Source organism: Syngnathus acus, chromosome 24 (genome assembly GCF_901709675.1).
Source record: "Syngnathus acus chromosome 24, fSynAcu1.2, whole genome shotgun sequence".
Lineage (NCBI taxonomy): Eukaryota > Metazoa > Chordata > Actinopteri > Syngnathiformes > Syngnathidae > Syngnathus > Syngnathus acus.
In genome coordinates this window covers 7,592,854-7,718,018 of record NC_051108.1, presented here as the reverse complement: position 1 = coordinate 7,718,018, position 125,165 = coordinate 7,592,854, and the positions used below count along the sequence as shown (strand labels likewise).

At 44.4% G+C, this 125,165-nt stretch overlaps 7 protein-coding genes and 1 non-coding gene across 17 annotated transcripts; 5 read left to right on the top strand and 3 right to left on the bottom strand.

Annotated features, from left to right (window-relative positions):
* Positions 1-3,084: 3,084 nt before the first annotated feature.
* Positions 3,085-5,370, bottom strand: LOC119118010 (ADP-ribosylation factor 6-like). Of its 2 annotated transcripts, none has more exons than XM_037244700.1 (2): positions 5,198-5,370; positions 3,085-5,076 (listed from the first exon to the last, which is right to left on the bottom strand). In XM_037244700.1, the coding sequence occupies exon 2, from the start codon at positions 4,639-4,641 to the stop codon at positions 4,114-4,116; it is 528 nt and encodes a 175-aa protein (XP_037100595.1). In that variant the 5' UTR covers positions 4,642-5,076; positions 5,198-5,370; the 3' UTR covers positions 3,085-4,113. The 2 variants fall into 2 exon arrangements, with proteins under 2 accessions (XP_037100595.1, XP_037100597.1); XM_037244702.1 differs by having other exon boundaries at positions 3,085-4,909.
* A 3,362-nt stretch (positions 5,371-8,732) lies between these two features.
* akap12b (A kinase (PRKA) anchor protein 12b) lies at positions 8,733-32,701 on the bottom strand. 3 transcript variants are annotated; one of them, XM_037244475.1, is made up of 4 exons: positions 32,427-32,701; positions 22,310-22,385; positions 11,040-14,684; positions 8,733-9,739 (listed from the first exon to the last, which is right to left on the bottom strand). In XM_037244475.1, exons 1-3 carry the CDS (start codon positions 32,529-32,531, stop codon positions 11,044-11,046), a joined length of 3,822 nt encoding a protein of 1,273 aa, XP_037100370.1. In that variant the 5' UTR covers positions 32,532-32,701; the 3' UTR covers positions 8,733-9,739; positions 11,040-11,043. The 3 variants fall into 3 exon arrangements, with proteins under 3 accessions (XP_037100370.1, XP_037100369.1, XP_037100371.1); XM_037244474.1 differs by having other exon boundaries at positions 8,733-9,769; positions 32,427-32,700; XM_037244476.1 differs by lacking the exons at positions 22,310-22,385; positions 32,427-32,701 and adding an exon at positions 16,888-17,014 and having other exon boundaries at positions 8,733-9,769.
* An 843-nt stretch (positions 32,702-33,544) lies between these two features.
* mthfd1l (methylenetetrahydrofolate dehydrogenase (NADP+ dependent) 1 like) lies at positions 33,545-47,098 on the bottom strand. Of its 2 annotated transcripts, XM_037244468.1 has the most exons (28): positions 46,698-47,098; positions 46,024-46,108; positions 45,902-45,952; positions 45,753-45,806; positions 45,317-45,441; positions 44,755-44,855; positions 44,557-44,693; positions 44,376-44,487; positions 44,248-44,309; positions 44,070-44,167; positions 43,811-43,984; positions 43,603-43,739; positions 43,418-43,464; positions 43,228-43,335; positions 43,076-43,150; positions 42,714-42,816; positions 42,490-42,566; positions 41,697-41,837; positions 40,975-41,043; positions 39,814-39,925; positions 37,770-37,909; positions 37,323-37,364; positions 36,773-36,876; positions 36,527-36,704; positions 36,163-36,270; positions 35,923-36,075; positions 34,371-34,491; positions 33,545-34,011 (listed from the first exon to the last, which is right to left on the bottom strand). In XM_037244468.1, the coding sequence occupies exons 1-27, from the start codon at positions 46,937-46,939 to the stop codon at positions 34,402-34,404; spliced, it is 2,925 nt and encodes a 974-aa protein (XP_037100363.1). In that variant the 5' UTR covers positions 46,940-47,098; the 3' UTR covers positions 33,545-34,011; positions 34,371-34,401. The 2 variants fall into 2 exon arrangements, with proteins under 2 accessions (XP_037100363.1, XP_037100364.1); XM_037244469.1 differs by lacking the exons at positions 35,923-36,075; positions 36,163-36,270.
* An 828-nt stretch (positions 47,099-47,926) lies between these two features.
* On the top strand, positions 47,927-50,435 carry stx11b.1 (syntaxin 11b, tandem duplicate 1). The gene is made up of 2 exons (XM_037244470.1): positions 47,927-48,099; positions 49,003-50,435. The coding sequence occupies exon 2, from the start codon at positions 49,010-49,012 to the stop codon at positions 49,904-49,906; it is 897 nt and encodes a 298-aa protein (XP_037100365.1). The 5' UTR covers positions 47,927-48,099; positions 49,003-49,009; the 3' UTR covers positions 49,907-50,435.
* Positions 50,436-50,660: 225 nt separating this feature from the next.
* LOC119118240 (syntaxin-11-like) lies at positions 50,661-52,011 on the top strand. Its single transcript, XM_037245103.1, has 2 exons — positions 50,661-50,857; positions 50,959-52,011. Exon 2 carries the CDS (start codon positions 50,966-50,968, stop codon positions 51,845-51,847), a length of 882 nt encoding a protein of 293 aa, XP_037100998.1. The 5' UTR covers positions 50,661-50,857; positions 50,959-50,965; the 3' UTR covers positions 51,848-52,011.
* Positions 52,012-52,644: 633 nt separating this feature from the next.
* On the top strand, positions 52,645-52,727 carry trnal-uaa. Its single transcript has one exon. It is a non-coding gene; the product is annotated as a tRNA-Leu (tRNA).
* A 1,322-nt stretch (positions 52,728-54,049) lies between these two features.
* clec11a (C-type lectin domain containing 11A) lies at positions 54,050-56,818 on the top strand. Its single transcript, XM_037245041.1, has 5 exons — positions 54,050-54,355; positions 54,764-54,878; positions 54,974-55,081; positions 55,162-55,245; positions 55,540-56,818. The coding sequence occupies exons 1-5, from the start codon at positions 54,074-54,076 to the stop codon at positions 55,950-55,952; spliced, it is 1,002 nt and encodes a 333-aa protein (XP_037100936.1). The 5' UTR covers positions 54,050-54,073; the 3' UTR covers positions 55,953-56,818.
* A 427-nt stretch (positions 56,819-57,245) lies between these two features.
* utrn (utrophin) lies at positions 57,246-124,713 on the top strand. 6 transcript variants are annotated; one of them, XM_037245035.1, is made up of 80 exons: positions 57,246-57,299; positions 57,375-57,662; positions 58,680-58,807; positions 63,910-63,971; positions 64,058-64,150; positions 64,562-64,639; positions 64,900-64,992; positions 65,051-65,223; positions 65,975-66,090; positions 66,177-66,343; positions 67,338-67,559; positions 67,690-67,871; positions 68,094-68,244; positions 68,329-68,448; positions 68,570-68,671; positions 68,744-68,851; positions 68,932-69,111; positions 69,186-69,349; positions 69,418-69,535; positions 69,610-69,697; positions 69,781-70,025; positions 70,105-70,264; positions 70,733-70,851; positions 72,875-73,012; positions 73,125-73,238; positions 73,364-73,519; positions 73,595-73,765; positions 74,287-74,487; positions 74,555-74,689; positions 75,111-75,260; positions 75,347-75,508; positions 75,574-75,705; positions 75,843-76,016; positions 76,111-76,266; positions 76,428-76,598; positions 76,944-77,123; positions 77,218-77,346; positions 77,411-77,581; positions 77,722-77,778; positions 77,867-78,010; positions 78,250-78,387; positions 78,465-78,551; positions 78,860-79,033; positions 79,105-79,277; positions 80,808-80,958; positions 81,024-81,199; positions 81,487-81,622; positions 81,856-82,005; positions 82,078-82,230; positions 82,299-82,400; positions 82,581-82,704; positions 83,255-83,478; positions 83,560-83,677; positions 83,753-83,967; positions 84,235-84,389; positions 84,882-85,071; positions 101,252-101,424; positions 101,946-102,102; positions 109,952-110,081; positions 110,468-110,736; positions 110,797-110,943; positions 111,023-111,101; positions 111,639-111,699; positions 113,602-113,663; positions 113,788-113,862; positions 114,929-115,130; positions 115,197-115,282; positions 115,350-115,507; positions 116,639-116,805; positions 117,581-117,692; positions 118,184-118,320; positions 118,900-118,938; positions 119,326-119,391; positions 120,048-120,113; positions 121,212-121,373; positions 121,432-121,672; positions 122,565-122,643; positions 122,763-122,846; positions 123,463-123,493; positions 123,654-124,713. In XM_037245035.1, exons 3-80 carry the CDS (start codon positions 58,735-58,737, stop codon positions 123,661-123,663), a joined length of 10,614 nt encoding a protein of 3,537 aa, XP_037100930.1. In that variant the 5' UTR covers positions 57,246-57,299; positions 57,375-57,662; positions 58,680-58,734; the 3' UTR covers positions 123,664-124,713. The 6 variants fall into 6 exon arrangements, with proteins under 6 accessions (XP_037100930.1, XP_037100935.1, XP_037100929.1 ...); XM_037245040.1 differs by having other exon boundaries at positions 57,264-57,662; positions 123,466-123,493; XM_037245034.1 differs by having other exon boundaries at positions 57,264-57,662.
* The last annotated feature ends 452 nt before the right edge of the window (positions 124,714-125,165 follow it).

The window sequence follows — 125,165 nt, the reverse complement described above, 5'->3', positions numbered from 1 at the left end:
AAATAGTCTAGTTTGTCGCTAGCATGTATCGAAATCTATTCACTAGCAAACCAAGAGCGGAGATAACAACGGCTAGCAGTGGGGAGTGGGGCAAACTATTAGGGGCGGGGGTGGCCAGCAAACACATATCGTTAGATTTTCAATTGACGTGATAGCAAAGGAAAATACACATCTTACACGTATGTAAATTGTGAATTAAAAATTAGTGTACTTTTTAATTACCACATATTTCGGCGTTTCTGGTCATATCAAAATCCAAAGATAAGCGACCACCCCTCTTTGAAAATGAGAAATGGGTGACGTGATGAGAAGCTCATCGGTTCGATTAAAATAAGGCATTACTATACCTACTTTTTTTCTTGGCTGGAATAAACAGAATTTATTTTGGGAAAATCATTAAAAAAAAATTATGTAGAGTGAATGTTGCAAGGCTGTGTGCGTGGGTCGCGAAGTAAGAATGTGGGTCAACATACCCCAGACAAGACTTCCAGTCTGGAAGTCATGAGGGAGTTGGGAGCGCATTCTTTAGCAAAACTTGACACTAGTATTCTTTTTGCTGCTACTTTTATTTTAATGGTTATGCTTCTTTAAATGCATCAAAACGGCTGTTTAACCAGGCATATACTGATGCTCATACATGATTTTACCCGTATCACCACAAGAGGGCAGTATACTTAAGTTAATCAGACGACAGTACTGTATTCATATTATTTAACCCACACTTACAATTTTAATATTTAGAGAACATACGTACAGTGGTAATGTGACTTTATTGGTTGTATACACAGTATACTTGGGTCATTCATCAAGTGTGGAATTTAATAACTAAACCTTGTGTAATTCTAAAACTGTCTGTGAGCAACCAGTTATGCATTTCCGCTCCACTGTGATGCAAAAGTGGTGCAAATTTAGAAGAAGTGTGTAAATTTGTTTTGGTTTAGATATTGACATGACGAGCGTACACACATTTCAAGTTAAACATTGCCACAGGTTCACTTAATGACATATGTGTGATTGTGCAAACACCCACGAGAATGTAGACTAAACCACAGGCCTAATCAAAGAGCGACTCTGGCTCAGTTTTTCTCACACGTTGAGCGCAAACCCACCAACCGACACACCCGTGAATTCAAAGTGAACAAGAACCCACCAGAGCAGTCAGCGCGCAAGCTTTTAAATTGTGAAATCCGGCAGGTGGAAACTGGCAGGACCAGATGCGCCTTTCACATTCTCGCTGCGGGATTAAGGCCACACCCTCCTCCGCTTGTACTCCTCTTGCTGCCAGTTTCGCAAGCCAAGTGAGAGCAAAGAAGGCCGTGTCCAAACTCCACCAGTTCAACTTCATTATTCATGCACACAATAAACGTGCTTTGTGTCCCCGAGCAAGTGACTCAACTTTTCTGACATGCATCATGTCACCAAAGGAGAATATTTCTTCTCGCTGATCACGGTGCATGTCGAGGTAAGAGTGGACTTGCTCAAGCACTCTTATCACTAAACAGAGGACTTTGGTCTTGTCCATGCACCAGAAAAAATGTGAAACTGAAACTAGCAAACACGCACATGACCATCAAATTGTTATTTTTACATTTAGTCAAAGTCAGCTTTATTGTCAATCCCTTCATATGTCAAGACACGTAGATTGTATTTGTCCCAAAATATGTTTCAATTGTGCTTGAAAATAAATAAAAAGGCTTGACGTGACACAGCCATCTGTCGCTGGGTCTTTTGTCGTGGTTGCCATGGAGACAAGTGCAAACAAAGACAAGGTATTTCCCTCGTGGTGCTTCTTAAGCAACTGGCAGAGGCAATTGGGGAAACGAGGGAATTTAATTTTTTGGACATAGTGAATAAAAACAATGCCATCTAGTTTGTGGCTGTAAATTACTCGATGCCTCTTTTTTTTTTTCATCCCGTTTTTGTCACCAAATGGGTGCGACAGGGAATTCTCACATTCCAGACAACAACGAGAGGAGGGGGCACTAATCGTACTATTTAATGAGTGAATTTGCTCGATGGTTTCCTGTCTGGGGACTGAAAGTAGAACTAAACCCAGATTATAATCAAAAGTGAGGAAGTGGCAAATTGGAGTATTGTCTGATAGAAAGTCCAAAGTGTGGCCTGGTGACCTTTTGGAGGGTCGGCGCACGACGGAGTCCCCCCTTTGTGTCGTTCGGAAAGACTCTACAGCTGACGCGGAGTCCAAAAACAACAGCGGCAATACATTTTATTCCCGACGAGTGCTACAAAGTGGTGTGAGGCAGCGCGGGTCAAACTTTAAGAGAACAAACATGGCACGGAGCAAACACTGAAGGCCTTTCCAAGCACGAGGCAGATAGCGAGCAGCGTTCCCAGAGTTGAGGAATTCCTGACCTGACGATCTTTGTACACACACACAAACTTTTTTTTTGTACGTTTTTCCACCTGTTTGTCTGTTTAGGTTTGAACCAGATACTGAGCAAAGGTTTCGCAAGAGTTCACACCTGTCACTTTTTTCACCATGAGAGCGGAAATTCTGTAATTTAAAAGATAACATAACATTTGATAGTACATTCATATTTAAATTCATAAAGCTGACTATCTCTCCGATATTGACCAAAACAAAATATTGTCAGCTGCTATTTTAGACATATAGTAACAAAATAACAGACTTGAACATTAAAGATTCATATTGTAAAGTTAGACAAAACATTTGAGAATGTAATATTTTTAAATAAAGGCAAAAACAAAGTCCATACATACATCAATATAAAATATTTTAGTCACATTTAATTGAGCCTGAGCGTAAGTCAACTTTGCCATCGCTGAAACTTTTTTTGCGTCGGAGAAATGTGTCACTTCCTACTTATGACACATGCGATTACTTTTATGTCAAAGTTCCCTCGATCTACCCTCGCTGGACGCACGTTTGACGTTTAACTTTTTGTCGCCTGTGAGTTCATTTCCGCTTCAGAAGAGGCCCACTCAATATCACTTGTCATAATTTATTCACGGCGCGATGCGTGGAAGTGATTCACGGGTTCAGAGCACGCTGACGTTTTCACTTCCTAAGGGGGAAAAGAAAGTGCCACTTCTGCACTGGTATGGATGTAATCATGTAGGTTTTTTGTTTTATTACTTCAAATCAGCACAGCAAAAAAAGAGCCTAAAACAAAAGTACGTGACGATGACAGAGGAACATGGATCATTTGAGCACCAAAATGGAGGTGGTAAACACTTGGCAGGGTCCGAAAAGGTCAGTCAAACTAAACAAGTGCAGCAGAGAACAGCCCTTCCCTGAAAAAATAAACTTTTTTGTGTGTGTTAAGGCATCTGAAACTACAAACATGGAAGATCTGTGTGAGACAATGAGCAAAAAAAAAAAAAAAATAGAGAGATCCATATCACAGTGTGTGAATGTCCAATGTCCAAAAAGTGTACAATCACTTGTTGTTGATGTCCGGGAAAATGTTGCTGATAAAGGCAAACGTTCTGTCCTCAAAAGACTCTCAAACTTTGGATACGTAGCGGAATACTCGTGGCGAGATTCATGAATGTCGCCGTGGTAGATTTGCAAATAAGAGCAAAGCAAAGTAAATAATAAATTTGGGGTTTTAGGGAAGAAGGTTCTGGGATGGAAACTTTCCTCGGAAATTAATGGGAATACAACACTCATTTTAAGTGCCATGAAAGAAAAAAAAATAAAGTGAAAGAACGGGGGGAGAGATCCAGTTCACGCAAATAAATATAAAAATCTGCGAATGAAAGAGAACTAAGTTTGGCTCTAAATAGGTTAGTTAACATTATTAGAGGAAATATATGGTAGCGTAATCCTGACCAAATTTAAGTGCAGTGTGCCTTGATTTGCGAGCATATTTAGTTTTTCAAGTTCTCCCTTGGTCTTTTTTGTGTGTGTGTGTGTGTGTGTGTGTGTGTGTGTTAATTTCCATGGAAAGTTTCCAATTTGGAATACAGTGAACCCCGGTAATTGCATTTCCCAAATTTCTGAGCTTAACTTGACTTGGAAATTTACCGAAACCCTGCCACCCCTTTACAATCCTAAAAGTGAGTGATCAAAAATGGGAATTAAAAGGAGGATATAATTGCTAGAGGTGGCGTCATCTCCGAGCGGGGTTAAGATTTGTAGTTTGAGGTAAGCCAGGTGAGGCCTTCGTAGAGTCCGTCGCCAGATGTGGCGCACGAGGGCTGCACGTACCAGTTGCGGTCACGGATGCGGGTCAGGCCCAGCTTCTCCTGGATCTCATGGGGCTTCATGGCATCGGCCAGGTCCTGCTTGTTGGCGAAAATAAGAATGATGGCATCGCGCATCTCACGGTCGTTGATGATACGGTGGAGCTCCTGGCGGGCCTCATCAATGCGGTCCCGATCGGCGCAGTCCACCACAAAGATCAAGCCCTGCGTGCCCGTGTAGTAATGTCGCCAAAGCGGACGGATCTTATCCTGGCCGCCCACGTCCCACACGTTGAACTTGACGTTCTTGTAGGTGACCGTCTCCACGTTGAAGCCCACAGTGGGGATGGTGGTGACCGACTGTCCCAGCTTCAGTTTGTACAGGATGGTGGTCTTGCCCGCGGCGTCAAGTCCAAGCATCAATATTCTCATCTCCTTGTTGCCAAAGATCTTTGACAGCATTTTCCCCATCGTGTTCAACACGCATAAATACTTTCACAACGGTAATAAAAAAAAATAAAAAAGCTTCACGGACGCAACAGTGTGTTGAGTGACCTGAGTGGGTGTGTGTATAGCCCTTTGAGGGTAACAGTGACGGTGCCTCAGTCTAACCTGTGCCCTTCAGAACCAACATTTCCACGGACGTCTCGACGCCTTCTTCCACCGAGGCAGGCCCAGTCCAAAGCCCAGGCTTCTCACTTCCTCCTCGGCCGCCAGTTGTCCACACTCGCTCCGGGGCCTGTCGACGAAATTCACCGCGGCGGTTGCGTAGCTGCTACTGTTTTTTCCCGGACAAACGGATTCAAAATCCCCCTCGGTCCGCGACAGCGGGACATGAAGAGGAACAAGGGCCGACAATGTCACTAATTCATCCGACTTTCTTCTCTCTTTTACCCTAACCCCCGCCTGTGTGTGGCACAAGACCAGGGAGCGGTGAAAGGGCGGGGGACGACAACTTTGAAGCGGAAATTTAAAAAAAAAAGAGCCTTGGGTTTCGACGCATCAAAGTGGAGTGAAAACGACTCACCTCTGCGGCTAATGTCCACCCCGCAGTCCCCTGATCGTTTCTCCCCGCTCTCTGGCTTCTCTTCGCCCCTCTCGCTCGCTCTCTCCCTTCGGCCCCGCGGTGCTGTGTTACCGGAAAAGGTGCGGACCCACTTCGGGCGCCACTTCCTCCCCACCGCTCAGACACTAGCTTACTACAGTGCCGCCTTTAGGTGCTCGTTGAAAGCTCGGAAATATGACAAGGTTCAGCACAAAAGGCTTGCAAATGGGTGTGCCATTTGGTTTTAAACAAGTGTAGTGTTTTATTATTATTATTTAACCAGCCCTTGAGCACTTAATAAAAAATATGGTGCATAATATCTGTAACAATATCTTGCATTATTACAGGCTCAACGCTTGTAGTACAATTTATTCAAGATCAAGATTCAAGAATCTTATTGGCCATGTTTGAGCATGCCAAACAAGGAATTTGACTTCGGTACATCTCAGCCTCTGTTCAACATTTAGGTGACTAACAACACTCGGGACATGTGCGAAAATTGACAAATATTCTCAAACATCCCCTGATCTTGAAATCCCAGGCGGGCAAGGAAAAACTCAAAACTCCTACGAGGGGAAATGAGAAACCTTGAGAAGAGAGAGACCACAGATGGGAGGAGCCATCTTCCAGGATGACCAGGCTGCAATGGATGCAGAGTGGACACATAGTACACATAATATAGACAATTCAAACACTGCGTAGCCAAGCCGGGGCGGCGCCCCGGTTAGGACTCCCTGCGCCCCGGTTGAAAAAAATCGAGCTTTTTCGATTCTTCATTTTCATGCCGTTTTTTTCTTTCGGTCTTGCGCGAATGTGCTTGCGCTATTCTATGTGCGCGATGTTATCCATTCACCGTTTGCCTCCCGGACCCGGATGTTGTTTTAGCGATCAGCGAACGGCGTGGGTGATGTTCGATTTTTTTTCCTGTGGGCGCGCGCCCCTACTGGAAAAATTCCTGGCTACGCCACTGAATTCAAAGATAAAGCGTTAAACGACACAATTTACTTTCAACGCTATAGGCGACTCTGGTGGGTCTCATCACCAAGGGAGACGAGACTCAATACAGGCTGGAGGTTGACCTTCTGACCGCGTGGTGCAGGGACAACAACCTCCTGCTGAACGTCGACAAGACCAAGGAGATTGTCGTTGACTTCCGGAAGGGTCACGCCCAACACCCAACAACGCCGCTGACCATCGACGGTGCTGTGGTGGAGAGAGTGAGCAGCGCCAGGTTCCTGGGGGTGCACATCAGTGAGGATCTCTCCTGGTCCACCAACACCGCGTCGCTGGCGAAGAAGGCCCAGCGCCGCCTGTACTTCCTTCGGAAACTCAGGCGAGCGGGGACTCCTCCGGCCGTCATGACTACTTTTTACCGCGGCACCATTGAGAGCGTCCTCTCCAGCTGTATTGCTGTCTGGGGTGGCAGCTGCACTGACCAAGACTTGAAGGCCCTGCAGCGCATTGTGAAAACGGCTAGTATGACTATTGGTGCTTCTCTCCCCTCCTTGAAGGACATTTACACCTCCCATCTCACTCGCAAGGCGACCAAGATTGTGAGTGATGTGAGTCACCCCGCTCACTCTTTGTTTGAACTTCTGCCCTCTGGGAGGCGGTACAGGAGCCTGCGCTCCCGCACCACCAGACTTTCCAACAGCTTCGTACTCCAGGCTGTTAGGATCCTGAACTCGCTCCCCCTTTCAGCGTAGCGTCCTGTTCTTGCTGTATGCTCACTGGCTCGGTTTTGCCCCTCATATTCAATGGGTTATTGGTCTGTTTTTATTCATCGCTCATTTTATTTTATTTATTATTTATTATTTATGGTTTGTGCCTTCTTGTTTTTGTTTTGTGTCGCCTACTTGTATGTCTCGTCACCGTGGGATGGAGGAAACGGAATTTCGGTTTCTTTGTGTGTCTTGACATATGAAGGGATTGACAATAAAGCTGACTTTGACTTTGACTTTGACTTTGACTTATAGTCGTTGCCCCTATAATCAATGTTTCTGCCAACGAATTACCACTTCACGTCGGTATACATTACACCTCTCAATTTTTCAAACCATTTTGTTTAAAACGGAATACAGTGGAGCCTCGGTTTTCGACCACAATCCGTTCCAGAACGCTGTTCGAGAAGTGAATCGTTCGAATGGCGAATCATGTTTTCCCATTACAAATAATGGAAACAAATTTAATCCGTTCCGAACAAAGAAAACCCGCCTTTTTTAAGCATTTTTTCATTTGCGCATTTTCGTCCAATCGCGCAACTGCAGCGCACCGCCGAACGCGCAACTGTAGCGCATTATTGTGACAGAGCCGTCGCTGAAATTTAGAAAATATTTTTAAAGTCCTGATGTACTTCCAAAATTTAAGTGGACCTCAGTCCGCAGGGAGCTTAATTTTGTCCGATCGCGCAACTGCAGCGCTCCGCCGAACGCGCAACAGTAGCACGTCGCCGACCGCGCAACTACACCGCGCTGGTCGCATTATTGTGACAGAGCCGTCGCTGAAATTTAGAAAATATTTTTAATGTCCTTATGTACCTTCCAAAATTTAAGTGGACCTCAGTGCGCAGGGAGCTTAATTTAGTCCGATCGCGCAACCGCAGCGCGCCGGGCGCTCACTGTCGCATTGCTTTAAGAGCGTCTTTGTGTTTTAGGATGGCTTTACTGCTCCCACTTGTTTCCTTTGGAGGCATGATTAGAGTTGATGCAATTCTCAGAGTAACGAGAACGTAATAACGAACGGAGTCAGTTGGCATGCGGGTCCTCTCGGCTCATCTCGCGAGGTTCGACAACCGAAATTTCGTCCGACATCCGAAGCAAAGAAAATCTCGAATTTTTTGTTCGAATACCGATTTGTTCGAGAACCGGGACGTTTGAAAACCGAGGCTCCACTGTACTACTTAACATCACACTGAGGTTTTTAATTTACGAGTGCTTCCAAACGCACCGGGCGCCATTTCGCATGCGCGCCCCAGCCCTCCCGATTGGCTACATAGGCGCCATTTGAGCATTCAATTAGTCTCATAGCGTATGTAAATGTATACCATTTAAATTGTAATTTCATTTTTCAATATTTTTTAAATTATATTCAACAATAAATTTTCTTGATTTTCGTTTTTCTTGGTACTTGCGTCAAGTACTATGTGTCCTCTGTACATCCATTGCAGCCTGGTCATCCTGGAAGAGGGACCCTCCCATCTGTGGTCTCTTCTCAAGGTTTCTCATTTCCCCTAGTTGGAGTTTTGAGTTTTTCCTTGCCCTCCTGGGAGTTTAAGATCAGAGGATGTTTGAGAATATTTGTCATTTTTCACATGTCCTGAGTGTTGTTAGTCACCTAAATGTTGAACAGAGGCTGTGATGTACCGAAGTCAGATTCCTTGTTTGGCACGCTCAAACATGGCGAATAAAAACTTTTGAATCTTGAAGTACTGTACTGTCAGTTTACGCCACAAGGGGGCACGAGTCCAACGCAAATTTGAATATTGTGCCATTATTTTGAATGAAAACAAAATACATGCTTTACCTCCACCCTCTAAACTTTATTGAATGAAATATAGACACGTTTGTGTATCCTTACTATTAACAACTTGGAAAATACAAAAAAAAAAAAGACAGTTAAAACCATGCTTATGTGAATATTAGGGAGAATGAAGTATATTAGTTGTTATAACAAGAGGCCTTGTCAGTTCATACAAGTCGGGTATACACATCCTCTGTACAAACGTTAACAGGCTCACAGTGAAGACAAAGGTGACTGAGAGGGCAAAAAGGAGTTTCGGAGAAAATGTTTATGTACAAAGAAGCGAAAATTGTTTTTTTTTTTTCTCATTTGGTCATAAAGCTTGCTGGTGTCAGTCATTGATACAACTGAACCAAATGTATTGGGAATTTTTTTTTATTAAGCAACCTCCAGACTCTTGTGATTCGTGGTCCAAAGCAGCTTGCATTCATAAATTAATGCACCTTTAACAACCCCCCCAACTCGTTTTTTCAGACAGATAAGTGAAAAGGTTATTTTACAGTAAAATAGGCACCAAATGTTTTATGTAGATATGTGGAATATGAGGAAATTTACTCCAATTTTATTTTACTGACAATAGAAATCACAGTTTGTACCATGGCAGCTACAAAATATTTGAATAACAATAATACGTCTTGCTGTATGAAACAGTTAGCTTTAGTAATGACGTGTTGCTTCTGGCATTCTTAAAAATATTTTTTACGTGTGACGAAGGAAATAAAACAGAAGAAACAGGGCTCAACAAGAAAAAATAAAGGATGATTGGAAGAATACTCGTGATATAAATACAATATACAATCTGTTTACCTTTTGATTTTGTCTTGAGGTCTATACATCAGACACACACATGCGCACGCACACACACACAGGTAAACATTCGTCCATGGCTGGATGCAGGGTTGTGGGGGGTTGTATGGGCATTGGACAGGAAGCTTGGCGACCCAGTCTGTCTCGGGGCAGGAAGGGGCCCAGCGTGTCAGTGGGTAGTCCTAACCAAGCATCATCCTCTGTTTCATCCTCGTCATCAGTCTCATCCTGGTCTCCGGAGGGGGGGGCAAGGAGAGAGGTTAGGGACATGCAAAAATGTACTTGGACAGTATACAGATTATTTTGAAAAAAGATCTGCTTCCACATTCTCCTTTTCCACCTAATACCTGTGTATTCTGTTAAAATTACATCATAATAATTAATAATGACTACCTCAGCAAACAATAACATGAGTACATAAGTAACTGAAGCATCCCAGAAAGACTGCAGTACACCACAATTTGCCTGTGAGGCCACACGATGGCAACAAATCATCCATCCATCCATTTTCTGTACCGCTGTATCCCCACAGGGGTCACGGGCTTGCTGGAGCCTATCCCAGCTGTCATCGGGCAGTAGGCGGGGGACACCCTGAACCGGTTGCCAGCCAATCGCAGGGCACACAGAGACGAACAACCATCCGCACACGCACTCACACCTAGGGGCAATTTGGAGCGCACAATCAGCCTACCAAGTATGTTTTTGGGGATGTGGGAGGAAACCGGAGGGCCCGGAGAAAACCCACGCGGACACGGGGAGAACATGCAAACTCCACACAGGGAGGGCCGGAGGTGGAATCGAACCCGCACCCTCCGTACTGTGAAGCGGACGTGCTAGCCAGTGCCCCACCGAGCCGCCTGAGTGAATTTTATCAACTCATTGCAATATACGTTTTTACCACAAGAAGGCGTCAAAGTAACAGAAAACTGTCTAAATGACTTTCTTGCGCCGATTCAGAATGTGCCCAGATCAGATATTCATTATAGCAATATAACAATAATATGTAATATATTAATATATTTACTAGTATTTATGAATTAAAGGTCAGTTTGAGCAACAAGTGGATTTTTCAGATATGTCAGCTGTAACTTATAATGCGGTTTTGTGCATAGGTCAAACTCAAAAACAAAAAAATGACAATTTCTCAAAAATGTGATCTGGGCTAGATTGGAGGAAGGCTGATGGAGGGGAAGAGGAAAGGGGGGGTGGTTATAATCAGTCTTTCAGCAAAAGTTCATCTCCCCCCTCACACACCACTTCATTTTAAGACCCCGGCCGGCCGACAAAGAAGGAGGCAACAACAGGATTCCTACTTTGATATCAAAGTTTTCCCTGGTAACTCAGCGCCTGAACAAAAGCTTCTTCATCTGGCCGAGGGCACCCCAACCCCTCCCGTCCAACCCATCTAATAAAAGTAGAGCCCATTGATCTTAAAAAAAACAAAAACATGAGAAACTCGTTTGATCGGTTAATGACGAAATTCTGTGGTCCATCTCACCTGTTCACGACACCGGTGTAATCTCTGTGGACGCGGGCTGGATCTCCTTCACCGCCTCTTCAATGACCTCCATCACCTGCGCCATCACCTCGGCACAGTTTGACGACGCCGGGAGACTTTCCGACTGCTCGCTCGCCGGCCGGTCTCTTCTGCCGTCCACAGTGCCGTTGCTGCCGAATTCCTCCACCAACTCCTCTTTGATAGACTCCTCCTCGATCACCTGCGCGGTCTGCAGGACCACCTGGACCGGCATGCGGATCTCCTTCTCCGATTGCGGTTTGTCTTCTTCCATCTCCTCCTTCACAGCTTCCAGTTTCTTCTGACTCTCGCCAATGATCTCCACCATTTCTTCCTCAGATTCTTCACTTGCAATGACCTCCACAGCTTTCTTCAAGCCTTTCTCAAATTCTCCGTTCTCCACTGCAGAACCGTTGAGGATCGCCACCACCTCAACGGGAACTGTTTCGCATTCCGTGGCGACGAAAAGAGGTTTCTCTGCCGGTTCGTCTTTGATGATGGGGGTAGGGGTGTCGGTGATAACCGGGACCTCCGCCAAGATCTCCTCTTCTGTGGTTATCACTGCCTGGACTGGTGTTGTGGAGGACACTGGGGTCTTGGGCTGTTCTGAAACTTTCTCCACAGCATCCTGAATGACGGACTTGGCGATGACCAAGCTCTGGGCTTCAATTTGACTGGAGATCTCTTTATCGCTGTTGGTTTCTGTGACATCTTCTGGCTCAAACACGTCGGAGGTCGACACTTGGTTCGCAAGGGCCGGGCTGACCAGGACGACGGATTCGGAGATGACGCAAACCTGCTCACTCGAGGCGACCGTTTCACAGGGGAGTTCTCCTTCCTTGATCTGCACGCTCGGCTCGGTGACGTCTCCGTTTTGCAGAGACGCGGCGATTTCCAACGTTGGTGTAACGGCAACGATCGGAGCGTCGTCGGCCATTTTCGCGATGGCCTCCGCAACTTGTGGCTCCAGCAAAGAGTTGACGACAGCGACCGTCGTCGACGCGGGTTCGCAGCTCTCCTCTGCGGTTTGAACCTCCAATGCTTCGCTCGGTGAGCTTTGGGCCAGCTCGACCTCGACGGTTCTCACTTGAACTTGGGCGCTCAGCAGTGCTTCTTCCGTGACAACGGCCTCCTCCATTTTTACCACCTCCTCTTCTTCTAAGACCTCGGTGCTGTGGGCGTCGGTAATGACGGGAAGGCCCTCTGTGATCTCAGTCGCAGGTTCCTCCAGAGCGACTTCGTCAATCTCCTTGGTTTCCATGCCAATGCAGATGGCTGTGGTCTCAGTTTGGGTATGTGGGGCCAACAGACGGAGAGATTTGGAATCAGCTTGCTCCAAAGCTGGTTCGGATTCTTCAGAGGCAATCTCAACTGATGCGTCCTCGCAGATCACAGATGTCATGGGTGGAACTTCACTTATTTGGGCCTTAATGGCTGCCACAAACTGCTGAGCGTTTTCATCCTGGGGTCTGTCGGGCTCACCGCTGGTGGTTTCTGAAGGAGGAGTTTGAGCAACTTCGACTACCGACAACCTCCGTCCGACGTGCTCCTCGGCGTCATCCTCCAAATTGCCAGTGTCAACGGACTTGGGCGTGGCGATGTTCTCTGCTTCTTCGGTGATGTCGCTCAGCTCGTCGTGCTTGTCATCGCCGCACTCCACCATGGCCGCGATCCAAGATGGAGATCTTTCATCCAAGGACGTTTGAGCCGGAGCCGCGGTTTCCTCTGCTGCTTGTTCCTGGATGACCTCCTGCTGTGCGTCATACTCAGAGAGAGGAACGACAGCCGGGGTGTCGGAGTCCTCCTCGCTCTCGGTGGACGCTTGTTTTTCAGTTTTCTTCTTTCTGAGACCAGGGAAGAACTTCTTCAGAGAGAATGACGACTCCTCCTTTGGCGCTTCGCTTTCTGGCTGAACTTGTTCTTCTGTCTTCTCTTCAGTTTTGGACTTACTTTTTGGCATGACCATGCGTTTCAGCGTATCCCAGGTCGACTCCCTCTCAGGTGGGCTACTCAGAGGTTCTGGGGAGGAAGCGCCTTCTTCGTCACTTTGAAAGTTTGCAGCAGCTGCTTCGGTCTTGTCCTCCTGCTTGTCCTGTTCTCCGGCGGTCACGTGACTCTCCTCTTCAATCTTGGTTTCCTCATCGTCAGAATCAGAAGTCTTCCTGGTCCTCTTTTTGGGCCCTCCCATACACATCAGAGCTTCCCATGAGACTGATGTGTCCATCTTCTTTTTGGGTTCCTCTGTGCTGCTCACCAGCTTCTCTTCAGTATTTTCAGCTTTGCTCTCATCCTCGGAAGGTTTGTCCTCTTTGGCTTCCTCCTCCGCACTCTCATTTGCCAACGGAGCACTTTCAGAAGACGACAAGGTCGCTGACTTTGCCGCTTTCTCACTTGGGATCTCATCGTCGCTCTCAGAAGATCGTTTCACACGCTTCTTGGGTGTCACGAGTTTCTTGAAGGAAGACCAGGCCACGATTCCCTCCTTCTTCTTCTCTCCATCAGAGACAACTTCACCTTCGGGTTCCTGTGTGGAGTCGGACTGCGCCGCCTCAGCTTCAGCAACATGTTCTCCTGATTTCTCTGGAGATGAGGGCCCACTGTCAGCTTTTGCCGCTTCTGTGGATTCCACAGAAGACTGAAGTTCTCCTGCTTGCTCCCCAGACTCTGTCAGTTTCACCTCAGTATCTTTCTTGTTCTTCTTGCTCTTAGTGGAGAGTTTCTTCAAGCCAGCACCAGTGAAAAGCTTCTTTAGAGGGCTTCCTTGGGGTTTTGCCTTCTCTTGCGAAGCCGTAAGTTCAGAATCAGACGTCACCTCTGCTGCAGCTTTCTTTTCTTCTGCTCTTTCCTCTTCTGGCTTCGTCTCATCAGACGTAGGGCTATCGACGGTGACGTCAGTCTCCGAGCTCGGTTCGGGTTTCATTTTGTCGGGTGATGCTGGGGCTTCCTCTTCGGCTTGTTCTTTCTTTTGAGTGCTCGCTCCGTCCTCCTTGCTTTCTTCTGCTTCTTCTAGCTTAGCAGCTTCATCCTCACCAGCTACCTCCTTGCCTTCCTCCTCTTTGGTCCTCTTGATGCTGGACTTCTTTCGCAGATTTGAGAAGAGGTTGGTACTGAACAGCTTCCTGAAGGGGGACAAGGCAGCCTCCTGGGGCGGCGGACTGGCCTCGTCCTCTTTCTCGGCGCCTTCATCCTTGTCGGCTTCATCTGAGGTCTCGGTGACATCACCAGGATCATCTGGGCTTTCAACATTTTTAGCATCTTCAGTGAGCTCAGCCTCAGTGTTGGTTGCCTTTTCCGTGATCCCGTTCTCTCCTGCCTCATCGATTCCATTGACCGCATCTCCGTCCTTGTCCTTCACAGTCAGCAGCTTCACCGGCTCTTTCTCCTCGCTCTTATCCTTCTTCAGGGTGAACTTAAAGCCCACGAAGCGGAAGATCTTCTTGAAGCCCACTTCGCCTGTCTCGTTGGGCTTCTCCTCCGCTGCCTTCTCCTCAACGGGAGTGATGTTGTCAGGCGACTCCTTCTCTGTTTTCTCACCGTTTACCTGAGAAGCCTGCTCGTCCGCGATGGTGTCCATGGTCTCCGAGGTGTCCTCCTTCTGAGCCACAGACACACCATCTGGCTGGCCAACTGAAAGGATGAGGAAGTAACAAAAATAGCACTTTGTTAGATGAATCAATATTAGCTCTCAGCAAAATTTACTTCGTAAAATGGTACAGTCCATTTTCTACTCCCAACTTTCAAAACAGTCACCCAATACTCCACGAGTCGCAAATGTCTAATTTGTAGCTATCACATTACCCGATTACGCGCACCCCCTTTAAAGAAAAACTGTGGGAACCGCGAGCAGTCAAAAAAAATGTGGGTAATTCTAAGGTACTGTTTGCTTGTGCTATTTAGAAAAAAAAAAAACGTTGGTCTTTCCCCACAGATAAGAAATGGTACCCACAATTATAACCTCACAGCATTCTTGGGATATTTTAGTGTTAGACAAGAAACATTTGAAGTTTCGAGGAAATGATGTAAAAAAAAAAAAAAGCAACATGTTGAGGACGCGCCGAGGTTCTATGTATGGATTTAACTCAGCCAGGAATGTGTGTGTTTTTCCAGGTTCTCCTAAACACTGTCTCACTTAACTCAAGCATAGCTAAATTTTATTTTAAATTTCTTAAAGCAAACACTGAGAGCCTTACGCCCACCCTCTTTGAATTAAGTCCCCTTGACCCACATTCCACCACAGCGGAATTGATGAGGAACCGCCTCCTTTAAGGCACAACACAATGGCCTTGTAATCCTACTGCGGCCTGTGAAAACAAAGAGGGGGGCGGGGGCGGTCGCAAACTTGACAAGATTCAACATATTTACAAAATAAAGTCGTTCATGGGCAAGCCAAACAAACTCAACTTGCCGCCTCCTCCTCTTAAGTCAAGTTGTAAAGTGCGGGTCAGACTTGCCGGATGAGGCCATGTGTATCTACGCCATCATAAAACCCAGAGTCGTGTGGATTTAACACACTGCTGGCATCTCTGCTGTCTTTTTGATCTGTTTTTTTTGTTTTGTTTTACAGACACACACAACACCCCTGGAATGATTTGATTTAGGGAAGGGAGGGGCGTCGGTGTGTGTGCTTTAAATAACGACTGTACCACAAAGAGTGTTTCTGAGGTGAGGCTGCAGGGGGTCGAGAAGGTGGCTGGACGGGTTATTTTTCTTTCCGAGGGTGTGGGGGCGGTTGGTCGCCTGAAAGTAAAAACCCCAAGTTCCAACTTTTTTTCTGTGGGGTTAGTGTCCAATAAAAAATAAAAAAAAACTTAAAAAAACATTTTGGGGTGAAGCAATTGGAATATAGTACGAAAGTAGAACAGTCATATTGGATCACAGCTGCAACTACTGTTGAGAAGAAAGCTGACACTTATTTACCAACTTCTCCCAAATGTATGCAAATCTATATTAAGATGACTCGTCAGGACCAGCGGCAGCTATGCAAACAAAATAAGTCAGTTAAGCAGAAAAAAAAGAGGCCAACTCGGCTTTCACATCCCCCCAAACTGACAAAGACCCCCCCCCCCCGCACCAAACTAAGGTGTGGTCAGAGTGTCTCCGAGGCGCCACTCTGGGAGGAGGGGTACTCATCACATCCACAGTAATAAAAAGCAACCACTACATTTGTGAAACCCAAGAAGACCATCTACCAGAGACAGACCAGCAAGAATCAGATTAATTTCATGCCACCCTCTCTTACTCACCCCCCGCCCGCCCAAGAGACCCCCTGCTGCTCTTTGTGGTTTCAACCCAACAACCCCACTGGGAATTATGATCCCACTCTAATCGAATGAAACGCTTCACATGACGACAAGATGGAAGTTGGCCCGAGCTGTGACACTTTGTGTATGATAAAAAGGCAACTGTTGTTCTTCATTTATATTATAAAGACAGCTGTGGAGAGACCCCCCCCGCCCTCAAAGAAAAAAAAACCTTGGGAGTGCAGCCCACTGGGTCACTAGAAGTTGGGCTACACTTGGATGGATGCTGTATTAGGAAGATCCACCACAGCACATAAAATAATAATAAAAAAAATAAAAAATAAAGATAAATAGTGATGTTATTGGACCCCTCTGTATTAAAAGGCTCCCATAGTAGAACTCCATTCTAGTAGTAGAACCCACCACTATAGAACCACACCCTCAGGAAAACAATGCCCTCGGCAATACCCATTCATGGAAACAAAACCCCATAAAAAATCAGGACAAATTTCAATCACATGAAACAAAACAACAAAAACTAAATAAAAGTATTATAAAAACATTTAAAATATCAAAACAATTAAGCCTACCTGTTAAAGTAATTGTTCCAAGCATTTGTGAAAGTCCCCCCAAAAAAAAGTAATTCAGAGTGTCCCTTCACTTGTCGGAGTTGCTGTTGTGCTGCTCCGTGGCCCGTGTGTGCCGGGCGAGCCGCCTCACACACATTTCAACAGACTGACACGCATGTCACATTGGGACCACCCCTGCCTCCCTCTCCCACCACCGCCCTCTTTTCTTCAGCTCTTCAGAATGACCCCCCCCTTCCACCTTTGCTAGCACGCCCCCCCCCCCCCCCACTCCATTGCACTTCCGCCTCAGCCTGACTACAGCTGATCATTATGCACTCCTTCAAGGAAGTGACCCATTTTTTTCTTAAAGAATAAAAAGTATTGTATGTGATCAGACTGCATGGACCCCCACCCCCCACCCCATCAGCCCTCCGCCACCAAATCCGTCTGACACGCAACGACTCCTTTTCTGACCTTAATACGCATGCTGTCTCCCCAAAGACACACTGGCACAGTCTGGCTGAAAAAGTGGTCGAGCGTAACACTTTTGGTTCAGGACATAACCTTCCTGGCATTTGTTAAGCCGCTCTTGTCTGAATGGCGACGCTTCGAATGGTTTTATTGAATACACACAATAAAGTTTTCAGTTGAAGTCTTTCATATGGACTTAAAAGAAAAATAATAAAATATTGATTTGAACTATAAAAATCCATACAGGCCATAAACAAATCTAAATCTTTGAGTTGCAAGCAAGTTGAGATCAAAACTTCATCTTTAAACAAGCCAAGAATGGTGTTTCAAGGTGCTAGTTGCCCCCCCCCCCCCCCACACTAAAATGGCTACTGAGCTCCTCGCAATGATTTAAACGCATTTAATTCGGAATTCCTATGAAGGTGGGGGCAGACGAGGCGGAATGCAGATAAACAGCGTCGTGTTCTGTAATCTTCTGCTTTGTCTCTACAGGAATGTGTAAATTTGTTAGCACGGGGGATAACGGTAATTTGAATCGAGTGCCGTCTGCGAGCCGAAGTCACACAAATACGCAACTACCTTATCTCTCATTTTTGACACCTTTCTAATATCAATTTGGGTTTCTTTTTCACTGATGCAATTTCCTGTGGGTGCTAATCAGCCAATGAGATGCTAATCTATGGCATTACCCATTTTGTGTTAGCATTAAGCTAGCAGACTTTTGATACAATGTGGTTGTTTGAAATACACATGTATTTTTCTCTGTTTAATGTTTTGTTTGACAGTAAAGTTTAACTGGGTCTGAAATTAAAGAACTTGAAGCAGCCCTTTTTAAGATTTGTTCTTTTATCTGCCAATAATTTTGCTTGTTGTAAAGGGAGTTGCGTTAACTCCCACCAAACAAACCTTGTAGTATCTTGGAAAACAAAATTCCAACCCCAAAGTACAACTATTTTTTTTGCCACAGTAACAAGACAGTGATGTCAATATGGAGGAAATCTCCAACTATTTACTTTTAATTAAAATAGCAATCGACTGAGTCTTTTTAAATTCAATGTAATTGAAGCGACTCATTGGACATGACACACCATTGAGGTTTTCAAGCCATGCAGTGACACATGAAGTAAATATGTCACTCTGCACAAGTACTATTGTGCAGTGTGTTGTGAGTCACGCAGCAGGGAATGTATCAAATAGTTGATGGTGGGAGTACATGGCTTGGACCCCCCCCCCCCCTCAAACCAACCCACCCAATGTTCCTTTTACGCCCTAACTTCCTCCACATGACTCATGCGTGCCTACACTTTTATGAACGCGCTGTCCATCTAATTCTCACACACATACGTCAGCTACATTTTTTGATAACTGATAATAAGCTAAACTATAATAACAGGTCTAGCGCAGGAATGTTTGAGGGTGGGGATGCATGGAGGGGTGGGCTAGTTTGGGTGGAGGGGCTTTTTGTTGCCTTCAGAGACGGCCCATGACATCATCTCGGACTCAGGATACACGCACACACACAAAAAAAAAAACGGGCTCCCACCCCCCATCTTTTCCAACAAGTGTCTCAACGACATAAATGGCGGAAAAGGGAAATTAAGTCGACGAGTGGTTCTACTTGACTCGGGGACACTATGTTTACACACAATGCACGCTTTCGCAACTATTTCAGTGACACAAAGTGATTATCGCGTGGGATACATCCAGACCCGCCTGCAAAAGGTGAAACTTTTCAAGACAGAGAACAAACTTTTTGCTTTTCAAATTAGAGGCCCAGCATACTTGCTTCAAGATTTCTTGAACGATAAAATTATTTATACAATTATTTGTATTTAAACACACTTAGACATTAAAAACACTTTTTAAACCTAGTAGAAATGTATTTAAAGAAAAAGATAAATTACAAGTATTTCATGGTAAAACTATGGTATAAGAGTTGAGTTCCCTAAAGGAGTATATATTTAGTACGGCTTGCCTTCTGTCATCAGTTGCCTCAACTTTTTCGCTACATTCCAGAAATGTTTGCCTCAGCAATTTACACAGTTGCTCCTTGGCATATGTTGTCTTCTGTTGTTAGTTGTAAAAAAAAAAAAAAAAGTGGATATAGAAGAGCCAAGGCTAACAGAGTACTTCATAACTATATACATAATATATTTAGGAAAAACACAGATTGAGTCGATTAGCTATGTTTGTTAGCTAGCTAGGTTTCACTGAAATTTTGTCCTGACTACATAGAGAAGCTCCCCAAATGTGATGAGATGATGGCATTGTAGATGGTGGGAGAGTGGGGGTCTACCATGGAGGAGGAGGAGTGGGCCGCATTCCTTCTCCATTCACTCAAGCCTCCTTGTGCCTGGGGGAGGTTAGGGGTTGAGGCAGAGGAGATTAGGTTCCCTGATGCCGGGAAAGATGTGAGAGAGAGCATCGCCTGCAGATACGAGCGAGCCCCGGGGAGGTTCAGGACTTTCGTACCCCATTTTGAATATTTGTTTCATGAAATTTCATTAATTTTTCCCAATAATTTATTCTCTTTAGCTGTATATGAACGGTAAGCGTTTTTGTCCAATCAGGTTTCAGTCTCTCTTTGTCGCCAAGTAAATTCCAATCTGGCCAGTTTTTATTTTGTGTTGCTAGTCAAAATTTTGGCATGACTCGACTGAGTAAAAATCTGAACAAATCAGATGTTGATGAGCTCATATTGATATTTTCCTTCCTCACAACTGGAAACTGGCGAGAAGACAAAAAGGCCTCTCATCCAATCATGATGAATGACGGCTTCCTAATAGAGGTCTCGTCTTCTCCTGATGGGCATCCCTCGAGCACCCACTTCATAATGGGCATCTAAATAAAACATGCTGCTGAGATGGAAAACGATGATCTCGTGGGACTGTGTTTTCGAGCACTCCACTCTGAAATGAACTCGCCAACTCTTCTTCTTTTCTTAAAAGCATTCACACCGAGGATAGTTTGAGCAAAAGTTGTGAAAAGTTGTGTGGAATGTGAAAGCAATACGGGCAGAGCCGCGACTGGTTTGTGTGACGGTGACATTTCCAGCATTGGCAAACACGACGCGAAGGTTAATTGAAGGGAGAGGCTGCATATTTTAGGACGATGAACACAACACTCAGATGGCCCGAGTCGTATTTAAACAGTTACAGACTGTTTTACTGATAGATGACGTCCAGCAGTCCTGCAAATTGACTTAACTGTCAGCACATCTTCCCAAAAATCACAGAATCAGCATTTGCTCGCCTCCCCCACAAAAATCAACATCTGTCCACTTGTGCAGTCTGCAAGTCATCAGGGAGGGACGCTCGAATCTGTGGCCAATACATTACATCAACCACGTCATTCTTTTGGACTCACTCGGAGCACATGAACTCATCAGGCGGCAAGAATGCCAAGAAGCGTCCCCGCATAGTCCTCGATCAAAAAAGGGTCGTCCTATATTATTCATTTTTTTCTCTCCATGAACTTGTACAACTATAAAACCTTCAGCTCTATATTTAATGCCGCATTCCACAAAATTAGTCATTTCAGATCCAACTTGGAAAAGCGCAATGGAATTCCACTCGAGTTGTTGTTTGTAGAGTTTGAAATCTTTGAGTTTGCACTACTATGATTTTACGCTATATAGCTGACAAAAATATCTAAAATGTTTTAAAATTGGAAACATAGGCTTCAGTTTGTTTTGTTTTGATTGTCTATAAAGCAGTGCCGAGGCATCGTGACCTAGATCTAGTAGGTCGACTACACTTGATAACATTGACTACATTGAAAACATCTGTCTAATTAAATTCCACCATGAGTAAAATAATTTTCCTTCATAAATCTGTTTGCTTTTGGAGGGAGTAATTGACACGAGTAGAGAGAGTTTGAATGGCGCTGGACACAAAATTGGCCACTCGACGAAAAAAACGAAGCAGTTTAATTCAGGACTAGTGAACAATACGCACTAATGTGTGTGTTGCCTTTTTTTGTCCTTTTGATGAGCAGCCTTGTTCTTTTTTGTTGTGTTTGGCCGTTATCAGGTAGATTGCACTTCCCGTCTCCCACCGTGGCAGTTTATCAGCTCGCAGACTCAATGTACGAGGAGTGCTGGAATACCTTTCGCTCTATCGCTCATTGTGTCAAAAGCTCCCTTTCCTTTCACTCCCCGTGATATTTCTAGGCGCAGCCTTGAAGCTTTTTAACAAGCTCACTTGTTTGGCATGTATGGAAAAGTGTTTGCGCTTTTATTCTATGTCCTTGATATCCATCGCAAGGTCCTTGTAAGACAATACAGCATGTTAATAGAACCACTAAGGCGCACAATTAGCATCCTATGCTACGTCAGGTGATATGTTAGCTTAGCGAATACAGAAGCTGCTAAAATGTAACTAAAAAAAAAAAAAAAAGACTGTCACATTAACTTTCTCTTTAAGGACTAATAACGTGACAGTTGAACAACTCTCATCACCTCATCGATCGTGAAGCCGCGCATGAAAAAGAGGGAGTCGGGTTACTCTCTAAACGGACAGCACCGCTTAATGAAATAGCTTATTAAAGCGCTTATTTGAAAGCGCGGTATGTGACATTTCTCTGCGTTTTAAGTCGTGTTGGGTTACCGCTTTCCCTTGGGCCGCCGCGTATTATGAAGCACGCAGGCTTGCTTTGCGCGGGGCCCGGGTCACGGCCTGCTAAATATTTAGGGAGGGTGTATACACGCCCCTGCGGCCCTCCCAGATAGAGCTTGACACAATAGCAACGGCCGAGATAATAAACATGTGCAGCTGCGGGGATGAAGCGCCGCAGGTTGAGGATGGAAGCGCGCAATCAAAATAAATTGGACGCATTAATCACCGGCTCGCATGTCTCATCTATGTGAACACATTTTACGAATAAACCCTTGCAAAGTGTGTGTGGGGGATTAGCAAAGCAGATCTTGGACTACATTTGTAAACAAGACTCAGAACACAAACACAACACACACCTTCTGCCAGTGTGTTGTCCTCCGAGTGTCCAATCAGACTGGTCAGGCTGGAGATTTGTCCATTCTTGTGCAGGGACTGAAAGAACAGGAAGAGATATTTCACTCGACAAGATGCATCATTTCCATTTCTAAGCTATCTTGGAACTGGTCAGTTTGGCTTGGCACGAGACTAAAGGATACAAATCCAAAAGATAAATGACTTCCTTAATAAAAGTTTTTATTTTTTTTAAATAATGGCTGTAAAAGATCAGCCATGGGATGCAGTGGTTCCATTTTATGAATTTCCAAAACAGAACTGTATACAGACGCAAATACAGCTGCTCAGTTCAAAATCGGCACGATTAAAATGAGTGTTGTTTTTGACAGGTGCAAATATTTTGAGAGAGATATTTGAAGTAGATTGCCTCAGTTATCATCCCTCCTCTAATACTTCTTTAAAGTTGACTGGGGGAGTCTGAATATTTACGATCTCTGATTGTAGATCAAAAACATCTTTGTAATGCTGCTCAATGTTCTGGACATGATCCTGGAACTCAATGAGAAATCGCAGGAATCTCATGTGAATGTAAAATGCCATTGATAAAGTGCGACACACATGTTAGCTGGATACAGGTGGTGTGCCACAAGGCTCTATACTAGTCCCACATTTGAATGTCACAAATATTTGGTTACAGAAAAAAACTGGATGGGCTTTGGTCCACATAGTGTAAATGTCAGGTACTAGATTCCCTTGGAAAGTTTCCAACTTTAAAAATTCCTAAAATTTCGCAACCCCGCCCACCTTGCAAATTTCGGTCCTTTTCCAGCCATCAGCACGTCCGATCAGATCTATGTGATCTAGCCGGTGGACCTTTAGCCCTGCAGCGACCCCGTCCTCCCCTAGTCCACCCCATGAATTTCATTCCCAGAATTCCTCCCCCCCATTCCATTCTCCAACATTCCCAAGATTCCCCCTCAACACCTGACTCACTTTGTCAGCAGACCTCATCCAAATTGGACCCCCGCTACCCCAAATGTCTTTAAGGGAACAATATGGCCAACGTTTTTTAACCACACTATGACTCAATGTATTTTTAAATATATTTTTGTTCTCTTGTCAGCTTGGCCCAAATGTGATCTGCATCACACATCTAAATCTTGACAATTGATTGTTGCTTTCATCTTCAAGAAAATCCTATTTGCCTTGATCACGTTTCAGTCCTAAAAGTCAACCTAGCCAAAAACTTGATGCTGAATTCTTTTGTCAGGCAGAACATGTACAAGTTTGTCAGCCAGTTGAGCATTTTTCTGCTGTCTCCGTGGCCAACGTGGTACACCACAAAGACCAAAAGACAGACTGAGACCGTTAACATCTGCTACGGGAAAAAAAAAAAAACCAGGATGGGTCCACACACTTTTTATTTTCTTGAAGTATGACTTTTATGATATATGTATATATTATGTTTTTTATCCCTAAAGGATTAAATGAAGAGGTGCAGCATGTTGGCAAATAGCTACGACACACTCATTGTTTCTACTGAGCACTACAAGACAATGATCTCTCTCATCGGACTCTTCTCTCACTGCTTTCCATTTGTTTGTCTTTAATAGCGCCGGGCCTCATATATTTCTTGGCTATGGCATCGGTGACGACCGGCCGTCTCCGAAATCACTCCGCAAAGGCCAGCAGAAGAGATTTATATCCCCGAAAGCAAACAGACAGTTGTTAAATAAATATAAATAATATATAAATAAAACAAATACAATAGGTTATGTGTGGATTCAGATGTTGTACACAGTGGTTAACAACTTAGAGAAAAATATTTAGTTGTAGTTTTAAAATAGTATATAGTGTATTTAGTGAGTAAAATAATGCCTTAGCGCAAAATTATTAGCTATTTTTGCTTAGCTATACGCCAGCCAATTTAGTATTAATATTGTGTACAAAACAAAGTTAGCAAGTAGTCACAAGTACTGTATTGTATGTAGAAAATAAATAAGAATACCGTTTTTTCCTTGTATAATGCGCCCCCATGTATAATACGCACCCTAAAAATGGCATGTCGATGCTGGAAAAAAGCCTGTACCCATGTATAATACGCACCCAAATTTTGACTCTTACTTAAGTCCGTAAACGTAAAATTATTTCAGAAAAAAGATCATCTTTGGGAACAACCGGATGTTACTCTGCCTGTCAGTATCACTGCGCATGCAGTAGCAAACTCGATAGCGAAGAAATATGTGAGACTCTCAACGGGATCACCAATATTTGAGTGATGTTCCAGTTATTTATCACAATTATTTATTATTATAATAATAATATATATAATATATATAATAATTATTTATTTATTATTCACAATTGTCATGGTGATCTTTCTGGTGATTTCTTAACTAGGCTGGATGTATTTTTTTTGTTGGCGTTGATTTCTCCGACTGCCCAGAAAGGCACCACCGCGATCAGTTAGGTTAAAATGAAAAGAGAGGAAAGTGACGTGCGGACATGTGAAAAAGGCGGCTCTGTATGGGAGAGACGTTGAAGAGGAATAAAAACACCCTTGGAAACCAAAACTTGCCCCTCGTCGTGATTCGGAGCCGCAACAAATGTTTCGGATTTGTGTAGGGTACATTGTGACAGCAAACGAGCAGGTGATCGCGCAAGCGTCTGATACGAGAGCATTGTGTTCGTATGGAGCGTGTTTGAAGTGAACAGCAGAGAAGAAAGGAACAAGGCAAAGTGTTGTGAAATAAAATATTACCTGTAATACGCATTTTGTTATTTGCTGATTGAAACTGCTAATTAAACTGTGAATTGAAACTAATAGGTAGAGAACTGAAGTCTCGCTCTTTATATAGCTGACGTGTCTTGCGCATCCGTTCTGCGCATCTGTAATGGCGGCCTCCGTATGATATCCGGTTTGCGATGGAGATTAAAAAACAAACAATATTTGACAATAACACACCATCAAGGATTGCACCATCGCATCAAACGATGTGTCGTCAATTATGAATTTTACTGACTACAGTGTGTTGGGCAGGATGGCTGAATGCGATGCGCGATTGACAACAAACATAGGTAGAGAACTGAAGTCTCGCTCTTTATATAGCTGACGTGTCTTGCGCATCCGTTCTGCGCATCTGTAATGGCGGCCTCCGTATGATATCCGGTTTGCGATGGAGATTAAAAAACAAACAATATTTGACAATAACACACCATCAAGGATTGCATCATCGCATCAAACGATGTGTCGTCAATTATGAATTTTACTGACTAAGTGTGTTGGGCAGGATGGCTGAATGCGATGCGCGATTGACAACAAACAAGAAGAAAGGTGATTTCAAGTTTTATTTTTCGAGGGAGATTTTCTTCAAAAATTGTTGTACCCATGCATAATGCGCACCCCAGATTTTAGGACAATAAATTAGTTAAATTTTGCGCATTATACATGGAAAAAAACGGTAGTTAAGAAAACAATTTTCTCTCACCCGAAGCATGTTTGCTAATGTGGCTGCTGAGTCAACCTGTCAAGATGTGTGCTGTCAAATAATGTGTGGCGATTGACCGTGTCCATGTTTTTTTTACATCCGATGTCCCTTTGATTTCTTTTTTTGTATTTTCCGCTTTGCACTAAAGCTTTTCTTCCACGCTGTCTCAACATAATTTATAAACCAGATTTGTTTGCTTTTTTTTTTTTTTAAAACCACGGAGAAACATTTTAAAGAACATTTTCTGCCTTAGCACATAAATATTAGCTATTGTTGCTAAGCTATACACTAGCCTTTGGTATCTTTATTTTCAATCAATATGAAATGGACAAATACAGACAAGTATTTTTTTTTTTTTTTCTTTTTTTGTCATGTTCTTAGATAGATACTGAGAACTGCTCCAGATAACGTACGTGGCACAGCTGCGTCTGGTTATATTGCGTTTTTGAGAGGAAGAGATGCAAACACCTGTCATGGCCGTGCTCTACCTACATCAGTGCTTCTAACCCTTGAACCCAAAAGCACCATACTGCACCACCCACAGCTCGCTTATCTGCTTTTCATCACCAACTTGCTTTTATGTGGCTCCCACTTGAACAGCAAACAACAGCCGGGTGCCAGGAAAGACCGCCTCTCATGACACGGCGCTAATCGAGATTGCTGCCCAGCTTTTGACCCAAGAGGGGGGGCTGATTCTCTAACCGGGCTGAAATAACAAATACGCACCCATTTGGTGACCTCCGAGAAACACATGATAGGCATCACATGACCGGGGAAAGGGTTTGACACTGATTCAAAGTATGCTTTTAATTAGCCAGACAACCTTGTTTCCCCCGATAAATTAATTTTGGATAAAGACATTAAAGTAATAAAATAAAATAATCTAATAGAAATATGCTCATTTATTGCGCAACCAAAAAATCCACTACCCCATCTTGATGAAGAAATTTTTTTTCCAACCATCAGGGGATTCAAAATGCATTCCCAGAGAACATTTCATGCTTTTTCCAATCAACTAGCGCGAAGCTACAAGTGGACTAAGTGTCATAAGAATATACAGATGGACATATTTGGATATGATTTGTGAGAAGACATCTGGCGACACGGTGTATCTGTTTAGTTTTTCCACTCGATCGAGACCATCTCAGCTGGCTGATGTTCAAAATCTGCTTTGTTTTTTTCCACGCTACATGCAATTAGAGCAATCGTAACACGGTTTGAGGCGTGTGGAAGAAAAAAAAAAGCCACCTTTGCAAGTGGTACAACTTTGCCGAATAGTGCACACCTTAGACATTTTTAATTTGGCAGATTAGAGAGGCCACGGTCACTTGAATATTGTCTACTCAGCTACGTAGCATTAGCATCAAAGCAATGACTCACCCTTTGTCCTTGAAATGGCTCAACTCCGATTGGCGCGCACACACAAAGATGTGGACACACCCCACGCAGCACCATCCACTGTGCTCAGTGAAGCTCTTAACTGCTGCATCAGGACCATAACTGATGAAATATGGATGCACATAAAAAGAGAATCAAGCTGAAGGGGGAATGAAGGGCCTAACGAAAACATCCAAACAGGTTCTATTGCTTCTGTCTTAATGTACAAGCTAAATTTGAAGTTAAAATTTGTTTTCTTTCTCTTGGCTGCTACCAGTCCAGTTATTTGGTCCAATCAGATTTCAGCTACTTTGTGTTGCTGTGACAATTTAATCTACCAATCTACAGGACTGTCTCAGAAAATTTGAATATCGTGATAAAGTTCTTTATTTTCTGTAATGCAATTAAAAAAACAAAAATGTCATACATTCTGGATTCATTACAACCCAACTGAAATATTCCAAGCCTTTTATTATTTTAATACTGCTGATTATGGCATACAGCTTAAGAAAACTCAAATATCCTATCTCAAAATATTAGAATATCATGAAAAAGTATACTAGTAGGGTATTCAACTAATCACTTGAATGGTCTAATTAACTCGAAACACCTGCAAGGGTTTCCTGAGCCTTGAAAAACACTCAGCTTGGTTCAGTAAACTAAATCACAAGTATGGGGAAGACTTCTGATCTGACTGCTGTCCAGAGAACCATCATTGACACTCTCCATCAGGAGGGTAAGACACAAAAAGACATTTCTCAAAGAGCAAGCTGTTCACAGAGTGCATTTTCAAAGCACATCCACAAAAAGTCTGTTGGAAGGGGGAAATGTGGCAGGAAACGCTGCACAACCAAGAGAGATGACCGCAGCCTTAACAGCATTGTGAAGAAGAGTCGCTTCCAGAATTTGGGGGAGCTTCAAAGACAGTGGACTGAAGCTAGAGTCCAGGTATCAAAAGCCACTATTCATAGACGTGTACGGGAAATGGGCTACAATAGCCTTATTCCCATGGTCAAGCCACTTCTGAACTCAAGACAACGGAAGAAGCGTCTGACTTGGGCTATGGAAAAGAAGCACTGGACAGTTCCAGAGTGGTCCAAAGTCCTCTTTTCAGATGAAAGCAAGTTTTGTATTTCATTTGGAAGTCAAGGCGCCAGAGTCTGGAGAATGGCTGGAGAGAAGCAAAATCCAAGTTGCTTGAAATCCAGTGTGAAGTTCCCATAGTCAGCGATGGTTTGGGGAGCCATGTCAGCTGCTGGTGTTGGTTCATTGTGTTTCATCAAGTCCAGAGTAAATGCAGAGTTTAGAGCACTACATGCTTCCGTCTGCTGAAAAGCTCTATGGAGATGATGATTTCATTTTCCAGCATGATCTGGCACCTGCCCACAGTGCCAAAACCACCAGTAAATGGTGTACTGACTATAGCATTACTGTCCTCGATTGGCCTGCCAATTTCCCTGACCTGAACCCCATAGAGAATTTGTGGGGTATTGTGAGGAAGAAGCTGAAAGACACCAGACCCAACTATGCAAATGAGCTAAAGGCTGCTATTGAAGCATCCTGGGCATCCATAACACCTCAACAATGCCACAGGCTGATTGCCTCCATGGCACGCCGCATTGATGCAGTAATCCGTGCAAAAGGATTCCCAACCAAGTACATCAATGGACATTTTCAAATGTTTGACTTTGTTTTGCTGTTTTAAATCTTTTTTTTTTACTTGGTCTGAGGAAATATTCAAATTCTTTTAGATAGGATTTTTGAGTTTTCTTAAGCTGTAAGCCATACTCAGCAATATTAAAATAATAATAGGCTTGCAATATTTCAGTTGATTTGTAATGAATTCAGAATGTATGAAATTTTTGTTTTTTAATTGCATTACAGAAAATAAAGTACTTTATCACAATATTCTAATTTTCTGAGACAGTCCTGTAATTCTTGGGTTTATTAACAACACCGTGATGAGAACCCAAGTGTAGGCAATCATTGGTTTTGTATTTATCATAAAACACACACACACATCACATGAGTTATATCCACTTTGCCACTCCTTGTTACAGTTTGCGTACACGTGTTGGTTGCATCTAGGTGATAGGTTGAATGACCTCAGGGAGGGGCAGGCCTGAGCATTTCTCTTAGCTGCAGAATGTGTATTTTTTTTTGTCCTATCAGGGTTCATGCATTGGCCTTCGATGACATCAGCATTTTTCCGACACTGCGATTGGTTGGTTCAAATAAATTTTGAACCCCATTGTGAATCTCAACACGTAATCTAATTTTTATACTTAAAGACTTAATTGGATAGTCAGTTTAATGATCTGGGAAACCAGTTCCATCCGGACAGCTTAATGGAAGGAAATCAAAGCGCGATCAATTTTTTGATGTCGTGTTTATGCCAATTTGGCTCATTAAGGCAGAATTCTTGGATAAAAGATTAATTTTGGCCTCACAGCAAATCAGCGCCTGCGGTTCTCCATTCCCACACGACATTACGTTTTGAATTACAGGCCAAAGGAAAGGACCTTAACTTAATTGGGCACCCTCCCACCCACAAAGTTTGTGAGCCAGAAATCTTTCCAGAAGAGTGAAATCCGCTCCATATTTTCTCGCAGGTGTGATGGCCATATGTCCAAATACTTTTGCCCATGTCTTTTTCATGGTGAACGTGGGATTTTGCTTCCCACACATTTAACGGGAGGCACCGTTTGTGATCTATATGTGCGACCGATCACTGATCCGACCAGAAGATGGACTGATCCATCTTAAATTTTTTAAACAACTTGTTTCTTAGAGGATTGGGACAGAGACAAGTGCTTTGTTCTGCTGTACTTGTTCCTTCACTTTCACTCACTTTCAACACCATTTCTCACCCCCCCTCCTCATTTTCACTGACCCAGGAGAACAACAGCGTGATTCATGTGGCTCTCCTACGTGACGTCCTTTTTATTCTATCTCTGCCCCTCGCCCTCCCCATCCCCTTATCCACTGCCTCACGCTGGTTCCTTCCTCTTGTTTTGGGCTGATGCACACAGGGGGCCCCCGGGTGGGCTTGTCCCCTGTCCCAGCCCATCCTCAATGGTTCCTCTGTTTGACCCCCCCCCCCCCAACCCCCACCCCTCCTCCACTAAAGAGGATAATAAGAGCCACGGTAGCGTGTGATCAGCCGCCGCTCATTCTACAGGAACGTTCCGGGTTTTATCGCCTCCGTACATTACGTTACATAAGCACTTGACATTCTGCTTGCATGATACATCGCACGGGTCGGCCTACGCACGAGGGTAATGTTGTTTCAGGATGTTACCGCGTAATTACAAGCAAGCAGGAAGTGATAACAAGGAGCAGATAACAGAATGAGTTTGTTCACTGTACTTGTCTTGAAATCAAGCATGTGAATCAGTGGTGGAGGGGGGGATACTAAAGCTGACGCTAAAATAAAAATTTTAATATTTTTTTATTCTATTGGTAGGAGCAAATCCTTTTTTTTTTAAATTGAATAGCTTAATGCTAATGTGTAATGCAAAATGTCATTGACAGGCTAACAGAAATTAGCATGGACATTATTTCAATTACAAACCTTCAAACAACTGCTACTTAAATCCACGCGAAGCACAACTTTTGACAATGACTAGCAAAAGGTGTGTATAGCGATATGCACACCAACAAGCTGTCATATTAAAAATATTCAGATAGTGTGCAGATGTGCACTTCTTTCACAGGAAAAACACCCACACTCGAGATGAAGTAAATCTTCACGTTGATATGATCTCAACTAGAAAGTCAGGCAAGGTTGACAAAACAGCACGACGGTCCTCTCATAAGAGTTTCAAAAGCTGCACCTTTCTTGGTTGTGCTTATATGATGCATCCTCCACCCTCGGCTGCTCATTTCCTCTAATCGACCACTTCCTGCAGCACGAGTGTACAACCAGCTGCATGCTCTCTCTCTCGTGTCATACATCATACAACACCAAACACACTGCATGTTATGCAGCTTTCTTCCAACCACCATAAACTCACTGGAATTCTTTTTCTAATCATTTGAGGTCTTCATTAGTCTAATGAGTGACAGTCAGCAGCATTGTTTGGCTTTAAACTTGTCCAGCAAGGAAGCATGTGACAGCATCCTCCTATTAAGGTAATTCAACTAATATGAGCTGGAATTTAAAAATAGAACAATGACAATCTTGTGATGGCCATGATGATTCAATCAATGATTTAAACACGCATGATGGGGTGGGGGGCGCGGACAACCACAACATGGCGACCGAACACACAAGTGGAAACGTGGCTTAAGGCTCCGCATCCATCATTGTGTCATTTGACCTTTTGAGATGATAGAAGCAAGTGTGAGTTTTTGACCCGCCGCCCAGAAAAAGAAAAAATTCAATCGAAGACAATATGAGGTCTAAAAAGAGCAGGTGGCAGTGGTGGGAACTAAAGTACAAATACTCCCTAACTGTACTTGTATTTCACAGTCAATAAGAATTAAAAAAGGGGGCGCGGCCAGAGCAAGTGGCATAACAACAAGTCAATACATCGAGTAGAATCGATATTGAGACGAGACACAAACACGGCAGGTGGTACAAATAAACGGTCATTAGCGACCGCTTCCCAAATATTCCTTCGCACATCGCTGAGTAATTTACACCCGGGTTCGAGCGCTGAGTCAGACACGAGATCACATGCAGTGGAACGCATCTTGGAGCAACGAGAGCTCCTACAGAGTCAAATGAGAAATGCATGAGCTAAAAACAAACCTTGGCATCGTGCTTTTCAACAGAGAGGCTGCTGGTTAATTATTAAAGAGTTGTTTTTTTTTAAATCCAATTTTGAAGTCATGAGGATGGCCTAGGACCTAGATATTTGAACGCTTCACATAATACTTGAAGCTGAAGATAAAAAGAGCACTATGTAAATATATGAATATGGATAACTAGTCAAATTATGATTATTTCATTTAATTTTTTTGTTTCACATTAGGCTTTACACTAGAGGAAATATTTATTTGAACTCAATACAAGAGCACAAAATAAATGAAAGATACATATTTAATATTAAACACAAATAGTTTGAAGACTGGTGCTGCGTCACAGACTTGTGTTCTAAATCTGTTTTATGACTGCGGGATGTCTGCACTCTCAAGCGTGACTCAGCACAAAAAAATAAAACAACTGCGTCAAAATTTGGCCACACACCTGCCAGGCAGTGAGGGTGCTAAATCATTTGAAGATTAAACAAAAATAAAAAAAATAAAAAACATAAGAGGAATGGCGTACCTTGCTATCGAGGATGGCGCCTCCCTCTCCCTCAACCGAGATTGAAGCATCCTCCTCCTCTCTGTTCCGGGCAACGTCCCGCTGGGCTGAGCTTTCTGCTCCCATGGCTGAGCAACGGTGCTTGTCTGCCGGCTTGCCTCAGGAGATTGAGTCTGTATCCCACCCCCCCCCCCACGTCCAGAAAAATAAAACAAGTACTGGCTACAAAAGTGCAAGCTGTGTGCCGAGTCACTGCAGCGGAGTATGACCTGGATGGATGAAACGGGCAGGAGAGAGAGAGAGACAACTCTTTTACAGCGCCCTCCCTCCTCCTCCTGCCAGAATCACATGAGGATCCACGCCTTGCAGCATCACTGAGGTGCACTCACTATGGATCACTGGCAGATTGTAACACAGCACTCGGTTTAAGAGGTAAAAAGCCAATGAGTCCTTTTATGCAAAGGACAACAAATATTTGACATTTGGGGTGTCATTAAAAAAAATCAACTGCTATCTTAAAACAGAAAAAGGCTCTCTTGGTGGGTATATTGTGCTTTTAAATTTTTTTTGACAGTTACTTACAAAGTGTATTATCTTCACAAAGAGGTCAGACAATTCCTTCTGCTCACGAAAAGCTTCACATCTCAAGCAGAGAAGCAGGTGTCACTTCCTGTGAATTCAAACTGTTGTGATTCAATGACAAACACAAACAACAATATCAAACCGTGTTCCGACACTCGTCGGCGCGAGCGGTCATTGAGCCTGACATGTTTGTGCTTGTGAAATCAAAAGTAAAAACATCAACTAAGCAATGGCTGCCATCGCAAAGCCATGACGGCTGCTGCTCATCAACACGTCTGTCATCCCCTCAAGAGGGCTCATCACATTCCTTGCCGCCAGTCACAACTGTAGTTACATACATGCGCATACCGTACACTCAATAACAGAGGATGTGGAATGCTGCCCATGTGCGCACACGACTTCCATGTCGCGCATCCGAACGCCTCATCACAACTGATGTTGCACCCCGGGGCGCTTTGCCTGTATACTGGAAAAAAAAAAACATACAAAACCAAAATCATTTCATTTGCAATATTAGCAAGGAAATACGCATAGTGTCAAGTGAAAACACAAAACAGTTTAAGGATTAAATGAGTGTATTTTTAAAACAAATAATAATCAACATACAACTGCAGTCATTGAGAAAAATTAATTAATGTGTGAGATTCTTTTAGAAATGTCGAACTCTTCATGAAATATAACATTCGGTATTAAAATATATGATCAGACAAAAGGTCACTGAGCATAAAGGCCACTTGTGCGTCCGACAGCGATTTGATTATGTGCCTGAGTCGCGTAAAAAGCTCACAGTCGCTATAAAACGCTGCAGACCTGCAAGTTACGCTTTAAAGTTTTTTTTAAGACTAAAACACCTGAAAAGGAGAGGTTTGCGAAGCACTGCGTCGTCTTTGGCATATTACACAAATATGTGCAAATAAATACAGCATACGGACTACAAAGGCGATATGAGATGCTGGGGGCAATTGCGGAGTGTTTTCCCATCAGCGATGAGTCTTGATGGAACACGCAGTGCGCATCCTGAGGCCTGTAAAGAGAAACAGGATGACGCATTTAAAAACATCTCGCGTGTGTGATGTTGCCTCTCTAAGTGTCTCATCTCCTATCTTGTGTGCGCGGATGATTCAAGTGATTGGAACTGGTCCAGAATTGAACAAAGAAATGATGTAGTGTAAGTGAAACATTATGGAAAAGATCAATAATTTTCTCAAGGTCCAAAACATTTTTTTCTTTTGACAAGGACAAATGCCTCAGTTGACTCACAGCATTCTTGGTCATCATGACTGATTCCAGTAAGAAGAATGAATACATTTAAGTCCTGGTTCCACCCAGTACAAAAAGGTTTTGGAGAAGAGGATATTACAATTAATTTGTGGTGCAAAGTACCAAATGTCTTCCTGTGAGCAACTGGATGTGCTCAAAAGAGCCCGGTGATCTCCTCAGTGAGCGGGTCCAGGTCAATGTCGTAGAAACAGGGTCGAGTTGGCAGACCGGGCATGGTGCTCATCTGAATGCGAGACAAGAGACACGAAAGCTGATTAGAGCAAGACAAGCAAAATTCTGCACAATTTAAATCTGCTAAAAACATTTGAAAAATCAATTAATTAATATTTGCTGTTGAATCAGGTGATTATGTCACCAATTAAGCCATTTATGGTGAACATGTGAGGACAGTATTGTTGTAACTTACCGTGAGGAGCCCGGACATACCATGGTCATGTGGATTTAATAAATAAGAGGGAAAGATCATGGGAGGGCATCATTGAATTAAGGGGAGACACTTTTGAACTTTTACCTGCGACGCTATTTTAGGCCAAACAAGAAGAGGCGCCCATCCATATTAACTAAAGTCACAACCAATTTATTTTATTTGAATTTTCAAAAGGATGTCTGACAGTTTCACACAGAGGCCAAGTCGGTCTCGTAAATCTCCCAAGAAAATGATCTGGCAGCATTCTTTGCATCCCTTCTTGCTTGTGACCCAAGGCCAGCTTTACAAGGCCATTAGTGGAACTGAGGCGAGAGGACGTGACTGGGGCAATTTCCTGTACGGGGAAAGGAAAGGCAGCACTGCAAGTAAACAAAACTTCGGGGAGGTTCTGCAGATGACTGGTACTGAGGTCATCATGACTCTTCAAGCCGCACGTGACTCAACGATGTGAGCGGGCTCGAAGAAATTCAACCGTGTGGCATGATGTCATTATCTAATGGACTGCATTAAGTCGTGTGAGAACGGGGAAAGCACTTTATCCCGAGGCCCTTCGATGACGCCATAGCGTTAGCCGAGTCGCCACCATGTCTGCAGAAAGTACAGCGGACCCCTTCTATTCGTGGATGAGAGTTTTTTTCCATAAATCTGAGCCGGTTGGAGTTGAATGGTGCGGGATGTGAACTCTTGGGGGTTCTATTGTTCTGCTTTTCACCCCTCCCTCACATTTCATAGGAATGACATCATTCCACTTCCTGATTCTTAACCCTGCAAAGACCCCTTACCCCCATTTCCCAGGACTGAGTGTGCCCCCGGTCTCCCAGATATTTCCCCATCTGTGTTAAAGAGCCTTATTGATCAAATATATAGTTCAAACTGTGAGACTGTTTGGGTTGGGAGACACAGTTCAAGGGTCGTCGGTGCGGCGGCGACTCGGTGGGCCGCAGTAGATCAAAGGCAGTGTCGATAGACGCCACAGCGAGACACCTCCGCCCCTTCCCAGCGAGCCTGACACCCCTTCATTGGCCAATCAGAGCCCAGCCCTCAGGGCCATCGTGATGAAACAGCGGGAAGCGCACTGTTTAAGGAACGCGCTCGAGCCTATTAGAGGTCGAGAGGTTTCATCTCAGTCCAACCTGCGGGCGAGGAACCCATATGGCGCAAATATGGCTGTCGCTTGCTGCTACGTCGGATTTAATCAAATCTGTGCCACGGCGATCCGCAACATACCGTTCCCACGAGGGGATAGATGAAGCCGGCGCCGATGCTGGCGCGAACGTCTCGGATTGGCAAAATGAAGCCGGTGGGCGCGCCTTTGTTGGCCGGCATGTGGGAGAGGGACAGGTGGGTCTTGGCCATGCAGATCGGTAAAGAACCGTAGCCCTTTTTGGAAAGAGGAAAATAGACCACAATACTTAATATCCGTTTCAGACAACAACAAAAAAATGTTTTACTATATAGCACTCTCACCTGCTGATCATAGTAATTTATTTTGTCCATGGCCTCAGAGGACAGCTCAATGTCATCAGCTCCATACACCTTCTGGGCTATGGTTCTAATCTTCTCCACTATCGGGATCTATCACAGGAGAGTATTTTACTGTTGTTGGATGCTTTGGTGAGCATCCAGATACATACTGTAAAATGGACGGACACGGGATAAGTTAATTGGAGTCCAAACTTCCCAGACACGCTAACTCAAAACAGCTGATGGGTTTTTTTGGGTTTTTTTTACTTCCACACATCAGCATTATCCAACTTCCCAAAAAAAAAAAAAAACTTCCAAACTTGTAAAAGGGAAAAGTAATGGAAATAAATTGCGACCTTACTCTCACCTCAATGTCGTAGAGGAACCGGAAGTTGTTGGGTCTGCTGGTGGCCGCTTTTGCGGCCCGGGCAAGCTCCACAGAACCTCGCCCTCCCTGTGCCCAGTGGTGGCAAGGCACGGCGTCAGACGCCCCGCAATCTTTAGCCAGCTCACACACAAGGTCTATCTCAGACTGGGTGTCCGTCCTGAAACGGATCAAGCCGTAAGTAACCACGACAAAAAAAATCACCTACAGTTAAGAAATGATTCTTACTTGAAGACGTTAAGCGCCACCACGACAGGAACCCCAAAAAGATGAGCGATCCCGATCTGCTTTCTCAGATTGCTGAGGCAGCCGTCTTTAACGAGGGAGAGATTCTGCAAGAAAATGAAAGACAAATAATTAATGGAATTTGATTTATTTTGTACGACATCTCCTAAATTTATTTGAGCAGCTCTGTTTTGCCCCAACCACTTCTGGTTCTCATCACAGCCTTGACAATTAAGCCATACTGCTCCATTATTTAGTCAGCTGAGTCTGCCTTGGAGCGGGGCGGCGCTTTGAAATTAAAGTAAATTTTGGCCACATGAAAAACTGTTTGACGAATTGTGCGCGTATGCGAATGTCACGGGTTCGGCCAAACCATTGACTGCATTACAAAAAGGAGCAAATGACTGAATCGATAATTGAAGTCTTGCCCCACTTATAACGAATTTAAGGAACTGTAATTGGGGCTGCAAGCGGCCTGACTTAAAAGCAATAACTAAGTGCAGACAAATACGTTTTTGCTTCTATGCCAGCGGAGATGTAAAGTGCCTCGTACCTCCTCGATGTATTCTCTTGGAAGTGGCGCGCCGGCTGACACCTAAAAACAGAAATAATTAAACATGTCAGAATTTGGCATCAATTTCTTAAAATCTGATTAGGATGACAAAGGGCAATCGAAATTTTTTTTCTAAAATATCTGTGTCAAACCAAAACATCAGTCAGCCCTTTAAACCTGCCCTAATCAGTTCATTGCTGAGTCCGACTGGACATCTGTGGTGCATTTGGATAGTTTCCCGCCGCAGGACCTAAATTCAATCTCATGGTGCATGCGTACATTTAATCAGTTGTTATTGCAGTTGGATCTCCATAAAGAAATGTTCAGTCTTCTCCCAAACTTGATTAGGCGCAGTTAGTTAACAGCATGACTCTCCAGAAATATCAAGTAACGTTTCTGTAACTTCAGAATGACAAAACAATGGTGGGCCGCTCAGTCGGAACTTACCTCGGGGCCTCCGCCGTGCATCTTCAGAGCCCGAACAGTCGCAACCAGAACCACCACATCGGGCTTCAAGCCTGATGTGCGACATTTAATGTTGAAGAACTTCTCCATCCCGATATCCGCCCCGAAGCCAGCTTCGGTCACTGCAAATAGATACAAATGATAAATTAAATAATGCGCAGTTAGGTTAGCATTAGGCTAGCGGGCGTTAGCCAGATGAAATCATAGTTTGGTTCATCGTTTGTGTTCAAACATAGAATGTTTTAATTGTTTTTTTATTTCATTTGGAGGGGGAACACTATCAATAAAAGTATTTTTATGGTCTTACTAAATATATTTTGAGGTTAAGAGATGTTGAGAGATGTTTCACTGCGGTCTCTCAAAGAGCCACAGGGCCTCCGATAAGGGCGCCTTTTTGAACGGGGCAAAGGAAAGACAATATGGAGTCCGTCTAACACAGCGGCCTTGTTAAGATAAGCTTATCCTGTTGCGTGATACCGCTAGAACAACATTAGCTTGTCGGAGCCAATCTTGAAGTACTACAGCGGTGCATTTCAAAGCTAAAACCTGTCCAGTAGAGTTTGAACAGAGTCAAGTACAACAGTACCAATCTCAAAATATTTATGGGGGAGACACTACAATGTGAAGGCTGAAAACAGGTTAATAGGACTTCAATTCAAACTGCAAAGAAAATAATCTAATTGTTGCATATGGTTTCCTCTGTTTTAGTTTCACAGTTACCATTCATTGACTTGATGGGCTCTTTGTGACCAGCCGACAAGACGGAAAGCCCCTCTCGTAAATTCAACATGCTTGTCACAGTGATTGTGAGTTGATCCTCCCACGTAATACAAGCTAAGCGAATTATTTTCATAAAACTCTTGAATAATCGAGGGTTTGATTTTTGTTTTTGAACAAGTCATCAAAACCTTCTGAGAGGAAAGAGCAAACAGCTAACCCACTTAACATTTCAAATCTAATAAATGTGATGACGTTCACAGGAAGCCTGTTTGAGGGGGGGGGGGGAAACAAAGCAAGTGAATAGGTGTGATTTGATTACATGGCAGCACGTGGCCGAGTGGTAAGCGGGTTGGAGTCCCTTCATTTGTGAGGGTTAATATAGATCTATATTAAGGATATTTACCAAAGAGCTGGAATGCAGGATTTTAGTCAATAAGGACTCCATTTTGGGGTCAAGATGACTTGAAAACAAAAATACAGAGCCTGACACACCCACCGCTCATGCATCCTTCAAGTGAAGTTCATCAAGAGTTCATTTTTCAATGAGAGGAGCTCAGCTTTAATCTTTGTTTAAATTGTTGTGAGCATACTTACATATTTGTGTGGATTGGGCCAATCAAACATATTTAATTATTTCATTTCATTACTATGGTTTTAAGGTTGGGCAGGAAGTTGATGGGAGTGGGAGGAAGTGCATTTGCTTGGGGGAGAAGGGGGAGGTCATCATCATCATGCATCCCAGCTGTCGTGGCGGGGGGAAGACAGGCGGGAATCGAGTTCCTCACATACCCGAGTGTCGAGTAACAATCATGCAGACAGGTAGGCCTCGATGACATCCTGTTTCATTTTGCCCAGACTCAAATATTGTGTTTACCCAGTTAAATGATTGAATGTGACGGCATTAAGCGCAGATGACGTCTGCCCTCAAATGACACCCATATTATGTCAGAAGTTCACAACAGCTGACTGCCCGTGTTAAATGCGCTCAAGTATTGTTTGGTCACATGAGAAAATTGAAAGTATACATAGAAAAAGTTAGACAGTGGTTGCGAAAGGTCTGCCAAGCCACATGCACACATTCCAAACATGCTTCTGCTGCCAAAGTAAACATAGACAAGAGCAGATGGATAGATAAAAATGGAAGTACTCATGTATGCCTTGGCGTTGAAGGGATTAGTGTGGCTTACTCCAGAATTCCAGAGGCTCTTAAGATTATCAATTTACTTCCTTCCTTTCTGCTTTTTACGCAATCTTTCCATTGATTTCCTCGAAAGCGTCACCGGATAGCCACGCCAGAGTAGCTCACCCACAAAGCCGTCCTGTCCGACCAACTTCAAAGCCAGCTTGTCTGCGAGTACCGAAGAGTTGCCGTGGGCGATGTTGGCAAAAGGCCCGGCGTGGACAAACACCGGCGAACCCTGCGGCGACAAAAGAGAAGACACACCAGCATTTAGTCGGACAGCGTAACCAACGGCAACTGGTTCAAATTGGAAAGGAGCTTTTATTTCACGTGACATTTGTGACATGTGCTTGTGTGCTGGCAGCACTTATAAAAAAAAGTTCTTAGGGGCCTTGTAACCTCATCGCCAAAAACCACAGTGGCTCACGTGTGCCACCCCTGAACTTTAACTTCACTTGACCGTTTCCACATCCGCATTAATGATGGTGCCGTAATGGGAAGTTATGAAAGAAAAAGTACAAGTGTGTCAACTATTCACCAGATGGATGTGAGGATTTGGGGGGGGACAAACCGAGGTCGTGAACAAAACAGGAAGTTGAAGTTTCCTCTTCTCCACAAAATTAATACACAGGAATACTATACATCTTCCATTAGCCCACTTCACATAGTGTGTGTGTGTCTGTACTTTAAAAAAAAAAAAAACACACAGAGGCCACAAAGGACCCAAGCCAACCACGCTGCATGGAAAATTCCCCAAAAATGGCCCCACTAGCCACGATAGCAACTCCCTGAGCAGAATCTCAGGAAACGGCTCGCACAACAGGACCGCAGCACTTCCTCCGAAAAAACAAGGAAAAGTGGAAAAAAGAAGTCATCACAAATTTTCACTTGTTTTGGGTTTTTTTTGCTTTATGAATCAACATTTGGGATTCTTTTGAATTCGTATCACTGTCCAAACTCCGCAAAGTATAAAGCAGACATTACAAGAAGTTTGACTTTAACGACCCACTAAAATGAAATTGTGTCTACCAGACATCTGTAGCAACATGGCTCAACTTTTAGCGCCTGTCGACATGCTGCTTAACAGCTCTTTAGCTTGAGAGCCGGGGATGGAAGGAGTCAATATAACATCTTTTAAGAACTCTCCAAGGAGCATTTGCCGTCCGTCTTGAAGCAGAGGCCGAAGGGGCCAAGCTTTTCAATTTCCCCTTGTGTCGTCGCCTTGTTTATCCTACGGGGATATTCAAGAAGGGCGTGGACGAGCGGTCATGTCGCACGGCGACTCACCTCCAGCGTTTGCATCAGCGTGGGCTTGATGGCGTCCTTCATGAGCACAGCCAGCGCCCCGCTCACACCCTGATGCAAGACAGAAACATCGGTTGGGTTAGTGAACAATAACACACTGTGACGCTTATTTTAAAAATTGGTCTCATGTTACCAAAATGTGAAAAGAATGATTTTACAGTGCTGCTTGAATACCAATTCTAATTGAGTCGGTAATTTTTTTTGTGGTGTATTCGTCAAAAATGGATGTTGTGCAAAAAGTACCGAAATGTTGGAAGATTCAAGGGTCAATAATTTAAGAAGGTAATGATGTCATAAGGCTGAGGTGGGGGCAGACTAATGTCATTTTATAGGGGAGCCTCCTCTGCCCCTGAAACATGCCACAGTCCTCCATGGGAAACCAGAGCCAGTTGACCTTGTCGGCCGGACCTGCTGGGAAGTGCTCAAATGAGTTGTTGTTTTTTTTCAAGGTTGGATTTACCGTGTTGTTTTTTTTGGCCAGTTCAACCGCAAATCAGGGACATGTGTATTCATATAAAGCCGACTTGTCACAAATAAAGACTTTATCGTCAAAATTTTAAACACACGTGAAAGGAATTCGCATTTTCCCCTGCGGGAATGCGGAGACATAGCCGCGATCAACTGAGCGGCGGGAGTGGGAAGTGGGAGGGAGGCTTGGATTGTCTGTTCTCACACTGCAGGGATGTAAAAGATCAAACACCCACCAGGTCCTCTGCGGTGACAGGCCGTCCGGACCGGCTGGTCCCCACCACCATGCGCGCCAGTCTTTGTTTCATGTCCTCCGGGCTGTCGGTCAGAGCCAAGATGGCCATGATCTCGCTGGCCACCGCAATGTCAAAGCCCGTCTGGAGTGGGTGACAACAAATGTGAACCACAAAAAAGGCAACGAGGGGATTGATGCCTTGAAGAAAATTGCAGATACGATGTCATTCAAAAATAGAGAGAGAGAGCTTAAAAAAATTATATGTTGGGTCCCAACGGGAAAATGTATAGAAAACCCGAGTTGAAAATGTATCACACTTCTTGAACCACATCAATCCACCAGAATGTTTGCAAAACCCTCAGGGGCTATCGTGTATCTAGTGGAGGATGAACCAACTGACGGCGATAAATGCAAGCATATGCTGAACCGCTGCGTTAGGTTGATGTGGGTGCGTTATCATTTTTCCCCCTTCTTCAAATATTTGCTTTTGCTTAGGCTCGCCGGCTTCCTATTGGAGGAGAAATGTTTACATGCGAGATTTCATTACCTGTCCTCATGGCAAAATTATGACCGACATATATCTGGGAGGGAGGAGGGGGGGGTCATCTATCAACTTTAGGGGCTGACCCATTAGCATTGCCTCCCAAACCCCAAAAGATAAGTCGACCAATCTTTGTCAATTTTTCTCTCTGTTGATTTTTTTTTTTATAGGTGAACAAATACTTAAGGGCAACATGAGAGCACCAAAATGGCTGCATCAATGTGAACTGAGAAAAAAAAACTAACATACAAACCTCTCTGATTTGTCCTTTTTCAGTGCTGGCCTGTCCGACGGTGATCTTCCTCAGAAAGCGGTCGTTTGTATCCACCACTATAAAATAAAAACAATAAAAAAATAGAAATATATATATATATATATATATATATATATATATATTTCGAAAATGTAGTTAAATGTTACGTTATACAACAAAAAGTACCAATGTTAATTTTAGGGATGAAAGCTGTTGTGTTTTACCTCGCTGCCAGGTAATCTTGTTTGGGTCGAGGTCAAGACGAACAAAAGAAGACACTTCCTGGGGCGTGAGAGAGGCAGGGTCGCTTTTGTTGATGCTGAGACGCTGGAATGAGAAGACGGGAGGTGTAAGACAAACTACACTTGTCTCAATATTCAATTGAAACCTAAGAGAAGGACTTCCAACTTTATTTCTGCTTCTGTATTAAAACCAATTCATATTTATAGTTGTGTTCACAATAAACTGAAGACATTCTTTCACAAACTACATCAACTCTGGGGCCTCATGAAGTCTTCAGTGCTGTTTTTTGGGTGGCTGACAACAACTGAGGACCCCTAGTGGACAAACAGATTATCCTACTTACACGCAGCCTAGCAACCTGGATGGGTGAAAATCCCCTCGCTCCGTTAACGGAAGGGACCAGTCTGCTGTACAAAGCCTTGGATTGAACAAAAAAAGACATAAAAAAGTTCATTTTAGGGAGTGTGAAGATTTTTGGTGAAATGTTGTTTATACCTTGTCTGACTGCGTGGCCTCATGAAGCATCCTGGCGTCGATGGCCGCCGCCACCAGGTTGTTGGCAGCGGTGATGGCGTGAATGTCGCCCGTCAGATGGAGGTTGAACTAAAAATAATTTGCCAAAGACTTTTAATTTTTTTGGGGCGATGGCTAATCCCGCAAAGGAAGAAGGCTGTGTGCGTCTCACCTCCTCCATTGGGATGACCTGAGCGTAGCCCCCTCCTGCTGCTCCCCCTAGACACAAAAAAGGCAAAGCAAAGTTAGAGGTTGACAATAAGACAGGAATGCTGAGCGCTGGACTCTGAATGAACTGCCCCCTCCATGACGCTTCAGGGGATGAAATGACCAACTAAACCCGTGTGCACTGCTTACCTTTGATCCCAAAGGTGGGTCCCTGAGAGGGTTGTCGTAGACACGCAAAAGAGTTGAGCTTCAGGTGAGCAGACAGAGCCTGGACTAAGCCGATTGTCACAGTGCTCTTCCCTTCGCCAAGTGGGGTCGGCGTGATTCTGACAGAAACACACAAGGCGGTTTAGCTTTGCATTTCTGTACGAGCGACGGGTAACACAAACCGACTCACCCCGCCACCAGGACGTATTTGCCGTCCGGCTGTGTTTGTAGGCGCTCTAACAGGGACAGGCGGACTTTTGCTTTGCTCCTGCCGTAAGCTTCAAGCTCTTCTGGCAACAGACCGATCTCCTCTGCCAGCTCCTCCACTGCCTTTGGGGTCTGTGCTCTGGAAATCTCAACGTCACTGGCAAACAAAAAAATGAACAGGGGAAAAAAAAAGCATGAGATTCAAATAATTCCAATTCACATCATCTTTAAGCTTCAAGTACCTCGGCACAGGCGTCAGGGGCTGCAGTTTGAGGTTGCGCAGTCGCCACGGTCGGTGCTGCTGCTCCTGGATCCTCCGACTGCTGCTGTGCACCACGTTCTTCAAGACAAACCAAACCAACAGTTAGAATGGAATGCAAAATTGAAGAACCGAGTTGTCCCGTATTCTGTATTTTATACCTGCACTCTGTATGCTGCCGTGAGATATGCCAACCTGGATTTTGAAGACATCCCGGAGTCATCTGAAAATCAAAATGACATCTTATGGACCCGTTCTGCACCGCTTGGGGACCATTGTTTTACGGTACCCGAGTCTAGGCTGGGCTCCCAGCGGATCACCGCGGCCCCAGGCCTGATCCAAGTGGGTGGGATGTCAAGATCCTCTGCACCGAGTAACACCACAGCATCAGCCTCCATCACCTGGCAAAATAATTAACATGACATGAGTCTGAAAACAACAAGTCAACTATAAGCCACTGAAAATGGTACCTGTCTTTGTAGGTTCTTGAAACTGGAATGACTTCTAAGAGCTGCCATTCCATTTCTCTCCAGCAGGCACTGCAGGGCCACTCCAAGAGGTCCGTCAGCACCGATCAGGAGTACTGTTCTTCCTTCTACCGAGGAGTCTAGAGCCAAATAGTTTCATTTATTATATGTCACAAGGGAACACGTGCAGGGTTAACTCACCGTGTTTCTGCAACAGATCCATTACAGCGCCAGCAAGAGGTGGGACAAAGCCTTTGTTCAGGTCGCCTTGCACCAAACGACCCATGTTCAAATACGTTATCCTTTTGTAGACGATGGAAAGAAGCACAAGTCTTGGATTAGGTTTAGTAGCAGACATAAAAGTTAGAATTTGATTCGTCTACATTTAGAAAAAGTCATATGAGATACTTTTGGCCTTTATTAAAAATGGACACAATGTTTGTTTTCACCAAAGCCTTGCAAAGAGAAAAGTAGCCCTACTTTGATGAGGATTTGGCGCCCTCTTGTGGCAGCTTGGTGCCAAGAAACTGTTATGAATTAGCACATCTCGACCTGGGATAGGAGCTTTGTAAATCGGCACAAGTTAGCCTAAGAGGCAGAAGAAGTCACGAGAGAGCTGTACACACACTGAGGGTGCTTTTTTTTTTTTCTTCTTTAAATCAAATTATCTGTACAGATGGGAATTTGCCTCAAGGCTAGGGCATTTTTCTTCAACAGTTATTTTTAATGATTAAATAATTTGACCCATTGTGCATCGTTTTACCCATCCACATCCTTCTCAGGTTTGAGGGCGTCAAGCACTCGGTCGGTGAGGGAAGCAGGGGGGAGGTGGAGGTAGATGCCGTGCACCCTGGGGTCCTGGTTCAGCTTCAACACCTCCTCGACAATCTATTCATGCGGACATAGCAAATATGTAAGGAAACTTGCGGACACAAAACAACCAACTGAAGGAAATGAAAACTGTGATCATATAAAAAGAGAAGCGCTGTAAAGTAGAAGTCAAGCACACAAAAGTTATTAAACATTAGTTTATTTGCCTATGCTGAAAATGCAACAAAGTCAATTTGGCCTAGTGTGTAAACATCAGTGAGTCACAGTTGAGCAATTACCAAATTGGATTTAGCAGTTCGGATGCGGTTGATCACATGACGAGCAAACAATGACGGGTCTGATGGGTTTCGCTTTTTTGATTCACTTACTTCGTCTTCACTGCGATCCTTGGCAAGACAGGTCTGAGTGACAATTAAGCTCGCCTGTGGGAGAATGTGAAGAAAAAGCGATTATCGGAGACTTGGTATAGAACGGTGAGGAAGAACAAAAGGGGGTTATTCGTTCAAATGAGAATTACCTTTCCTGCTATTTTCTTGTTGATCTCCAACAGGCTGTCATCTTCACCCACCTTTGAAATAAAGTTACTCTGACGACTAAAGCAAATGACATTTTAACTGAGTGAAAAAAGTCATACACTACCTGTATAATGGCAAGTAGTGGCTGGACACCTGGATTCTTTCTCTGCAGGGCCACAATTGCCTCTTTGGTGCTGTGAACCACATCTCTGTGACGGAAAAAACAGGACATAGATATTTTAATATATATTGTCTCTAAGGCTCAATGAATATGGATTTGGACTGTAACAATTACAACACAACTGATGTTGCTAGGCAGAAATTAGAGTCTAATATGTTCGCTTTCAACAATGAAACGAGATACAAACATTGTAGCATCAGCCAACTAGTAAGTAACTAAACAAAACATTTGAGGAAAAGTCATAGAACACAATAAACACCATGTTTGCCATCAAAGAAGTAATAAATGAATAATTAAGTGTCGGGTACCCAGCTACTACACGAGTCACCCGTTGCGCATTTATATGACGACACATTTACACGTTCAATGAATGAATACCTAAATTATTAAATTATTGTATGAATGATTACATTGAATGATACATTATCTGACGACCTGCGTCTTAATTCTCATTTTTTTCTGACGATTAAACGATCATGTAGAACAACTAAGAGGCGAGGTTACATCAGCTCACGGCGGGAAAAGTCTCTGATCCTATCCGGGAAACGTGCGTGTTTGGCGGCTAGTCAAAACGGCACAAACAGCGGAAGTGTCGACCAGCCAAAATACTTCTTTACCTGAGAGAGTGATCGAAGTCACCGGCGTCTCGTTTCGGCAAACGCTTTCCGAAGTAGTCGGCCAGTTTGGCGTTGGTGCCGCTGTTAGCCGTAGCGCTCGCCGCTCGCACCACAAGCCGGCTGTGAGTCGCAGCAGTCGGCTGGCATCTCTGCGGTGCCCCGCTGACCCTGCTTCCGTGTCGAGCATGTTGTATCCGAAGAGCAGCGTTGCCACAAGCGCTGCGAATTACGGATGATTTCATTCTCGATTCTTTGTTCCTTTTTAAAAGCAAAAAATTGGTGAGCACTTGGCAACTTCTGCCGGCGAGGTAGCCAAACTACCAAAGGAAAATATTAGGGTCCTGACGGAGGCATGGTGCCTTCAAAGACCGTAGGAAATATGGAACTTATGGTAGTGACAACAAGATACAAAACAATCTATGATTGTTGGACATACCAATAACAAAAGCATGGCTTTATTAGAACACAACAGGCATTTATTTTGTCTGAACCGTCACATCTTAATAGAAAATTATTGTCAGGTCATGCGTAAACAACTTCTTCTCTTGGTATTTACGAGTTATGGATGAACGCAACAGCGTGGCAAAAGTTAAAAGCTAGCATGCGGTAGCATGTGGTTTTGTCACAAGTCATATAAGGCCAAATCGATCATAAGACGCCACTTAATTTATGGATAAACTACAAACGTGTTTCTTTCTTTTCTTTTTCAAAGATGTAAACAACATAATAATAAAGATTTTTATTCTCACAAAGAAGTAACATAAAACGTGGATATCGTTCTTTAGAAAGGTCAATTTATTTCAATGTTGGTTTATTTCAGTAGTTAATTTAACCTCATACAGATTAAATTAACCCGCTGGGGAACGATTTTCACGAGGACTGTTCTTACCTTTTCCTTTTGATAAATTATTGTGATAGTTTATGTTATATTGCCCCGCTGTCTAGACTCTTGCTCCCAGTATACGTCAGCGCGTCCACCATATTGAATGTGTCAATCGACTGGATGTCACCGTAGCTGGGCTGCTTCAATTAGAATTATCATCAACACAATTAAAAAGACTTGAAACAGCTATTATGAATAAAATCGCTAAACACACTAAACCCAGTGCACAATGGGGTCAAATTGGTGCAGAAAAGCGCATCAACGTCTGGTCGGTCCTGCAGCTGCTGCTCACACACCTTTTTTTTTTTTGGTCCTACATTGCGTCACAAACCCACCGGTCTGCATTCCTGCCTCATGCCTTCTGACATTCGCACATAAGCCAACCGACGTAGGCAGCCCGAGATATCTGCTCTTTGCATGCACATTTAGGGCCCCCAATTGCTGCTTCCTGCATTGTGTGATGGTGCTGAGACAACGGGCACCTAAAATTTAAGACAAACATTGGAAAGAACAGCAAAGGTAAGACATTTTTACTTGGTAACCGTAATGAAGGTTTGGGTTTGTGTGGTGTGTTCATTCAAAAATCCACTTTTGTGAATTCAAATGAGTATAAAAATTGATCAAATGCATGAAAACCCCGAAAATGTGTCAAAATTACCATTAATAAACAAAATAGACTCGCAATAGCGGTCAAAATAATAATAATATAACATCAAGTGAGTAATACGTCAAAGTTAATATGATGAGCCGTTACCATTGCAGGTGTATTTCAATTAATATCAATATAGAATTGTAAAGTTTTATATATTATAGGAGTCTATTTCAAAACGTGAACGTCCATATCAACCAGATTCATCAAACACATTGGAAAATACTTTACAGGTCAATTCCAACCTAATTTCTGCGATTGTTATTTTTACGTCAAATTCTAATTTCTTGTTTTGGAGAATTGTGGGTAATCAATCGTCACAATTCTAGATATAAAAAAATCTATCATACTATATTTCCCGCCACTGAATTGGCATTGATAAAAATAAAAATGTCCTAAAAAGCATGGTATCTGCTGAACGCTCGTCCCTGATAAAGAATCAAAACGAATACTCGGACAAAGATGTCAGTCAGATGACGAGTTGAAGAAACCCGTTTGGTGAGGAGCAACACCTCCAGAAGTAACTTATTCAGAACCTGTTGGGCCAGTACTGGGTGGACTCCACCCTGAAGGAAGAAGTCTGATATCTTGTGTTGACATTTAGCCATCATAACCTTTAATGCAGATTTGGCTCAAACTCAACATATAGTCAGGCTCGAAGTCCAGGTAAATGCTAAATTAGGTCAAAAGAAATGGATTTTTTTTTTTTTTTTATGTTTCAGCTAATATCTTACCTTTGTAGATTTAAAACCTGTAAACTCTCATTTTTGCAGCTCAGCCATGAGGGACCGATTGAGCAACATGCAGGAATTGTCGGGTAGCCAAATGGAGTCGATGGAATACGCCGAGTCGGCTTTATCGGACTCCCTTAGTAACGTGGACCTGGAGGACGAGCTGCCCCACGAGGCAGTGGTGTTCGACAACAGCCCCGCCGTGGAAAAGATCTTCGAGCAGGCGGAGGCCATCCACAAAGACGTCCAGCTCATTCGCCTGGAGGTGAAACGGTTGCGGGAGCAGAACTCTCGCATGCTTCAGGGCGTCACCACCATGAGCACCATCAAAAGAGATGCAAACGCCATCGGCGGCGATATAAAAACGCGAGCCGAGCGAGTGCTGTCCAACCTGCGGGACATGGAAAACACGGCGCACAAGCTGGACGAGGTCCACGGCCCTAATTCAGCCGTCACGCGCATCGCCCGGACGCAGTACACCTGCCTGAGCAACGGCTTCCGCGACGCGATGTTTGACTACAACGAGGCCGAAATGAGCCACCGGGACAACTGTAAAGCCCAGATCCAGAGGCAGATGGAGATCGTGGGTCGTGAGGTGACTGGCGATGAGGTGGAGGAGATGATCGAGAAAGGCCACTGGAACATCTTCACCGACAACATTATGGCGGAAGGCAAGACAGCTCGCGCTGCTCTCTCCCAGATCGAGAAGCGCCATCAAGAGCTGGTGGACCTGGAGAACCGCATCAAGGGAGTCCACGAGATCTTCCTGGACGTCGCCTTGCTGGTGGAGGATCAAGGCTCCATGCTCAACTCCATCGAGACCAACGTGCAGAAAACGGATGAGGTCATGCAGGAAGCGCTTTTTAAACTCGGCAAGGCCAAACGTCATGACAGAAACAACCCGTTTAAAAAGATGTTTTGTAGTTGCTTCCCTTGCTATGAGTAAAACCAGACGCGGAAGCCTGTTTGTCGCGTTTCGAGAAATACTTCAATGATCATGTCCCCATATTTCGCTGAACTATTTCTGACATCTTTCGCAAACCAGGAATGAGAAGCGCAGAAACACATAGTTTGAATTTCCAATACGTCCCTGTTGAAAAGCACGTACAGTATCTCCAGATTATTTTTTGGTTCCATTTTGTATCAAAACACAAAATTGATCTTTCCAGATGAAGCATTTTCCTGTGCTCAGGACCACAAAATGATGTATGCTTGACCCTTGTTATGTAAATAATCTGTAAAAAAAATCTAATTGTTTATAATGTTCATTCAAATGTCTTTTATGTCTAAGATTTATTAAATTATTGCTTTCTAATGACCTCAAACTTTGTCTTCACACCAATTTGCACAACACAATTTTAAAAAAATCCAATGTTAATTCCTTGTATTTCTCTATAGCAGTAACTGTATCTGTTGTGTCGCCTCAAAATTCTGTTCTCTGCATTCAAACTGCATAAAAACCTACATTAAAAAGATGTTAGTCGTATATGACTTGTTTTTTAGCCCTTGCCTGAAAGCGATTTCTAAAATTAGAATTTTTAAAAATTATTTTAAATGTCATGTTTTAAATATATGGAGAGCAAGAGTCATAATAGAACCTTTCAGAACATTCCATGTGGTGTGACTTCAATGAACAGGTCGGCCCGGTTTTTAATTCCTTCACATGTAACAAACTATGTGAAGAAGGAAAAAAAACCTTCCAGGAAGAACGAATACTCGAAAGGAAGGGCCGTGAAAGGGACGTGGCTTCTGCATGTACGGTACATCAGATAGCCGATTTTCTTCGAACAGAGATGTGAACATGCTCTCTCGGGTTGTTGGGCTTTAATGCATCAGAGGCGGCCGTGCTGTCTGCGTCGCCTCGTTTTTGGATCTTGTATGAGGAAATCAGAAAAAGGTAAGCCAAATTGCAGTAGCAGGTTGATTTCACGGAACAACCATTTAGTACTCTGAAATAGCACCGGACGTAAGAACGCTAACATGTCTGCTCTCTTCCAGAGGCAGAATGCGGGACATGCTGGAGAAATTGCGCAATGTCAGCGAAACCTTGGAAGATGAGGACGTCCTGGAGTATGACGAAAGCAAGCTGCCAGCAACTGAAGAGTCGATCGTCTTCGAGACCTCTTTGGACATTGAGAGCATCCTGAAGGAAGCCGAGTCTATACGCAAGGAGATTTGCTTGCTCCTCTTGGAGGTGGAGCGCCTGAAGAAGAACAACGAGCGCTTTCGTACTACCGTCCGCCACCTCTCGTCCGTCAAGCGGGACTCGGATGAAATCGCCAGGGGGATCCAGAAGCAAGGGCAACAACTGCACACTCGCATCTTGGCACTGGCCGCCGAGAGCAAAAAGATGGAGGAAAGGGCCGGGCCCAACTCCGCTTCGAGTCGCATCTCTTGCATACAGTTTAACTCGCTCATCCTTGCCTTCCAAGCCGCCATGGGGAGCTACAACCAGGCAGAAGAACTGCAGAGGTCCATCTGTAGGGAACGAATCCAGAGGCAAGCCTCCATTTTGGGGACCAAAATCACTGACCAGAAACTCGATGAAATTGTAGACAAAGGCTTCGAAGGCTGGAACGAGTTATCTCAGAGTCTGCCAACGACGCATGAGGGCCATTCCTCTCGCTGGGCGATGACCGAAATCAAAGACCGACACAAGGAACTGGTGGCGCTGGAGGCCCGGCTCAGGGAGGTCCACGAACTGTTCCAAGATGTGGCCGTGCTGACGGAAGAGCAGTGCTCCATGCTGAACAATATCGAAGCCAACGTGTCGAAAACTCAGCAGTATGTTCAACAAGTCAACGTGGAGATTACCAAGGCCATACAGTACAAGAAAAAAAATCCCTTTTTGCAATTCTGCCCGTGTCTACCCTGTTGGAGACAATAAACAAAAAGCACAAGTGCCAAATCCAAGTCCAGGAAGTGTAAGACTTGGCATTGTTTTAGTGTCTGACTGTATTTACTGTGCTAATGTCATTAATTTATTGCTTTACCTCTCTTTGTTTTTGTCTTGATGTACAGCCATAAATAAAATTGACTTAAATCAATTAAGATATGTTTTTGGTATAATACCATGTGATGAGCAGGTTGACCCACCTCTAAATGAATGCAACCTAACCAATCAACACAAATGCAGAGGCCTACACACCTGTGGAGGGAGCAAGGAGACATTATTTAGACATATTTCAACAGGTATGCTGTTCTAAAGGGATTCAGACGACGTAAATCAGCAGAAGGCTTTTTGAACCTCTCGCTTTCTGGTATTATAAAATCCCATCAAGGTAGGGTGGGACACAGATGATAGCTTCACCACAATGAATGAGTCCCTTGTTTTGAGCCTTTGCACCCGTCTGATTCAAGTGTTCCTTGATTCCTGCAGATATGATTGTATCTCAAAATGTGAGGCATTATTCAAATCTGCAGGAACTTTGTTTTTCAATGGTGTGTCACGTGACCAGCTAAGTAGCCACAAGGTGGCGCAAATCCCGATACGATCATATCTGCTGGCTTAAATTAGATAAACGCAAACGCACAGAATAGGAATAATAAGGGGTTAAATTGTCTTGATTTTACTTTTTTGTAAGGTAGTGAAACACGTTGAATAGAAAAAACGCTCTGCCAAATACCGTTGGTGTGTAGCTATTCTTTATATAAAATATAATATGATACGCAATCGCACTGCGCACCAGGATGGCCGAGTGGTTAAGGCGTTGGACTTAAGATCCAATGGACATATGTCCGCGTGGGTTCGAACCCCACTCCTGGTACTTTTGATTAAAATTTCACTGCTGGTTTGTCAAAACTGATATAAAAAAGCATGCAGCAATAAAGCATTACGATCAATTTTATTGCTCTTTATAACTCGCCAGCCGTGTGTTCATAGGCGTCAGAATTTTACTGCAGCGTACACCATTGGTCGTCGTAGTCAAAATTATTCAGGCAATGATTATGCAGATCGCTATGATAATTACTATATTAAAGTAATACGTAATGATATTATCTTTTGTAACGTTGCAACAAATGTGATGCTGATTCGTAATACCGTAACTTGCTTCCGGTTCTACTTCTGCCTCCAGAGTACAGTGCCATTGGTCAGATAAGGAAACGGGCGTACACGATTGGTCCTCGCTACCGGTAGTGCTCTAATCTCATAAATGGCTTCACAAGCGTATACAAGAAAAAATACACTTCGTTTAATATATTCATCGAAGTGAAAAAATACACTTCGTTTATCTTTCACTTCGATAAATAAATTCTTTAACCCATTTTAATTTTATTGTAACAGACGATATTATTTTGGCTGGAGGGGTGGGAGGTACAGACAACATTACGACACTAGAGGGCACCCTCGAATAATTTTAATGGTGCCACAATGCTGCCTGCCACAATGCCCTCCTGTATGCCCTCCCGTCCAACAAAGGTTGTATCAAACTTATCTCAATTTCAACTTCGAACTTCACATATTAAAAAAAGTTGTACGAGCCCGAGCCGAGACTCTAACCCAGAACATCTGTGAGAAGGCAAACTTGCTCCCCACTCCACAGTTTCAGTAATGTAAAATCAGCCTCCCTTGAGAACATCAGCTTGAATCAAAATCATCATTAATTATGAACTTCGTGTGTGTGCGTGTGTGCTGAACTGAGGTGCCTCTGTCTGAACGAGCGGTCTTCAGACTGCAGCCAACAACCTCCAGAAGCCTGAATGCTTACCTTCTTCCACCAGACGTTAATTCGCAAATTGCAACAAGGTTAAAAAAATGTTTTATCATTCCGAGTTGACAGTGAGCAAATATTCAGTTTAACGTCTAAGAGCAAAGGAACAAACTCACATTTTAAAGGGCGCGGTGTGAAATATAATCAAGTTATATAGTCATAATACATATTATTGTAAAATGTCGACGTAGGCCTAATTTTGATACATTGAGGCTTAAGATTTACATTTATGTACTATCATGGATCTGCTTATCAAAATCAATGGCAAAGTGTTGAAGTGTGATTTTTTTATAGCACCTTGTACACAAAGACTGGAAATGGGATAGGGGCAGGAAAACACAAAAGGCTTTCCTGTTTGGCAACTCGCAAGTGACGCCCTTAAAGGAAAACAAGAGAAGCAAATGGACTACAGGCAGCAAGCAGTGATGAAATGGCAATATTTGGAAATTGACATCATTTTTTTTAGGTCATTTTTTCCAGGGTTCCTGCTAGGTCATGTCCATGTGGAAGGCGTGAAGCAGGACAGAGAAAGAGAGAGCGAGAGAGAGAGAAGTGGGAATTTGTGTTTACTTCGTCCAGAAGTGAGGAGCTTGAAAATGGGACACGTTGCCAGGTCGCTCGCTCTGCTGTGTTTGTCTTCTTTGGGCTTCTGCGTTCCTGCCAGGACACCGCACCCAACACAGGTTAGGATTGCATTGAGCTTCTGAATCTTGTAACACTCATGTAATTATTTCTATAGCGTCATTTGTTGTTTAAAATGTGTTGAAAAGTAGTGAAAATCAGTGCATTAAATAAGGATGGGAGGACTATTTGCTGAATGTTCGACCCATTCCCAGGAGCGATGACATCATTGATGAATAGCATTGGTAATGGTTGACACCTTTTTGACCAGAGTTGAGCAAAAGTTCCACATTTGATTTTTCAAAACAAAGGCAGACTTGCAAGGCTCGTGTGCAAGGGTTGTAATAATTTTAAAGCAATAATGTCAATATTATGTTCTTTTTGTGTGTGTGTGTGTGTGTGTGTGTGTGTGTGTGTGTGTGTGTGTGTGTGTGTGTGTGTGTGTGTGTGTGTGTGTGTGTGTGTGTCAGTTGCCTTTTGCAGATGACAAAAATTCTAGAGGAGATCTTCCTGACATTCTTCCAACATCAGAATTGGAGCCCACAAACGCCGCGTCAGACTTTGAAACCTCTTACAACTATGTTTGTGCGTCCTCAGGCCAATTTTAAAAAAATAGATATTTAGATTGTTAACATTTTATAATTATCTCCATAATGCTAATTTGTCATCTTCTTCCATAGTGTCCAGACTGGCCCAGATGGATCAGGCCATTCACAAGCTCAACGTGGGCCACTACACTCTGGATGTCAGCATGGATCAGCTAATTGAGCGTCTGTCCAGGATGGATGGTACTAAGTCACACTAATTCTAACCAGCATCACTTCTTGGTTCTTCTGATCTTCTCTGTCCATTATCCCCAACATGGCAGCCAAGGTGGCAGAGCTGGAGGACAAAATCCGAGAAGTCTACCAACACAGCAAAGACAATCGCAAAGAGACCGGAAGACTGGAAGGTAAGCTTGTTTTCAGACAATTAGCTTGCTTTTATCTTTTGATACCCTGGCTTGAGCATATTGAGGACTACTGTTTTGAAATTTAGTTATCAGGTCACAACAAAGACTCGGTCGGCTAGGGAGGTGCGTTAGTACTTTTGAGAGGTCCAGGAACATTTTGGCTTCAGGAACTAATGGCTAAATGTACCTGGCACGCCAACTGAGACTAATGAGATAGACAAGGTCAATGTAACGGCTGCTCAGTACAAAATGGCCGAAGCGAATATGATGCCATGTTTGTTCTTGGCCAATCAGGTTGCCAGAAGGGCCTGCGGGTGGGCTACAAATGTTACCTCGTGTACCACATCTATGAGGACTACGCGGGCGCTTCCAGGAAGTGTCTGGAACGCGGCGGTCGCATGGCAATGCCTCGAGACCGCCGCGAGCAGGAGGCCCTCGCCGACTATGTCAAGTCTTTCTTCCGGTCGGGCAATTGGCCCGTGTGGCTCGGCGTCAACGACCTGGCGGTCGAGGGCGTGTATATGTTTGACGACGGCACGCCCGTCTCCTACTTCCAGTGGCGCAGGCACTTCCTGTCCGGTCAGCCGGACGGTGGCAAGCGCGAAAACTGCGTGGCCATGGCGTCCGATGACGGCGACTGGTGGGACCACTACTGCGACAGGGCCATGAACTACATGTGCGAGTTTGATGACAGGGTGGTGCTTTAGATGAAATCGTCGCTTTTCATTTGAACCCTAAACTGGATACAAATTGGCCATTCGTCACCAAGGTGAAAGCTCCATGGGCCTTGTCCAAAAAAATAACTACACAATTAAACATACCAACAATGGTTTTCTCTTATTGTTAGCTGCCTACCAGCGGTGCCGGCCCCACTGGCCCGGTTCGTAATATGGCCCTGGCTGTGGGGCAAAAATACACATACACGTAAGCACTGGACTGCGTAACGATGTGAATTGATGGTGGGCGGATGATTTGAATTGCTCTGTCGCTCTCTCGTGGTGAATGTTTGAATCACATGCTTAACATCCGCCACAGTCCAGTGGATTACGTGTTTGTGTAGTTTTTCCCCGCAGACTAGGAGATATTTTGTTTCCTTACTTAGATTTTTTGCCTCTATGATTACTCCATTCGCAAGACCAAGTTTTTTTTTTTTTTTTTTACAATTGTATTCAAATAAAGCCTGGGCTTGATAGATGGACGCCGTTTTTGTGGTGTGCAATGGTTACCACTAGATGGCAGAAACTGTGCGTTAAACTGGATATCATTGAATAAATGCTCCGACAGCATTCCATAGGCGTGTTATTTGATACATCTGGTTTGTGTAACTGAGCTGCACTCAAGAATAATCCACAAAGGCGCCCGCCTTGACAACCGAGAAGGTAGAGGCTTTAAAGACTAGTCTGCGTTATCCACAAAGCTGGAAATACTCTCTCCGTGGAGCTATAATTAATTCACATTCTAATGAAGTAGGTTTTTTCAAATGCTGTAGTGCAAATGAAAGAAAGATAGCAAAATGCATCAATTGTCTTGATTGCACAAGTACTTGAGTAATAAAGTTTATTCCAAAATTGAATTTGTTTTCTGTCAAAGAAACAAGCAATTGTCATAACTTTGATTCGTGGTTTATTCTTAGTTTCTATTCAAATTATTGGGTGGCATGTGACGTCCCCCGCGCCACCATGTTTCCATCGTGGCGTCGGGAAACTTCGTGAGCCTAATGGGGAGAAAGCGGCAGTCCAAGCATCAAATCACCCATTGTTGAGCAGCACTTTTCCTGTTTTTATATTTCAACATATAAATATTTACCGTGGCGCTTCATGAGTTAGCTGCACTGTGAGTAATTATTGTTTGAAAATAAAAGCAAGCATTGGCAAGTAAGGTAAAATAGACATTTACTGAAAATAAGCAATGTATCGTCCCTTTACCTACTTTACAGGAAAACCTTTGTTTTGAAAAATCAAAAAAGGATTTCCGCTTTTATTCCATTATACACTATGGAACTTGATAAGTGTCGCCAGAAGGGGTTGCTACAAAACAAGACCAGGAACAAAGTTGTGAGTCGCGACTCTCTCTCTCCACATTTTCCCCGTTTTTAACGCATTTCAAAAATATTTCACATTTCCACACAGGGCAAATCGTCGCCTACGTTCAAGACGACGACTAGATATTACCGCGGGAAAAAAAGCCGTCCAACTTTGGCTTTTCCTTGCGTTTTGTGGATACTCGCCGTGGATGTACTTTGGGAGTTTTTGGATGAATTTTTTTCACTAGAGTTTCTTGTACGTCGAAAATGTCTTAATTCCCTCTCAAGTGTAATCTACTTTTAAGATTTCCATGACTGGGCTTGTCACTTCGTGGCCCTATTTTGACGGTTTGGACTTGTTTTGAGGCGGTAATCCCTCCCGGTGACAGCAGAGGTGAGTTGTCTCTTTTGGGCTCGGCATGCTTCATTAAACACTAAAAACATGAATCAGAAAAAGTGAAACGAACTTTCGTAATGTCATTTCCAAACGTTTTGATTGGCCTACTTTTTGTTGTAAATTTGTTTTGGTCAAAACTAATGGAAGAGGAACTGGAATGACTGATTTAAAGAGACAGTACACAGACGCACGCAAAAAAAATTCTTTAGGTGTTCCCAGGTAACAGGTAACACCCTCTTGGCACCTGCAGAAGATATGCCCAATTGAATTCATGGGAGAGAAACACACTTGGTATAAATACTCTTGGTGCAACACCCTTTTTCCATGGTATGACAGTTTTGAATTCTCCCACCTTAATTTATCAAACATGCTAAAAAAAAAAAGTGACCCAACTTTGGCTGCATTTGTTTCCAAAGTGTGGCAAAAACTAAATTATTTTGGTCATTACTGTTTGACTTTATAAAGTACACTATAATATATGTATCGACTTTGTTTTGATTGTAAATAGTTTGTTTACATATCCAGAAAAGCTTTGGAGAAAACCCATCAAGTTGTGCTCAGGGGATGTCAACCTTTATGTGTAATAAATTTGATCTTATTTATGAATTTATTGCCTGTGTTAGCCCCTCACCTGTTTTGGTTTCTCCACACGTGTTCACTTTATCATGGCTGGTCCTGCTCTGGCTGCTATTTTTGCGTTTTGCATCCCCCAACTGAAAGCTCCTTTCATGGTAAACCAACTATTTTATGGTTGGACTCATGATGTAATCAAGCAATAGTTATCTAATCTGACGTAGCTTCCTAACAATGAAAATGTTGAGAAGGTTATTGCAACATCAAGTATTTCCCTTCACGAGCATTCCGAGGCTGCTGAGTGTGATGATGAAACGACAGAAAGTCGTGTCATTGGACATCTTTTGTATTATGCCACACCCTTGGACACGTGTGTTTTTGATTTTTTTAACTAAAATTATGATTTGTGCAAAGATTGAATCTCGACTGACACTTGCACAGGTGCAGCGTCGCCTTGGATGATCAAAATCGCGCTCGCTGGGGTTTATCTGCAGCCATGGCGTCGCTTGGTGACTTTGCGGAGGGCGGAGCCAATGAGGAGTTCAGTGACATCATCAAGTCACGATCAGGTAGGTTCAGGAACACTTTGATGCCAACAAGTGAGCAATATTAAAAAAAAAAAAAAAAACTTTTCAAGGTCTCGTAGTAGTTAAGAGCAGTTTTGGTGGCGTAATAGGAGCTAGTTGTCAGAGAGGACAAGTGAAAGTAACAAAAAGTGATCCATCGAGAATAGTGAGATGCCATTAAAAAAAAGGGCACTCCCGTTTTATCACTTACTGCTCAGATCATTCCAAACTACAGCTTAATATATTTTTGGATAATCCTTAAAAATTTTTCCCGGTTACTTTGCCACCATGAGAACAAGTTTCCACCGGCTAGCTCTGTGCTAGTTTTACTTTCCTATCCTATCTACCCGCCCCGCTGATTCTACGCCAAGAATTCCGCTGTGCTGTCGCAGTTTGTAATTTACATTTGTGTCCAGACCACAAAGGCTCCCCTCTCGCGAAGTTTCAGGTTTCCTAGCAACACTCCCCCCTCCCAAAGTAATGTTTTCTTTAATGGCATATTGGGGGGGGGGGGATTTGGCATGTAGCGTAGCTATAGACTCAAAAAACACATGGAGCAAATATGGGAAAGGTTTTACTATTCTGCAGGTCTCACAATGTGTGTGTGAGGGGGATTACTCCAAATTCGTTTTGGTCATAGGAAACGGCTTTAAACTACAGTGCATGGTGGCCTTGTGAATGGCGTGCAGGGTAGGCAGGTGGAACGGATGTTTTCGCAGCTGAGACGAGCCCCGTTAAGAAAACATTTACGGTTGTTACCGCCGGGCGCTGTGAAGTGAAGCCCTGCTCCGGCTAATCACACACTTGGAAAGTCACACCACCATTACTGATTGACAGAATGTCCCTGAGGTCTGTGTATGCTCTATATATTTCCAGTATGTCAACTTGTTACCCAATCCCACAATACATCTGTTTACTCGTGTCATTCCCTCATCAGCGCTTTCATCATCATCCCTGGCGATTTGACCATCTGCTTGCGCTTTTTGGGTGTGACGTGAAACAGCCAAAACGGCTGAGAAGAAGAGCGCCATTGTCGCCAAACAGAGGGTGTGGCGTCAAGTTTTGTGACAACCGGGTGGATGGTGTCATTGGATGCATTCCAGCTGCTCGCTGTGTGGCGAGCTCTCCAATGTGTCCGGCCTTTTTTTTTTTTTTTTTTAATCGTTATGCGTCTGTTGATTCCAGGATGGAATGATGGAGATTAGGGAAACCTCTCCTCGGCAGCGTGACTAAATCAGTCCAGTGGAAATTCCCTTTTTTGTCTCTGGGCTTCTTCGTCCTCTGTCCTTGCCCACTTTCAGTCCTCCTTAGCTGGAGCTGCAGAGCATACTCGTTGCTTTCTTTAGAAGGCCGCCGGCTCACTTAAACTGTGTGATTTTTTTTTCCCCTCATCTACTTCCTGTCTGTCGAGGAAAGGAAGAGAGCATACAAAACACAGGAAAAATTAACTTCTCTTGCTTTCCATTTCACTTTCACTGCAGGCGGTCTGGCACCCCAACTGATAGCGAGGGGAGGGGGGGTGCTCTCATACCTCCTACTTCCTCTTTTGCATTGTACTGTCCTTCCGTCTTTCGCTAACCCCTTTGTTTTCATCTTCCGCGCTTGTTTCTTTACCTTTGTGAAATGAATTTAAGTAAGTGGACATCATGGAGAAAGCGCCACTTTTTCAGGAGGAAACAAAAGGCTGAAAGAACTCTTGTTGTTGGTAAGTGCAAAAACGGAGGCTCTTTCTTATCAGATGCCCCGACGAGCCAAAATGAGTCTGCTTGAACTTGGCTAACTTAATCGCTCTAGTTTTCCAAAATGTTTTGAATCAAACACAAATTGGCAAGTTGGATGCTCCACGAAACCCAATGCACCTGCTAAAATCATGCGTCACCTTAACATAAACATCCTGCATCGTGTGCTTAAACTTGAATTTTATGTCACAAGCATAAATAACAAAGCCTATTAGTCACCATATTGGAGGATTTTGAAGAGATTATTTTTTTCCACATGGACTCTTACCGCAGACTTCAAGGTTAGGATCAAGCTAGCCTGTTTTGTATCGAAATCATTCCATCCACTTGCACGCTGGGATGGCCTTGAACACTGACTTTATCTGTTGTCATGCCTGCCCCCATCCTACCATGATGATTCCCCCACTCTTAGCCTGCTCCGTCCTGTTCTCCTCTGTTGTGCCTCTGCTCCCTCTCTCCGCTTCTGCTGCATTCTTCTGGTCCTTCCCTCACTGTCTGGCTAAGAAAGACCAGAAGGCAGAGGAGGAGGGCAGGAATGTTGACATTTTTTTGATTTTGGCTGAGCTATGTTAAAATATGGCAGAACGTAGGCTCAGACTCTATGGAAGGAAGTTTTGTTTTTTATTGATGTCTGATGGCATCCCACAAGGCTCTATATCCAGTCCACAGATTTTTCTGTGTATGTTCGCTTCTGATTTAGATTTTACGCCATAGAAACGTAACTCCAGTGTGTTACTCGTGTTGCCTTTGTAGTGTTCTTCTCCGGCGATGACGTTGAAGATGACGATAAAAAGTTCCGGCCTAACAAATTCCTCGCTCTTGGAGAGCAAAAGCGCGTCAACAAGGCCCGGGCCCGGCTGGGACAAGCTGAGACAAGTGACCACTGGAGGGGAGGGGTGGAGGGTGGAATGCGCTTGAAAATTATGGGAATTCTGTGCATTCTTCCCATCCTTTACAAGCAAAGGTAGAGTTCATCATTTTCTGTCTTGGAGACCGACTCGGATGGTTGTCACGTGACATCATCATGTGACCGTGTGGTTAGAGGAGGCCAGGATTTTTGTAAAACCCTCCATTAGGGAAAATCACTCGGGTAGAACCACGTGAACTTAGGAAGCGTGGCCTGCCCTGTAAATTGCTGTTTGCTCGTTCATGTTTACAATGTGACGTTGCTGTGGAAACCAGTCTACTTTGTTGGGTTTCCACCTCAGCTGTCCCCTGCCTGAGGCCATGAGATTTGTCCACATATAAAATGTGTTGTGTTTTTCCAGCTGACCGTTTTCGGCTTCCCAATGAAGTTTTGCGTATGGTTATGAAATCTTCCATCTTGGAAATTAAAACCGAGCAGTAGGACGAATATAATAACGCAGAACAGGGGTCGGGAACCTTTTTGGCGGACAGAGCCATGAATGCCCATTTTTTAAAAATAATTTCCCGTGAGAGCCATACCATTTAAAAAAAAAAAAAAAAAAAAAAAAAAAAAAAAACGATAGGCTAAATACAATTAAATGCATGTATTTTAATTAAGACCAACAATTATTTGAGTGTACTAATGTATTCTTTTTAATAACGTTTTTATATTGAAGCCTAGAAAAAACCCCTCACCATTAGTGAGAGACTTCTGGGGCTGCATCGTTTTGCTGATGGCTTTGTAGTCCAGTTGATAGGCGGTGAGGTTAAGCTTCATGCAGGCGTTGAGGCTCTCATCAGTCATAATGGCCCGATTGTGAACTGTTCTTGCTGACAGAGGCATGTCTTTTATCCGTTTGAGTATCTTTTCTTTATCCGTGAAGCCGTCAAAAAGTTCATTAGCCACATCAAGCATAAATGTTGAAATACTCGCCATCAGTGAATGGCTTTCCGTTCCTCACAATTGCTAATGCGCTAGCAAAACTAACTGAATTAAAGTCACCTTGTCTGGTCCATACATGGAGTTGCTGTTGACTAGCTTGGACCTTCCTCTGGAGCTCTTCACACGGTTTCTTTCTGCTGTCCCCAGCTGGGTATTTGGTTGCAAATGTAGCATGTTGTGTCTCAAAGTGGTGCTTGATATTGGAGCGTTTCATGGATGCAATTTCGTCATCGCATATGAGGCACGTAGCAGAGCCTCCTCTCTCCACAAATGCGAATTCTTCGGTCCACTCACTCTGAAACGTTCGGTAATCGTCATCTTTTTTTCTCTTCGCCATCTTTCTTGCTTGCCTGGCACACACCAGCTAGCTAGCTGAAATTTTAAATAAAGCGGATCGAATTTTACCTCTCACGACCCCGTATTGTCCAATAAAATTCGCGCTTTTTTTGTCCGACCTGGCGTCACCCTTCTGTACACCGAAGGGCAGCTGGGATTGGCTGATATGACGCAACCGTGGATTTCAGCGGTAGAAAACAGATGGGATGGATTGCAAACGTGATAATATTTTATATTTTGAAAGCTAATTTAACATTTTGATTTCAGTAGGTCCATTTTTTACTTTGATAATATAACAAAATTATTTATGACTTCAATTGTGTAAACAAATGTCAGATTTGTCCGCGAGCCAGATGCAGTCACCAAAAGAGCCATATCTGGCTCACGAGCCATAGGTTCCCGACCCCTGACGTTGAAGGTCCTTTCTCATTTCGGCGACGTCACTCCAATTTGTCCCTAGATCGAAATTATCGACATGCAAACATTCCGCTAGTGTTACACGCACAGCTAAAAAGTTGCCGTGTCAACGGAAACGCTGGGTACGTCCAGTAAACCGCAGACGCGTGTGTGCCAAGTGAGCCGTGGGAATACACCAGTGGGATTACGCCGCCTTGATACAATCTCGACTTCCTGTTTGGCCATCGGGGCAGCGCAGAGACTGTACAACACATTTGTATCAGCAAAATGGAGCTTTATTAACTAATTATTAACTATTTATGTATATTGGTGGCATCCACATGATTATTTTTCCAGCCAGTGGCCACAAAGAAGCAGACAACTGCAGGGTCTGGTGATCATAACCTTTGACCTTTTGTTCGCTTCTTGGTGGTGTGTCATGACAGCAGCACTTAATCTCACACACACTTTTTTTCTTTCCCCTCTGTGAAGAGCTTTTTTTTTTTCTCCACGCACAACTTAATTGACTTTTTTTTCCTTTTTCTTCTGCACAGGAAGGATTCAATTAAACAGAAGTAAAAGCACACAAAATAGCTTTTTCCAGTCTGAAGAATTAGTGGTTATTCACCACTAATAGCCTCCTCTTAATGTGCCCTTTTATTTCAGGCTGGAGCTTTTATGTCTTGAAATTAATTAGCGACATACTATGTGGTTATATATGTATAAAAAGAATGACTATAATTAACACTCATGTATTAAAAGCCCCCCCTCCTTTGCCCACACAGACGAACACGACTTGGTGCAGAAGAAAACATTCACCAAGTGGATAAATGCACAGTTCTCAAAGGTAACAATTGTACCGTCATTGACAAAACACATTTGTTGCTTTAATTTATTTTATTTTATATACGATGTGGTGTGAATGTTTTGCAGGAGGGTAAAATGACCATCAAGGACATGTTTTCTGATCTGAGGGATGGGAGGAAGCTGCTAGACCTGCTGGAGGGCCTCACTGGCCACGTCCTGGTCCGTTGCCAATCTGAACTTCCCGCTCTTTTTTCCCCTTCCGTTCCATCTCCAAGTTGATACCTGCAGCTGCAGAAAGCACCCGTTGGATCTGCGCTTCCTACGCTTAATCTTGTGGCGCTGGAATAACAATCAAGCTACAATTCTGTCAGTCAGCGTAACGCCTTTTAAAAAGATTTGCAGCTGCTTGCAATTCAACCCGCCATTCTTTCCATAAATTCCCAATTGAGGGCATTGATCAAGTAGAAGCTCACATTGTTCAGTCGACTGCTTTGCTCGTGAGCGCTGTCTCTTTCTGAATGTCCCATTTGGTGTCATTTCCTCCCAACGTACGTGTGATTGTTGCAAGACTGGCGCGGTACGGCACTGGAATCAATCGTCCTTGATTGTGCCGTGTTTCTTATTCTTCAGACCAAAGAGCGAGGTTCCACCAGAGTGCACGCGCTCAACAACGTTAACAAAGTGCTTCAAGTTCTGCATCAGAATAACGTGAGTGCGTCAAGCCAAATGTTTTGTGGGAGACATATAAGGACATGGCGCAAGAGATGCTAGCGAAGCGGAAGAATGAGGCTAATTGGAAACAGAAACGGGGTGAAAGGTGGACGCTGCGGTAGAGCGAGGTGTCACCAAGCTAAACACATGACCTGTCTTGATCCTCGCCAAATAAGTCAAACATGATCTCGCTCAAACCTCTGCAGCGATGCATTATAATTTTAACTCCTTTTTCTTGCACTGCTAATCTTTTTCAGGTGGATCTGGTAAACATTGGTGGGACTGACATCGTCGACGGCAACCACAAGCTAACTTTGGGACTCATCTGGAGCATTATTCTTCACTGGCAGGTGAGCACACCCGTCTTGAAATACGAATGCTGACTTTCAAACGTCCTCATTTGTACAGGTGAAAGACATTATGAAGGACGTCATGTCCAGCCTGCAACAGAACAACAGCGAGAAGATCCTGCTCAGCTGGGTGCGCCAGTCCACGCGCGCTTACCTGGAGGTCAACGTCCTGAACTTCACCACCAGCTGGGCCGACGGGTTGGCTTTCAACGCCATCCTGCACCACTTCAGGTGAGGAGCATGCCCAAAGTGCCGCCGTCATGGCAACTTCATCCACCTCGATCCTGCTCTAGTTTCGAATTTATATTTTCTTTGTTTTGACTTTAGTTTTTTTAAATTCTGATAGCTGTAATTAGTTTTTAGCGCAAGTTAGTCGTTTTTCGTAGAGGATAAAGAATATTTTTCTATTTTATTTTATTTGTATATATATTATCTTATTTTGTCTGCCCACATGTGTTGCTGCACCATTTGTGTTCAAATATCAATTGTTTTTTGCACCAAAAGCAACTAAAGAATAAAAACAGGAGGAGTCTTATTTAAGCAAATGACGTTAAGTGAGACTTTTGCTGACGGACAAAAACGTCTGTTTGCATATTATTTCCATCAGATGCAAAAATGCCCGCTGTGGGGAGTTTAAGAAGTGGGCGTAGGTGGGGGGCTGGGTCTCCTCTTCTGTTTGTGTATGTTGACTTACCCTATTTACACCTGCCCTGTTTGTATTTGCGCATGCTTGCCCTTCTGTGTGTACGTAAGAAAAAGCGAGTAAGCTGAGCATCGGGGTATTCGTTAGCCCCTCCCCCTCACAGTTCTGTAACCCTCGTTGTTGAACACACACACTCTTGGGACTTTGAGTTGTGAGAAAGGTCAGTGTTGGTTTAGACTCAGGCCAGGGTTAGGCGGATGACCGATCCCGTACATTCCTTTCTCATAGTCTTTTCCTCTTCATGCTGTCCATTGTAAATGTGATCAATTTCTTTTGTAGGCCAAATGCATTCAGTTGGGACGGTGTGGTCCGAATGAGGCCCGTTGAGCGTCTGGAGCACGCCTTCACTGTAGCCAAAGACCAGCTGGCTATCGAGAGGCTACTGGATCCCGAAGGTGAGGTGGCCCTTCCGAACTGTAGCATAAAATTTACATCCAGAATTTCACGACATCTTCTCACGGTGTCATGCTATCTTTTCCAGATGTGGCAGTTCAGCTGCCAGATAAGAAGTCCATTCTCCTGTATGTGACGTCGCTGTTTGCCGCGCTGCCCAAAGACATCAGCATGGAGGCCGTCCGAGAAGTGGAGACGCTGCCGCGCAGATTCAAAGCGGAGGCCGAGGATTCGGGGGCAGGCCTCGGCGCGCAGGTGACTCTCGACGGGTTGTTTTGATACTTCGACACAGTAAAGTGTCGAGGTCACGCTGTTGAGTTTTGGGTGGGTGTGGGCGTTCCTCCACCATAATCACATCATCACATCTGCGGTGTTGTCAGAACCTCCCAAAAGCACCTCGTAAGTTTTATTTATTGTTTCTGGCCTCACACTTCACAACCTAGAAAGAGTGCTGGAAAACTTTCATTGCATCTGATTGGTGTGTGTTTGGAGGGGGGGTTATTTTCCTGGCATGCTTCCCCCCGCCACAGGAAGTGATGCGTCATGCCGCTTTTGTGACCATGCTGGAGGACAGAATAGAGGTTCTTTGTTTGGAATGTTGCCCACCCCTCATTTCAATCTTTGATGCAAAGTATTGCCTTGTGACTGCATGCAAAAGATTTCAACAAATTGGGGACATTTTGAAAGCCCGCTCATCTAAATGTGAACAAGCGTTTCTTTCTTCATGTCTGATATGTCAAATTCGCACTTTTGACAACCATAATAATTTCTGGACCGATTGCGGCTTGACCTGCCCTGCAAGTCTGGAGCCACCTCCCGGCATTCCATAATAGGCTCGCATACTTCTTAGTCCAACTGCAGGGCAGGTCTCTCCGCATGCCTCAGAGCAGTCGCTTCAGGCCTCTCCCTCCTTTAATCGATGCTTCTATTTTAAAACTCGGCGGCGGTTGATGAGACATCACCAAATGCGAAAGACAAAGCAAACAAAAAGTCAGCTTTTTAAAACAAATAATATTACAGGACCTTTTGTGCACAAGCAATGTCGAGGAATTGCCAGCTAAACACAAATATAGTCTTAACTAATATTATTAAATATAATAATAATGCATATATACGTAATAATAATGATAAATATAAGTATTTCAAATAAATTTGCAGATGTGACAGATCGACCTGAGCTTAATCCAGCTGTTAGCATTTGAATGCTCATAGACAGTCAAATATCTGTCGTGTTTTTTTGAATATGCAGCTAAGGGACACTGGCAGAAGCTCCCAGCCAGAGACCCCCGACCCCCTGACGCAGCTCGAAGGGAAGATGGAGGGCAGTGTACTGGAAGCCGACTTGGACACCTACCAGACCACCCTGGAGGAGGTCCTGACTTGGCTGCTGTCGGCCGAGGACGCCCTGCAGATTCAGGACGAGGTGATGGACGACGTGGAGGGCGTCAAAGAGCAGTTTCATACGCACGAGGTGAAAGGAGGCAAAAAAATGAACTAGAATGGTCTGAAATAACGATTTGCCTTGAGTCTGTAATTTCTGCAACCCCTAACAAAATGGCTTCTCCTAATTTCCCTGGCAAATTGTGACCGTTTTTTGTAAGGCCTTCATGATGGAGCTGACGGCTCACCAGAGCAGCGTGGGCAATGTGCTACAAGCCGGCAATCAACTGATCGCCCAGGGCAGCCTGTCAGAAGAGGTGGAGGATGAAATACGGGAGCAGATGAGCCTGCTGAATTCCCGCTGGGAGAGCCTACGCGTGGCCAGCATGGACCGCCAAGCCAGGTAAAGATTTACCTTTTGAAGCCGTTTTAACGATTGGCGGATATACGCCGCGGGATTGAGGTCATCAGTCTGAGATGTTTATGGCTTTCAACTGTGAGGAATGTGCAAGGCTGCAAACTATGTGAACGTGACAACTGATAAGCCCCCCCCCCCCCCGAGGCTTGTGCCAGTCAATCCCTTATCAATGTGTCAAATGTTTCAAAGACAACCTTTCTCTTCTAGGCTCCATGAAGTCCTAATGGAACTCCAGCAGCAGCAGCTCCAGCAGCTTTCCGATTGGCTGAGTCGGACAGAAGACCGCATCAGAAAGATCGAGACGGAGTCACCGGCAAAAGACATCAAGGAGTATAAGGAACGAATCGGACAACATAAAGTAAAGAGACTTGTTTTTTTTAAGGGCAAAGAGCGTACTGGTAATCTCTGTTGGAAGTTAATGACACATTTTTGGTTGTCAAAGGAGCTTCAGAATGACCTGGAGGCAGAGCAGGTGAAGGTCAACTCCCTCACGCACATGGTGGTTGTGGTGGACGAGAACAGCGGCGAGAGCGCCACCGCTGCCCTGGAGGAGCAGCTTCAAGTAAGTTACCTTATTGGTTGTTTTTCCTCAGGTGCGGTGGTTTCTTTAAAAATCAGATTAGAGGCACAATATGAGGCCATTTATTCCTCCGATTATTTATAATTTAAGATTTTTCATTTAGTCTTTGGGTGAACGCTGGGCAGCCGTTTGTCGCTGGACAGAGGAGAGGTGGCACAAGCTGCAGGAAGTCTTTGTGGTGTGGCAGCAACTCGTGTCAGATCAGGTAGAACGTCCTTATTCAATCTCTATTTAATATTGTGTTTTCTAAAAGCCATTTCTGCTTTCACATCTGCAGAATTTATTCCGAGCATGGTTGGAAGAAAGGGAAGAGGTCTTGTGTGAAGTGCAGCGGAGCACTTTTAAGGACGCAAGTGAAATTAATGCAAAAGTGCGCCAATTAGCTGTAAGTAAAAAGTGGGAGCTTGAATTGGAGCTCACCTACCCAGCTTTCAATTTTAACTGCCATGTTATGAAAATGTCTAGATTCTTAAGGGGGACATGGAAAAGAAGAGGAGGACCCTCGATCAACTTTCTGACGCTGGCCGGGATGTGATGTCGTTAATACGGAGCGGCGAGGCCGGAGCTGCTATTGAGGCGGACACTGAAGATTTGGCCCATCGATGGGACAACCTGGTGCAGAGGCTGGAAGACTGCTCCTTCCAGGTCTTTTATATTGTTAATTAATGCTTCATTTGTCTTCGGCTCTTTCTCATTCACGGAGTCACTGTTTAACCAAGGTAATGGAAGCCATGACTGACGCTGGGATGACTCCGGTGGATGAGCGTGTCGTCATGACGACAATCGCCATGGCTGCCGGCGATTCAGCCACCGACCAGGAGCTGGCCCCTCCCGCCCCTCCCAAGAAACGATTGGTGGACACGGACATGGAAGTCAGGAGGGGGTAAGCACGGCTAGGCTTTTATTTTGAAATTAGCCTTCACAGCGCACTGTAATCTTCTCACTTTGCAGATTTGAAATGAAACTGTCCGACCATCTGGGCTGGATCAAAAAGTGGAAGGCGTCCGCTCAAGCGATAGCCGCCACTCAACCAACAAGCGATCCCCAGGAGCTACGGAAAAAGCTCAAGGTTGGATGAGGCCGCAAGATAAGAAAGTGACAAGTTGCAATGCGCCGGTTAAACATGAGCTTTGGACTTTCTAGGCCCACAAGATGGAATTCAAAGCGAAGGAGCCTGCCGTCGCTGGAGTCATCCAGGAAGGTCGAGGCTTGATGGAGCAATTGGGGAGAGGTTCGTCATGATTTCATTTTATTTGATCTTTTCACATTTTCTATATCTTCATTTCTATAAAACGTTTTCTTGTGTGCCTTCAGAGGGCGTGCATATGGACTCCGTGCGGGCCGACATCGATCTGATACAGACCGAATTGGACGCCTGCGCGGGGGAGCTGCAGGCGGCTTGCGACCGAGTTGACGGCCAGACTCGGTTGACGGCGCTGTCGGCCGAGCTCGGCAAACTGGATCGGGTCTTGGATGAACTTGATGGATGGCTGGACACCACTTGTGCAGTAGAAAAGTGTGACAGTGACCAACTCCGGAACCTGAGTGAAGAATGTCAGGTACAGCAATCTCATGGGGGGGGGGATATAAACAAAAAACAAAAACGGAATCCAAGTTTTATGGTGCGTGTCCCTTTAGTCTCGACTGGTCCCCCTCAGTGCATTGAGTACACAGTTGGACCAGATTTGTGCAGATGTGGAGTCGCTGCCTCCTTTAAAAGACAACACTGCGGTGGTGTCAGCCCATCACGCCTCCACCTTAGAGCGACTAAAAACCAAACAGCAGGAGGCCAGCCAAGGTAAGTCCAAATCACACTTTGCCTGACAGCCCAAACAGGAACTTACCAAAATTAAATGAACAAAAGTAAGAAAGCCATGCTCTCCGCTACAATGACTTTTGTAACATGAGACCTGGAGACCTCGGGCCCAGGTGTGTGCTTGTATTCTTTGCCTTCTTCTGGATAAAAGTGGGATAAAAGCCACAGAAAATCTCCTCATGAATACTCCCCATGACATACTTACTGTATGTAAATCACCTGCTAATGAAGACAAGTTGCGAAGAAAAACGAGTAGAAGGAATGTCGTGGGATTGTGTTTCATGTTGTTTCCTTAGCAGCGTAATGACGGCCTGTGTTAAATATACAAGCTGTCAAACATAAAACAGGCTGGGAAATGCCACAACACGTGCACACGACTCAAAACATCTCGCTGCCCACTAGTGGTGGAAAAGCAGGAATGTCACGTTAACGCGTTGATCCAATTTGTAGTTCTGGAGGCCATCCAGGCTCGATCTCTTCTGGTGAAGGGGCTGGAGGCCAGGCTGACCGCACTCAGACGAGGAGTCAGCGACGTTGCCACCACCGAGGCGGCGGTGCAGCGAGCGCAGGTGAACCAACAAGTTTTTTTGTGTTCGGTGTGTGCACAGTATGTTTATCCATCCATGACATCATAATTTCCAACCCCCCTCAACTGCCTTTTTCAGCCCCTCGCTTCATTCTGCACAATATCGGACCCTTGGATCAAGGGACGCATGTTTGTACATGTTTGTTGGCGTCAGTAGTTTGACTCTATTTAAGTGTCAGGTATTTGTACTTTGGTATTCATTTGCTGGACTACTTTTGGAAACAGATATCAAATCAGGTTTTTTTTTTATCTCAGCTTCCCTTTTGCCACTTTTGTTAGCAAGCTCACTTTTTTTTTTTTTATCCCCCTCTTCGTCCTTTTTATCCTGTGCTGGAATGCAGCTCAGTCTGAGCTCTTGTTATGGCGGCGGTCGGGTCACATTCTGGGCACCATGCCCTGATATGCAACATGCATTTCAGTGTCAAGGGAACATGACAATATCGAGTCTCGTGAAACAATCATTAAGGAGGATAAAAATTGTAAACAAATAGTTAGCGTAACTGAAATCAAGGAACTACCGTAATTTTCGGACTAAAAGTCGCTCCGGAGTACAAGTCGCATCAGCCATAAAATGCCCAAAAAAGTGGAAAGAAATATATATAAGTCGCTCCGGAGTATAAGTCGCATTTTGGGGGGCAATTTATTCGACAAAATCCAACACCAAGAACAGACATGAACGAGCAACAACAGGCTAAAGGATAGGTATGCTAACGTGACATAAACACAAACAAAGAGCTGAGAACGGGCCTGACGTAACATTCAGAGTTATTAAAAAAAACTATTACATAAATAACACGTTTATAAAACCATCTGTGTCACTCCAATTCATTAAATCCATCGATCGTCCTTTGTCAACAATGGGTGCGCGCCGCTGACGGCGCTTGCACTTCAAAATATTCCACAGGCCCATATAACGATATATAAATTAGATATCTATATATAACTATTATATAAGCAATAATATTATCAAACCATCTGTGCACTCTAAATCATTAAATCCATCGATCAAATTCCTCGTCCTTTGTCAACAACGCCGCGCGTGCGCCCTGACGTCAGCCTCGTCGTTATTCCACAGATCTAGTATATAACTAGATTGTAGCGTTAACAAAGTACAAGGAAAGACGTTTGTTTGGTAAACGGCTCTTTATTTAACAAAACAAACTTCCAGGCGTGTGGCGGCGTGGACTTCCAGCCACGGAGGTGGAAGAGAGATCCATAGAATAGGACCGGGCGTGCGTAAAAGCCATGACCGAGCCCCATCCACCGTCCCCGGACAGCCACCCGGCCGAGCGCCGGCCCTCGACTTCCATCCACGGAGGTGAAAGAGAGCACCGTAGAGTAGGACCGGGCGTGCTTAAAAGCCATGTCCGAGCCCCGTCCACCGTCCCCGGACAGCCACCCGGCCGAGCGCCGGCCCCCGACTTCTAACCACGCAGGTGAAAGAGAGCTCCGTAGAGTAGGACCGGGCGTGCGTAAAACCCATAATAGTTTTTCAAACCTTCTGTGTCACTCCAAATCCTTAAATCCTTCAAACTCTTCGTCCTCCGTGTCACTTAGAAACAAAGCCGCTAATGATGCCGGTAGTACGTGGGGCCCTTCGTCATCTTCGTCATCCCGTGATCAATCTTTGTCCTTTTTGTAAACAACCGCCGCGCCACGCCGCGTCGCGCTGCTGACGTCACGCTGCTGACGTCACTTGAAATTCAAATTACAGTAATCCCTTGTTACATCGCGGTTCGTTTATCGTGGTTTCACCTTTTTTTTTTTTTTGTTTTTAAATATTTGAAAAAAAACATAAGTCGCTCCTTATTATAAGTCGCCCCCCCACCCAAACTATGAAAAAAACCTCGACTTATAGTCCGAAAATTACGGTATATATTTGTGAAATAGGTTGCTTGCAGCCAGTCAATGTGCTCTTAAATTAACAATTTAAATTCATTTAAATTAATTTCTAATTTATTTTTAACAATTAAAAAAAAATATATATTTTTGTTTTGCTTCTCAAGGGTTTGTGTCTGGATATTGAACAAATGCAGCAAGCCTCCCATCCTGCAGAACAGCAACGATGGACTCAGCTGTCCACCGAGGCCCGTGAGGGGTTGGCAACACTCAAGTGCATTCTGGGAAGCATGAAGGACAATCAGGTAGATGAGATCATCTTGTTTATGATTATCATCTGGGTTCCAGACCCACCTGAAGCCATGACAAAGATGTTTGCTGTACTGAAGTAGAATAATTTGGTGATGTTGCCTTCAGGGGAGGATAACGGAGGTGGAAAGTTGGTTGGAGGCGGTTCAGGAGCTTTTGTCCCGAGATGCGACGAGGTCGAGTGACGCACGCAGCTTACAAGAAGAATTGAGTCACTGCAAGGTCAGATGAATCCATTTGTTAGCCTCAACGGACATGATTTATATCACTTGAACCACATCGCCATTAAAAAAATACTGTCGAATTAAAAAACAAAACAATATGAAAAAAGGTCAACTTTGATGCAGGAGTATGTGAGCGAGATGGAGTCGGTGCAAGGTGCATTGAAGCTGATGGACGAGAATGTGAGCGCCGTGCATGCGGCCGCGATACCGGGGCTGGCCAAGTGGGAGCAGCAAACGGCGGCAGAGTTCCGAGGTCGATTTGAATCGCTTTCGAAACAGGTGAGGTTATTATTAGTTGGAAATGGAGATTTCAGATTTTTTTTTTTTTCTTTCAAATTTCAACCTATTTTGTAGTTGCTGAGCCAGCAGGATCGTTTGTTAGAGAGTCAGGAGAAACAGGTGAACCTGAAGAAAGACTTGGCGGAGATGCAGGAGTGGATGACTCAAGTGGACGAGGAGTTCCTAATGAGGGACTTTGAGTATAAGAGTCCGGAGGAGCTCGAGACGGCGCTGGATGAGATGAAGGTGACGGGGTGGCGACACTGAACCGGGAACACACCATTTTCACTCAACCATAACTTTTTGTTTTACGAAAATGGAATAGCTTAATGCTACCAGCTCAGTGGGCTAGTGGTAGAGTGTCCACCCTGAGACTGGAAGGTTGTGGGTTCAAACCCCGGCCGGGTCATACCAAAGACTATAAAAATGGGACCCATTGCCTCCCTGCTTGGCAGGGTTGGAATTGGGGGGTTAAATCACCAAATGATTCCCGAGCGCCGCACTGCTGCTGCTCACTGCTCCCCTCTCCCCCAGGGGATGGATCAAAATCAGACGGGGATGGGTTAAATGCAGAGGACAAATTTCACGACACCCAGATGTGTGTGTGACGATGACCATTGGGACTTTGGGACTTTAACTAACACAATGTGAAATGCCATAGACAGGCCGGCGAAATTAGCATTTTAGTGTTAACCTGTTTACAACTGTTGCAGCAGCAAAAAAAAAAAAAAAAAGATAATCAAGCTGTGACTCTCATGTGTTAACAGAGGGCTAAAGAGGATGTGCTACAGAAGGAGGTGAAAGTAAAGATCCTGAAGGACAGCATCAACATGTTGGTGTCCAGGACGGCACCCCCGGGTGGTGGCGGAGGGAGCGGCAGGCAAGGGCTGACAACACAACTGGAGGGCGTTCTGGGGAACTACCAGAAGCTCTGCGACCGCCTCAAGAGCAAGTGCCACACCCTGGAGGTGAACCTGCCCGCCAATCTGCTTGGGCATCGTTGAAACAGTCCGTATAATGTCGCATGTCATGCAGGAGGTGTGGTCATGTTGGATGGAGCTGCTGCACTTCTTGGACATTGAGCAAGGCTGGCTCAACACCGTGGAGGAGAAACTCCAAGCCACGGAGAGTCTACCAGACAGCACCGAGGTGGTTCACGAAGCACTCGAGGTACAAACATCTGGCGGACACACTCGCACCTTCTCAATAAAACCGTCTGTTGCTTGATCCAAAAACGCTTTAATGACGAGAATTGTCCACAATGTCCCAGTAAGAGTGTCCCAAGACTTTTGTCTTTGTGCTCTCGTGGAGTGTCGAGCTCCCAGCCTGTGTCTGGCTGGTTGCTATATCTGTAGCCTGCCTGCAGCATCACTGTCAAAGTCACTTAGCGTCACACTGTGCTTCACCCTGTGCTGCGCCATTGTTCCAAAAGATAATGAAGATTCTTAAAGACAAAAAAAAAATCCATTGAAGAATCTCACTTATATAAAAGCTGATCATTCTTTTTTTCGGTTCTTATTGTTCTCAACATTGCTCGATGTCGTTGCCGTGTTTCTCACTCTCTCGACTTGCTCGTCCAATCGCTCGCCAGGGCTTGGAGACTGTCCTCCGTCATCCGGCGGACAACCGCACACAGATCCGAGAGCTTGGTCAGACGCTGATCGATGGCGGCATCCTGGATGAGCTCATCGGGGAGAAACTCGAGGCGTTTAATTCACGCTATGAGCAACTCAACCATCAGGTGAGCTTTTTTTTTCACGTCAACTTTCTTCTCGTTTCTACCAAAAGGAGCCAAATTTGAATGAACTCTTGACCTCCGGTTTGCAGGCTGTCAAAAGGCAGACTGGCCTGGAGCAGCAACTCGCGACGCTGAAGGAGAACGAAGAGGCTCTCCAAGCCCTCCAGGAGTCGCTTTTTCAACTGGACCACACGCTCACGTCCTACCTGACCGACCGCATCGACGCCTTCCAGCTTCCGCAGGAGGCACAGGTAACATCACAGTAGAAGTAAGTCTTGAATTTGGACTGCTTTGAATTTGATTTGTTTTTAAAAAGAATATCGGGGCCGAGATTGCAACTCACGAAGTGACAGTGCAGGAGATGCGGAAGAGCAACGTGGCCAACTTGCCACCACCGGTCGTCGATGGCAAATCGGCCAAAGGTGGCACCATGCTGGATCAGCTTCAGGTAATACTGACGCCAAAGCTGAGCTCCTGGTGTCTTCTTGGCACTGCATGTCAACATCTTAGTTGCTTTTATTCTTTAGCAATTTAATATGTAAAATAAAATTGTTTTTTCTTGCTTATTATTTTGTTATAATGCAGAGGAAACTACGTGAGATTTCCACAAAGTACCAGCTGTTCCAGAAGCCTGCTAACTTTGAGCAGCGCATGTTAGACTGCAAGAGGGTTCTGGATGGCGCCAAAGCTGAGCTCCACGTTCTAGATGTCCGGAATTTGGAGCCGGAGAAGATCCAGCCCCACCTCAATGGCTGCATGGTGTGACAGGAATTCTTTGTATTCGCCCAGTGGGGACCCTGACAAATTGTGCAGGTTATCTCTGACTTTTTTCCCCTTTCTCATGGCTGTGCAGACACTGTACAAGCTGCTGAGTGAGGTGAAACTTGAGGTGGAGACAGTGATAAAAACAGGTCGGCAGATTGTGCAGAAACAGCAGACAGAGAACCCCAAAGCCATGGATGAGCAGCTGACTGCCCTCAAGCTGCTTTACAACAACCTGGGGGCGCAGGTACAGTACAGCGAACCCACACCAATAGGCGAAAACCCACAATGTCCATTTAAAAAAATTTGCTTAATGCTATGAAATGCTAAATCATCTAACAGAAGTTATAGTGGCACCAACGATGACTGTAACCTGTAGTCTAATGTGCGTTCTTTTTTTCCTTGTAGGTAACAGAGCGCAAGCAGGACTTAGAAAAGGCCTTGTCCCTGTCGCAGAAGTTCCACAAGGAGAGCGCCGCCCTGCAGGAGTGGCTGACCACCAGCGAGGCTGCGCTCCAGCAGAAGAACAGCAGCGGAGACATGCCGGCAGACATCGATGCAGAGATTGGCTGGGCCAACGTGAGAACATGCTCATACTAATTATTAAAACCTCATTTATTTTATGTATTGAGTTTTATTCAGAAAGTATTATTTTCACTTGTCATATATCCAGAAATTATTTATTATTATTGCATTATAAGGTTTTTAAGAGAATATATATAAGCAAAAAAAAGGTCCTATCATATAAGATAAATTAATTAATTTAATTAATTTCTTTCACTGCAGCTCTTCTTTTGGCCAGTAGGGTGCACTGTAAGCTAGTTGGAGGCTTAGGAGCGCTTCTTCCATGCTTTACTACCGTTATCATGATATAGCTTTTATGATGGCAATAAAAGACTAAACTGCGGTTGGTGGCATCACCAGGGCCTTTTGAAGGAGTCCGAGCACCGCCAGCTGGAGCTGTCCGGTCTGATGGAGACCAGCGGCGCGCTGCAAGCACTGGTGGAAGGCAGCGAGACGCAGCTGGAGGACAAACTCTGCGGCCTCAACGAGTCCTGGGGCCAAGTGCGCACGTTGATCGAGGACTGGCTCAGTGCCGTGCTGGTCAGTGTGACAATAATTATTTTTGAAAGAAAGGAAAAAAATAAATAAAATCGTGTGCCAGATGCTGCTTCACCAAGCTTATCTACTGACACAGAGCCACCAGAACGAGGTGGAAATCTTCGATGAAAACCTGGCCCACATCAGCACGTGGCTCTACCAGACGCAGATCCATTTGGATGAGACGGAGCGGCTGGAGCCGGCCGAGCGGGAGAAGGTGGTCAAGGTAAAATCATTTTCAATGTGCACAATTTTGGTGGGCGCAAACGACGTCCAACCATCATGCTCAGAACATGCTGGAGGAATTGGAGGACGTGGGAATGCGCGTGGACAACGTGAGGGACCAGGCCGTCATCCTGATGACTAGCCGCGGGACCGCCTGCCGAGATGTCGTGGAGCCCAAACTGGCCGAGCTCAACTGCAACTTCGACAAAGTCTCCCAGCACATCAAAACCGCTCAGGTAAAAAAAAATCAAAAATCCTGATTTGTAATCGACTTTCGAGATTCGCCTCTATTCAGTGGAAATTTCCCCCCTCTTGCAACCATACACATAGTCGAGATAAATGTTAGAATATTGAAAATTTTCTTCTTTTCACGCAGATGATTACCTGTTTGGAGTCAGGAGGTTTGGACGTGAGTCAGCAAGTACATCAGCAGGTGCAACTACAGATTGAAACTGACAGTTCAACATTATAATTTGCATGAAAAAAACAGAATTCATTCCCAGATTTTGATTTTCCTTTAGCATGCTCTTCATGACCTGGAGACCTCTGTGGAGACTCAGACTGAAGCCCCGCCCACTAGCGGGATGCAGGAATTCCTGGTCAAGCTCCAGGACATGCTTAGGACTCTGCAGCAGGAGCCTGCAAATATCTCCGATGACGACAAGGTAGCATTGCACTGGATCTGAGAACTTGGATGTGTTTTTCTTTATGAAGGCCGCAGCCGAAACAAAGTCTTCCTTATCAAAGTTTATGGCGCCAATCATGCTAGTAGTGCTGAACCGGCCTATCAGAAGCGAGGTCAATGTCCCAGTCAGGAAACCTGTTCTTGCCCTGGGAAGGAACGTTTCTTCTCTTTAGTCTTTCAAGCTTATGATTCAACATTCCTGGTTTGTCTGGTGGCCAGATGGACGAGGAGAAAGCCAGCGTAGAAAACCTGCTGAAACGAGGAGAGGATCTGCTTCAGCAAACGTCTGACGAGGCCCAGAGGGAGGAACTGAGGATCCTGCTGGTCCGGCTCCAGAACCAGTACTCCTCGCACAGGGTCAGACACATACACCTATTTTTTTTTAAATGTCACCCTTTGTGTTCTGCTTTTCATTTGTATGTTTGTGTTTGTAGGAGTTGAGGGTGTTGAGAAGCAGCCGGCACGATTTAGATTCGTCTTCCCACATGATCACGCAGCAGATAAGAGACATGCCGCCCCAGGTGAGCTCATTTTGAAGATCGCTTTTATTCAAGTTCAGCGTGACCGAAAACACTAAGTGCACCATTAAATGTCTCTTTCTAGTATGCCCGTCGTGGCCACCAGGGGGCAGTACAGCACTACTATTAGTCAGCAGAGGATAAAGAATATATGACTGTGATTACTAGAAAACCAAATAGGGCACTTTTTGATTGAGGCACACTGACATTATGACATTATGACAAATATGATCAAACTCCAATTTTTACAACTCTTAGTGTGTTCAAACTCCACGGTGGTATTTATTTTTTTTCGTCTGCGTGTCTTGCAGGAGGTGCAGTCAGTGGTGGACAGAGGCCGCCTTTCTTCGCGGAGCCCATCAAGCTACCTGCTGGACGTCAACAAAACGCTGCTGGCCATGGCCGACAATGAGCTACTGCTCAACTCCTCCGAGCTGAATGGCGGGCTCTATGAAGACTTCTCCAGCCAGGAGGACACGCTCAGGGTCAGTCCGGCGTAAATGAATTTCCTTGATGTGATTTGTTATGCATAACATCAATGGTCTCTTTCCTTCAGACCATCAGCAACAACCTGGAGCGGCTGGGTGAGCAGGTGGCCGAAATCCGCGAGCGCCAAGCGGACACGATCCGGCACGCATCGTCCGCTGAAGTCTCCCAGACGGAGGACACACTCACGCAACTCAACGCCGAGTGGGACCGCCTCAACCGCATGTACAACCAGCGGAAAGGGTAAGCTTCCCATCTCACTAGCAGAGCAGATTTAATTGCCTCGGAGTCACAAATGGATGCAAAAAAATACTATTAGCAGAACCAATAAGGTGATCTCACAGTAATCACACCAACTTGGGGGCATCATTAAAAACCAAACAAATGGAGTTCATCGTATAAGGTTATCCATCCAAAACGTTTCCTCACTGCTCTCGATTAAATTTGCCGCACTACGGGAAATAAAACCATCGAGAATCGGGCAGTTGAAGCCTCCCGTTGATTTATTCGGAATGCAAATTTCTGCTCTCCGCTACGAGGGGAGTTAAGTGATGTTTCCCTATTTTTAAGTGGATTTAAAATATTCCTCACACTTACCGTATTGGCCTGAATACAAGACGATGTTTTTTTGCATTGAAATAAGACTGAAAAAGTGGGGGTCGTCTTACATTCGGGGTCTAGACATTATACCCATTCACAACGCTAGATGGCGCCAGATATCTTTAAAGCGAATGCTGAACTTAACTCCCCATGCCAAAGCAAACCCCTGTCACGAAGAATAAAAATAAAAATAGCGGTACCACGAAGAACAAAAATAAAAAATAGCGGTAAGAAAGAAAAGAGAAGAAAATAAGAGAATAACAGAGATAACAGAAAATGGAGAAACGTAGCGACAATCTGGAGAAAAGTGGGTCGAACATCGGCCAGGTTAACCGGCAGCTGAGAAGTTATGATCCAAACTTCAAGATAATGGTGATAAATGAGGCAGAGTCTTCAAACAATTGCAGAGCGGCTGTGAAATATGGTGTCACAGAGTGTAATGTACGGAGATGGAGAGCTAAAAAAGATTGCCTAAAAATGCTCACAATCAGAGAAAAGCTTTTCGTGGTCCTCAGAGTGGCCGCTTTTAAGAGTTCTACAGGAGGGAGTGCGCGTACGTGGACAGTGACACTGAGGATGTTTGTGAGGAGTAATGTTCTGACATGACAGATCTCAGCTACTCTCAAGTTTAAACCAGTTTGCATTATTTTATTGCAATGTTTTTCCTTATTCAGATTTGTTTCAAGACTACAATTACAGTTAGACTTCACTTTGATGGTTAATGCAGTTATTGCAATTTTGTTGTTTTATCACAGTAGATTGGTTTATTTACATTTCAAAAACCAGAAGCCATTCATTTACAAATGTGATTGCACTTTGGTTTACGTATTTAAATGTTCATATATTAAGATGTGATAGACAGTTTTTGTATGATTAGAATGAGGCAAAATAACATGCTTTTTCTCTCGAATATATTGTTATAATCGTTTGTTTCAGATGTACTGTAATTCTTTTCTGTTTAAAAATTAAAATTGGTGTTCAAAAAGTCTTTTTTCAAACTTGAGTCTTGAAAAAGAGGGGGTGGTCTGATAATCAGGGTCGTCTTATATTGGGCCAATACGGTAATTGATATGCACAGTATTTCCTCTACATTTTGAGCTTGCATTTTTTTCTCGCTACAATGCATCTATAATGTGTAAAATGAATAAATAAGGTCAAATTTTGCCTGTGCAGGAGCTTTGACCGCGCCGTCGAGGAGTGGAGGCAATTCCACTGCGACATGAATGACATGAGCCAGTGGCTGACCGACACCGAGAGGCTGCTGTCAGCTAGCGTCGGTCCCGAGGGACACTTGGACCTAGACTCGGCATGGTGCCACCAAGAGGTCAGTGGAAGGCATTGATGCTTGTTTAGATGTCCATGACAGCAAAGTTACATATCTCTCTGCAGGAGCTCGAGGAAGGCCTCGTCAGTCACCAGGCCGTGCTGACCAACCTCACCCGAACAGGAGAGCGCATCACCGGCCAGCTGTCCTCTCCGGACGGCCCTCTGCTGGAAGAAAAACTCCACGCCTTGAGTCAGCGCTGGAGGGCCGTGAAGCGCCAGGTGGCGGACCGGCAGCGAAGGTATTCATGAAAACCTTGCGGCTATTATGTAAATGATGATGTTGATATAGGCTCGTAACGCCATAATTTCCGTAACTGGATAACAATTAGAAGTTTAGAATTTCCGGTGTGGTACAGCGGTCCAGGTCAGCACTTCCCGACTATCCTCTTTGTTTTCTTATCGCCGCCGTCAATTAGACGCAAATGGTAATTTAAATATAAATTCCAGGATTTAGTCTGCAACCTGGAGGGAACTCAAGATGGCAATCTGGGTAAAGAATGTGTCGACTACGCTTGTGTGCATGCAGGCTGGCGGCAGGCAATCCAGCCCTGGCCGACCTGGTAAGGCGAAGCGAGGATTTGGCTTCGTGGCTGCAGCAGGCGGAAAACGCTTTGGTCACGTTTCCCGTCTCCTCCACTGACCAGAACCTCAAAGAGCTCAAGGTAGGTCACAATTCAATTTCAATTCCTCAGGGGACAAAAAAAGCAGGCTGACCAATTGAGGCAGGGTGTCTACTGGAGCAAAAGCCGCTATACTTCATTTCTTTTCTAACTGACAAGCATTGCAGCTTAGGTTTTCCCCCTCCGCCATTTGTTCCGCTGAGGCCAACGTGATTACCTTCCCTTCGATCAATAGCGCTTGATGAGATAAATGACTCGAATGTCTCCCCTCGTAGGCCTTGGCCGTGGAGATGGACGCGCAGAACGAACATCTGGGCTGGCTCAACAAACACGCCCCGCAGATCTTGGCCAGTCACACCGTGAGCCCGCAGAGCCGAGACCACCACGTGGGCAAACTTAGAGCCATCAATCTCAACTGGAGCAAGGTGGGATGCAACATATAGCTATATATTAGGGAAGCTAATTAGCTTCTGTATTTTCCATCACCCAACCTGCAGATAACCCACGAGTTGTTGGACAAAGTGGGCCAGGTGGAGGGCGACCTGCAGAGTCACGCCCACTTCCGCGACAAAATGAACCGGCTCACCGACTGGGTAGTCATCACGCATCAGACCATCACAAATCGAGGCCTCAGTCCGGGCCAAGCGCAGGTACCGCAAAAAATGAACTTCTACTGACCACGAGTCAAAACGCATGAACCCTCTCTGACCATTCTCAGGCTTTGGAGGTGTCCATGAAAGACAGAAAGAAGGAATTAGAGGACCTTTTGGCCCACTCCATTGAGCTGCAGAGACGCCAGCAGCTGTCTCCTCATGAAAAGGTTCCCCCGCCTAGTCGTATGATTTATTCAATCAGCCCGCCTAAGTTCACAATACTGTGTAATTACATCGTATTGCAGCAGGTCATTTTATTTCCCCTAACTGATTGCGGCTTAATTGGCTGTTTTATTAAAGCGCCGTTCATTCCTCATCTCACCCTCTGAATGTTTCACGGCGAGCAGAGCAAGGTGGAACAGCTGGCGGCTGATTGGAAAGTTCTAGATGGTCAGCTGAGGGAGTCTCTGCAGGCGCACGTCTCCCCGTGGACGCTGCACCACGCTCGGGTGCTTGAGCACCAGCAACTTGGTAAACAGCGTTCGCATTTTTACACATCTTACACTGGAAATTATTTTTTCTGTTAATTCTATTGATCCATTTTCCACATTTGGAGCTGCTGTAGGCCACAGCTCACACGCCGACAAAGCGACCAATTCGACTCCAGCTTCTGTTGTAGCATCTAACACACTAATACAACACTACATACAAATTAAAGCTTATGAAAAATTATTTAGTAGCGAGGAAGAGGAGCGCTTTAATTTCCAGTATGAAAAATGCATGCTGAAATTACAAATCAGCTCAGCGACTTGGTGTCGCCGCAGAACATCATTCATCACTATTTGGTACATTACTTTCGAGAACACCTTTTAATATTCATGCTCCCGTTTTTTTCTTGCACATGTATAGTGAAAACTTGTTTATCCAGTCCCACTCGTTGAAGGCTTTTTTAATTAATAGTTTTACCACTCCTGCAGACTTTTAAGCACATTTAAACTGATTAAAACACACTAAGGGAAATTAGCAAAGCTATTCCAGTAAATCTGAATCTTCTCACAGCTCTTCCTTTCCTCCATTGCAGTGAGTGTGTCTTCAGTGCCCTCAGCCGTGCAGATGGCCAGCCTGGCGAGTGAGGACCCCCACCACCAGACCCCGCACACGCCCGACTCGGTGGCGCCCACCGACCTCAACGAGACGGCCACCGAGCTAGCCGACTGGCTGGTCCTCATCACTCAGATGCTCAAGTCCAACATCGTCACAGTGGGTGACGTAGAGGAGATCAGGACCACCATGGCGCGCCTTCAGGTGACAGCAGCTTTTAACTTTTCATAATTTGTTTTCGCAAGAATCTCTCTCATTCAAACTATGTTTGTTTCATCCTCCCAGGTGACAAAAAGCGACCTCGAGCACCGTCATCCTCAGCTGGAGGACATTTTCACGCTTGCACAAAACATCAAAAACAAGACGTCCAACCTGGATGTGCGCACGTCCATCACGGAGAAATGTATGTGCTAGCATCACCCGCGCCATTTAGTCTCGAGTTAATATAATTTTTTTTAAATCATCATCTTCTCTCCAGTGGAGAGAGTACGCAACCAGTGGGACAACACTCAGCACGGCGTGGTGGCACGACTCCAGCAGCTGGACAACATGATCGGTCACAGCGATCATTGGGAGGGTCAGTGGCAGGAAGTGCAGGCTCTGATTGGCCACAAGGAAGGATGGTTCCACAACATGCTGCAGCAGTCAAGAGAGTCTAGAGACCCTCTGACCATTCAGCTGGCTGACAGCAAGGTGACAAGACAACAGCTTAGGGAGTAGTCCCACAAAATTTTTTTAAAAAAAATCACCCAGCGTCTGCATGACTTATTGCGCGGGGCGACCACAAGGGGGCGACTGAGAGCAGCTTCTCTTTGTGTTTAGTCATGTCGTGGTGACTAAGTGCAGTCAATATGAATGTTATTTAAACCGCCAGACTATTATTATTTTTAGCAAAGAATGCACAAGCACTCTGCCTCTCCGGACGTCGTGTCATATTTTCTGATGTTTATGTCGACGCAGGCGTTTTTGCAAGAGCTGAGTCGAGGCCAAGCTGCGGTGGCGGCCTTCAACGAGCTGTCCGCTCATCTTTTGCGCGAGTACTCCACCGACGACACCCGGCGGGTGAAAGAAGTCACCGATGCTCATAACGCCGCCTGGAACAACCTCAACAACAGGTGCACAGCACTTTTTTTTTTTTTCAGGCGCGGATGATGCCAACCACGTTGGTTGCATTACTCTTCAGGCCTCACATATTTTAACAAGCTGTTAAACGCATTGTAGGACATCTCTATAGTGAGCTTTTCTTTTTACATGCGTGTGTGTCATCCCCATCTAAGGCCACACCCACTTTAGTAGACAGCTATTTTTATCTACTCATCATACATTGAAGATCTTGTAACGTGAATCAGATTGATGGAGACATCAAGTAATAACTAAGGAGTCATTTAATTGTTGACATTTCCAAGGATTGATTTTGTGATGGGAGGATTGTGATCAATCACAACTAAATTGGCCATCATGCATCTTTTTTTTTTTTCTAACTAAAATCCATACCAAGATTGGAATTTATGCATTGGCAGTAACTTTCTAGCTTGAAATCCTTTCATTAGAATGTAATAAAATGAATATAGCGATACAAATACATTTCTCGAGTTTGTTCCGTGCAGGGCCAACGACCGCCACGGGCATCTGGACGGCGAGCTGAAAGGCCTCCAGGCGTCCCTCAGGGAGCTGGAAGCCTTCCTCAAGTGGCTCCAGGAGGCCGAGACCACAGTCAACATGCTTGCTGACGCTTCCCAGAGGGAGGACTTGTCACAAGACACGGTCCGCGTCAAAGAGCTCAGACGACAGCTGGAGGTAAGAGACTTGTCGAGACGAGGCACGTGCGGCAGCGCACAGGTGGGAGCTATTATCGTGGTGTCGTCCTCCATTATCGCCGAGGTGCACCCACACGCATGCCGACATGAGGTCATGTTAGGGGGCGTTTGAACACGTGTGCGCATTGAGCAAGGCTCATTTATTCCTGCATTTGAGTCATGCTTGTGAACCCATTTGATGCTATTTGACTTTTGTATTTAAATCAATATCCAAATAGATTTTAAGTGTGCTAGCCTAATGCTAAAAAACATCTAAGTTACAGCGTTCACTGGTAATAATGATAATAATAATAATAATAGATTTCATTTTAGGGTGCCTTTCTGACACTCAAGATCACCTTACATAGAGTAAAATAATAAAATCGGGAGATAGTATAAAATAAAATACCTTTTCTACTAAATCGTTAAAATCCCCAAATTAGAATGACATCCATGCCTACGGCGTGTTTGTAAATGTCTTGGCGCGATCGGCTGTCGCAAAAGCAGGACTTGCTTTTTGCCCCCTGACATATCGCCTTAATTAAAGCCATGTCGTCTCTCTTTCTATCTCTGCTGCGCTTGAGATTGATGGATGGCGTTCAAGTGGGAAGTCATTCGGAGGAATCGGAAAGTAGCGAAGGAAAACGTTTTTTTTTTTTTTATATGAACACATTTACGAGCTACCTTCGTCAGGCTTTGTCAAAGCACACAGAAACATACGATACCATCGACCGTCTTAACAATAAGCGAGGCAACAAAAGAGTCTGTTGTAATCTCCTGTGAGTCAATAGTGTGTTTTGACTCAAATGGCTTCTGTGGCACGTTAAAGTCTCTTCTTCCTCAGAGCTTAGCGTAATCCCCCCGACCACTGTCTGTGTGTGTAATAGTTACAAAAGCAAATATTTGCCTTGATGCCACTGAATGGTTCCGATGGAAATTGGAGCATTTTACTGATTATTTTGTAATTTTACTTATTGGTGTGCCTCATTTCACATACTTTTGACTTACTTTTTCTCTCACGGTCGCAATTTTCAGCTGCACTTCAAAGCAGCGAGCCGCTCTTACGCAACCTCTCTCGGGGTCAGGAGCGTCACGGCGCCTCACCGCACTGCCTGCAGAACGGAATGTTACGGCAATTATCCCGCCGTGGAGGTGCTGAAAATAGGACAGTTGGAGCACGCCGACTCTGTTCCTTTTCTTTTCATTTACAAGCCGCCCTCGATAGTATTCAGACTTTGTATTTATTATGACTCTTTTCATATTTCTTAACTTTTCCTTGTAATTTATGACATTACTATTTTGTAACGTATCTCCCATTTCTCAACGGGGAGTTTTGTGTTTCACGTGGGAGCGCTTTGACAGTGCCAGGCAGACTGCCATCGGGGACTTTGGCTTCCAGGAAGCTCTCTCTAACTCCTCCTCCTCCTTTGCTCGCGTGTTGACAATCATGCGTGTTATTACTCAGCGGCTCTCTCCTCTCCCTTGATGTAGCCGGAGCACAAAGGAGGCGCTACCTGCTGCCCCCCCTCCTCACTCCATCTCACAGCTGTCCTCGTCTCTCCAACGGGGATCAGCGAACGTTTTGTCTTACTCGTCACTTTTAAAAAAATTCTTATGTGCGTCTCAGCCGGTTTGCTAACGTCGTCATGGATGGGAAAGTCGGTCTCCGGTTGGTGTGTGATGAAAAGAAGAGCCACGCTGAGCTCAGCGTGCACGTGAGTGAGTAAGCGAGGGAGCGAGCGAGCGCGTGCGTGCGCATCCCGTCGGCTGGGCTCGGGTCCGGCAGGCTTCTAAAGGGAGACGGCGGATGGCAGCGGCATGAGCGGGCTAGAGCAGTGATAGCATGCGGACCGGTGCCAGGCTGCTGCAGACTTGTAGCAGTCCTAAAATGATGGCCATGGTCCGGACCTCCCTCCAGAAAGTGGTGGTCTTCCTACATAGGCTCCAGAGGATGGCAATCAGCTCGCCACGCTACCAGAAACTCTGCAAGGTACGTGCAAGGCAGCACAGGGAGAGTTTTTTGCTGATGATTCGGTGTGGGAAAGTCGTTTTAACTTTGCGTCTTTGTTGTCGTCGTGGTGGTGTGTGAGGAGATTTTTTTCTGGTTTTAAGATCGTCAAGTTAGTGGCTCTGACAGTTTGCTTTCGGATTCAGTCTTCATCAGTGTTTTCTCCACCTGGCGTGCATTTTTGGTCTAAATCTGTTGGTTGGAATTTTTGAATGAATTCTCATAATATTGTAGCATACCTTTATTGTCGTAGTATTCTACATTTTTTGGAACTTGAGCTTTACTGCATAATTTTTCTGGATATGATCTGTTCTTCGGACTATATGACATATTCATCATCTTTTAATTTAGGTGAAGAGTTTTAACTTTTAGTTAAGTTCTTTGTCTTGTTGCTGGTCAGAAAAAAGAAAATTTGACAGCAGAAAATAATATTTTTTGATTGCAGTGCTTACTTACTTCCAGGGTGTGCATACTTTTCCATGCCTGCTGTAAAGCCAAAATGGCACCCCGGGAGCTTTCTTGTGAGCAAAAGGCTAGCGTAGGGTGACGTAATACGCCACAGCTGGTTGTCAGCTGGGTCTTTTTCATCACAGGGGGATTGGCCAATGTGGACGGGAGGGAAACAAATGCATCACAAGCGTTTGTGATGGCTTGCCAGCTTCAATCAAAGCAACATGTGACAGTCCAGCCTAAACCAGTCTTAATCCATAAATCCGTCACTCCTCAGCGCGCCAAAGTGGACCGTTTGCTTTCAGATTGACCTTTTTTTTGGTGGCACTATTGTGTGTTTACTTACATTCACCGTTTTCTTCTTCTTATGGTTCAACTTACTTTAGCCGGTGGAACAAATTCAAGTTCCGCTGTGCTATTATTTTTGAGCTAGACAACCGAAGAGACCCTGGCCATGAAGGGCTATCAATCATTCTGCACTCAATTAGCACCCATCGGGTGCTTCGGCCTCCTCTCGGCAGACAGATTCTGCCATGCCGGACGTGTCGCGTCGCACTGTCCTCCCAGGGGGCGCTCACTCGTCCGTTAGCCCGTTGCCCTTCCGCTTGATGGATTTGAACGGGGCTAAGCCTCCCGGGCCGTGTGATGTCTCACTTGAGGCGGTCGCAATGCTGTTTTATCGATGTCTGTACTTTTTTCTTTCTATCACGATTTGTAATTTAGTTGGTTCACTTGCTTAGCTAAAAAGTCTGCGCGAATGTTTGTTAGCCTGTTTGACGTTCAAACGGCCCAATCGGAAAAAAAACTGATTTTAGATCGGGTTTCTAAATCGTGCTTCAACAGGGGCAATGAGAGCATATGGAGACGGAGCTGGCAGGGTAATGAGGGTAGCAGGGTAACCCTCCTGGGGAGAGTGACGGAGGAGAACCCTCCAGCCAATTTTTAGCAGCACGGCCGCGGTCACACACGCACACGCACGCACGCACGCACACACACACACGGAGATAAAACAAGCCACCAGGGCCTCGCGATGAACCAACCAGGCGTGCCGCTCTTCGAGTCTTGACCAATAAACTCCTGCTGACCTAAACACGGAGACAAGACAGGTGAAAAACAATCAAAGCTGTGTGATAAAGTAAGCCTCACATTTGAGATTAGACGGGGATGAGCAGGATCGATAAATCCATGTCTGTTTGTTTGTTGTCTTCTAAAGTTGACGGAGCTCACGTTCACAGCAATGGATTGCAGATTTTTTTTTCATTCATGCCCGACGAATTTCCTGCAAATGTGCTTTGGAGGCAAAGAAGCCTTTTGTAACCTTTTGCTGAGACTATTAGTGAAGTTTTAAGTGAATGTGAATCAAATGAGGTCCCCCAGGCCACTGGAACCCAGGGTCAATAAATTCAATAGAACAGCAGGGGATCTAGAATAGAACCCTGTGGAACACAATACGACAAGTGAGCCAGACTGGGATTAAAAAAAAAAAAATCCTTCTTGTCTGTATGTTTGTTTAATTTTGTGTAAATAGAGAATATCATCACTGTTTAATACTCAGTTGTTGTTCATTCATCTTTTATAAGGTTTAAATAACTTTTTGTTTAATGATCAGTGGAAAAAAAAAAGTCTCGCTCCCAGGCATCAGATAAACCAATAAGCCTAATGTTATTAGACGCACCAAGTAGTCCATAAAGCTGGCTGTGTTTGTGGCTTTTTCTTCTCCCAACACATATTGAGCCCGCTAATGCCTCTGTGTGTGATTTGCCATGGATTTGTCTTGTGCACTCCCAGTTCCATTAGATGCGCTCAGGCCGGATGCAACGAGAGGCCAAAGATGCTTTTGCCCCGTCTGCTCTATCGCCCCGTGCACTTTATGATGCCGCAAAGCAAGCGAGCGAGTACGCAGAGAAGGCTCCAGCCAGAATAAGGCAGCACTTTGTTTCTCGGAACAACACTTTTGACAGGGGAATAACTCACAGAGGCTTGCTAGGTGTAAAACAACTTGAGAGCAACTTCATTTTTGACAATGGAGGTTTTTTTTTTTTGGGTCAATATTGCTAATAAAAAAAGGGAAAGGGGAATAATATTTTTCTAAATAAATCAAAATATATATACATAAATACTGTATTACAAAATTCTTTGTTACATAGTGATAAATATTACCTTAAAGTATTTTTCTTCTGTCACCAGACTATGTTTATGCTGCCCAGAATTTTAAGCCCTCCACACTGTAAGGGAGAAAGTCACACTGACCTGGAGTGAGGCGCTCCGATGTCTAATTTACCTTGTCAGCGTGAAGCCTTTTTGACCTTCAGCCGTTTTCTCCCCTCTCTGTGGTTACCTTGCTTGTTTGCCAAAAGATGTCACGTCGGGCTTGATGTGAATGTGCCACATGGAACGATTTCTTTTCCCTCTGTGTGTTGCTTTTTTATTCAACTCTATTACCGACGAATGTGTCAAGCTAGCACACATGCACAATTCCAAGTCGATAGCTTGACTCTTTCGTGCTTCGATTTATTTGAAATCATCTTAAATTTGTGTGATTTATGTGGTCACACATTAAATTTAATGTACGCCAGCCATACGCGTGCTAGCCTCTGCGTGCCTTTTAGAGGTAAGTCTGGCGGCAATTGTGCAAATGTTTTCTGATGCTCGATGACGGCAGATTAAAGATAAAGCGGGTTATATATAGTCTGTAATCCCCGGCGGCGAACAGCTGGCCGGTGGGGCCTCACAGAAGCAGCACACAGCAGCAGCGGGGAGGCGAATGGACGGATCGGTGATTTGAAATTTGCAAAACATGTTTAAAGATTAGAAGTGAGACATGAAGACGAGCCTTGTTTAAGTGAGGATCACAAGTCGCGCATTCAAAGCGCGGCCGCTCGCTCCATGCCATCGTGGAGCATTGCGTCACGTGACCGGAGGGAAAATGGCAAGATGGTGGGAGCTGATGTAATGTCATTGCACACGAAGGAGAGTTGTTGGCAGTGGTGGGAATACAAATACAGTGGCGCCCGCTTGGAACACAGATTGTCTTCCCGACAAAATGAATGAAAATGTTGAAATATTTTTAAGAAGAATAGCACTCTATATTATTGGACTTTATTAAAACTTAAGAGTATTGACACAAGCAGAAGTAAAACCATACAAATCATAAAAATATCAAGTGTACTGCCACCTAGTGGCCAACAGAGGTATTACATTGTACAGTTATAAATGTTTAGATGGACACTCTTGTCCGGTCTAAAATTGCTTCTATTTAGTCTTGTTTTTGTTTTTGTCATGCTTGAATGCCTAAAAGCGTCCGTGTTCATTTGAATGCTCTAATTTGATGTTGCTAATTAGATGCGAGCCGTCTCCCCCGACTCGTCGCAAATTTCATTTGGCCGGTCAAAATGTCTAAACGCCAACGTGTAAGTCACGTTGTCACTTCAGAGGTTATTTTGGGTGTTGACATCATCGATCTGAAATCGGAGTTGCCGTGAGTTTGTGTGTCATGTTTTCTGTGTTTGCCCTGAGGTTGGTTGATCTTTGTGGTAGTTCATCAAGCTCTAATTTTGGATTGATGTTTTCCTGTTCCCAGAGAGAGGCCATTAATTACTGCTAATCACTCTGGGAAACACACATGGGCGTTGGCCAGCACACACGCATGCACACACTGTATTTCGTCGTAGTGGTAAACTCCGTTGCAAACCAAAACAGCAGCACCTAGAACAGATGTTGCATGCGCTTTTGACCATGACTAGCAGGGATCCAGATGTACAGACACACTCTTGGCTGACATATCATGTGTCCTCCTTTCCATTCTGTCTCGCTCTATTAATAGCTGGTGTCAGGCTCCGCCCCCATCAGACAGTAGCACGGCGACTAAATGATTGACAGGTCAATGCGAGCGGCTGTCCTTCTTCCTGTTAACCTTCTTCCTCTGGCGTCACCTTTGTGCGACTGCTTCGTTATAGTGCGATGGGCACACACACACGCTTCTTATGATGCTTCCGTGTTAAAGGTTTTCTCATGTCATATGTGGAACACTGTGTACCAAGCAGAGGTCCTGTGTTTGTGTGCCTGTGTGTGAGTGAATGATTGAGCATGTGCAAATCTGTGTGTGTGACTGTGTGTGTGCACGTGCTTGCCTATCACTGCTATCTGGCTGACAAACACGCGTCGCTGATGCCGGTTGCCATGACGGTGTCACTGCCAGCCCGCTGGCAAGAGGAAATGGAAACGAAAAGAATGACGATGGAATGAGAAACACACACACACACACACACACACACACACATACACATGCAGATATACCCAGGTAATTTGATCACAGATAAAAATCCTAAAAATCCTTGCTGCCCTTAGTCTCCTCTTGGATTCGTAACGTAAGAAAAAGTCCCCACAAGTGACATTCCTGTATAAGATTTTTGATAAACTTGTAAGTGTAAAAGTATTCCAAGGCCACTTAAGCGAACAACAGTCAAGATTTTGTCCTTCTTTATGATGTCAGTCAAGCTTTAAAAAGGAGGCGGCTGCCAAAAGTGGCATTTCAAAATGGCTGCTCTGTCATCGGCTGACATGCGAAGGGCTGCAATTATGACAAAGCTGGCTCACGTTTAACCCAGCTACATTAGCCTAATTGTATCTACTTACTTAAAAAAAAAAGACACAGTTGACTTCCTTTAAAGACTCCTCTTCGACCAAATTCCCAGATTGATGCCCAGAATATGCCCGCGTTCACCTTTCTGATTGGAACGAATGACGCCGAACTGCTGATGATATAGAAATAGACCGCATAGAGTGAGATGTATATGCGCTCCTCATAAGTCACCTCCTGTCGAAGCTAAGCTCCCCAAAGACTCCCGCTCGCTTCCTGCTGCACTTACCTTTCCCTCCGTATGAAAATGTGTATAAAAGGCGCAATTACTGTCGTATTCGTGTGTTGGATGCGTGCCAAGCTATTAGCTTTTCCCCCATCTTAGTAAATCCATCTATTGATGTTCCTCAGTGTTTATTGTGTTTATTATACTAATACAGAACTAACTGCCAAGGCACTTTATATTTGTATAAAAAGTATATAGCATTAGTTATTGTTATAGGAAAAGCCGCATCGCCTACTTTAGGGGTCAATAATATGGACAGGTTGACTTATCCACACTCGGAAATTAGGAAGGTTCTGGATGGTAAACGTCTCCAACCTGCAGCATGAGCTAAATTCTTCAAAGCAGGTTATTATATTTCATTATTTTCGTAGCCTCATTCTGGGTTGAATCACGGAGGCCGCCGTTGCCACCAGGGAGGCCGGCTCAGTCGATCAGGCTTCATTAAAGAGCAAAAATATGATCCGCGGCGACGCGCTATTAATAAAAAGTACACCGAGCGATGCTTTTCAGAGATGACGCGGCTCGGATTGCTCGTCGGTTTGTGCGATCGGCGCTCGGAAATTAATTAAAACCGTCTCAATGCGATAGAACTTCTATCAGTCATCGCGTGGAAGAAAAAAAGTACTTAGAGACGGAGCTTTCCATTTTTCTTGGCGAATCCTCAAGATGATCGTTAAACTTTGACATGGCGCAGGCAATTTTTTTTTATATCTACATGTTGCCCCACATTTTTGTTCATTATCTGTTCAAGACTTAAACCACAGAGACACAATAATAATAATAATAATAATGACGATAATAATAATAATAATAATAATGACGATAATAATAATAATGATAATAATAACAACAATGATAATGTTAGGTTTATTTTCCTAAACAACTCACAAATAATGAAGAGAGGACGTTTCCGGTTTCTTGCAAGGAGAATAGGAGAGCTTAATGGTTCTCACAATTCTAATCAGCTTCTCCTATCCACCTCACTTTTATTCATTTAGAGGTCCCTAGTTACATAATAGGCGGTGCCCCTAAAAGGATGGGGAATCAACAAGATCAGCAAAACGGCCTCCGCCCCTGACAGGATTTTTTCATGTATTTTGGCAGCGTAAACACAAGCAGACATTTGCAGATAAGCTCTTTTGCACGTCATTTCATCATAAAAACACTTAATTTCTTCATATCACTAAATAGCAGAAAGGTCGTCCTCGGCCGTTCCTCATCTCTTCGGTCAGCTTCGGGTCGACAGCTTTCGATTCCTCAACTCCCTCTGACCTTTATTCCACATCAAAAACACTCTTCCCACAGCAACTTTAATATACATTGTTAAACCACTGCATTCATAAATGTATAATCAATCATAATGAAATCATTACTCCATCATCATCATCATCATCGGTTTAAAGTCCGCTTTCCAGGCGCCGCTGGGTTGGACTGGATTCTCAATATGGCTTTCTTCCACCGAGGACGGTCCATGGCCATCTCGTGGTTGAGAGTCCTATACTGAGAACATTTTTGGAGCAAAACTTTTTACAGCCGGATGCCCTTCCTGACACCAACCCAAGGGGAAATTGATTTTCTGTAGGGGTTGACTCCCTTAGCCCATTCCTCTCCCGAGGAGCCCACTGGGCAGTGGTACTATTTAACCCATAGTTGGGGGCTGGTTCGTGGGCACCAGGGCGTGGGCACACACCGGTGGGCCTGCGTGCCGCACGTCTAGGGGCCAAACCTCCTCCGAGTCCCTTGTAGTTTAGCCTGGGTCCGTGTTGTACCCAGTTACCGTGTGTCGCCGTGTGGAGGCACTACATAGGGCTTACTGTTAGAGAGGCTATGTACTGGCAGGGAGAGACTTACGCACTCGGCTCTCCCGTTCGCATACTGCTAGCCAGCGGTGAGGGTTGACAGTGAGAAGTGACATGCACTGGGCACTCCACCAACACACTAGACGCATCATCATAACCCGACTTGGTCTTATGAAGTCCGACACACTCCATCAGATAATAATAATAATAATAGTAATAATGACGAATATGTTAGCATTAGCTTTAGCCCCACACATTTAAAGGTTAAATTATGCTAAATAATAATAATACTAAAACAAAAATAAAATAAATGGAACACTAGTCCTAATAAGATAATGGGTCTTGTTGCCTCCGCCTCTGATTTTTCTACCAGAACCCAAGGCGGGTGGTTCCAAGCACTCGTCTGCTTTTAATCCACCGTCTTAGTCTTGCTTTGTAAGGGCCCGGCAGGTTAAAGGCGGGTTAATTGGCTCCCAACTTCTGACACCTTTGATGCCCCTGTGCACTAACTAGATGCAGATCACGGCCAAGGAAATGAATCTGGCCCATCATCTCCCACTTATCCAAGAGGGATGCGAGAGGCCACTTAAAAGGATTTAAAGCAGCGAAACGTTCTGATGCATCTCTTGCGAAAGCGCGCTACGCCCGAGTGCTTCTCTGGAATTGATGAACGATATGAAAGACGACGACGATCATGATAATGGGGAGACGTGAAAAAAAAGCTTATTTCGCTTATTTCTTATTTTGACCGACGGCTTCATTTATTGTAAAACAAGCAGAGGTGGTGAGAAACTTGGCACTTTGAAATTGGACCAGTGAATGTACTCCCGTTGATCAGATTTGAGGTTTAATATGAGCAGATGAATGAAAATGATGTATTTCTAATTATATCCAACCTCAATTTCAAGGAAATCTGTTGGTGTATTTTTTTTGGGGGGGCTGCTAATGTGTACACGTATTTTTGAACGAATACGCGTTCCGTTTCCAGCGGGCTTGTAATTGGAGAGGCCTTTCATCTACTTTTCAAGATGGCTTTCCTCGGCAAGGCGATCAAAGGAACCCCCGATTAAAACCACACGAAAATACATTTTTGTGTGCGCAGCTATGATTACTCATCAGGAAAAAAAAACCATCAGAGAGAACATAACTACCAACCCCAAATGTCTTTTTTATCATCGCATTTTTTTCCTTCGTCATTAACCGCATTTATCTCATTACGCAATTTCTTAGCATTAAGTTGTCAAGTTGAATTTTGAAACACGCCCGCTTTCTGTCGACCTCTTAAAAGCTTGATTTGGAATTTGGAGGAAATTATATTTATCTTTTGCTACTATTTTTAATTGACAACTTATTTTAGGAACATAAACACAAATGCGTGTACTGAACTGTTTTTTTCTTTTTTTCTTTTTGTGTTTACATCTATTTTTATGCTCGACGACTCAACTTTTGACGTGTCTGACGTTGACGGCGCGAAATGCTGCTCTAAGAAACCGGATGCGGTCGTCCACTTCTGCGACCTCATCCCATGTTCAATCGCGCCTGACTGTCGAAAAGCGCCCGCCCTCCTTTGACCTTATTTCGCTTTCACTCTGGATAAGAAATGTATTGATGGGAAGAAAATTGAGTGTGAAGTACAATTAGGATTTTGGAGGAAGGTTTCAAAAGTTTTGCGAAAGAGCGACTCGTGTGTGTGCGTGCGTGTGCGTGCGTGCGTGTGCGCGCGTGTGTGCGTCACAGATTTACTGTAGTCGCTGCCTCGACTTGATCTACAGCACGGACGTGCTTTATTTAGCAACAAAGCTTTACGGTTCCATCACTTTTTTTTTTCCTCCATCTCGGCTCGTTGCATCATTAGCAAAAAAGGGGGGGGTGTCTCTTCTTTTGCGTGATGTGGCAATTTGCATTTTGATGCTGGGAACACGGGTCACAGAGTTATGGACGTTGACGGGAATAAACAACGACTAACGGCGGGAGAATCCAACTTGTCATCTTGTTCATAGGATGGAACAAGAATTTATTGGACAATGTAGTAGGATCCTATTTTCAGATTTATTGTTTGTTTTTTGTTTAAAATAAATGGGAAGATGATAAATCGCTATATTGGGGGGAAAAAAAGCGACTTGTTGAGCTCAAAGGAAGTTTCCTTATCATTTCTCCAACAAAATTACAGGCGAGTCCCTCGGGGAAGGGAGGGGTCGTGGCGTCGGCGCAGGAAGCGTTGCTAGCGCTAGCACATCTTCTTCTGAACTTTTTTTTTACTTTAGCATCGCGGCCGCCTCTTCTTTTTGCTTCATGCAGCAATTTTTTTTCTCATTGATCTGCTTGATGTTCATTCACCACCAAGCACATTATCTATTGATTTGTATCTAAATTTAAGCTCCAGATCTCCTTCATGTCAGTTGCGCATTCCCGGCAAGGCGCTCTCTCTCTCTCACTCTCTCTCTCTCTCTCTCTCTCTCTCTCATTTTTTATCACTAGTCTCCTTATAAGTCCTGATAGTACCTCTTCTTTTCTAGACTTTAGGAAAGGGAGTTTGAATTAAAATGGGAATCGCTTGGCGTAATGAATATTTATGAAGGAATGTGAGAAGGATGCGCTTGTGTGGGGGCGGTGGCATAAAATGATGTTTATGGATGTGAGGATTGGAATGTGATTTCAAGGCGGGCTTGTTATCAAAAGAGCCCGATGGAATGTTTTGCTTTGGTGGAGGCTGGCTTTTTTAGAATTGGGACCTTTTCACACGCTACCTGCCACTAAAGCAAGTGTTTTATCTGACTTCCATCACTCCCCCGCCCTAAACATCACAAATAACAAAAATATTGGAAAGATAGTGCTAAGCGGCGTGTTTGTCTTGTTCTTTGAACGAAATCTTCAATACAAATTGTGAATCCCTTGTCCTCGCTTTTGTGGCTGTAGCACGGCAACAAAATTGGATCATCCCTTTTATTGCTAGTCGCGGCTTTGATTCCGTTTTTCTCCTCTTCAGCCTTTTTCAAGTGAGTCATCTCCCTGCATCTGTCATCTCCGCTCATCTAAAAGCCTCTTTCTTTAAAAGTCACATTAAAGACACTCGGAAATCTTGAAACATCATGCCAACACGATGGCCCAAGCCAATCAGAGTCTCATTTGACTCGCATTAACTTTTTTTTCCCAGCTCTTTGGTTATGATAGAATGTCATGAGAGAAAGAGGATTAAACGTTATGGGTTCTAAAATGTAGCTTCGTTTAAGTCTGCTAGCTTCATGCTAATGCTTACAAATAATGGGAACCGCCTTAGGCTAACGATTAGCGTCTACGCAGCGCTGTTATAAATGTTTAAGCAACGGATATTTCAAGACAAATAAATAGGTGCATAGTCTTTATCCTCTGCAAAGAACAGCTGATTCGCTCTAAATATGAACTGGCATCATTATGTTACTCGACAGACTAAGAATCGTGTTTTCTTTTCAAATTCGATCTTTATCTCTCGAGTGTCGTGTTAGCGCAGCCACACACCAATCGATAGCTGATTATCATCGGCAACAGCAGCACATCGGATCAATCTCGGTGCTTCTCCCGAGTCGTTCTCGCCATGAATTGTAGCATCTCGAGTGCCATCTGACGGCTACGACCTGTGCTTCCGTTATTGGATTCCCATTGGAAGACAGCGACGTGTATTTTTTAATGGGAGCTGTGTCACGTCAAGAGTAAATTTACGCTTTTTACAATCTCCTTTTACTGTTCCCTTCATTTACTTGCAGCCGAGATAACCTGGAGCATAGCACAAGCTTTCCGTCTTAAAAAACGGGATCGTGTGAGGTCGGAAGCTTTTTGCTTCACGCGAGGTCGCCCGTTTAGTGGAAGCCGGCTCCGGGTGTGTTTGTGTGCCAGCGCCTCCTTGGTGATCCTGTACATGCTTGTTTAACTTGTGTGGGCGCCATCACTTGTGCTCCCTCTTCGCATGGCAAACTGCTCGTTTTGTCACTCCTATTTCTGAAAAAAAATAATTTCCTCCATCCAATCCTAGAAACCGTCAGTATGATACAACAGTACTGTGCCACATAAATCATATACACCACAAAAAAAAAAAAAACGTCACCATATTATCTAATACATTTTGGTTTCATCAAGCAGTCGAGTTGTCTGCTTGAATCAAAAATGCTGTTTAAAGGGCCCGGAGTATGTAGATCTTTTTAATGAACTAAGCGCACTTCAAAGTCTTCTCCTTATGAATATTCAACCTTGTATTTGTCTTTCTCGCATTCTCACTCCAGCTCCTTCGGCTTGACAGCCATCTGTCTGCTCGGCTTTGATGTGCGCCGCATGTTTCCACTTCCTCTGTTCCCAATGCCAACGTAACGTTGTCGCGAGGGCATCGTTAATGTATGCTCGACGAGAGCCCCGACGACTTAAGAGTTTGAGTCAGCCGAGTCGTCAAGGCCAAGGTAACTAATAGCTAATCCCCATCGTGTTGAGCCCAACAGAAACGAAATAATCCACAATCCAAAAAAAGTCAGTCACAGTTAAAATGTGTGGGTACGCCCTTCATTTCCTTCTTTTGGTCCCTTTGGACATTTGGCCTAGTAGCCTACTCATCACTTCATCTCTCAGCCGTTTATTTGGTCTCCTCAAAAAACTTTGTGTATAAGTCTCGAAAGCACGGGCGGGCGGCAGGGCTCGGCCTCAGGAAGTGTGTGTGTGGCGTGTCCAAGTTAGTTTAGGGGACAGGCAGGGTGGGAAAGAGAGAGAGAGAGAGCGAGAGAGGTAGGAAGAGGTGGGGAAGGGGAAATTACAATAATGAACAGCTGTGAAAACGAGAGAGGGGGCTCGTAGTGGGCCGGAGAGCCGCTCAGGCAGCCAGCGGCGCGGCGAGACCCCCCAAGAAACCCTCGAGGAGCAAACATCCAGCTTTTGGTGAAAATTGCGGCAGCCATGAGCGAGGAGTCATCTCGGGCGCCGGGCCGTCAGATGAACATGTGGCCTTGGACTCCGAGACCAGAAGAAAGCATTACTTGACCAAGTGCCGCTCGTGATTAGGAGGCTCAGTTGACTTTTGGCACCTGATAACTTCCATGTGCCTTTGGAGTTGGAGTAATCCAGAACAAGGCCGGACGTCCCCGGAAGGCTTCATGCCCAAAAAAACAAAACAAGTGGAGGCAAGCAGGCGACGTTTCGACATCCCTCAAGACACCCGGCGTCTTATCTTCAATTTGCAGACTTCCAATCCAAGATTTGTTGGATCCTCAGTCGGAGAACGTCCCGTTAATCGCAATTCCAGATCCCCCCCAGGAAGCATGCCTGGAGGACATTCCCGCTGACCTTTGACCCGACCCGTAGGAGGATGTAGAGGAGCTTGGCGGGAGTGGGAGGAGCCAAATCACATGCCGCAATATGATTGGCTTAAACTTCAGTTTGCACGAACTACTCGGAAAGTTTGAACAGGTATTTATTTATCGAGACGATTTCTTTGCCCTCAAGGCAGTGCGATCACAAATTGTTTTTTTACTTTGCTTCCTCACCGTGGGTACACTTCCAATCGTAATTGCAGCCGTTAAATAATGAAGAGCGCTTGTGTGCCGAGAGACCTTTGCATGAAATTACCTGTACTTAGACGACACTTACCGCATTGGTGGCATATAATTAAAGACCAAAGATGACAATTTTTGTTCCGGCTTTTTAACCACATACAAAAGTAGAAAGTTACTTTGTATTTATTTATTTATTTATTTGTTATTCCAAGCATGCAATGCACGTCACGGGTATTTTTCCATAATTAATAATGTTGCTGCGGGGCACCCCCAAACGACCAAATCTAATTAATTAGCATCCATCAACCACGACTAGAACATGACATACCAGCAGACAGACAACCTTTTGTTGCACGCTGAGTTACCGACTAATATTTTGTTTGGAGTCTGAACACAGACTGTCTCTCACTCGCTAACTTGAATTCTAAAAGGAGCTTTTGTCAATGAATGTAGGCTCAACCAATGGCCACACAGTGTCTGTTTTCTCTCCCAGAGTGTACGTGTGTGCTTACAGTAAGTGTTTATTAGTTGTCAAAGTGCCTAAGTTCAAAAAAGAGGGAAGCACTCGGGTAATGACTTGAGTTACGTCCAGCTGGCTCAGCGGCAGCGCATGAATCTTGTTGACGCGCTGTCATTGAGTGGACGTGCCAAATATTTAGCGTGTGTCATAAACATGCTCTTTAGCTGCTTTTAACACCATGCCTTTTGTTATCTTTATTTATCTAAGTGTTTTGATGTTCGACAATTAATATTACTGCCGTACCAAGGAGCTGTAACCCGACCCTACAATAAATCCATCTATGCGTTAGACTGCCCCCAGGTGGCCGTTGTCATTTTTGAACGTTTTATTTTATTATTACGCAAAACGCAGTCATTACCAGCTCGTTATATTGGCGTCTGCTGCAGGCCATCCATATGCTAACCGGGGTTTCTTTATTTAGTGTTCAAATGGCTCCAACGGAAGCGAGAGAGTCCCACCAGCGAGCGAGCGGCAGGAAAAGTGGAGCGATTTTACTCATCCCAGAATAAAACGTTTGACGGGAGCACGGGAAGCGCTAATACACCCCCAGTAGTGCGCTTATGTAATACAGTAGACCCCCGCTATTACGCAATTCTTCATTTGCGCCCCCACGATATTGCAAATTAAGTGATCTTTTTTTTTCAGGAATTAGGCAAGACTGAATTTATTGCAATAAAACTTTGAATTGGGAGTCACTAGTAAACAGTTTCCCCTCTCGCGGGTGGTTCTGTAACTTATCCCTCATGATAAATGAGGGTCTATAGTTGCACACGTTGTGAAAATGTTCTCGACACACAGTATGATATTTTCTGCAGCAGTGATAAGAGCAAAGGCAGACATTGCTCAGGGAGTTGCACCCAGGTTGACATTCCGTGTCAAAGGAGAGAAGTTAAGCGCTTCACAGTCAAAGAAGGTCTCCAGGGCATTCTCCTAAAATAAAATATTACCTCGCTCCTGTGCAACATGAATTCATCATTTTGTTGGTCGTTTTGCTTTTGTATTCCATTCAAGTGACTCTCTGTGTCCGTGCAGGACATCCAGGCGGAAATCGACTCCCACAATGACATCTACAAGAGTGTGGACGGCAACAAGTCTAAAATGGTCAAAGCTCTGGGAAGCTCCGAGGAGGCCGTGTTCCTTCAACACAGGCTGGATGACATGAACCAACGCTGGAGCGACCTCAAGGCCAAATCGGCCAACATTCGGTCAGTCCAAACGAGCTTCGGCCTCATTATCCGGGTTTCCTTGTTGCTATTCCGGAAATGTCAAGCCCACCACTTAGCGTGTTTTTCATAATATATGACCCCAAAGACAGAGCCCAGTCCATAAAAGACAACACAGATGGCTCTTTTTCTTTATCGAGCGTCACTCGCGTGCCCGTGAAATATTTATGCGGTGTGCGGGCGTTGTTCGTCAGATACTGCACACGTTGTGATTCGGCATGTCTGGCTTTGCGCTCGGGGGTGAAATATATATATATACTGTATATATATACCTCCGGAGGGAGCTGAGAGGCGCATAAACTTCCGATGGCACTGATAGACCCCCAGTCAGCACAGTATGAGGGGCTGTGAAGAAAGCGTAAGTAAAATTAAAGTTGACAAGAGCCAGATGACCAGGAACATTCTGAAGAGACCGTAAAACAGACGCATCAAACCAAAGACAGTCACACATTATTTTTTGTATAACATGCAAACTCGCTACTAATATTTCCAAACGGACGCAGTGCCCACCTGGAAGCCAGTGCCGAGCGCTGGTCCCGTCTGCTGGGCCTCCTGGAGGAGCTGTGGAGGTGGATCTGCACGCAAGACGAGGAGCTGGCCAAGCAGATGCCTGTCGGTGGAGACGTGCCCACCCTGCTGCAGCAGCACAACCACTGCACGGTATGTTAGCAGATATTTTGGTAATGTCACAAAAGAGGGAAAAAAAGATTTAAACGATAACACACATGACTAAATACTACCGTATTTTTCAGACTATAAGTCGTGTTTTTTTTCATAGTTTGGGTGGGGGGGCGACTTATACTGAGGAGCGACTTATATGTGAATTTTTTCACAAATTTTCAAAATTAAAAAAAACGAACCGCGATGTAGCAAGGGATTACTGTAATTTGAACTTCAAGTGACGTCCGCGGAGCGGCGGTTGTTTACATAAAGGACAAAGATTCGATCACGGGATGACGAAGATGACGAAGGGCCCCACGTACTACCGGCATCATTAGGCGGCTTTGTTTGTAAGTGACACGGAGGACGAAGAGTTTGAAGGATTTAATGATTTGGAGTGACACAGAAGGTTTGAAAAACTATTATGGCTTTTACGCACGCCCTGTCCTAGTCTACGGAGCTCTCTTTCACCTCCGTGGATGGAAGTCGGGGGCCGGTGCTCTGCCGGGTGGCTGTCCGGGGACGGTGGATGGGGCTCGGACATGGCTTTTACGCACGTCCGGTCGTACTCTACGGAGCTCTCTTTCACCTCCGTGGATGGAAGTCGGGGGCCGGCGCTCGGCCGGGTGGCTGTCCGGGGACGGTAGATGGGGCTCGGACATGGCTTTTACGCACGCCCGGACCTATTCTATGGAGCTCTCTTCCACCTCCGTGGCTGGCAGTGCCACCTCCGGGGATGGAAGTCGGTGCTTGGGGCCGTGTGGCGAACTACTGTTTTTTTCCATGTATAATGCGCAAAATTTAACTAATTTATTGTCCTAAAATCTGGGGTGCGCATTATACATGGGTACAATTAAAAAAAATTTTTTTTTTTAAATTATTTTTTATTTTTTTTGACACGTCAGCTATATAAAGAGCGAGAGTTCAGTTCTCTACCTAAATGCGTATTACAGGTAATATTATATTTCACAACACTTTGCCTTGTTCCTTTCTTCTCTGCTGTTCACTTCAAACACGCTCCATACGAACACAATGCTCTCGTATCAGACGCTTGCTCGATCACCTGCTCGTTTGCTGTCACAATCAAATCCGAAACATTTGTTGCGGCTCCGAGTCACGACGAGTGGCAAGTTTTGGTTTCCAAGGGTGTTTTTATTCCTCTTCAACTTCTCTCCCATACAGAGCCGCCTTTTTCACATGTCCGCACGTCACTTTCCTCTCTTTTCATTTTCACCTAACTGATCGCGGTGGTGCCTTTATGGGCAGTCGGAGAAATCAACGGCAACAAAAGAAATACATCCAGCCTAGTTAAGAAATCACCAGAAAGATCACCATGACAATTGTGAATAATAAATAAATAATTATTATATATATTATATATATTATTATTATAATAATAAATAATTGTGATAAATAACTGGAACATCACTCAAATATTGGTGATCGAGTTACTGCATGCGCAGTGATACTGACCGGCAGAATAACATCCGGTTGTTCCCAAAGATGATCTTTTTTCTGAAATAATTTTACGTTTACGGACTTAAGTAACCCGGCCGGGTCATACCAAAGACTATAAAAATGGGACCCATTGCCTCCCTGCTTGGCACTCAGCATTAAGGGTTGGAATTGGGGGGTTAGATCACCAAAGGATTCCCGAGCGCGGCGCTGCTGCTGCTCACTGCTGCTGCTCACTGCTCCCCTCTCCCCCAGGGGATGGATCAAAATCACACGGGGATGGCTCAAATGCAGAGGACAAATTTCACCACACCCAGATGCGTGTGTGACGATCATTGGGACTTTAAAAAAATATATAAAATAATAATTGGGTGCGTATTATACATGGGTATAGGCTTTTTTCCAGCATCAACATGCCATTTCTAGGGTGCGTATTATACATGGGGGCGCATTATACATGGGAAAAACGGTATTTATGTTATAGTTATTTGATATATTTTATTTCATGTAGCAACTTACAGTTACAGTTCAGTAGTTGTTGGCTCGTTGAACTCTTGCTTTGTTAAATAAAGAGCCGTTTACCAAACCCACGTCTTTCCTGGTACTTTGTTAACGCTACAATATAGTTATATACTAGATCTGTGGAATAACGACGAGGCTGACGTCAGCGGCGCACGCGCGGCATTGTTGACAGAGGACCAGGAATTTCATCGATGGATTTAATTTGGAGTGACACAGATGGTTTGATAATATTATTCCTTATATAATAGTTATTTGATATATAATTTATATATCGTTATATGGGCCTGTGGAATATTTTGAAGTGCAAGCGCTGTCAGCGGCGCGCACCCGGCCGGCATTGTTGACTTAAAGGACGATCGATGGATTTAATGATTTGGAGTGACACAGATGGTTTGATAATATTATTGCTTATATAATAGTTATTTGATATATAATTTATATATCGTTATATGGGCCAGTGGAATATTTTGAAGTGCAAACGCCGTCAGCGGCGCGCACCCGGCCGGCATTGTTGACATAAAGGACGATCGATGGATTTAATGATTTGGAGTGACACAGATGGTTTTATAAACGTGTTATTTATGCAATAGTTATTTGAATAACTCTGAATGTTACGTCAGGCCTGTTCTCAGCTCATCGTTTGTGGCTGTTACGTTAGCATACCTATCGTTTAGCCTGTTGTTGCTCGTTAATGTCTGTTCTTGATGTTGGATTTTGTCGAATAAATTTCCCCCAAAATGCGACTTATACTCCGAGCGACTTGTGTTTTTTTCCATGTTATTGTGCATTTTATGGCTAATGCGACGTATATTCCGGAGCAATTTATAATCTGAAAAATACGGTACTAAATAGTGTTCTACCGTATTGGCCCGGATATAAGACGGTGTTTTTTGCATTGAAATAAGACTGAAAAAGCAGGGGTCGTCTTACATTCGGGGTCTAGACATTATACCCATTCACAACGCTAGATGGCGCCAGATATCTTTAAAGCGAATGCTGAACTTAACTCCCCAGGCCAAAGCGAAACCCTGTCACGAAGAATAAAAATAAAAATAGCGGTAGCACGAAGAAGAAAAATAAAAAATACCAGTAAGAAAGAAAAGAGAAGAAAATAACAGAAAATGGAAAAACCAGAAGCCATTCATTTACAAATGTGATTGCACTTTAGTTTACATATTTATATGTTAAGATATTAAGATGTGATGGATTGAATGAGGCAAAATAACATGCTTTTTCTCTCGAATATATTGTTATAATCATTTGTTTCAGATGTACTGTAATTATTTTGTGTATAAAAATTAAATTTGGTGTTCAAAAAGTATTTTTTCAAATTTGAGTCTTGAAAAAGAGGAGGCCGTCTTATAATTAGGGTCGTCTTATATTCGGGCCAATACGGTAATAGCTTAACTAAAAAACTAAAAAATAAACATTCTTGACAAAAATTGTCTGAACGCTCCATTCTGTCGTTTTCATCACTGCTTAGCGGTTTGCTGAAGCCGCAAGAACATGGCGGGCTTGTAAATCACCGCGCGATAATCGCCGGTGTTATTATTCATCATCAGGCCGGTCGTCAGGCACGTCCCGTTAAGACGAATTGCGCTTTGCGGCAGTGCCCCACCAAAATAAACAGAATGTTTTGTGCGTCCTTGGTTATTAATCGACACTTTTATTGCAGGCAATCAGCAGCCGGCGGGCGTATAAAACATGTTTTGTCGCAGTTAAATAATCAACCGCGCCGGTTTATCCTCCGAATCATTGTTCGCTTCGACCCCTCGTCCCGCGACGCCATCATTCCTCGCGTCTTAAGTAATCAATATTGACCCGTTTGTAAGTTTGTCTTCATTGGTGTCTGTCGGCCGTTGTATTTATTTATGACAAGCGCCTGGATATTGTTGACGTTTAATTGCATTCGGATGGACGAGGCAGCCTGCGGAGACTATTTACTCCGCCGGCCGCTACCCTCGGTTAGCTCGCGCTAGTCTTGACATTATTATACGCCTCGCCGACGCGCGTCACGGCTTGCGCGCACCGAATCAGCTGTCATATCTTTACCGTTCTCCCATGTGACGATTTGGCCAAACATTTACAAAGATGTTTTTTAAAGGCGTATGGAGCAGGCCAGTTTCTAGAAGAGAACTATAAATGTCTTGGCTCTTGTACTTGCTTAACCTTAACATCGTGAGAGAATCATCAGTCACATTCAAGAGCATATTATGAGAAACCCTGCAGAAATATTGGTGGCTTGTGCCCCAAAAATTATGTCATTAATATTACACCACTTTTGGCCCACATAATATTAAAGTCAATATATTATTATCTAAAATAATGGCAGAGCTTGAAGGTTTCTAATTATAATCTTAAAATATGTTGGCAGCAGGGAACTGCTATGTGTTAGCTACTAACGCTAGCCACAATTAGCTGTGATGTCACACACTGCTAAAAACATGGGTCACAAAAGTTTAATGTAAATTGTTTTCCAAGAAGCAAAAGTTGTGTCCTCTCACACTTTGGGCAAAAATCCAGACTTTGGGGCATTTCATTGAGCTGCCACTGTGATGCGGCGCAGTTGTACGTCACTGACAAGCATCGTTAATAACGACAACGACGCCAATCAGAACAAAAGCTTGTTGTTCTGCAGAGGCCGCCTTTTCAAGTGCTGCTTGAATCAAATCACAGCGCCGACGAGAAAAACACAATCTTCCCTCCCTTTTATGTCTTTCTTCATGCTCTTCGCTATCAAAATTGACTATTTTATATCACTGTTTTCTTAATAGAGTGAAGTCGGCGTGAAGACACTCTTAGAATTGTTGTTTCTATTTCTTCTGGATGTTGGGCCCCCTAAAAAAATATCAAATTATATTTATCTGGGATCCCATGAGATAAAAGCGCTAAGCCACTTAGGGTGAGCAACGGATGTGGCAGTCATTAAAAGAAGAAGTCAGAATCCGAGCAAGCCGAACGGTGGTCCGAGAATGACGAATAGCAGAAAAAAGTTGGGCTAATTAAACATGTAAGAGTTTAACACAAGGAGAAAACTTTCCGAGTGTTTCTGTTCTATTCTGTTCAAATCTTCCATAACGGCAATTATTCATCATCACGCATTCAATTAGCCGCTAAAAGGCTGTCGGCATTATCAGGCTCATTGAAAGCGCCGCTTTATGCTGTACGTTTTTAGACTCCATCTTATCTCTGGCTAGCAGTTGCCTTTTCATTGGTCGTTTGAAAAAAAACATCTTGACCTGCTGCTTTCAGGCCTGAGCGTCACCAAAAGTAATAATTACGTTTGTTGAGCGGAAAAAGGTTGATAATTAGCCACTAGAATTTATTATAATTATGATGTCAGACTGATTCATGAGAGCCATTTGCTACATTAAGTACCAGCTAATAAAATATCTAACCACCATCACAACTAACATTTAAACGTGACAGAGGGAAAAAAATCGACAGCTTTTATTCCTAAAGTTTTAATATTAAGAGGCAAGTTTTTGAGAGTTTTTGAATCCACCTTGTTTCTTGTGTTTACGATTCAAAACGCTGAAAGTGGCGTGAGCAAGTAAGCTCATCTCGTTTCATCACGCCGCCCGGCAGCGTCTCACACTTGCACGGCCTCCTCGTAAAGCAATCACACACCCCGATAGTCAATCAAGTCCCCCAAGGTCGTGCGTGTATTAAAACCAGAATAATTACACTGTTCTACAGCCCCTCTGCCCAGAGATGGGGACTCGAGTCACTTTGACTTGGACTCGAGTCGACTCGAGTCGCTGTTTTGATGACTCGTGACTTGACTTGACAAAAATAAAAAAAACTTGAGACTCGACTTGGACTTGGAAGTTAAAGACTCGGGACTTGACTCGACTTGAGACACGATGACTTGAATGACTTCCGTGTTATTTAGTTTATGTTTTCAGTTTGAATATAAAATTAATAATACATTTAAAGAAGTAATATCGATAACCCGGTCGGAGCGCAGGCTGAGAATGGCGTTGTCATGATTGGATCGCTACCCTGTCAATCAATCAGTCGTGCCCTCTCTAGCTACCTAACGTGTTTATTGGAGAATCACGCCCCTTTATATCAGACATGCACAAACATGTCAGCGGGAGCGGTACCTTCGGCTATCGTAATTACCTTTATGACGGCAAAAGAAACATTTCAGACAGCCAGACGACTTTGTCCGTTTGAAGTTTATAGAGCTCTGGTGTCTCCAGATGTTACAGATGAAACATAAAATGTTTCTAATGCTCTTTAATGTGTTTCTTCTTTCAGATTTTTCTCAGATTATTTTTTCATATTTGCAACTCAAATGTGTCAGACACTGTCGGCAGACGTTCATTTGTTTAGATTGAGCTGTCAATCATTGTATGAGATAATTTCTTTTTTGTTTGATTCCATGGTGTGTTTTACTAAATATCAGTAATTACAGTGCAAATCCAAATTATTGTCTTATTTTTTAAACAGGTTAGACACATTGGACAATGATGGTTACTTAAAGTTACTTATATCTTGTCTTTTCACGTTACTAAGATCAGATTCTGCGGGTAAAATTGCAATAATAAGGTGACTTGACTTGGACTTCACTTTACCTATTTAAAGACTTGACTTGGACTTGACTTGACCTATTTAAGGACTTGACTTGCCCAAGAAAAAAATGACTTGGGACTTACTTGAGACTTGCACATGTGTGACTTGGTCCCATCTCTGCCTCTGCCCCTCCCCTCCCTTTTTTTTCTCCCCAGCTTCTGTCTGTCTGTGAGAATCGCGGCAAAGGTTAAAAGCGAGCGTTCCTCATTGGGTCCAATCATTGTTATCACGAAGGCCATATGCTCGTACGTCCAGCGCTGGGGGTGGCCAAACCTTTGTGATTAATGTCGGTCCAATTCGATATGGCCCCTAAATAAATATTGACCCCTCCCCCACTAAACTGCTCATATTTTGTGAGAACAATGAATGCATGCAAATTATTTCACCAATTTAGAGAAAAAAATGGCTAATTGAATGCAACAAAAAATACAGCACTCTTGATAATGCAAATGTTTGGCCAGTAGAATTAAAGAACGGATCAGGCTGCGGGTAGTTCGCCAAGCCCGGTTCTAATGGATGAGTTTGATATATGATCTCTTGGCCGACTTTCTAATGATCGCTCCTCCAGGGCTTCGACTGCCCGGCCAACCAGCAGTCTTTATTCTCCAGATCACTTGGCTAATTTAACAGCCCCCCCTCCCCTCACTGAAATATCCACTTGGACCGTCTGTACCATTTTAACAAGCAAAGAAAAGGCCCGATTCTATTGCAGCGTGGCGGGAGCTTAATTAGCCGTCCAACGCGTTTGTTGGTCATCATCTTAAAGCGCAAGTAAAGTAAACATCTGCCACGCTTCGCCGGCCTGCCGTGTGCGAGTTCATTCCGGGCGCCTCTTTCGTGATGTGATGAAATCTGGCCGTGGTTCAGGCCAAGTTCAGATGGGCAGACCGGAGTCTCATATACAGGAGGAATGTGTTAAGAAGCTCATTAATCAGCTTGTCTTGGACTGATAATAATTGCTCAGCTCGGATCGGCTAATATATTAGCGATCGCCGCTTGTGATGTCAGCAGTAGGTCAGGGGTCGTCGGGTATTTTTCAGAACGGATCATTCTTGCGTTCATCTCGTCGATTATTTGAGTAATTGTATAAAAATTGCAGATGTGTTGTTTTTGTCCACTAGGGGGCGCCATTCTCACCGCAATATGTATGACGTTGCATGTATATGGCTTTTTTTTTTATTTTATTTTATTTTTTTTATATAAACTCCTCCACTCACCTCTTTCATTAGACTCATAAAATAAACAATGGTGAATCACTGAAATTTGTTCCTTTTTTTTTTTTCTTTTTTAGATGCTGCAGTCAGATCTGAAAGAACGTGAGCAGCTGGTGATCAGCACTTTGGAGCAAGCTCGCATGTTTCTGGCTGAGCAGCCCATCGAAGGTCCGGGAGAACCGCGCAAGAACCTGCAGCCTAAGACAGGTTGGTACCAGGGCGGGGGTGTCGGCATTCCCGGCGATGCTGACCCACCCGAGAAATTAAAAATGCATCAACTCGTTAAGCCGCCGCTCTTAAATGATCCGCATTTTGTCGAGTCACCGCATTCGCCTACAAACAATTCTCTTCCGCCGTGAATAATTCAAGCCAGCCAAGAGGGTGCGATTGCGGGCGTGGTGCGACATCAGAGCCTTGGCAGACATGGCTGTGATCGCTGACAGCGCTATCAAAGTATCGTCTGCTTTTATAAATTGATAAAATGCCGAGTTTAGATCACAGTGTTTGCACAGCGCTTAAGCAAAGTCGTTGGGATGCGGCGGAGTGACTCCGTCATAATTGTTATGTTAAATCTGTGGGATGACTTCTTCCAGAGCTCAGCCCGGAACAGAAGGCCCGCGGCCTGGCCCGGGCTATCCGTAAGCAGACGGGCGAGGTGAGGGAGCGCTGGGAACGTCTGAGGGGCCACGCGGGAGGCTGGCAAACTCAAGTGGAGCAAGCCCTTGAGCGCATGCAAGAACTCCAGAGCTCCTTGGACCAGCTGGATCTGCGACTAACCCGGGCCGAGGACGCCAAGTCCGACTGGCAGCCCGTGGGCGACCTGCTCATCGACTCTCTGCAGGACCACATCGACAAGACCACGGTAGCCACTCGGTTGAGAGGAACCAAAAATAAGTATTTAATTGTCAAACATGTCTTTTAGGTGTTCCGAGAGGAGATCGGCCCGCTGCGTCAGGACGTTCAGATGGTAAACGAGCTTTCGGCAGAACTGGCTCCGCTGGACATCCAGCTTTCTTCCACCGCCTCCAGACAGCTGGACCAGCTCAACGTGAGGTGGAAGCTACTCCAGGTACGGTGAGCCACCATTTTATCTCAAACCCAATAAAATGAATGTTTATCATAGTTTTTCTACACAACTTTTGTTGCAGGTGGCAGTGGAAGATAGACTTAAGCTCCTCCGAGAAGCCCACCGAGACTTCGGCCCATCCTCACAACATTTCTTATCCAGTGAGTAGCTAAGTTCTCTCAGCATCTATAAGACATAAGTTTTATTTTCATTTCACAATTTAAACATCCGCAGATTTTTATCTCCTTACGTTTTTGGTGTCTGTCATCTAACATTGGCTCTCATTACACTGCTAGCATAATTTTCCCTCTGGGATCAATAAGGCCCTGCTCTTATCTCCCAATCTCTTTTTTTTTTTTATGTCTTTTCATCCTTCCGTGCACTTGTCTGCGCTTGTGACAGAGGCGGGATGGCGGGAATCAGCCGAGCGCGTGTTTTCACCGCTAATAATTATGCGAGTTCGCCACCCATATTTCATTTCATGCACTCCTTTTTTTTTTTTTCTCCATTTCCTTTGTCTGCCTGGAAGACATCCTCCCTGCTTCCTCTCTATTTCACGCATGGTAGCGTTTTTTGCTCACACAAGTTATTTTAGGTCAAACTTGTACGTCTTATCCTGCGAGGTAATGGTGTCTGTCAAGACAGCGTTTGTATTTTTGACTCGAGCCCCTCACTGTCATCTTTCTTTCTCTCCATAGCGTCTGTGCAGCTCCCCTGGCAACGGGCGGTTTCTCAAAATAAAGTTCCTTATTACATCAAGTAAGTGGCCAAACAAATGCGGTGACGTTAAGTCCCAAAATAGTCGGCGGTCAGATCCAGAAAGGCCCATCGGAAGTGCTGAGCTACATTTACAACCTATATTCAACTATTGAAATTGGATCGATTGAAACTGAGGGGTGAAGTTGGGAAGCCACTATGAAAAAATAACCATGTGACTAAATTACTTCACTGGTTCTTCTATATCAAACAATTTGTTTTAGGTTCATTTACCTGACATGTTTCGGCGGATCCTTCCGCCTTCATCAGAGTGTCAGACGCGTCACAATCACATCAGTGACACTCTGATGAAGGCGGAAGGATCCGCCGAAACATGTCAGGTAAATGAACCTAAAACAAATTGTTTGATATAGAAGAACCAGTGAAGTAATTGAAAAAGAAAAAACAAGATGAACTTAGTACAACATGTGACTAAATGGTCGGAGTGGAGCCTGTGAAGCCACATGGCAAGTGTCTAAAAAGATTTACTCCTAGAAGTAAAACTTCAATATATTCGGGATATATTTATTTATCTATTGTAAATCCAATTCATTTTCTTGCATTCACAAGCTGATAGAATTGGAGTCCATAAACGGCTGATTGAGAATGTCCTCGCGCAGGCTCCTTTTGAATGGCGCTGACATCTTGCACCCCCCCCCCCTCCCCTTCCGCTTTCATATTTAGCCGCTTTTTTCTCAGCCCTGACAAAAGGGCGGCTGATTAAAAACGGCGTCATGTCCGCCTCCTGCCACAAGCGCCATATTGAACTTTTTGGGGAGTGATTAAACTCGTCCATGCAAACTCATTTGGTGCCTGATGTCCAATTTCAACCAGTTTGGCCAGTGTGAGATGGAGGTCAGTGGCCATTAAAAAAGATGCAGCTGCTATTATTTATCTGTGTAACATAAAATGCCCCCAAAAAGTGACTCATTTTATTCCTGGTGTAAAAAAAAAAAAAAAATCCCATGACGCCAACATTTGTATCTACCTGCTGCAGTCTGCGGTTTCCCCTCCAGTGACCTCATTTGATTTGTTGATGCTTGCTTAGTGAGAGATGGCATTTAATAATGGCCTTGGAGACAAAATGTCAGCATCCCGAGTGGTTCTCTCCGTCCCCTCACGTGGCCTCCTGACGCAGCAACAGAGGCCCCTTCGGGACCACTTGCCATTTGAACCCGAATTTATTTTACATTTTTAAACATACTTAAACTTAAGAACAAACAGTAGCAAACATCATTAAATAAAATAAAAACTAATTAAGAATGTTTTGTACTTTACATCAATTCAATGGTGATGTTGCTACTCATTCTGCTGTGCCAGTATTGACCACATGGGGGCAGTATAAGACAATATATAAGTCTTTATCCTTACTGAGGAGAAAGAATACGACAGAGTTCATAGTCAACTCCTCAGTTGAAATTGCATTCTCTAGTTGCTCCCACAAGTTCTCCCAACTGAATGCTTTCTGCAGTTTTATCTCAAACTCCAGAATCTAAATAACATAATCGTCAAAGTTAGTGAGCGCACGCTGACGGCGGCGCCGTTGTCATTCGGGCATTCATGAGCTGCTGATTTGCACGCAACCAAGCGGTGAAAGAAACGCCGCCCCGCTTTGTTGTGTGTTGCGCCTTTGTCATGATGAGTGGCAATAGAAGCAGCTTGCACGCTGCAGTCTGCTTATTTATTAGCCTCTATTTTATTCCTAATGGGCTAATAAACAAGCAGGAAGCGGAGCAATGCGGAGGCTTTCTATTAAGGTTAACTTATTTCCATGCCGCCACCTTTTTTTTTTTTTTTTATTATTATTACTTCGGATATGATGTTTGCCAATATGTGGTGGTCACTTTTTTTGACATTACAATCAATTATCATGATGGCCTCTTCTTCTTCTTCTGTTGTTTTCAGCCATCAGACGCAAACGACCTGCTGGGACCATCCAAAGATGACGGAGCTCTACCAGTCGCTAGGTAGGAAGAAAAAAAGAATGCTGCTATTGCCATGAAAGCTTTTAATTAGCAATTAGCAAAATTCTGCTTTTGCTCAAGAAACTTGAATTACTTTTTTTGGGGTGGGGGGTGATTTGTCTTTTAGCGGACTTGAACAACGTGAGATTCTCTGCCTACCGCACCGCCATGAAGATCCGCCGACTGCAGAAAGCGCTGTGCTGTAAGTCATGCACACACACACACACACGCGCGCGCTCACACAAGCGCATACACAAAAACTTCTAAGTGGGTGCTGTTCAATTTTTTTTAGTAACAGCATTGTTGGACTAAAGATAGACTGGGGAAGTTACAATGGAGGTAATTGAGTAAGTTAAACAACGTAGAGGCTCACAGTGACAAAACAATCCAGCACCCGAGGGACAATGTTGTAACGGCCGCCAACCCAGCCGCCGTCTCGCTCCAAAAACATAAAACGACTCCTCGATGCAGGTGCGCTTTCAAGCTTGTCCCCGAGCCGCTAATGAGCTGCAATAATTCAAGCCCATCTTTTTTTTTTTTGTTTCGCGTAGCTATTTGTTGCAGGGGCGTGCATTAGCCTGATTGTTTCCAAATACAGTCACTTCAATTCCAGCAGCGATGTCCGACACACACGCAGCATCGTTTTAATGTCTTTTCCTCTTTTCTGTGAATGTCTGCTCCTGTTCATGTGTTTGAATGACACATTTGGGCACAAAGGCGCCTGATAGGCAGACGAAAAAAAATGTCTAATTCGGTTAAGTCTGTGCCGGGGGGGCTTCGAGCTTGCGTGGCAGCCGGCTAATGTGTGTGTGGACTAAAAGTAGCAGACAGCAATATGAAGTGAGTCCCATAAGTGGTGAAGGGGTGGTACCATCAGAGTTTGAGTTTGACGTAGATGACAATGAGAACAAATGTAGACTGACAGCTTAATGGGCTTTTTGTTTTTCTTATGCTCTAGAACAAAGCATATTCATAAAGCGCCTGTTGCAGACACCTCAAGTGTTGTATCTCGACACAGTACAACTTTCATGGTGTAAAAAAAAATATATTTCCCATCTCTGCCTTTTCCATCAAGTTTTTTTTCTTTGCTTTATATAAAAAAAAATGTGCATAATGGATGAATATGTCACCGCCAAATTACATTTATGGAAGCTTATTTGCATCATATTAATAATTAATCACAATGCTCCATCTCTTCTTTCACTCTCAGCTATGCGTGTATGAACACGGGATTTATTCGAGTATCGATTCATGTCCTCTTCCTGCAGTGGATCTTTTGGATCTGAGCGTGGCCCAGAACACGTTTTCTCAGCACAAGCTGACCAACAACAATCAACTGATGTCGGTCCCGGACGTCATCAACTGCCTGACGTCCATCTACGACGGGCTGGAGCAGGAGCACAAAGACCTGGTCAACGTGCCGCTCTGCATCGACATGTGTCTCAACTGGCTGCTCAATGTCTACGACACGTAGGTTTCTCCGCGACGGTCCTAATTTGGATCAGAACTATATTAGATGATGTGTTCCTTTGAAAGCGGTCGCAGTGGGAAAATCCGCGTCATGTCGATGAAGATCGGCTTGCTGTCTCTCTGCAAGGGTCACCTGGAGGAGAAATACAAATGTAAGTTCACGGAGCCCTTTTGTTCCACTCCAACATGTTCCTGTAAGTCTACTGACTTTCTCCGCAGACCTTTTCAGTCAAGCGGATCCAGCGGGGGACACGTGCGACCAGCGGCAGCTCGGCCTCCTGCTCCACGAGGCCATCCAGATCCCCAAGCAGCTCGGAGAGGTGGCCGCCTTCGGGGGGTCCAACATCGAGCCCAGCGTGCGAAGTTGCTTCCAGCACGTGAGGACGCTTTTAAAATGGCAGACAGTAGTCTTCATGCCGCCTCATTTCTATTCCGCCGCGCGACCACCGCAAAGCCAAAGTTGAATATTGAAGCGGTGCTCAGCGATCGCAACGCCTCTCATGGCCTGCGGTCAGCTGCCGCCTGTCCTCCCTGCTGCTTTACGGCGGCCAGCGAATCAATTTTGCAGCTTTATCACTGGATGTTCCTGGCATTTAACGACGTCTTTATCCCCTCGGGGATCGCACGGTCATTCCTCACTCTCGCTCTGCTCCTTCCTTCCGCCAACGCTTCATTTCCGGGAAGTGAGCATTTAAATTGGGGTGAGGCTATAAATTTCATTTTTTTTCCTGTGGATTCACACGCACAAATAAATTGTATGCTGGCTCCGTCTCGAATTGGCGCGGCAGATGTGCTGTCGTGAATAAGTCATTCAGTCATCAAAATAAATTAGCTCCTTGAAACTTGCTTTCACACACGCGCACACACACACACACACACAGAAACACAGACAAGGGCCGTTACGTGACACCTGCATCCGTCCCGTCAATGACGTCCAGTACATTTGCTTTAACGAGCTCATGATGAACGAATGGCCCAGCTATAAATTTGGTCTTCTTGACTCTACTTTTGTCACCGGCTTCCATTTAAGCATCCATCTGTCTTATTGGGGTCACGCCCTTCACGCCGCAGTAGCTCATCTGTAAACATCATAAGTCTACCATTCGGACTAACCGAGCAAATGCAGTTCAAAAAGATATTGCGCAAAAGCTGAGCTTTGCTTTGTTATTTTTTATTTTTTTTACAGCAGTCCGGTACAAGTTATGCCCAAAATGTTTTGCTTTGGCCAGTTCAGATGGCGCCCTGTGAAAGAACATCGAGGCTAATTTGACGATTCAGTCAGTTGAAAAGCACCGCGACCTTCTGTTGCCCTTTTGTTGGTGTTGGAAAGGTTGTTTTTTTGGAAAGGGGCGGTAAAGGTTCCCGACACTATTTTGACGGCCTTCTCGAATTTACTTGTTTTCATCTTCATAGACTGGACAGGTGGTCAATTTAAATGGACCATTATGTGTTTCCATCAAGCTAGCTGCCCCAATGTTTTTCAGCATGTCCCGTTTGCTCTCTCGTAGGCGACCAGTAAGGTGGAGCTGGAGCCCAGGCAGTTTGTGGACTGGATGCGTCTGGAGCCTCAGTCCATGGTGTGGCTCCCCGTCCTGCACCGAGTGGCCGCCGCCGAGACGGCCAAGCATCAAGCCAAGTGCAACATCTGCAAAGAGTGTCCCATTGTGGGATTCAGGTACGCCGCATCTCGCATTGACCCGGCGCCCGGATCTTTTTTGTTAAATGTTGCTTCTAAGTGTGTGTGTGTGTGTGTGTGTGTGTGCGTGTGTAGTTGAAAGGCAGACATGCACACATGCTGGTGCTTGCTGTTAATCATAAAGGGCAGCTCTGCTCTGGTGGGCATTCATCTAAATGTCAGCAGATGCCAGACCACTCACTAAATAGCATTTCAACCTCCACGGGTTTGAACCCTCACAAAGAAATGTTGGCTAACAACTCGTAGCACACGTGCACTTTTGCGCATAACGCTGTCTTTGACTCGTGCGAGCAGTTGAGCGCCGTGATATACAACTTGTGAGGGCTCATCCGTCACCCGAGACCCCGCCGAGGAAAGAGATAAAGGACTCTGGCTATTATGTCTCTTTTTTTTTTTCCTCCTCCTTTTTTTAAGCCGCTAAATAGCTTTCTGGCTGCGGCTGACCAAGGATGGAGGTGTTGTGTTTTGAGCGGAAATGCAATTGTCTGTCACTCCGTCAGCAATTTGAGGAGGCCGTTATTGTGTGTGAGGGCGCGTGCGGCAGGCGAGTCGCCACCGGGGGATATGCACCAGCCTTGACTTTTTAACAAGGCGAGAGTTGCAGGTTGTTTAATTTGCCATTTTATGACTAAGACAATACGCAAAATGCTTTCCAGGGATTTTTCAAAATGTTTCTTGCAGCTTGTTTAATTATTTTTGTATGATGCCTCACTTTTTGTCCATTCCCTTTTCTTTTTTTTTTTCGTGTGTGCAGGTATCGCAGTCTGAAGCATTTCAATTACGACGTGTGTCAGAGCTGCTTCTTCTCCGGACGCACCGCCAAAGGTCACAAGCTCAACTATCCCATGGTGGAGTATTGCACGCCGGTGAGACACACAAAAAAAAATATTATTAAAATACTATCATGGCTTTCTTGGGATAAATCGATCAATTCTGCCAATTATTAAATTAGGTGTCATGAAACCTTCAATTGTGTTTTGTTTACCGTTCCATCAACACTCTGGTCAAATTCAAATTGCCCTGGAAAAAAAAGATTACGTAATGCTCGTTTTTCTTCTATTTCTCTGGCAAAGCAATTTCTGTGCAAGGAAAAGAATGTAATCAAAGGTACATCTGTGAAAATGACCCACAGCCTCTTTGTAATCTAGCTCTTTCATTTTTTTTAATCCTTTTAATCTCTTTTTCCAATTCTGCAAATGAGACGAATATTGACTACCGCTCGACGAGTGAGCGTCTGTCATTTTGCGCCGAGTGACTTGAAAGCGTCTTTTCTTGGCCTTTGCTCCTGCCGTGCTGATGAGCTTCTCTGTTTTTTGGAAAGTGTTTGGTCTCTAACGGCTGTCTTTGCCTCCACTAGACGACGTCGGGCGAGGACATGCGAGATTTTACCAAAGTGCTGAAGAACAAATTCCGCTCCAAGAAGTATTTTGCCAAGCACCCACGACTGGGCTACTTGCCGGTGCAGACTGTACTCGAGGGCGACAATATGGAAACGTAAGGCATCTTCATAAACACAACAAATTTGGCTTTACTATTAGGAAAGTAGTACCGCAATTCAAATTTGGAAGCCAAGCATCTTTTTTTGAGGTTCCACCGTGGCCTATGGTTGATGAAACTGTTTGAAAAATTGAACATCTGGCATTTTCCTAACACATCTCCTCACACACCTGTGCACCAGCGGGATGTGGAGTGTTCCTTCGCCCTAGCTCCCCCCCCCGCTCTCCCGTGTTTTTGCTTAATTATGCTTTGGTGCAATGTTTGTTGCAGCTGTGCCGTAGCTCTCCTTAATGTAGAATGCTGATTAACATCCTCGCGCAGCAACGTGTCAAAGAACAACAAATAACCCGAGAGCCCTTTAACTTTAAGACCGTGTGGTATTAAAGACACACTGCGGCAGGGTTTTTTACATTTTTCCACATTTTAGGGATGAAAAGATTCCACTGGATGACGTCCTTCAATGTTACTCCCTCACTAGTTGTGTTTTTTTTTTTTTTGTGATCCACATTGAGTGGATTTGACCCGGACGTGTTTTGTGGTGTCCCTCAACCCCTCCCTCCCTCCCCACTCTTACAGTCCCGTCACCCTCATCAGCATGTGTCCGGAGCAGTACGAGTGAGTATCCACGACCGAGCACCAGAATGTTCTTTTATTTATTTTTAATAATTTGATAACAAACCACACGTCGTTCGACCTCGCCTCACCTGAACTAAAGCCATGCCTGAATTGCATGTTTGCTTGGCCTGCCTGACTCATCCACACTGGCTGTGCACGTGACGCCGACACGTCTGCTCACTTCACTTCCCTAAAGCATTGCGAGCAGCGGCTGTCGAAAGCCCGCCGCTCTCCTCGTAGATCATCGCCGTTCCCTCATTCCTCTTTGCAGGACGACGTTGTGTACGCGTGCCTGCGTATGTGTGCGTGTGTGCATGTGAATGCTTTTAACGAGGTTTTGGTCGCTCGGCCAAACTCATTCATCTCCATTACGCCGTTCGTCTCCAGGCTGTCCCAGTCACCTCACTTGTCCCATGATGACACCCATTCCAGGATAGAGCAGTACGCCAGCAGGTACCCCGCCCCCCTCCGCCCCAAACCCCACACCCCACCCCGCCCGTCGTTCGATGCGGTGGAGTATGTTGTGCGTAATGAAAAACAGTGTACTTAGTAAGGAGTCTTGTGGAACACCTGCAGCATTTATCTTTGTAGAGTGGTCTCTTTATAATGAAAATTTACCAGAAGTGTCTGCCACACACAATCAAATGATAATGCTTTTGTCTTTCAAGCAGATTTACATTTTGTAAAAGTGGGACACCGGCTGCCTCTAGAATAAACTAGGCGACTCTTGATGACAGTTAGTGGAGGAAACATTGCTGCTACACTCTCGTGATACTCATTTTCTACCCAATGTTACTTTTCATTGCAAAGATGAAATTGTGGCTGTGACTGAGTAATTACACGCTTCTATTCGGCAAAAACAGGCTCATTAGTGCTTCCCCTCAGGAGCCACATGCTCCTATTAGATTGAGCTGCTAGATATTTGTCAAGAAACGACCCTCGGAATTGGAAAGGTTCTGCATCAAACAACTTTGGAATTCAAGCCAGTTGGAAATACAGTTTCATAAACAGCTCAAGGGGACTTCGACATCTACTGAAAATCTGCGCTGCGCATTTCTGGTTCCGTCATTTGCGAGCATAAATGTTGAGTGATGACGTTTCTCCCTCAGGTTGGCGCAGATGGAGAGGTCCAACGGATCGCTGCCTACAGACAGCAGCTCAGCCACGGGAAGCATGTAAGTCACCATTTTCTGGATGAATGAGTGTGGTCATTTTTGTTTTTAATTTATTTTTATAGTATATTTTAGATTTTATGAATATTTTATTTCATTGTTTATAGTTAATTTAATTTGTTGTACCTTTTGTGGCAGTAGAAGAGTTGCGCAGCGTGAAGTAAGTCAGGCAAACCCTTTGAAGAACCGAGTAGAACATCATCTTCATCATCCTCCTCCTCCATGTTGCAATGGTTCCCTGCTGCGGCGAGCGCACCCTCACGCCACTTCACCGCCACGTGACCTCGAATGCCTTGATCAGCACGACCCCCCCCTCACAGCCACAACAGCTGAAAAATAAAACAATAGAGAGGAAAAACAAAAACATTGCAAGATGAATTCAAATGTGTGACAAACACATTAGTCCCACTCCTACTCCCTCTCCTTTTTGTTTTCTTCTTACAAACCTGACGCCCATGCACAAATATGCGGCAAGGAGCTGAGGAAGATGATGATGATGATGACAAAGGCTGAACAAAAATGCCCACTGCACTGTAATTTTAGCTGCATCCCTTTCTTATCCACTTTATAAGCACCCACATAGTCGGCCATTTTGTAATGCTGTCGTGAGTCTACGTTGTCCCTTACATACAAGGAGAGCATCGACAATTGGATAGTGACCTTGTTTGGGATTCACTTTTTTAAATCTTTTAATGTTTGTGAATTGGATTGTCAATCTGAAAACAAAAAAACACGGCAGCACTCGAGTCAGATCAGATACGCCGTGTAAACAGATGGACCAAAAGTACACACACACACTCATCTGCCCCCGTGCACCTGCACTAAATCACTTTATCACCCAGATAAATGTGCCGCTGTATATGCAGGCTTTACGGAGCTTAAAACAAAGCTGTGGCAAAATAGCTTCATGTAACACAGAGAAGCCGCTAGCTATTTTATTCATCCATTTGTTGACTTACGTGCTCGGATGGAACCGAAATAATAAAGCTTCCCTTTTCCAAGTTAGCATTCCAGAATTGTGATACATTGTGATGGATTTTGTGTGTGTGTGTGTGCGTGTGCGTGTGCGCGTGTGCGTGCGCGTGTGTGTGTTTTGCTCAGGGACGATGAGCACACGCTGATCCTTCAGTACTGCCAGACGCTGGGAGGCGAGGGCTCGCCCCGCAGTCAGCCTCAGAGTCCCGCTCAGATCCTGCAGGCGGTGGAGAGGGAGGAGCGTGGAGAGCTGGAGCGGGTCATCGCTCGCCTGGAGGACGAGCAGAGGTAGCGATCGCCAGGCTGGGCCGCTCGCATTCGTGTCACAGGAGGCTTCCACTTGCAGGAGCCTCCAGAGGGAGTACGAGCAGCTGAAGGAGCAGCAGCGGCGAGGGACCCCCGCCGCGACACCCTGGCAGTCGGAGGGCACGCCGTCGGCCGCTCAGCCCGACGAGGCCGACCTCCTGGCCGAGGCGAAGCTGCTGCGGCAGCACAAGGGCCGCCTGGAGGCCCGCATGCACATCCTGGAGGACCACAACAAGCAGCTGGAGTCGCAGCTCCATCGCCTCAGGCAGCTCCTGCATCAGGTGAGGTCACGCCATGCAAAGGTTAGAGATGAAAAAAAAACGTTTATGTAGATATCTTAACAATTTCAAGGCTGAGCAACCTCCTGGACCGAAGTGTGTCAATCAAAATTTTTGTTGTACCTAATGAAGCAGACAATTTCTCCTGTACTCGCATCAGAGCAGCCTAACCGACGGCCATTTTATTATTAGCGTCAAAGTCCTGTGGTCTAATCCGAGTGAGTTTGGACCAAAGTGAGAGGAGTCTGCAGTTGTTGGACCTTTTCAACATGTTAGCGCCGTGGGGCAACAGCGGATGAGAAAGAAGAGGAAGAAAAGAGGATATTGGCAACATTGATTTGGCTTTGAGTGCTAAAGGGAGTCTGGGATGGCGCTCTAAATGTCACCAAGTCTAAATTGCTTGTTTGCGCCATCTGGAAAGCTGTTCGCAGCCATTCCGATGACACACTTTGCTCATATTGTTGTGCACTGCCAGCCATAAAAAGTGGATATTATCATCCCGTCGGCGCCGTGCATGTTCCGTGGTTATTATAGTGAAGGAAAATGTACAGTTGATAAATCATTTTTGAGAATAAGATCAAAGAGAAAATGCTTTTTTTGTACCACCAAAAAAACCCAGTTAATAACTATAATGAAAAATCCCAAAGCGTTATAAACACGTGCCGCACTGATGAGCTCAGAGAGGAGTTGAGACATTCTGAATAATCTGAATCACACCAAAACAACAGAAGCCCGCCATTTGAGAATTGGAGCGACCATTTAAGGATCAATTTGGCACTTTACAGGGTCCTCCAAAAGTGAACTAGCCATAGCAATTTGCAGCGAGTGCCCATTTGATTGCCTCTCACCACTTCTATTTCTCCTTTTTTTTTCTCTCTTGTTTTCCCCCTTGCAGCCAGCGGTGGATTTGAGGCTAAATGGGCTTTCGTCTTCTCCCACCGCACAAGATGGAGAACCACTTAGAGAGAACTCAGGTGAAGCACTCAGCAGCAACACCTCGAGGAGCACCCAAGGCGCCGCTTTTCTTCTCTCCGCTTGAAATGGAAACCAACTCTATGCATGCGTGTGTGCGCATGTGTGTGTGTGTGTTCAGATGACCTGCTGGACCCGCCCAACAGCAGCTCTGATCTGGTTGATGTCATGGAGCAGATTAACAACTCCTTCCCTGCATGCAGTCGTAAGTTTCCCCTCCCCAAAATCCTCTTCCTCCCCTAGCGATGACGATCCATCATCCCCCCGCAAGTGCTGGTCAGCACCTGTCGTCCACGTTGAACAGTTCACACTCAGGAGGTTCACGTGGAAAAAGACAAGCGACTGTGGCGGCAGCCATGTTTCTGTGTTTAAATACAGAGGAATTGGATTAAAGCTAAAAAACGAAATAAAATTCAACTAAAATGAAAAATCACAATTTATTGTTACCATAATTATCACGTAATTGAAGTGAGTTAAGATCTCAGTCAAGGAAGAAATTAAGATGCAAATTTTGTGGCGGCTGCACTCCGCCAGCATGTATTACGTCTTCATTTAAATTCAACTGTCGGAAAAGCCGCCGCGACTTTACGATCGGCCTCTAAACTCTCTTAATGGACGCTCGCAAATACTAAAAACATATTGCTCACATTAAGAAAAAAAATTCTAATTATAATGAGTTATAGCGACTACAACGGCACTCTGTAGTTCTTTTTTATTTATTTAGTTAGTTAGTTAGCTAGTTAGTTAGTTAGTTAGTTAGTTAGTTAGTTTTTAAAAATGTCATAAAAACAGGACTAGATTGTGTTTGTGTCTGTCTCCCACAGCCTCGGGCCACTCGTCCAGACCGCAGGTAAGATGACCTTCACCACCCCTTTTCTTTTTTTGTGTTTTAATCTTTTATTGGTAGGGTGTAAAAAAAAAAAAAAAAACTCAATCCTGAGGCGTGCCATCCAATCTGACAGCGCCTACAGGAAGTGAAAGGCAGCTCTAATACTTGATTTCATTTCTATCAGGTGATGTGACCACATGACATGACCAACGGATGCCCGGGACATAACAACTTAACCACTTCATCCAACCTCGTCGTCGTCTACTATGCAAAAAGTGTCACCAATTCGACATGGTATCCGCTTTTAACCCTCAAGCTTTGTATTATATATTCTGCCCCCACCCCACTTTTTTTTTTTTTTTTTTTTTTAAATGATGTTTTTGTTCTCCAGAGGTGCTTTTGGAATTGATTCGGTGCACTGTCAATCTATTACTTTTCCTTTGTCATTCCACTGCTTTCATCTTCTCCAGCCAATTTACGGGACCTTCAGAATTAATTTGTTTTAAGTACAATGGAGTATTAGGGCCTTACTGAAACGGAAGAAAGGTTGAAATATCACAAAAATAAAGTCGGTATTTTGTGAAGATACAAAGTCTATAGTTTAAGAGATTATCATTAATTCTTTCATCATTTTTCCCTCTCATTGCAACAGTCTTTGTGCCTATATAGTTTGCCATTCCTCGTATGAATGCCAAGTGAGTGTGTAGAAAGAGACATTTTAGACAATTAGACTGATTGTAAGACAATGTCGATTTATTTTTATTTTTTTCTGTGGGGGCGGGGTTGGAGAGCGGGGTTAAAAATGATCAATTAAGAGGAAAGCCATGATTGCCTTGCTACCTCAGCTTCATTTGGCCACACTTTAGTTTGGACTCACTGTATCCGCGTACACTGCATTGAGAAGATGAAAAGTTCAAATTGTTCCTTTTGTTTGTTTGGAGTCACTGTTACTGTACACAATATTCGGTCCTGCTGAAGCAAAGCGTGTGAGTTCTTTTATTTTGTTGCGCTTTTAATGCTACGGTGTGTCATGTACGACTTGTGAGACTTAACACTACTACAATCTCATCCTTCCCCTTTACAGACAGTAGCTTCAAATGGGGGATTATTTTAACATGTATGTTACAATGACAGAACTGTGCCCAGAACCCCTTCTTCTTTCCTTGGTGTGTAAAATAGATGGACCACATTGTGTGTAAAATGGTGACATTGTTTTATTTCCAAATAAAAGTTTTATAACGACTCGCCTGCGCTTTTTCATGCATTTATTGTTTATAAACAAACAGAGTTCACGGGTGCTGGTAAAGAACTACAAAAATGGCTTAAGACTCAGCAGAAACCGGAAGTACAACGGTCACCGGCGACCTATATGTCCCAGGTGGAATCAATATGAAGTTGCGGCTGCAAGCAAATGGACACTTACCATCTTCTTTCATGCGGAATAAATTCGTCTATAAACACCGGACAAGCAGCCGGTAAGACGCTTTGATGGGAGACTTGCAATTGTTTGTTTTAGCGAGCGCTACTTTAGTCATGCGCTGCTTGCTTAGCTACGTGTGGCGTGTGCTTTGTTTATTATTTAAGATAAGATAATCCTTTATTGTTCCCTCAATGGGGAAACTCCTATGTTAGCAGCAGTACACTTAACATATACACACACACACGCATGCGGGGAAGGGGGTAAAAGATTTAAAA

Coding starts and splice junctions, on each gene's coding strand:
- LOC119118010 (XM_037244700.1), bottom strand. CDS start 4,641: ATGGGGAAAATGCTGTCAAAGATCTTTGGCAACAAGGAGATGAGAATA.
- akap12b (XM_037244475.1), bottom strand. CDS start 32,531: ATGGGAGCAGAAAGCTCAGCCCAGCGGGACGTTGCCCGGAACAGAGAG. Junction 22,386..32,426: donor GCGCCATCCTCGATAGCAAG/GTACGCCATTCC, acceptor CTGTTCTTTCAG/TCCCTGCACAAGAATGGACA. Junction 14,685..22,309: donor GGACAACACACTGGCAGAAG/GTGTGTGTTGTG, acceptor TCATCCTTTCAG/TTGGCCAGCCAGATGGTGTG.
- mthfd1l (XM_037244468.1), bottom strand. CDS start 46,939: ATGAAATCATCCGTAATTCGCAGCGCTTGTGGCAACGCTGCTCTTCGG. Junction 44,310..44,375: donor GGAGCCCAGCCTAGACTCGG/GTACCGTAAAAC, acceptor TTTGATTTTCAG/ATGACTCCGGGATGTCTTCA. Junction 41,044..41,696: donor CTGTCACCGCAGAGGACCTG/GTGGGTGTTTGA, acceptor GTCTTGCATCAG/GGTGTGAGCGGGGCGCTGGC.
- stx11b.1 (XM_037244470.1), top strand. CDS start 49,010: ATGAGGGACCGATTGAGCAACATGCAGGAATTGTCGGGTAGCCAAATG.
- LOC119118240 (XM_037245103.1), top strand. CDS start 50,966: ATGCGGGACATGCTGGAGAAATTGCGCAATGTCAGCGAAACCTTGGAA.
- clec11a (XM_037245041.1), top strand. CDS start 54,074: ATGGACTACAGGCAGCAAGCAGTGATGAAATGGCAATATTTGGAAATT. Junction 54,356..54,763: donor GGACACCGCACCCAACACAG/GTTAGGATTGCA, acceptor TGTGTGTGTCAG/TTGCCTTTTGCAGATGACAA. Junction 55,246..55,539: donor AGAGACCGGAAGACTGGAAG/GTAAGCTTGTTT, acceptor TTGGCCAATCAG/GTTGCCAGAAGGGCCTGCGG.
- utrn (XM_037245035.1), top strand. CDS start 58,735: ATGGCGTCGCTTGGTGACTTTGCGGAGGGCGGAGCCAATGAGGAGTTC. Junction 74,488..74,554: donor GCAAGTGCCACACCCTGGAG/GTGAACCTGCCC, acceptor CATGTCATGCAG/GAGGTGTGGTCATGTTGGAT. Junction 118,321..118,899: donor GAGGGCGACAATATGGAAAC/GTAAGGCATCTT, acceptor CCACTCTTACAG/TCCCGTCACCCTCATCAGCA.